This window comes from Ambystoma mexicanum, chromosome 1q, assembly GCF_040938575.1.
Source record: "Ambystoma mexicanum isolate Mex_15411 chromosome 1q, UKY_AmexF1_1, whole genome shotgun sequence".
Lineage (NCBI taxonomy): Eukaryota > Metazoa > Chordata > Amphibia > Caudata > Ambystomatidae > Ambystoma > Ambystoma mexicanum.
Genome location: NC_090922.1, coordinates 1466899240 through 1467043418, shown reverse-complemented (window position 1 = coordinate 1467043418; position 144179 = coordinate 1466899240).

Genomic DNA, 144179 nt, shown 5'->3' with positions numbered 1-144179 from the left:
TTAGTTCCCGCAGAGTTGTGGGGTCTTTCAGTTTCTGAAGTGCTTCCACTTTCTTTTCCTGGGGACAGAGACCCTGAGGAGTAATCTCATGCCCCAAGAAATTAACACGGGTTCTACACCACTGTGCTTTCTGAAAGGAAAGTTTTGCTCCGGCGGCCCTCAACTGGGTCAGAACATAACGGATCTCCGCCATGTGTTCCTCCACAGATGAACTTTTGATGAGGACATCATCTACATAAGCCAGGTTACCCCTTGCACCCAGGTCGGGCATGGCCTTGTGTAGGAAAATGTTGAATTGATTGCCGGAGTTGAGGTATCCGAAGGGAGTCCGGGTCCATGTGTACTGCTGGCCCCCAAAGGTAAAAGCCGGCTTGTATTGGTCCTCCCTACTGACAGTCACAGTCCAGTATCCATTGGTCAGGTCTATTGCAGTGAATACATGTGACCCCTGTATCTGGGCCAGCCCTTGGTCAATGTAGGGCAGAGGCCATCAGGAAGTATGGACCCGTTTGTTTAGCTCCCTGAGGTCGGCGCAGAGTCTCCACTGGCCGTTTGGCTTCAATATTCCCAGCACCGGATTATTGAAGGTGCTGTGGACTGGACAGATTATTCCCCGGGACTCAAGGTTCTTAATTATTTCAGTAAGGGACTCCATTGATGCGAGAGGCAAGCGATATTGCTTCACAAACACAGGAGTCATGCCAGGGTCCGTGGGGATTGTTGTTGTGTGGATGTCAGTGCGACCACAGTCATATGAGTCTACCGCAACGAGATCTTGGAAATCCAAGAAAACTTGTTTCAACTTTTGCTTTTGTTCCAGAGTCACACAGGCATCAGCTAGGTTGACTCTCTCTTCCACCATCTGCCTGAAGCCTGGAAAGACTTCTGGTTTTGCTATCTCAGCGGCCTCCTCCAGCTGGGTGGAGAAGTCCCTGGTCAGAGTGCTGATTTGGACTGGAGGCCTCAGGTGGGAAAGGCAACCCTCATGGACCTGGAAAATCACCTCATCCCTCCTGAAGTCACAAGTCACATCTTCCTTACCATAGGGGCAGGAAGTGTACACCAGGAAGTTCCCCCTCATGCCGGGTAAAAATCCTGTCTGGTGTTGTATTGTCATCACTGTCACTGTCAAAACAGTCCTTGGGGATTGGTCCTACCAGTTCATTTCCTAAATCGATGGAAAAATGTCGGTCATCAACCGCCATTCCAATAATGGTTCCTGCGGCTAGAGTAATACTCTTTAAGTCGCTGTTATCCACCTCTATTAGAATGGTGTCATGTTCTATGTTGACTAATGGAGTTGGGTTTACCCCCAACCCTTGCTGTTGGAGAGAAACGTTTAGATGTATGTAAGCATCAGGGTTTTTCAAATGTTGTCCTCTTTCAGCTTTCACTTCCAGGGAGAATTGTCGGGTCCTTTCTGGGATGGTGACTTCCTCTTTGATCTGAATTTCAACTGCATAAGGTAGCAATTGAGCTGACCTAAATGCTTTTTCTGGATCATCAAAGCCCATGGGATTATCCGCTAATCGGGACCAAGCTTTGAAGTTTATTAGGTCCAAACTAATGGCAAAGCGATTTAGAATGTCACTGCCTAAGTAAAAGGCAGCAGTGACGTCTCGCAAGACCCAACAATTGTGGACTATGCTCTTGTTGCCAATGGAGATTTTGGGCATACACCTGCTTGGCAGGAGATGTTTGGAATTGGGTGCTTCCAGGTCCATTTCCCATTTGTCTATCAGTTTGAATGTGGGAATGGCTGGATCTTTTGGGAGTTGGCGGAACATGGCTTCGCTGATGAAGCTCTTACCATTGTTCACGCACACTCGAGCGAGAACAGAGTCCTTGCCATCATTTAACTGAACAGGGATGAACAACGGCTCTCCAATTTGCTGAATATCAGCCAGGCTCTGAGCTGATTTCACATCTTTCTGGACTATAGGAGTGGGAGTTTCTGATTGAGGATTAGTAAAGAATTTCGGGGTGTTTCCTTCCAGTGTGGAATACCACTTTAAACTGGAAGGAAGGTTGATTTTCAGAAATAGAGAGGACCCCCCATCACCAGTCTGTTGTCCTACTGCTATTACTGTCACGTCTGGAATTTGGTTGTTCTGGAAGTGAAATTCTACTCGGTCAGATTTTTGTTCAACCATGTGGCAGGTGCCGTTTAAACTAACATGGTTGACACTCTGTTTTAATTTTATTGGTCGGCTAGTCTGGGTCCAGAGGACCTTGTTTACACAATCTATTAGGGGTGACAGCCTTCTCAGGAGGTCATTCCCTAGTAAACAAGGGGTGCCCTCTGGAGTCCCTACTATGACCGGATGTTTCACCTTGTGTCGCCCAATTTTAATGTCCAAGTCTGCAGTTGTCCAGGAAGAGAGGTGAGAGGAATTCGGTAATTCTCCCCCTTCCTGCGTTTAGTTCCTCAAAGGCCCTTTTGGACAGAAGGGTAGCTTGGGATCCAGTGTCCACCAGTGCCAAAATTGTACCCTGCCCCTGTACTTGTACCGGGGCATAGTATCTTCCCTCCTTCTCCTCAAGGGGGCACAGATAATGCACATTTTTGGACAACTGGTGGGCTAACTTTCTGGTTTTGGACATGGCGAGAGAAGAAATTTGGGCAGAATTCTGTGGAGAGCCTTGGGAATCTGAAAGAAAAAGTTGGCAACTGGAGATCAGAGCCATTTGGGTTCACCTGGTTCCGGTTCTGGGCCGCCCCCCCTTCTTGGAGGCAGTCACCAGGATGGTTTTGAACCAGGGGATTTCGGTATTGTGGGTTCTGGGATGAGATGATGGGCGGCGGTAGCTCAGTCTCCATATCCCCCCAGTCTGGATTGGAATCCCTTGGGACCCATTTTTCCTTGGGAGGAGTTCCCCCATCTCTGAAGGAGAAGGTCCTTTCCCCAGGATCATCTGAGGATCCCTCTCCCTCAAATTGGAAGACCTGAACCTCCTCCACAAAGTGGGTCTGTTTGGGTCCTTTGTTTCTCCAACCCCCCCTCTGCTCCTTGGGAGGCAGGCTTTCAGGGGTAGGAGATTTTGTTTCCGGTTCCTGGTTTTCCAAGGGCTGTTTACAAGTTGGGAAGGAAGCTTCCTCCAAGGCTTTACACCCCCCTTCCCCTTGTGCCTCCTCCCTGGGAACCGGTGTGTTATCGGGGTGCTGCCCCCGTCATTGTTCTGGAGCACCAGGTCCAGAGTTTGGGGCATTCTGCGGTGGCATGCTCATCTGAGGGTTCTGTTGAGCCCTCAGTATGTGACCCAGATCCCGTGCCATATTTTGGACCTGGCGCTCTAACTGGGAAACCCGCTCAGGCTGATACGGGGCTCTATTTTCTCCCCTGGGCTGATCCCGGGAAGGGTAGCTATCCCTTCTCTGGTAGTACCCCTGGTTGGGAAGATTTTGGTACCCCTCCCCCCTTGGCCTCCCCTCTCCCGTATTAGGTTGTCTGGGCTCAGGGAATTGGGGAAAGAAGGATGGATGATTTTGGGGCTGGAAATTGGGCGGATACCTGGGGAAAAAGTTCTGCCCAGGATTTGGAGAATTTCTGCCCTCCTGGGGGAAGTTAGGAGGGAAGTTTCCCGGGTCAGGTGCTTGGCTGGATCCCCCCCCTTGGGCTGGAGGAGTCCACACATAACCCAGGATTGGTCGGTTTCCCTTGTAGCGGGGACTTACATAGTGAGGGGAGCGGGGGACCCCATTTGTGGGACTACCTCCTCGACTCCCTGTCTGTGACTGGCCCGAGGAATTTCTGGGCTTAGGATTATTAGGTGCAGGTAGGTTTTTAGGCCCCCCCATCTCCAAGTCTAAAACGGGGGCAACCTTTACCTCTGCCACCTTGGCAGCAGCAGGGGTGCTGTTGGTTTTGGGGTTTTTGGGCGCATTATTTTTATTTTCTATGGGCTTCTGCACCTCATAGATCCGGGTAGCCTGTTCAATGACCCAGTCTAAAGATCTTTTCTCGTGAAAATCTCTCACGAGCTGGGTCATGATGTATTTGGGCAAGGCATGGAAAAATGTATTAACAAATTCTCTGCTGTCTGTGCGCACCCTTCTAGTGGTCTGCGCAAAGGCACGTTTCAGTTCTTGCACGAATTCTTGTGGGGCCTGATCCTCCCCACATTGCAAATTGTAGGCTGCCTTGCGAGCCTCTTGGGGATTTCTGTGAACAGAAAAATGTTTTAATATGGCCGCCCTATAGGAGGACCACCTTGAATGATTTTGGTCCTCCAGCCCCGCAAAGAAACTGGAGTACTCTGGGGAGAATGTCCACTTTACATATTGGATACAGCTTTGGCTGTCCTTCAAATGAAAAGTCTCCATCATTTGCTCATAGAGCTCCAAGTGTTCCCAAACAGAGTACTTGGCGTTCTTATGATAAGGCGTGATGACACTCCTGATTGCCTTAATCTGTTTTAATGGGTCCTTAAGCAAGGCCCTTTTTGCCTTATTGGCCTTTTTGGTTCGGGTAACCCTGGTCCATTCATCCTCTAACTCAGAGGCACTGCTCCCAGAGGTTCCTGTCTGATGTTCCAGGTTTTCCCGGATTCTTCGAGCCTGGGAATGGCTGGCAGAATGTGGGGACCTGGTCTCCTGTGTCCTGCGCCGTTCAGAGGAGTCTTCAGATTCCTCCTTGCTGCCAGGATTTGATGGGTACCCCCACCCCACTGACCTAACTGGGCAGAAGTTGTCAGGATGCCCTTAATGGGCCTATTCTCCCGGGGTTCCCCACTAAATTGCACTGTGCTTGGGTGCCCATACCCGGATGCCCGCCCATCCATTCCTGGGAGGTACTGGCCTATGAGCCCCATGCTTCTGGCTGGATAGTAATCTGCCATCCCTGTGGCCCGGTGCTCATGTGCGCCAGGGGACATGGGGGTGGCAGAGTCCAGGGATTGAGAGAGAAAAAGGCCTCTGGTACTAGGGCTCCTGAGGTTATGCTCAGGAGTCTCCCTCTCCCAGTGAACCTGGTCTCTATCCGCCCCTGCTCCCTGTTGCAATGCAAGAGCCTGCGCTTTCAGTTCCTCAGTTAAGGCCTTACTCGACTCTATCAGTCTCTCCTGCATCGCTACCTGTTGCTGGAGCCTATCGTTGTGCTGTCAGAGAGCTTCATTTTCTCTCTGTGCCTCCTGATTGGTCCTGGAGTACTGGGCCAGTCTTTGCTGCAGGAGGGTTACCTCCTGAGTCCCTTCCCTACTGGCCTGCTCCTTTCTTGCCAGACCCTCCTCCACCCTCCTGGTGTGCTCTAGCAAGTCCTGATGTTCTTTTTGGAGGTCACCTAGTCCCTGGTGGGCCAGGTGATTTTCTTCCATTTTTCTTTTTAAGTGGCAGACTTCCTGGCCTAAGGTGTCCCTTTCCTGACTAAGAGTCTGCATCTGTGCCGTCAGGTCGTCCCTTTGCCTTTGGAAGGCACCAGCTTTCTGGCGCTCCTGATAAAACTCTGCCTGGGTATCCAGGTCTTTCAGGATCAGTTTATTGCTCTCCTCTTTCTAGTTGGATTTGCAGGGTGGCTACCTGCTCTGTGCATGCCCTGTTGAAATTGATCTGTTGCTCCAGCTTTTTCTGGCTCTGCAGTAGGGAGTCCAAACTGTCTTGGCGTTCCTTCTGCAAGGCCAGAATTCTGGTATCCTGGTCAGCCTTTTCCTGTTGCAGTATATCCATGTCCTCTTTTATTTTAATGATATACTGCCTACTATCATTTTCTGACTCCTGGCTCCTCTGCAGCCTCTGCTCAGAAGAGTCCGGATCAGATTGGGCCTTCTGTAATGCCAGCAGTTGCCTACTCGCCAGATCTTGGCCTTCAGCACATTTGTCCTGCATGGCTCCCATATGTAAGTATAAATATGCCGCTACCCTGGCAATCTTGTTGTGCTCATCCTTGGCCTTAGGGGACATATATAGTTCACTCAGGGCCACATGTAAGGAACCCTGGTCTCTCCATGTATCTGACCCTGTTTCAGTGATCTGGGGTGCGATTGCCTTCAACCAGACCGTCTGGTCGTGATGAGCCCACTCACCTCTCACAAATAGCTTATGTAAGAAGTGCTCTCTGGCTATTTTCATATCTACCAAGGTCGTCATTCTGGAATTTGAGTTCCTTCCTGACTTACAGAAGTTTGTATTTTATTTTTGCAAAACAGACCTTTTCCTTAGAGCGTTCCTTTGACGAGTGCTTTACAGCGTAACACAGCGTGGTGATCCGACCGGATATGTGTATCTGGTCAGCTGGCACGCTGTATTAATCTGCACAAGTGATAGATCCAAACCAAACGTCCGGCTCGAGCCCCCAATTTGTAAGAGGATTCAATTCAACACTACAGCTAAGTCAATGCCTAGTCTGGGATACTGAATGGAAACCCTTATTGATATATCTTTACGTCCAGTTCATGAGTTCTGGATGACTACCCCTATATAACACCCCTCTCTTGGAATCCCCCTGACCCCACTGAGCCAAGAAGTAGTTCTGTTTTGCAAGTTTAAACGGTTTATTTGATAATTTAAACAATATATATATATATATATATATATATATATATATATATATATATATATATATATATCACACTTTATAATAAATTAATAATTGAATATCACACTTAATCTGAGCAGTAATCAATAATGGATAGTCCGGCACTAGCACACTTCTTTATAATCAATGATGAGTGGTTATAGGATGGATACGATAGCAACAATACTTTTATGGTTTCAAATGGATGCAATGTGGAATGAAATGCAGTACAGAAAATAACTTGATAGGATTTCAGCAAAAGACAATGTAATCATTTTCTTGGACAATTCACCCCCCCTCCTTAATGCAATGTAAGGAGATGAATAGAATGGGACTCAGTTCTTAGGAATGCAATCAAATAGAGTTCAGTTCAATTCCCCCCCAGCAGCTTATACAACAGATAGGAGTTTTGAAACACAGACCCAAGTGCTTTGAATATGGTGACAATGCAGTGAGAAATATGCTGAAAATGCTTTTAATTCCCTTCAGGAGGTTCAGGGTGAGTGGTATCTAGTTAATATTAGTCCATACTCACTCTAGCAATGATTCAGGGATGGTTCTTAAGAGGCAAACGAAATTTAGTAGTTCAGGCAACAGCAGCTATCTTTTTACAAGTAAAGAAATCGGGCCAAATCGCAAATTGCGGCAAAATTCGCAGGTGCGAGAATCGTGATTACGGAGAAGGTATAAGGAGGCTTGTTGAAAAGCTCAGATTCTAAGCTTTCAGAGGCAAGTTAAACCAAGTTCCTAACACAAACGGTTACGGAGTTATGAACGATTTTGTGAAGGTTGTTTTTCGGATTTGAAATTTTAAAAGTTCAAAGCGACAGGTTACAGCTTGCAGCTAGAAAATGACAGGTGACAGCTTTGCAAAATGACAAGTGACAACTTCTAGGAGGCAGTTCTGGTTAGAATAAAATAGTTTGGATTAGATTATTTTAACTAAGAGATTGGTTCTGCACAGTTCTGCTAGGTACTCACAATATATTTTAAAATAGGCCTCGCCACGGATCTGGTCAGGTATTGGACTGGACTCCGGTTATGGTCTCGGCACTTCACAGTGATCTGGGTCAGCTCTCTGGTTCTGCTAACAGCGGTTTGGGTCAGCTCTCTGGATCTCTGGCCTCTGGTTCTGGATACTGCTCTGCTTTCTCTGGGTACAGTACTGCTTCTGGATCTTTCTGGCACAGAGTTTCAGGCCAGAATCAACACCTGGGTCCAGCTGTGAATAGTCTGCAAATGATGTTTGGGCCTGCTGACAAATACTTTTTCTTGCAGTAGGCCTTCTTGGTTCAAAGTTCTGTAGTCTCTGTTCAGCTTGGAAGTCTAAGTGTAGGATCTCTGGATATGAAGTTGTATGTCAGCATGCTCCGCAGCAAATGGAATAGAATGTCCCTACCTGTCCCAGCAGACTCTTTTTATGTGTTTTGAAAGTGGGTGGAGAGGCTAGCTTTCTAGGCCCAACCCCTTCAGAGTTCTGATAGGTTGGAGAATTCTTTGCGTTCTCACTGGAGAGCAGGATTGTGTGTCAGAATGATGTCATTTAATGGCTTGCAGAAAGGACACTCCCCTGTCAAATTACACACAATCTATATTTGACCTAAAGACATATTTCATAGATACACAGTGGTTTGAAATTACATGCACCCATCACATATCACATGAGGTATACCCTGTTCAAACTCTGCTCTTCCTGGGGGCTTGCATTCAGAAATGGCAACATTTGGTGCTTTTTAGTGGGTTTTGCAACAACTGATTTTTCTCCAGATTTATACACATGTACACGGCCTGTCCATACATACTCCAGTAAACTCCCATGTCTCTAGCTTAAACACAGAGTCTGTAGTATACATAAATAGCAGGGTTTTGCCCAGAACATCACACAAATTCCCAACGCGTCTGAAAACGTGCACAGAAAAATCACAAGAATTATGGTATCATTTAAATAATTTTGACAAGTCCGCACCATGAGTTATACATCTTTCTTAAAACCATATTCTGGCCAACAGGGGTGTGTCTTCCCAGGTCACATGGTGGAGAAACCAGTTTATCCAGTTTCTGCCAAGCTCAGAGACCCTGCCCCTCCCAGCTTCTGCCAAGAGGAAGCTATTTTACGGTCCCCCTAATAAACCATCTGCCTGGGCCCTGGAAGGCCCATTGGTCAAGAGGAAGCCATTTATGGCCTCCCCCCAATAAACCCTCTGCCTGGGCCCAGGACAGGCCTTTTTTCAACTCCCTGTAGCTGCTCCACCCCTAATCAAATCAGAGAGGTGACAACTCCTTTTGGCAAGGGGAAGAGTGGCTGAGCAGGTTTTAACTCCTGTGGGGGTAGATGTCAGGCAGAATTCAGTTCCTTAAGCCAGGCCCCAGCTAAAGTCACTTCTAGTTACCCAGTTTTCTGCATTCAAATAAACTAACAATTTTTACACATGCAGCTAGAATGCTGATTCTAAGTTCAAAACTATGACATTTTAACAGTTACAAACTATGTGACACTCAAAAGTAGGTCACTCAGTTAATTTAAACATTTCGATTTTGGTGGTTTTAATCCAGTTTCAGTTAGGATGCTGACATGCATAGCTCAGCCAGTTTTGTTATGAACATTGTTTTGGGCTCTTCATCTTCCCAGATTTAGTATGCACACATACTTCATTCTGCCAGATGTCCGCTGGTGTTCAGTGAGATTTTTGGATGTGTTGCAATGTTTGAAAATAGGCATTTTGAGCTGGCATTCAGAGAAACAAAAGGTGATTTTAAAGTGTGTTTTTTCCTTTGGCACACATTTCACTCATGGCACACCGGCCCATCCTGCTCGCACTGGTGGGTGGCAAGTTAGGCAACCATTTTAGTGTGCACAAACCACTGCTGCTTCTATAATCAAGAAGTTCTACTTTGTCCTTAAGCATCTGGGTTGATTACTGGGGCATGGAGGCATCCTGGGCACTGTGGAAACAGCTGAAATTAAGTTTCTTTTGGGATGATGGTGTAGTCAGATCCTGAATCCAGCTCTACTTAAGTGTGGCTTATCATTCCAGATATCACAGATGGCATGCTAAGTCCTTTCATCATGTCATCCAAGCATAACACCAGTTGCTTGCATTATTTTCGAGGTTCATTATCATCTGAGATGTCTCGTACCACCACTACGGTATATCTTCTTCAGGAGTTGCACATGGCCACAAAGTGGCCATTTTTGTGCTACTCTGCGCATTCTTTTCCCTTGGCTGGGCACAATCTATCACTTGCAATATGATTGCAGTTTCCACACCTGAAGCATTTGTAATTTGTTTGACACCACTCTGGAGGACGCCTTTGGGGTGTTTCTTCCCAGGTTATGCATTCTGTGAATGCTTGTTCCTTGTCAGGTCTGTCCAGCTTCCTTCTTAGGGGCGAATTCATGGAATTTTGTGCAGAAATCGCGCAAGTGCCACGCGCTGAGACAGACACTACGTCAGCGTGCACTCAGAAAGGAAAATGCATGCAGCTCGTTGTTCGTGCAAAGTAACCATATTCACAAGTCACGGATGGAACGTCCTGACACGCCCACACCCAAAGCAGGAAACTGCCAGATCAGCTACCTTTGCGCGCTCCCTCAACGTCAAATATGTGCACACTTCAAACAGTGCATAGGATCCCCCATAAGCAGGCCTGCATCTCTGGAAGACTGCGTGGGATCCCCCATAACTGTATCCGGCACCCCGACAAGATGCATATAAAATTCGTAGCTCAGCAATAACTCGAGAAATGTGTGTGCGAACCCACGTAAAGCGTACCTGTACCACACTACACAGCTTATGTGTATCCCTATGTATCAGAGCCCCGATTGAGTCGCGCACCCCCAAATTCGACATGCGCTCCAACTTATGCGCTGAAAATCCTATGCGCAAGTGTACTTACGCCAGCCTTCGGGTGGCGAATCCTATGAAGGACGTGCATGGACATTTCCCATCTGAGCCGTTACGCGATTGATTCCATGAATACGTCTCTTGCTGCGCAATAGTGGGCGTGCAAGGGATTGCCTGCAGGCAGGCCCATGGTACACCCACTTCTTCGCAAGTTACTACCTATTTCTGGTGGTCTGCCCCCTTCTCAGCCCTCTGCACAGGCCACATCCACCCTCTGCTGGGAGTCTCGTGCAAGTCCCTCGATGACTCGCACATGCATGCCAGGCCGGTGCGAAATCCACGCAAGTGCAGGAAAAGTGCCTCGCATTCGATTCCATGAATCGACAAACAAAGTTGCACGCACAGATTGGGTGCAAGTTGCCTATTGTCTGTGCAATACATTTTTTGACAATAACATATTGCACTTTTTTGATGGAGTGAAGTGAGCATTCTACTGTCTTGGAAATGGTGTTCGCTCATTCGAAAGTCAGGACTCTGCTCATCCACAGTGATTCCAGGGCTTTCCTGTCCCTGCAATGCATGATGTATCCATCTCGGATGAACTGATACGCCATCTTGACAAATGTGCACGCCCTTTCAAGCTCTTTGAGGGCAGTCAGGAAATCATCAATGGATTTGGTAATGGAAGGTAGGCTGGTGTAGAATTTCTGGACTTCGAGTTCAATGTTCGGAAATCTATCGAATCTGGATTCCAGTCTTGCTAGAGCCTCTTCGTGGTGCATTATCATACTGTGGCCAATCTGGTCGCTGGATTCCAGTCTTGCTAGAGCCTCTTCGTGGTGCATTATCATACTGTGGCCCATCTGGTCGCTGGATTCCAGTCTTGCCAGAGCCTCTTCGTGGTGCATTTTCATACTGTGTCCCATCTGGTCGCTGGATTCCAGTCTTGCCAGAGCCTCTTCGTGCTGCATTATCATACTGAGGCCCACCTGGTCGCTGGATTCCAGTCTTGCTAGAGCCTCTTTGTGGTAAATTATCATACTGTGGCCCATCTGGTCGCTGCGTTACATCTGAAATTCAAATAGTCTTTGGCCTTCTGTACCAAGTTTGTTTCTCAATACCACAGATTGTCTTTTTGGAGCAAATTCCAGGCATTCTGTAGCTTACAGATAGGTGTGGCATTGAGACGTCCATTGGGCCTACGGGATAGGTGCCTCTCCAGGGGTTTGCAGGAAAGTGGGTGGTGCAGTAACTCCTTGCATGTTGCTTTCTTTAATGGCACAGTTTCTTCTGTCTCTCCACATGCTTTTAATGTCCTCCGGGTGTTGGCCTGTAGGTAGGTCTCCTGATCCCATCCTCATCGTCACTGTAGAAATTAAGCTGGACACATCACTCAATAAAGACTTCACTATGTGTGAAGTTCTTCTTTGAACTTTTATTTTATAAGTAATTATGTTAGCTGACATCTAGCGTGCAACTCTCTGAGGCACCAGTGGGGATGGAGAGTTGCCTGTCCCCCAGTCTGCTCCTTGAGCCTATGCCCGATGTGCCACGCCTGCGCAGAGCACTGCGTCTCTCACATGATGCGGACAGGGTGCAAACCAAGCAGGCAGGCTACTACAGTGATCTTGGGAAAATCACTTTATGTCATCAAAACATAGTGAGGTGGCCGGGCTGTTTCCAGCCCGAGCTGGACTCATAAACATAAACCTCCAACAGTAAAAACATCTTTAGAACATCTAAATTTTGGCTCAAAGGTAATAATTGTTGCACTGCCTCCATTAACTCTTTCCACCCTTCCCTCTTCCTCTGTCATTTTGTCAACCTTGTACACTTGAGCCCTTTGCCTTAAATCCCCCACTGCCTGACTGCCCGGCATACACCAAGAATATCAGGAAATGGTTGAAGGCTTTGCACTGAGTGCAGCACATATGAAGTGAAACCCGCTGTGGTCAAGTTTAACACATGCTGCGTGTCAGTGCCTCCAGCACTACATGCTTTACAGACGCACCAGTCACCCCATCCATGTATCACACCGTTTACACTGGCTCTCATGATGTCACTTCCTCATGCAGAAGGCGTGGCTCCTGCGTCACGGGACAGTGGGCGTGGCTCAGGGTGTCACTGGAGAGTGGGCGTGGCTCTCAGCGTCACATGTAAAGGGCGTGGCTCTTAGCGTCACGAGACAGTGGGCTTGGCCTTGCAACCAGGCGGGAGTAGCAATGCAAGTACAATCAAAGCTCTTTCTATGGGTTTTCGGGGAAGGGGAGCAGGTGGGGGGCAGCAGGGGGATGCCCCCGTCGGCGGAGTACTTCCTGATCAGTTGTCTTCTTGTGACACCAATAGCTGCTATAAAACTCATGGTAAACACAAAAGACTGTCGAGGATATCTGCATACCCACAATCCCCTGTGAAATATGTGCATGTCTTTAATCTTTCGGAACATCACTATTGCTGGAATTTTGTGCAGAACTATGTATCTGTTGCTTTTTATGAAATACATTTAAAACCGTGCTACTGTAATTCCATGTGTTCGCACTCTAATATTTATAGAAGAAGTATTTTCACACATCGAGTTAACCAATCCCGTTTGACTGACAATAATGGATGATGTATCTGTGTATTGATGGTATTCACTTGCACTTTGTGTGGCGGTGATAACTATAAATACCAATTTTTGGAGGACTGTCTGAGTCCGACGATTTGGTGAAGAAAGTTCAGTTTCACTTTTGAACAAGGTGCCTGATCCTGGGCAAATCATTTTATCTCTGCTAGCATAGAGGACTGACGTTAGCAGAGCCAACATTCATTTTTGCTCTATTGCTGTCAGTCACCAAAGTTCCTTTTGTCATACAGAATACTGCCCCACGGGGAAATGAGTGAAACTATTTGCTTTGCCATGTTATTGAGATTTGGATAGCAAACAGTCTACCATTTTCACATTTATTTGTCAACACTGCCACATTAAAACATGTAGTTGATGCCTGTGCCCAAAATATGTCCTCCTTTGTGATGATTGTGGTGCCCCCACTATTTGTGGGTGAGCTGTATGTTCAGGCCAGAAGCTGTATGTGGAAGCCAGGTGTGTTCCATTGCGGCCCATTCTACATGTGCAAAGGAATACATGATTTCTGTAGGGAACGGCAGCACTCCTGTGCACTGTTCTGTTTTATTTTCTTTGGGATACTGCCTCCTTTGTAATGGGCAGATGGGAAGCCAGTCGCCAGCCATTCATATATTGCCTGGTTGTGTTTTTATTTGATTTGTGCACGTTTTAAGTCCTCTACATGTATGTGTATTTGCTTTTACGTATGCTGGCATGCAAGGAGTTGTTTCATTAATGTGTGAAAGTGCAGGTGAAAGTGTTGTGTGTGAGTGTGAAGGGAGAGCAGGGCCACTAAATTTAGGCGTGGGTGCTTTCATGCCCCAGCATCTTTACTGAGCATTAAAGGTAAAGCTAACCAACCTTATACGTGTTATTACGTGGCTAGACTGGCCTACTTGGAATGTCTATCTGTCTCGGGAGGATAGCTCAGCAGCAACGTGCACGCCTTGGAAACAAGACGTTACGGAGCAACACAGGTTCGATACCCGGGTCCACGCTTATAAACCTCTGGGTATTAAGTGCGTTATAAATAACCTATCATATATCAATGTTGCATTGCATTTTTTACTGACTTTGTGTCATTATATGCTAACACTGTCATATATTGGTGTAACCCGCTTGGACATGTATGGGCACAGCCTGCATGAAAATGATTATATACTGGCATATGTTGTGGGCAAAGGCATTGTGAGCATTTGATGGAAAATGCTCCTGTGCGCTGTTGGTGACTTGCATCTTTTGGGCTTTTTCATGTGCTACCATACAAAACCTAATGCAAACTGTGGCCTTTCTTTTACCCAACTTTCTGCAGAAAGGCCTGTAAAATGCATAATTTGAACCCATAATTTAAACATTAAATTGGGGTGGGTAACTTGCCAGAATCCCCATTGTGTGGTCCTGGATCCGTCCCTGTGCTCAGTCGCTCCTGCATATTCAGTGCAAATATTAACACCCCTCCAGTTCAACAATTCCCCAGCATCCACTGAAAATAAGATGTTTTAGAAGTTCGTAATATAATCCACCTCGGTGTCTGTGTCACATTGGGGTGCAGAAGGTAAGGATTCGGGGTGTAGCACATCACCTGTTTTGATTTTTTGTTTATTTTGCAATTGGCACAACCCCTGGCCCAGACTGGGGCCAGAAAACAGCGGCTACATATAGAAATATGTAAGTATTACCTTTTGGAAGTCAGGTGCTGGCTCCTCTGCTTCAGCATCCAGACAGCCGCGCTGCCCTAAAAATAGACCAACATCGGGAGCTACTAATGCAGAACTCAGGGAATCCCAACTCAAGGAGAGCTCTTGGAAGCTGACAGGGCTCTTCTGTGGCTAGCTCCTGCCCATCCAAAGCCCCACTACAGTCCCTCGTGCGCTATGTTTTAATATTTTACCACTGGCAGCCTATTAATGCAGCGAGGGTAACATGTACACACAATTAAATGAAGACTGAAGGCTGAAGTTCACATAACCAACAAAAGATGTCCTTAAAATACCATTGTACCCCGGGTAGTTGTAGAACCTCAACCTATTTGCTGTACATGCTGTTAAGCGATAAGAGCAGTGAGTGTAGCAACCCTCCACCTCCTGACCTCCCAAACCCACAAGATGCATTTTCAGTGTTGCCCCCTTCCCAGCCCTCTGCGCAAGCCATGCCCACGCTCTGTGTGTAGTCTCGCGCTAGGCCCTAGACATCTCGCAGAGACAGGCCGAGCCTGCACGAACTCCAGGCAAGTCCAGGAAAAGTACTGTGCATTCAATTCCATGAATCGACAAATGCGGATTTACGTGCCGTTTGGCGCGCAAGTTCCCTTTTTGCTGTGCAAATAATTCCATGAATCAGGGCCCATGTCCTTTACTGAGGAGGTTCTTTTTATTAGCAAGTCTAAACTAACTACCATGCCTTGCAGTAACAGGTCCACATATGAAAATGCAGTCAATCAACCGAATGTGCCGACTCTGTTTAGAGCCTAACACTTATGAAAGCCTCATACACATACTTACCCAAAGTCCTAGGGGTTAAAGAAGGAATGGTATGCGCTATTGAGCACATTTCACATAATGAAAATAGTATGGAAAGAAGAATGTTTTGGGGTAGGTGTATGCAGGCAAATTCTGTTCCTATAAAAATAGCTCTAATCAGACTCTGGAATATAGTTAACTTTGACAGCGCAAAGTAACCGTATTCGCAATTTGCGCCTGGAACACCCCCAACACGCCCACACGCAAAGCATGAACATCCAGAACATTAACTTATGCGTATTCCCCCAGGCGCGAATACACGCAGTCTTCAAACAGTGCATGGGGTCCGCCGTAAGCAGGCCTGTGACTCGGGGACCCTTCGTGGTGTTCCACGTAACTGTATCCGGCACCCCAACAACATGCGTCGAAAAAAATCATAGCTCAAAAATATCTCGGGAAATGTACGTGCAAACCCACGTATAACATTCCTGCACCCTGCTACACTGCTTACGCTCACCCCTAAGTTACATCGGAACCCTGATTGAGTAGATGCACCCCGAAATGCGACATGCTACCCGACCTGTGCGCTGAAAATCCTATGCTCAAGTGTACTTGCGTCTGCCTTCGAGTAACTGATTGTATGAAGGACTTGTGTGGCATTTTCCCAGCCGAGACGTTGCGCGATCGAATCTATGAATACGTCTCGTGGCGCACGGGAGAGACCGCTCTTCCCCATTTTTTGGTGTTCTGCCCCCTTCCCAGCCCTCTGCACAGGCCACACAGATGCTCTACTTGGAGGCTCGTGCACAGCCCTCCACGGCTCGCACAGACGTGCCGAGCCAGCGCAAACTCCACACAAGTTCAGGGAAAGTACCGCTCATTCGGTACCATGAATCGGCGAAGGTGGATTTGCGCGCAGTTGGGCGTGCAAGTACCCTCTTTTCCGCACAGATAATTCCATGAATCAGGCCTGATTCATGGAATTTTTGTGACTTTTCCCTTCTACTCTGCAAAAATACACTTTGCACGGCTCTGTGAATCAGGGTGTTGGTTGGCAGTGCAGTCACTTTGCACCGTGCTAAAAGTTCCATGAATCAGGTCTTTTGTGTATCTTTTATTGACACTTTGTACTTCTTGTCTGGGTATTGAAAAGTAATGATTTGCTATAACATACCTAATAAATGAAATAAAAACGTGATTTTGTAATGTGTGTACAAACTTTTATTTATTGTAAGAAAGAGAATGTATGAACTATATATTAGTAAAACCTTTAACAATCACTGTAAAAATGTTAGTTTGCAAACAGTTCAGGTGTGGAATATATTGTAACAAAACCTGTGAAATTGAGGGAAAAATCTTTAGTTTCAGGGATATTGAGGGAAAACACTTTAGTTGCAGTGATGCTAAGGTGAAAATGTAAATCAACAAAACCTCGGAAATTTGGCAGACAATTCAGGTAAAGCCACCGTAACTTGCCAGCCTCTGTTGCGCAGCAACTTGTATTTCTGACACCCCCTTCCTCTTTGCCATACAAATGCTACAGAATGTGCGCCGGCATGCATTTGCATGCTGGGGCAAATGCGGGGGATCCCTATGGAGCTCACTGGCCTCATGCACCAGCTTGAAGCAGGCAGACTCCAGAAGGATTCATTGTAAACGCTGCCTGCCATGCGTACATGGCACACAGCATTTACTTGATTTGCATGGTGGAGTGCAAATGTGCAGGACAAAAGGCATAATACATGCTTGTACACCACCTTTTCGGCTGCACATTTGCACTCTGCCGTGCAAATGACCAGAATTTGGTGGCTGTGAGCCCTTTACACTGAAGTGTAATGGTTCACTGCCCTCAAATTACGGGGACTTACAAAATGAGTCCCACTGTGTGGCTTAGCATTTCATGTGATGGGAAACAGAGACTAACGGACAGGCTGGTCTTTCATTTGATACAGTGGTAGAGAGAACAGCATTAAGTCATACATGTGCAGGTTAGTCTCCTGCTCTAGTACCTATTTCCTCTTCTGAGAGTTCTCTTGGTGCACATTATGTGGGCTATCACCTGCATGTGAAGAACTCCTGTTACATAACGTACAAGACAATTCTGCCTTCATTTGTTTATGGCTCAAACTGCTTTCCTTTGGATGCCTACTCTGGCCATGTACATAAGATAAACTATATTAACTTTGAAATCATGGTCCACCAACTCAGTTTTCAGCCAGTAACACGTTTAACAAAAATTGTTCATGTGGAACAAAACTCATCTGATATCCATGGATGCAGTGCCACAGACTGTGGGCCTTATAACGAGGTTGGAGGTAGCCTTTCCGGTAAAACCGGCAAGGCTACCTCCAAACTCACGAAAAAATCTGGCACCCGGCAATGAGCAATTACCAGGGTATTACGACTTTGCCGGACCCTGTAATTCCTCCATTGCCGGGTGCCAGTGCCTGTCAGTCCCCATTCCCATTTGAGCCCCATAGAGCTCAATAGGAATGGGGACATCGGATGCACCGTCTACAACGGTGCTGGTGCATCCGACCTGCTGTGCTCGTGGGTGCTGCTCTGGGCTGGCATTCACCCGCGAGCACAGCTCGTAGTATGGCGGTACGCTAGCAATTGTGCCGGTAGCGCTACCGGCACTGTTGTCACTGTACCACCACAATTGTAATGAGGCCCTGTAACTAGAGGTTCATGTGGACCAATTCTTATCTCATTTATAAGGGTGCAGCAAGGATGCAGAACTACAGCTACAATTATGATTGTCTGATAGCAGACTGCCATGCCATACGTTCTAATGTATGGAACAATTCTCCTTTAATTTCTAAGGGCGCAGTACCGCACAACACAACTAGAGGTCCCTGTGAGATTAGGTGTATCTGATTTATGAGGGTGGAACTCCAAAGGCTGAAACAGGAGGTTTGTAAATCAGGTGAGCTTTGCTTCATTGGGACCTCTAGTTACAGGCTCCGGTACTGCACGCTTATAATTAATGACAAGGGCCTCTATACAGCCTGAGGATTTAAAAGGTTTCCCAGGTGGGTCAATTTAATTGTGGCCTATCGTCCACCAATTGATACTCCTAATGTCAACGAGGAACTGACTGACATTCTAAATAGATCTTACGCCCACAGTGTGGTACCCTGTTTTTATTTAATTAATTTATTTATTACATTTATTATTCGCCCAGACCCGAAGGTATCACGGCGAATTTGTCGGCAAATTAACACAATTTGTACAGTGTTGCAATTAGTCATATTATCACATTTCTTATACAATGTTACAATCCATCAAAGCAGTGAAAGCACTGTTCTTTGAGACACTCGTTCTAAGTCCGTAGCGACCATTAGACATAGGTATGAGCCACGTGAACCACAATTGATATGACAGTTCTGAAAAAGCGAGCCAGGCCTGGATGTTCTGGTGCTAAGGTGGGATTGGGTGGTTGGGTTAGTATTTGTTGAATAACCAAGTTTTCAACGCTTTTTTGAATCCTAGTAAAGTGCCCTCATTTTTAATACTGGGTGGTAGTATATTCCAATGAATCGGGGCTAGGACTTTGAAGCTACTTCCCTCTGCTCTACTGTATTTGTATTGTGGTACTTCCAAGAGAGCAAGTTTATTGGATCTAAGAGGGTAATTCATAGAATTCAGCGCACAAGTGGCGCACGCGGCTGGCGCACAGTGTGCGCGTGCGATTCCCTGCGCCAGACGCGTGCGCTAAAATCCATTTCCGCGCACAGCGTATTCATGGATTCCAGCTACCAAAACCAGCCGTGGCGCACAGTGGCGCAGCGACCCTGCAGCAGCGCCAGTTACGCCCTCAAGAACGCCTCTCGCGCAGGGAAAAGCCATCAAAATCCCCAATCCAGCGCAAAGGGCTGCGCTAACCCTGTACCAGCACGGCAAGCGGGCTCGTGTATCACTGGGGTGCGCGGGAAGTTCCACACGCGATTTCAGCAGGGTACGCGTATTTCAGGGGTGCGCGGGAAGTTCCACACGCGATTCCATCAGGGTACGTGTATTTCAGGGGTGCGCGGGAAGTTCCACACGCGATTTCAGCAGGGTACGTGTATTTCAGGGGTGCGCTGGAAGTTCCACATGCGATTTCAGCAGGGTACGTGTATTTCAGGGGTGCGCGGGAAGTTCCACACGCAATTTCAGCAGGGTACGTGTATTTCAGGGGTGCGCGGGAAGTCCCACACGCGATTTCAGCAGGGTACGTGTATTTCAGGGGTGCACGGGAAGTTCCACACACGATTGGCCCCGTGCGAGCAGGGTACGCATATTTCAGGGGTGCGCGGGAAGTTGCACACGCGATTCCATCAGGGTACGTGTATTTCAGGGGTGCGCTGGAAGTTCCACACGCGATTTCAGCAGGGTATGTGTATTTCAGGGGTGCGCGGGAAGTTCCACACGCGATTTCAGCAGGGTACGTGTATTTCACGGGTGCGCGGGAAGTTCCAAACGCGATTCCATCAGGGTATGTGTATTTCAGGGGTGCGTGGGAAGTTCCACACCCGATTTCAGCAGGGTACGTGTATTTCAGGGGTGCGCGGGAAGTTTCACACGCGATTTCAGCAGGGTACGTGTATTTCATGGGTGCGCGGGAATTTCCACACGCGATTGGGGGTACGCGTATCTCAGGGGTGCGCGGGAAGTGCCACAAGCGATTTCCATCAGGGTACGTGTATTTCAGGGGTGCGCAGGAAGTTCCACACGCGATTTCAGCAGGGTACGTGTATTTCAGGGGTGTGCTGGAAGTTCCACATGCGATTTCAGCAGGGTACGTGTATTTCAGGGGTGCGCGGGAAGTTCCACACGCAATTTCAGCAGGGTACGTGTATTTCAGGGGTGCGCGGGAAGTCCCACACGCGATTTCAGCAGGGTACGTGTATTTCAGGGGTGCGCGGGAAGTTCCACACACGATTGGCCCCGTGCGAGCAGGGTACGCGTATTTCAGGGGTGCGCGGGAAGTTGCACACGCGATTCCATCAGGGTATGTGTATTTCAGGGGTGCGCGGGAAGTTCCACACGCGATTTCAGCAGGGTACGTGTATTTCAGGGGTGCGCGGGAAGTTCCACACGCAATTTCAGCAGGGTATGTGTATTTCAGGGGTGCGCGGGAAGTTCCACACGCGATTCCATCAGGGTATGTGTATTTCAGGGGTGCGCAGGAAGTTCCACACGCGATTTCAGCAGGGTACGTGTATTTCAGGGATGTGCGGGAAGTTCCACACGCAATTTCAGCAGGGTACGTGTATTTCATGGGTGCGCGGGAATTTCCACATGCGATTGGGGGTACGCGTATCTCAGGGGTGCGCGGGAAGTGCCACAAGCGATTTCCGCAGGGTACACGTATCTCAGGGGTGCGCGGGAATTTCCACACGCGATTGGGCCCGTGCGAGCAGGGTACGCGTATCTCAGGGGTGCGCAGGAAGTGCCACACGTGATTTCAGCAGGGTACGTGTATTTCAGGGATGTGCGGGAAGTTCCACACGCAATTTCAGCAGGGTACGTGTATTTCATGGGTGCGCGGGAATTTCCACATGCGATTGGGGGTACGCGTATCTCAGGGGTGCGCGGGAAGTGCCACAAGCGATTTACGCAGGGTACACGTATCTCAGGGGTGCGCGGGAATTTCCACACGCGATTGGGCCCGTGCGAGCAGGGTACGCGTATCTCAGGGGTGCGCAGGAAGTGCCACACGTGATTTCAGCAGGGTACGTGTATTCCAGGGGTGCGCGGGAAGTTCCACACGCGATTCCATCAGGGTATGTGTATTACAGGGGTGCGCGGGGAGCACCACACGTGAATTGCACGTGTGGGTCCTCCCAGGTGTTCCCTCTACACCCTCCACGGCCCCTGCAGGTGGCTCACACCACAGGGGCCTACCCTGCACATGTCCTGCAGGCACACCATCCACCATGGCCATGACCCCCAGCCAACCCACATGTCAACTTGCACTACTGCCCACCAACGCATGTCCCCCTGCACCCCCAGTCACCAGGGGAACCCTCCTCCAGGCCCCACCCATGTCTCCCAGCACCCCCACCCCCCAGCAGTGCAGGGGCACCCACCACCAGGCCCCCACCCATGTCTCCCACCACCCCTACCCCCCAGCTACCAGGGGCACCCACCACCAGGCCCCCACCCATGTCTCCAACCACCCCCACCCCCCAGCAGTGCAGGGGCAGCGTCCACCAGGCCCCCACCCATTTCCAACTCATGTCTCCCACCACCCCCACCCCCCAGCACTGTGGTGCACCTGCCAGCAGGCCCCCACCCATGTCCAACTCATGTTCCCCACCACCCCAACCCCCAGCACTGTGGGGCACCTGCCAGCAGGCCCCCACCCATGTCCAACTCATGTTCCCCACCACCTCCAGCCCCCAGCACTGTGGGGCACCTGCCAGCAGGCCCCCACCCATGTCCAACTCATGTTCCCCACCACCCCCACCCCCCAGCACTGTGGGGCACCTGCCAGCAGGCCCCCACCCATGTCTCCCACCACCCCCACCACCCAGCAGTGCAGGGGCAGCCTCCACCAGGCCCCCACCCATGTCTCACACCACCCCCACCCCCCAGCCACCAGGGGCAGCCTCCACCAGGCCCCCACCCATGTCTCCCACCACCCCCACCCCCCTAGTCACCAGGGGCAGCCTCCACCAGGCCCGCACCCATGTCTCCCACCACCCCCACCCCCCAGCAGTGCAGGGGCACCCACCACCTGGCCCCACCCATGTCTTCCACCACCCCCACCCCCCAGCAGTGCAGGGGCAGCCTCCACCAGGCCCCCACCCATGTCTCACACCACCCCCACCCCCCAGCAGTGCAGGGGCACCCACCACCAGGCCCCCACCCATATCTCCCACCACCCCCACCCCCCAGCAGTGCAGGGGCAGCCTCCACCAGGCCCCCACCCATGTCCCCCAGCACCCCCACCCCACAGCACTGTGGGGCACCTGCCAGCAGGCCCCCACCCATGTCCAACTCATGTACCCCACCACCCCCACCCCCAGCACTGTGGGGCACCTGCCAGCAGGCCCCCACCCATGACCAACTCATGTTCCCCACCACCCCCACCCCCCAGCACTGTGGGGCACCATCCAGCAGGCTCCCACCCATGTCTACCACCACCCCCACCCCCCAGCCACCAGGGGCAGCCTCCACCAGGCCCCCACCCATGTCTCCCACCACCCCCACCCCCCGGCAGTGCAGGGACAGCCTCCACCAGGCCCCCACCCATGTCTCACACCACCCCCACCCCCCAGCCACCAGGGGCAGCCTCCACCAGGCCCCCACCCATGTCTCCCACCACCCCCACCCCCGCAGTCACCAGGGGCAGCCTCCACCAGGCCCCCACCCATGTCCAACTCATGTTCCCCACCTCCCCCACCCCCCAGCACTGTGGGGCACCTGCCAGCAGGCCCCCACCCATGTCCAACTCATGTTCCCCACCACCCCCACCCCCCAGCACTGTGGGGCACCTGCCAGCAGGCCCCCACCCATGTCCAACTCATGTTCCCCACCACCCCCACCCCCCAGCACTGTGGGGCACCTGTCAGCAGGCCCCCACCCATGTCCAACTCATGTTCCCCACCACCTCCACCCCCCAGCAGTGCAGGGGCACCCACCACCAGGCCCCCACTCATGTCTCCCACCACCCCCACCCCCAGCCACCAGGGACACCCACCACCAGGCCCCCACCCATGTCTCCCACCACCCCCACCCCCCAGCAGTGCAGGGGCAGCCTCCACGAGGCCCCCATCCATTTCCAACTCATGTCTCCCACCACCCCCACCCCCCAGCACTGTGGTGCACCTGCCAGCAGGCCCCCACCCATGTCCAACTCATGTTCCCCACCACCCCCACCCCCAGCACTGTGGGGCGCCTGCCAGCAGGCCTCCACCCATGTCTCCCACCACCCCCACCCCCCAGCCACCAGGGGCAGCCTCCCCCAGGCCCCCACCCATGTCTCCCACCACCCCCACCGCCCCCCATTCACCAGGGGCAGCCTCCACCAGGCCCCCACCCATGTCTCCCACCACCCCCACCCCCCAGCACTGTGGGGCACCTGCCAGCAGGCCCCCACCCATGTCCAACCCATGTGTCCCACCACCCCCACCCCCCAGCCACCAGGGGCAGCCTCCACCAGGCCCCCACCCATGTCCCCAGCACCCCCACCCCCCAGCACTGTGGGGCACCTGCCAGCAGGCCCCCACCCATGTGCAACTCATGTTCCCCAGCCAACATGTCATCACAATCTAGATCCCTGGTCCCTATGGTCAGCCTCCAAATGCAAAACACCCACCCGAGTATTGCATCCACCCACTCATAATTTGCAATTACATCACAGAACACCAATTGCAAGTTCCGAAACAAACACATTTCCCTCACATACACCCAATGGGTGTCAGTGAATCTCAAAACACATATCATGAAATGCATGAAACCAATGAGATACCACACATTGAAGTTCACCAAAAAAAACATGTATCAAAGGAAACATAAATAGAATAAAAAATGAAGAAACAGAAACGTGAATGTACAAAAATGAAAAGAATATGTCCGTTAAAAAAAGCAAAACCAAAAATAAAATTCCAAAGTAATGTTGTCCAAAGTCAATGTCCACAAAACAAAATCCAATGGGAAATAAAAAAGAAAGCCATTGCTCCATGGTAAAAAAGAGAAAAAAAAAATACAATCCAACTGCGAACTATGTACATGGGAACAAGCCAGGGTCCATTATCCCAACAAAATTAAGGAAACCTATCTAACTACACTAACTAATAAAATAAACTATATACAAAAATTTGGCCAATGTCCGAAAGGTCCAAATAAAATAAAAACAAAAATGAAACCTAACACTACCTACATAACTATTTACAAGGGCAGCGGGCTAGTTTCACGGCTCACTTGTGGATGTCCCAGGCCAGGGCATCATCGAACTCCTCCTCAATGTCCCAGAGGCGGTCCTCCTCCATGGCCCCGAGGGTCTGCAGGGCCGTCGACGTCTCCACCTCCAAACCCCTGCGGATTGCCTCGAGGCACTCGGCCCGCCTCAGGGCCCTCCGCATGGAGTTCTCCGCCCTGACCATTGTGAGCCGTGCCTCTTCCGCCCGCTGCCGCTCCGCATCTATGGCGTGGCCCAACCGCTGCCACACGGAAGACACTCTCTGTCCTGGGTCCTCCTGCCCTCCGGCCGATGCCTGCCCCTCCGATGTTGAAGGCCCCGAGCCTTCATGGCTCCCACCACGTTGCTGCTGCTGCTGTGCCTCTGCCCGTGCACTGCCTCCTGCTGCCTGCACATCCTCCGCCGGCTGGGGTGCAGTCGTTGATGTGGCCACCCCTGCTGGACGTCCGACTCCCGACTGTGGCAGGGATGCTTCCTCCACCAGCCTGGCCGCACCGTCAGAGGCAGCTCCACAGGGCACCCAGGTGACTGATGGGTGGGAAGATGGCACAGAGGACGACTGGCGCGTAGGGGGTCCAGTTGAGGAGGGGGTCGGAGCAAGCCCCATCAGACGGAGGAATCCGGCCTGGGTGACCTGTCCCAGCAGGCTGACGTGGTCAACGAGCCATTCGAGATGACTTGCAGTCTCTTCATGAAAAGACTGCAGGTCACCTCGCATGGCCCGTTGACGCAACGCCACACCAGCCAGGACAGGCTCAACCCGGACCTGGATAGCCACGTCCGCAGGCAGAGGAAGGCCAGTTGATGTGAGCTCATCCCCTGCCTGAAAACGGGTCTGGACGTAGGCATCCCTGCTGGTGCAAGATGATGCAGGGACAGGATCAGGGACAGGATTGCACACAGGCACCTCTGCGGCGGCCTGTGCTACCTCCTGTCCCTGGTCCTGCACTGCACCACTAGCACCAGTGGGATCCCCACCTCCAGACCCCATCTCTGGTGCTTGCACGGCCTCCTCCTCCACCAAACCCCCCACCAACCTGGATGACTCCGTGCCATCTTCCCCTGTTGGGCCCTGTGGGGTCCCAGCTGCCCCTTCTGCTGCCGAGGAGTCCAACTCCAACCTCCGCCTCTTGGACCTCCCCCCGTCAGCTGCGGCCTGGGACGCGGCACCAGGCTCCTCACTCCCCGACGAGATGACAACATGGGAGGGGAGCCGGGCCTTGCGTCTCCGGCTGGCGGTGGGATCCCCGCCGCTGTGCTCCACAGCACCTTCTCCGCCCTCTTCATCAGTTGACGCTGCAGACAAGGAGAAACAAAACACAGGCATCAGGGCACTGTACAATGGACACATACACACATGACAGTTGTACATGAGTGGCATTGGCAAACCTCAGACATGTCATCACAATCCCCAACACACATGTCATTACAACTCGCACACATGAGCCATACCACAGCCATATCGCAACTGCCACCACCATCCATACACATACAACAGCATGAGCAGCCAAAGGTGAGCCAGACATCACATGCAACACAGGAAGTGAACAAAACATGTACACACACCACCACACTTGCATGCATGTGTACACCTCTGCCAAGTGTCACACTGTTCAGACGGGCATCCATGTCACATCTGCCAATCAGGCTTCCACATACCGCTGTCACATGCATCCATGTTGCATCACTGTTGCACCCTTGTCAAATACACACACATGCACATGTACACAGTGCTGATACATGCAGCCGAAAACAACATACATGCGTGACATCACGGACATGTCTACTTACATACACATTCATCCAAACATGTGTGCCCACACAACTGCATTTGGCATGCAAGCCTACACACACAAGCACCATCCATGTCTCACACATTACAGCCCTCTCATGTGTCAGCCCCATGGCCCTGTACACCCCCACCCATACTCGACCCCATACAAACAGATGTGCAACCTGCACACTACTGAATAATCACCACACGCACTGCTCACAATCAGGATGCATGTACACTCACCACTCGACTCCAGACGGGTCTGCTTCTCAAGGACCTGGACGTGGAGCGCTGGGGATATGCGTTCCAGGACCCTCATCTGTTCTTCCGACAAGTGGCCCCGGCGCCCCTTGGCATCCGCTGCCTTCAAGAGGCGCCGGGCCTTGTTCAGGGTCCTGGACCTGAAGTCCTCCCAGCGCTTCTTGACATGTTGTAAGTCGCGGACTGCCACCCCCTCCGCGTTTATGGCAGTCACGATGTCAGTCCAGATCCGAGTCCGTCCTTCCTTGTCGCCGCGGGAACTTCCGGAGAGGGCATCATACTGCCCCAGGACTTGCTCCACCAGGACACCAACTTCGGTGGCACTGAAGCTGGTGCCCCTCTGCCTCTCTGGCCGGGGGTTGTCAGTGGTCCCAGATGGTGTTTGCCCCGACATGACAACCCCAGAGGCAGGAGTGGGTGGGCAACTGGGTCCTGGGGCTGGGCTGTGGAGCGATGGAATCCCAGTCGGGAGTCTTCGGTTCCAGCAGGGGTGGTCACAGCAACAGCACCCCTGGCTGATGTGCAGGCAGCAAATGGCAGGGCACGTGGGCAGCAGGCAGTCAGGCAGCAGCAGATGGCAGGTGGGAGCGTGCTCTTGGCTCTGGGGGGCAGTAGTTCGGCCTTCTGGGCAGGAGCGTGGTCTTCCGTGTGCTTACGCGTGGCCAGCTTGATACGGAGTGATTTGGCACGTGAAAAATCTGCACGTCAGCGTGTAATTCGAGGAAAGGCCCTTAGCGCGTAAGCGCGTCTGCACGCATTCGCATTTTCATTGGACAGAAGGCCCCTCAAGCGCAAGCGCCCCTGTGACGTGACGCGTACAGACGTGCATGGGCATTTCAGCGCGCGTGAAAAACTGCACGTCCGCGTGTAATACGAGGAAAGGGCCCATGCGCGTAAGCGCGCGTGGAAACTGCACATCGGCGTGTAATACGAGGAAAGGGCCCATGCGCATAAGTGACGTGACGCGCGCGTGCGTTTCCCTCAGCACAGGTTAAAGGTGAGTGGGCCCAGCAGTTCGCTGTACGTGCCTTTCGTGGAGACCGACGTGTGTTGCTGCTTCCTGTTGTTTCGCGCGCCATCACAACTTCACAGCTACAAGGACGTATCTCTTCTTTTGGCGGGGGTATTGGCTACGCGTGTTTTTCTGCATCGCGCTAGTGAGACGGTGAGTCGCACACGCTCTTTTTCCCACTGCGGGTGGCCCTGTGTATCGCACCCATTTTCGATGTCATAGTAGCCTGCGTGTCCCACGCGTATGCGTTATTCGTGTTACTGGGTGCCACCGCGTACTGCGGGAGGTTGAATCCATGCACGTAGGCTGCAGGGTTGCGTGCACAGTTTTACTGCAGTTTTGGGGTGCCTGAGCGTTGCATGACCCGTCACTACATCACCGGGGTCACATACAGCCTTGCAGGTGCAGGGGGGCTGTTAACATCTTGCTTCTCACCCCCTTCACCCCAATTGCCCAGGTCAATTGTCGTGTACACCTCCCATTGGCACCACTCCATCTGTGCCCGCACTACTACATCTGTGCCATGGTTGGGAGGACACCAAAGATGAGGGGTGCCTCAGCTGGGCGTACTCCTCGTGGCAGGCGTGGTCGGGGACGTGGCCGTGGTGACCAGGGAGTAGTGGGACTCCAGGGTGTCCAGGGCGGCCACAGAGGGGGAAGAGGCAGGGGTGCGCCACTTGCGCACAATGTTGTGCCATGTGTCGGTGCAGTCATGCCACCACCCCCTGTGGTTCCGGGGGATGCAGATTCTGCATCTGGCACTGGCGCCCGTGTGACCTGGCAGTCCGTTCCATCGACTGCCACGGGCCCAAGGGTAGTGGTAGCTGCAGGTGCAGCTGTGGATACCGCCACCCAGGCTTGGGGTCTGCCAGCGCAGGCTGCGTTGGCACTTGAAGAGCCCTTGGTAGATCTCCAGCAGGCCAGGGGGGAAACCACAGGGGCATGCCGGGCTGCTCAGACCAAGACACATGTCCCTGGGACAGTCATGTCATCTGCTGCCCCGAACAGCCGGGTGTTGGCAAGTGCAGGGGCAGATGCACCCAACAGCACCCCGGTTGTGAGTCTGCCAACCAGGACCATTGCGGTCAATGACCCTACCACAGCTGATGTTGCTGCACAGGGTCCATTAGTGGGCACCCAGCTGCCACTGACACAAGTCAGGCCTTTGGTCATCCCTCCACCTGCCACTCCCTTGGCTCAATCCACCGAACCCACTGGCCATACTGGTCAGGGCGGCATTAGCCAGCCAGGGTCTGCTCCACAGTCCAAGAGGAGGAAGGTTGCACCTGCAGCACAGGCTGGGACCCCACACACAGCCACGACCTCCTGCACGTCGAGGAAGAAGCCTTTCTGTAAGCAGGAACTGGACTTCCTCGTGGACTATGTGCGGGGCCACAGCCGTGGCATGCTAGTGGGTGCCAAGAGTCAGACTACGGCTGCCCAACGTGACACCCACTGGAAGCATGTTGCGGAACATGTCAGTTCATTCGGCCATGAGATGCGCACGGCGCAAGAGTGCAAAAAGCGTTGGAATGACATCAAACGCAGCACTAAGGCTAAGCGTGCCTCTAATTACAACTTGACTCTGGCGACTGGCGGTGGGCCTGCACCAGAGGAGGAATAGCTCACTCTGCATGAGGCACTCGTTGCGGAGTTCATACCACCTGAATTGGTCGAAGGAGTGGGAGAGATGCTGGACTTTGATGCCCAGTCCAGTGAGTTTTGATGCGTGTTTGTTGAGGACGTGTGTGTTTCACTTGTGGGATGTGTTGTGCATGATTGCCGCTACATGTGACGTGTACATGGTTCTGATGTGTAAGTAATGCAATGCTTCCGTCATGCATGTCTCCTCTGCCTGCATGCAGGGACTCCATGTAGACATGCTCCCTTGCCCCTCCTCCGCCACTCTGCACCCTACTTCCACCTTTGCACTGGTGTTCTTCAATCTTGCCAATGTGTACTTTCTTGTTCATGCGTCCTGTGTAGATGCTAACTTCCAGCGTAGAATCTGCCAAACATATGCCGTGTGGTACAGCCTTAGTACTTGATGCAGGGTATCTCACTTGTACTGTGCATAGGTCAGATGTCCCGCCGGGACATGAGTGCCCATTCATGCTCCATGTGCATTGCACGCATGCCCCTATGTGTCCTTGACTGGATGATCACTGTAATACAAGTCCTTGGTTACATACATTGCCTGCCATCTCATCAGCCTTCCCACGTCAACTGTGGCTCAGTCCTGCATTGCACACATGTTTAGTGTCTGACAATCTCAGCCTGTTCAATGGCCAATGACTCTGTCCAACTGGTGTAGTGTCTTCTTCACACATGGGCGGAATCCAGAGTTTTCATCATGTGTCCTGCTTACTGTCCCAGCATCATTTGCAGTGTTGTCACTTGAATCACATTAAGCTGTTGATGCCAGTCAACACTGCCTGTCAATACACAGGTGTATGGTCAGCCTTTTGATACCATGCTAGGCATCCCTGCTTTGGTACTGGGGTGGAGGGGTGCTTGGCTTCTAGATATGGTACACATTGAATGCACAATGCACATGATGTCTGAATTTGACATTGCATTGCACTGCCTTCACATTTCCTGGCACACACCATGGAGTCCTTGTACATGTAGGTAGTGAGTGGCGTACACATTTTCTGCACTGCATAGACCCACTTCCATGGAAACTGCCACCTTTCAACAGGTCTGATCACAGAAGCAATTCAAAGTTGACCCAGCATGCATGCCAGGTTATATGTTGTGTGTCACATGTCTGCCTGATGCGTTTGCTGTCGGTGTGTGTGTGTGTTGTGTGCTTCTGACATGTGTAGTGACCTTTTTTCTCTCTATTTTTCAGGTGGTGACGGAATGGAGGCGGAGGATGGTGCTGTCATGCCAGACACAGGGTTGTTACCACTACATCAACCCGGCACTAGTGGGGGTCGTGGGGTGGTAGGCCACGAAAACTCCCAAGTGCTACAGTCCATCTTGTCTCCGGCTGCCTATGAGTCCAGCCTTGATGACGACTCTGACGTCCATGTTGAGTTGGATGAGCATCAAGTCCATATGTCAGGGGTGATTGATTCTGATGTGGACACTCCTCTGTCTGCGACACCTGCACTGAGGGATCAGACAGTCTTGGTTCCTCCGCACGTGGTGGATCGGGACGCAGGGTCACCCTCCACACCAGTCACTGATGTGCCTGGGACATCACGTCGACGGGGGCATGTAGTCGTGCAGCCGCGGGCGGTGCCAACACAGCGAGGACCCCCGGTCCTTGGGTCCCGCAGGGGTCAAGCCCGGCAACGCGGTTGCCGCGCGCAACTGCAGTATACTCAGTGGGAGCAAGACATGACTGCCAATTCAGAATGGCAGGGGGCAGCAATGGAGAACATCGCTGAGAGCATGGAGCGTGTGGCACGATCTGTGCTCCCCCCTGCTAGGCAGGTGCTTCTCCAGCAGCAGGCGGCACAGTCCACGGCCCGCTCAGGCTCAGGCTGGGCATGGCGGCCTCAGACAGGGCACGCCAGGCTGAAATGTCGTCTCTGCGTCAAGCAATTGCTGCTCACGCAGAGGCACACATGGATGCCCTGAGGGAGGAGTATGCTTCCCTCAGATCCACTCTGGGTGTCCTTATGATGTCCCAGAGGCAGCAGGCAGAGGAGAGGTTTGCAGAGCTTGAGCGTACCATCTCGGCTGAGCTACAGGCTTGCCGGGAGGTGCAGCGGTTGTCCAGCCAGGCCTTGCAGGAGGAACTCCGTGTTACACGTGCTACCTTGCAAGAGGAAGCACGTGTATCACGTGAGGTTCTGCATGCAGACCTACGTCACATCGCCACACAGAACCAGGCTCACCCGTCCGGCAGACTTGCTGCCGACGAGGGGCAAGCTGCGGCTAGGCGTGGCCAGGCTACTGTGCCACGTCCTCCTTTCCAGGATGAGCCAGACTCGGACGACCATCTATCTCCCACATAGGTTGGGCTGTGCACGCGTTGAGCCCATGGAGGTTTTTTTTTTTAGCTCAGCATCATCGCATGTGGATGTTGAGTAGCACCCTGTACCTCCCCCCTCCTGGGTGCCTTCCCTCCCCCCCGAGTCATATGTGGCCATTTTTGATTTTTCTTTTAGTTTAGTTAGTTAAGTTTCTGTTTGATAGTTAGTTTAATTAGGTAATGTAGGTTTTCCATAGTTAGTGTAATTAGTTAATAGTTAATATAGTTTAAAATTGCTTGTCTATTGTGCTTTCATGTGACGGTGCGGTGCTTTGTGGCTTTTGAAGGCATCCACTGTCTGTTCCAGCTGGGCCCTTCAGGCTTGTCTTGTGTATGTGTTTGCTGCTTGGGGTCCTTGACTCACATATGCCACTCCTGCCTCCCTTATCCATGGGCTCGCAAGGATGGTTCGGTGCCACAAACATTTACACAAGGGCTTTGGACTGCCATATCTGTGGCATGTCTGGTGCTGTGTGACTTGTGTTTACACCCCTAGTGGGGATGATTTTGGTGTTATTGTCCACTGTTCAGCTTTTGCTAGATGGGGTGTTTCATGATTAATGTGTACATTCATTGCTATGCATTGTGTCGTATGTTTCTTATCTTTACTGTACACGTGCTTGTTGCAATTCATGCTGTAGATAGTGTTCCACACTTTGGATGTGAAAGACGGACTGATGGTGTGATTTATGATGTTACTTTCTGACATGGTCAAGTGATGAGATGTCTGAAGAGACGCAGACAGATGACTTTGAAGCATTAATCATGTGTTTCATGCCCTTTCTGCAGGGGAATGAGCCTCCAGAGCACCTTTGCCAGCAGACATGGCCCATTGGACAACGGAATTCTGGACACGTTTGTTGGTGCCCACATGCACATGTGTGCACAAGCAGAGGCACAGGGATTGCAGACCTACATCCTAGAACTGCTGACGTGTTCCAAGGAACTCCAGGCAAGGTGAGCAGAACAGGGGGGCCACAATACAGCAAAGCTTGCACCAGGCGAGTTGCACATGCAGGCTTAGTCACAGCACTGAGGGTGAGCTTGGACGAATATTGGTGTTGAAGCACACAATGCAGCTCAGATTGAACCATGTAGCTTTCTGAGACATGGAAAGGGGCAGCTCACAGGGACATACAGCAAGGGACATACTCGGGTGCAGTGCATTTCATTTCCATGTACTTTATGATAAATGCACTGCCAACTTTGTTTCGGTCATGGTGGTACGCAACTTGCTCTGAAGTCATGGCTTGCTATATGGGTCTGTCTGCTTACCCAGGGAACATTGCATGTTGTGTGAATTGTGACACATTGGTCTTCCATTTGCCACGCACCCACCGGCGGCTGACTTACTGCATTGACTGTGTATGACCCGTCACAGGGGTAATGTTATATATGGGTACGAAGCATCTACACCGGATTGTCTGTTTGTAGAGTAGTTTGTTGCTGTGGGGCATGTTTGGTGGTGTGTTTTTGTGTAATTGGCACGTACAGGTTGTTGACTGTGGCTCTCTTTGCAGCATTGCAGTGCTCCTGTAACCGGACCTGAGAGTGCGCAGGCAGGAGGCCAGCACTCAAAACCAGAGCTAAGTGTCTTATTGTTTTTCTTTCAAACTGCTCTGCATAGGCTTGCTGGGGGGTGCACTAATGCATGGATGTATGTGTGATTCAATTTGGTATGTTTTTTTCCCCCTAATCACCCGGAATCCTATGCAATTTTGAACCCTGTACCCTCTACCCGGTGTTCCTGCTTCCCGTACCTATCCAACCAACGTTCCCTAAACCTCTTTCCCCGCTGGGGTTACGGATGCCTGTGTAAGCCCCGAACTTGCAGGCGCCAAAACCCTAGAGGGGGTGGTTGGTTCGTACCACTCCTAAGCCTGGACTACAGAAGGCCATGACAATGATGTCGAAGTTTGTTTGGATTGTGTATGTGTTCATGCAGGTAGTACATTTTCGTGCATTCCCTACTTTCATGTGTCATTCCTCCTCCCCTCTCCTGCCACTCATTCCAGTTATCCAGTGTGCCAACACCTGGCCCGACTGCATATCCCTGAACCTCCTTCCCCACCAGGGTCTGAGGGGCCTGTGTGAGTTTGACCTTGCAGGCACCCAGGACACGGTGGGGGTGGTTGTTTCGTGACTCTCCCGCGCCTGTACACGGGACCTGTGACAGTACATATCCGTTCATGGTGCATCATCCTATGTTATGTACCACACATGGTTCACATCCTGTTGTGACATTGTTTTACTGTGCTACCTTGGTTGTTGCATCATTGTGGTAGTACTTGGCCTTTGTGAGGTACTGCTACGTCAAGTCATCTACTGGAGGGTGTTCCGGTTCGTTTTTATGCCTTGGATTTTGTGATATTGGAAATGAGTGTGGATTCTGAGGGTGCAGGCACCTTTTTACACACAAGGTGGGAGATGGTGACGAAGGGTAAAGGTGATCCTGTGGCCAGGTGGAATTGAGGGTTGAAGGCTCCATGACCCAGGTGCAGTTGTTCAGTGGGTCATGGTCATTTGTGAGGGAGGGGGGGGGGTTGTTGTTGATAGTTGCCTTGCCCTGCAGTGTGATGGTAACTCTGACATTGTAATGGTGGTATCCTATGTACATGTTGTGTTCTGCTGATCAATGCCTGTTCATGTGTTGTGTTTACCTTTCAGGTGCGAGGGGATAGTTGTGGTTTGACATGCTGGGATGTACACATGGTGAATGTTCACATGTGATGTGTAGAGAACACTGATGGTCACTTGAGTGCACATGCATATGTTGAGTGCATGTCCTTGCAGACCCGCATACTTGCACTCTGATGCACTACATGTACTCCCACCCTTGCATATCCACGTGTACACTGTTTGCCTTCTGGTGGCCACTGTGTCCCTGCAGCACATGTTCTGTGACCAATTATGGATCCTGTACATGCCTAATTTGCTTTTTGATGTGGTCTGTCGCTTAGATGTGATGCTCAGGGTGTGCATCACACACAATGGCTGTTCACTGTGCTGTGCGCTGAGCAGTGTGTTGCAGGAGTAGGACACAGCACACAGAACTGCAGTGTTGATTTTGCAATGCACAATGTGCATGTAGACAGGCATTCATTGTTATGTTACGTCTACAACTCTTGTAATGAATTTGCAAATGACTTATTTTGGGTGGGAGGTTGTTGGTCTGTCATTTCATCTGATTCCAGGTCAGGCATCATTGTCTGATGCCACTGTACATTTTGGACATGGCAATGTGTACCTTATTGTTACTGTGTTGGTGTGTGGGTATTGCTTGCCATGTCATGTTGTGGTCTGGGAGGGTTTTTGTGACATAACAGTGATGGTCATTTCCTGTTTTGCAGGTGTGTGTGATGCACACCTTGCATGTCAGGGTCATCTGCTTCTCAGAGCAACTAGCTGGGGATAGATCTCTCTCCGTGGCAGGGCCCTCCCTCTGGAACAGCCTTCCTGCCTCACTTGAACTTGAGGGGAACCATCTCTGGTTCGGGAAGCACCTCAAGACCTTCCTCTTTGCTTCTGCTTTCTCTCTGCCTCCCCCTTGCGGAATTATTCACTGGAACTGCACTGGATCTGCAACTGGGCCACTCTCACTGACCTCGGTCCCTGGCCCAGCCACTCTCCACTTGCACTGCCTCCCTGGCAACCCCTGCATTGCGGTACTGTCTCTCTATCCCTACAGCCCCCCCTTCCCAGCACTTGTCTGCACTTACCTTTGCAGTTGCCACCAGCTGACCTATGTATTTGTTTTTTGGTCTACTTCCCCTGTACTGCACTCCCCCCTCCTCCCCATCCCCTTGCACTTTTCCCTTCCCCCTACCCCTGCACTTGCACAATCTAAATTACACCTGGCCTAGTAGTACCGTTGTCAGTCTTCCCTTGTTCCTCCCTCCCTGCCTCATCGCACCTTGAAATTCTTGTGTATATGCCATATCATGTCATATGTCATATGTGTGCCTTTTGGTCACACAGGATAGCTTGTGTTTAAGTAGCTAGGGATGCAGATGATGTGGCACTTCCATGCCAACTATCTCAGGGTGGTAGGGTTGTGACAGTTGACTATCTCTTTGTCATCATCGATTGTCACCTGGTATGTGCCAGGCCTCTGTGCAATCCGCAGGGGTGGGAGTTTAGGTGAAAAACGTGGCCACAAGCTGGGTCCGGGCTTCCTCGCCACGTGCCCTGTCCCCTCCCATGGGCAGCGCCTGTGCCTGTGGTTGGGGATATGGGGGCACCACCATGTCCACCGGGGCGCCCTGCCGTGTTGCAACATTGTGCAGGACACATGCTGCCACAATGATACTGCACACTACTGGGGGTGCATAGAGTAGTTGCCCGCCAGAGCGGTCAAGGGAGCGGAAACGTGACTTGAGCACTCCGAATGTGTGCTCCACTATGACCCTGGTTGCAATATGGGCGGCGTTGTATCTTACCTGGGGTGGTGTGGTGGGGTTTCGGATTGGTGTCATCATGTGGTTGCTCAGAGGGTAGGCACTGTCCCCTGGGGAGGTGATAATAGTTGAGAATATTAGGGTTTGGGTATTTGTCTGTGTGTGACTTGCATGCATGTGCAAGGGCATTTGTACTCACCTAGGAGCCATGTGTCACCATGCTGCCCAGCTTCCAGGGCCCGGCTCAGGGCGGACATTCTGTATATGAAACTGTCATGGGTGGAGCCAGGGTAGTTTGCATAGACAGAGGTGATTATTCCCTTTGCATCGCATACCACCTGTACATTGATGGAATGCCATTGCTTGCGGTTTCGGTAGATGTGCTCAGTGGCCCTAGGTGGACGTAGGGCCACATGGGTGCAATCTATGGCACCGAGCACTTTGGGGAAGTGTGCCACCCTGAAAAAATCCAGGACAACGGCCTGCCTTTCTGCGGGTGTTCTGGGCATGTATATGTGCCTGCGGACTGAGGGGCGCGCTGTCATGATTGCCAGTACCTGGTGTAGGCAGCGTGACTGCGTGGCCTGTGAGATCCCCCCCCCACTATGGCAGTAGTCCGCTGAAATGACCCAGTGGCCAAAAAATGCAGGACATTGACCACCTTCTCCAAGGGGCTCAATGCTTGGGAGCAAAGAGTGGGGGAAGTAAGGTCATCTTCCCACTCTCTGACCAGGTCTAGGATGATGTGGGGTGGAAACCTATACCTGCCATAGACCTGGTTGTCAGGCATCACAAAAAGGCTTGTCCGTAGTGTGAAAATGCATGCCCTGGCTATTCTCCTCCTCCTGCGGTGTCCCACGATCAGTGCTGCGACAAATGGGGCATCCATCCTATCTGTATATACGCGTTTGTTGTTTGCGCGCACTTTTGTACTGTGTGTGGGGACGCTTCCACCTGCCTTCGTGTGGCGGACGCGTTGACGCCTGTGTGCGTCTTTTGCCGTGCGCGGGTTTCCCGTATTCGGATCCATGAATACGGGTTGTTCGCGTGCATGTGGGCGTTCCGTGTAGTTCCCTGCAGTACTTCCCCAGTTACGCCTTCTTTTTCACGCGTTGTTCCCCAGTCCGCGTGTTACGCCCACTGTTCCGCCCACTTTGGTTGTGTGCACCGCGCTATGTGCGCTTTTGCTGTGCGCGTAGCACACGCCGTGTATGCCTGCGTGCGCCATGGCTGGATTGAGCGCACGGACAGCGGGAAACACGCGCAGCGTCTTCCTTGAATCGCACGCGTGCGCATGCGCTGCATTTCTCACGCTTGCGCTCCCTTGCGCCTGCTTGCGCATGGATTTTTGGCACACGTTTGTTCCATGAATCGGCCCCATAGTGTCAGGTGCGATTTCATCCTAGAGCCATTATCTAAATTTGCAGACCATTTTATGCAAACAATGGTCAGGGAAATGGATTCCTTCATAAAAGACACTGCGCAGATTATAAAAGAAATCGAGGGTACACCATTTGATAATGCTACTGAGATATTGATTAGTCTGGATGTAATAGCCGTGTATACGAATATACCCCAGAAAGCATCGCTTGAAGTGTTGGAAGAAAGATTACTCACAGAGACAATGAATACCAACACCCCAGTGTCTTTCATAATGTGGTGTGCCGAAATGGCATTGATGGAAAGTTACTTCCATTTAAATGGTACTTTTTATAAACAAGTACAAGGTACAGCCATGGGGGCAACCCTGGCTCCACGTATCGCCAATCTTTACATGGAGGCTTTTGAGAAACACTGCATCTATAATGATACCAATCCATATAAAGCAAATATACTACTATGGAGAAGGTACATAGATGATGTGCTTATTACCTGGAGAGGAGAAGAAAATACCGCTAGCAGGTTTTTCGAGTGGATCAACCGACAAAAACAACATCTGGAATTCACGGAAAATGTAAGCAAAGTGGAGATCAACTATCTGGATGTGACTATCAAAGTAGATACAGAGAAGGGAGAACTGTACGAGAAACCATATAAAAAGCCCACGGATCGTAATGCCCTATTACACTATACCAGCTTTCATCCGACACACACACGGGATAATTTACCCTTTGGCCAGTTTCTACGGCTGAAAAAGAACAGCACGAATAATGCAGACTATAAAGAAGGAGCACTGAGACTGAGAAGTGATCTACAGAAGAGAGGCTATCCTACTAGGCTGACAAAAAGGGCCATGAAGAGAGCCGACAATAACAACAGAGAGGCAATTCCGGAACAAAATCCTAGCAGAAAAAACAAAGAGAACTTAGTGTTTGTTAACACTTACAGTACCCTCTCTAACAGAATACAGAAGATCATCCATCGAAATTGGAGAATTCTGGAAAACGGTAAAGTACCATTACAGAGACCACTGATGGCATTCCGAAGAAGCAGGTCGATAAAAGATCAGATCATGAGAAACGACATCACTATACAGATCAAACCACAGTTGACCCTAACAGAAACATGGGGATTGCGGGCTCCAAAAGGACACTATCCATGTGGGTCCTGTGTCTGCTGTCAACAAACCAAAAAAACAACGGAAATTAACTTAGGTCTAAAAAAACCTTTGGAAACAAAAAGTGCTGACAAATTGTAACTCTAGTTTTGTAGTGTATGTGATCTGGTGCCCCTGTAAAAAGATCTACATTGGGAAGACAGAAAGAAAAATCAAAACACGCATCACAGAACACAAAAGCTGCATAAAAAATAGAGTGCATTCCGCTCCCCTAGTGGAACACTTTATAGAGATGGTACATAAAGTGGAAGATTTGAGATGGTCAGTAGTATATTTGGTGAGGCAAACAAATGACTCTAATCTTGACAGAAGAAAATTAGCTAGAAAAGAGAAAGAATTGATTTTTCTTACAAAAAGCATAGAGTTGGGTCTGAATGAGAAAACAGAATGATAATTCACTGACCCCTTAAATACATGGGTGAAACAGTAAGATGGCCCCGTGGTAAAAAAGAAAAAATGGAAAGGGGGTCAGATCCTACAAAGATAAAAAATTAAAATAATCAAACTAAGGGCCAGATCACCATCAACTATAACATGGATGAAAGCCTGCTTCCATGAATTCCAGGTGTCCCAAAGTGAAGAGATGTAGAGACTGGACAGACCGATAGGAGTTGAACCAACTGAAATAAACTAAGTGTGCATTACTAATAAGTGCTCCGCAGTGAGGAAAATAACAAAACTGGATGGTTCACAGAAGTAAAACAAAGGAGAAATATCATTGACGATATATTTTTTGCCGGAACTTTCAGACTGTTGTCACATTGTTATAAATATACCAGCCGTCAAAATATACCTTCGCTGTATAGTGCGAACATACAGCGATGTCGAGTGCAACGTACGGAGCCGCAGTACATCGGGATTGGCACAGCGCGGGAGCCCACATGGGGACTATGGCGAGTGTGGGCGCCGCGCAGTCTGTTTTAGAGCGCGGGGTCGGGTTTGCGGCGTCTTGCCTGGGCTGCAGAGCCTGCGAGTTGGAGGAGTAGGGGGTCAAAGGCAGCCAATGTCAACGAACGAGTTAAAAAGGGGGTGAGCGGTGAACGTAGCGTCCCTGGATCATGTGACGAATTCGTCACATGGTCAGAGAAATAGTATATAAAGACGGACAACATAAGGAAACGCAGGCAACCACAAATGGCCAGAGGTGGAGAGACAACGTGATACAGCCCGAGACAGACGGGGCAAAAGTTGAAACTGTGGAACCTGGAACGAGCGGAAAATCAAAGAAAAGACACAAGTATGAACAGCAAACCGGCGCAGCTAGTGAGTGATCAGAGAGGCTTCCAAAAAGTGCACAATCCAAAAATAGTTAAACTCAGTGCGCTTTGAGTTTTTCTATTGTAGAAAAATAGATACGGAGCACATGGCAGAAAGGAAGGATTGGACGATTTTGTTCCAGCCTAACAGCAGAGAGTAAGATCGCAGAAGCTGCTAGTACACTCTATCATTAGGAACCGGATCTACAATAAGATCAGGTCAGTATGAGAAAATCTATGATGACACAATGCAAGATGGGAATAGCTAATGAAAGATAAATGGGCAAACAATAGAAAAATGGTAAAGATAAATAAGTACTGTTTACTTTAAATAGGGGAAGAGCACAGAGGTTTTTCCAAGACAGTATCCGGTAGCCAGCTACCAAGGTCGTCATAACAGAGCACATTTTCTAAAGGGGACAGACCAAGAAGACAAAAAAAGAAGAAGTGAATAAGATTGAGGTAATCGGATGAGAATTTATCCTAGATAATTAATAATTGACATCAGCTAATTATCGGGTGAGACCAAACTGAGATTAATTGAATTAAATATTGGAAAGCCTATCCAGCTGTGGAATATTTGATTAGTAGCCTGCTTTTATTAGATGGAGAGACAAAGTGTTTTGCTGGATGTGTAGAAGAAGCAAGTTAAATAATTTACTCATTAGTGCTGCTAGTAAAGGCTGTAGGTTATACATAATAGAAATGTAAACCAGGATGTGATTCGAACACTAAAATTTGAATATCCCATTCTTACTTCCCATAGTTATCCGTTTGATGGTTGGACCTCATGGAATGGACCTCATAGATAGTGGATCCTTAGAAAACATTCTAAAAGAAGACAAACATAATTGTACATCGAAATGAAATGTGGTATAAAAAAAGTTTTTACCCCTGAAGAATTTCCTTGTGAGTTGTATGAAAGTTTGTAAGGAATGAAACATGTCGGGTATGGTTTGAATGCAGTATGAAAGAAAGCATGGGTGATATGAATATAGAGGGAAATGTTTTATGGACTGGGATGCACTTCTCTATGAGAGAGGGGAGCAAACAACAGATCCCTATGAAATTTTTATTTTGAAAACATTGTTAAAGAATGAAATACTACAGGTTATTAGATGTGCATAGTGAAATTGTAAATCATTGAGATATATGTTTGTTTGTTTAACAATTGTATGGAGAATTCCTACAATTATAGAAAAGAAAATTGTAAAAAAGTGTTTTATTAATAATGTGTTTAAAAAATAATAAATGACTATTTTTGATACAAACTGGTGTGGTATATGACAATATAATGATTATAAATCATATGTAAGAGAGAAGGATAGTGGGGAAGCAAGTGCCCTATAAACATAGTGTATTGTTTAATCAAAAGTTCGATGGAGGCTGTTTATAAGTGGTTGGTAAAAAAGTACCTCCGGTCTCTTCAAGTTTTATTTCTGACTATTTGTATGGTGCATTTTTCTTAACAAGTGCTCTGAGTGGCGCTGTTGTGGTTGCAAATGCTTCTACAAACTTAGCATAGTACTCGGAGAGGCCTATGAATGAGTATAGTTGATCTTTTGAAGTAGAATCCGGGCCCTTTCTGATTACTTCTACTAAGGATACCTTGGGGCGAAAGTCTGCAGCAGAAATGGTGTACCCTTAATACTCCACTTCCGTTTTACCTAAGAAGCACTTTTCAGTTCTCAGTGTCAGCCCCCTGTCTTCAAGTGGCCGGAGTACAGTGGACAGGGTGGAACAGTGCTACTCGACGACCAGAGACTACAATGTTGTCTTGAAAGAACTTCATGTGCTGTATGTTCCTCAGTACATTTGTGGCCAACCTTGCAAACGCTGCTGCTGCAGTTGACAATCAGAACTGTATCCTAATATACTGCAACATGCCTTCAGGGGTAACAAATGCTCTGAGGTCCTCATCGAGACGATTTGGTGGTACATGTTGACCGCAAGCTTGTTGTATATCGTTGGATTTTGCACTAGCAGGAGTAGCTCAGTAATGTTCGGCATTGGATACGAGTCTGTGATTACGCCATATTCGAACTGCGAAGATAGACGCAAATGCATAATTTGGAACCCCCTTGTTTCTTGGTTGGGACCATGGGGCTCAGCCAATCTGCGTCTTCTACTTTCAATGACACCTTGCTCGAGCATCTAGCATGTACCATGCTCTTTTGGTGATGCCAATCGAACAGGGCACACTTTATGCTTCACTGGTATAGCATTGGCATGCAGCTCAATGTTGTGTATGTACTGCTTTACCGTACCCAATGATTCTAAAAAAAAAACCTCTTGTGGCGTTCAAGAATGCTTTCAATAGACTGGCTTTGCACTGTGAAAACTTGCTGTGAGGAGCATGGATCAAGCTTGATATCGAGATGACTTAGGTTATTGCACCACAGTACAGCATGCCCCTTTTCGGAGATGTACACTTTTATTATATGTAAGAGGATTCAATTCAACACTACAGCTAAGTCAATGCCTAGTCTGGGATACTGAATGGAAACCCTTATTGATAAATCTTTACGTCCAGTTCATGAGTTCTGGATGACTACCCCTATATAACACCCCTCTCTTGGAATCCCCCTGGCCCCACTGAGCCAAGAAGTAGTTCTGTTTTGCAAGTTTAAACGGTTTATTTGATAATTTAAACAATATATGTATATATATATCACACTTTATAATAAATTAATAATTGTATATCACAATTAATCTGAGCAGTAATCAATAATGGATAGTCCGGCACTAGCACACTTCTTTATAATCAATGATGAGTGGTTATAGGATGGATACGATAGCAACAATACTTTTATGGTTTCAAATGGATGCAATGTGGAATGAAATGCAGTACAGAAAATAACTTGATAGGATTTCAGCAAAAGACAATGGCCCTCATTAGGACCCTGGCGGATTTTTTCCGCCGTCGGCGGACTTTTCCGCCATGGCGCAAAGTCCCTTTACGCCATGGCGGATGGCGGACTTACCGCCCCATTCCGAGGTCGGCGGGGCGGTAAGTCCCCATTGACCCATTTACCCTTCCCCATTCCCATTTCGGCCCCATAGGGCTCAATGGGAGTGGGGAAGGTGTTAATTACGCCACCGTACACTACGGTGGCGTAATTAACACCGAGGTCCCATAGCGCCATGGATTTTTACGCCCGCAAAAAGCGGGCGGAAAAATGACCATGGCGCTATGGGAACTCGTAGTTGGCGGTAAGGGGTCGGCGCAGCTAACGCTGGCGCAAACCCCTTACCGCCAGGGTCCTAATGAGGGCCAATGTAATCACTTTCTTGGACAATTCACCCCCCCCTTAATGCAATGTAAGGAGATGAATAGAATGGGACTCAGTTCTTAGGAATGCAATCAAATAGAGTTCAGTTCAATTCCACCCCAGCAGCTTATATAACAGATAGGAGTTTTGAAACACAGACCCAAGTGCTTTGAATATGGTGACAATGCAGTGAGAAATATGCTGAAAATGCTTTTAATTCCCTTCAGGAGGTTCAGGGTCAGTGGTATCTAGTTAATATTAGTCCAGACTCACTCTAGCAATGATTCAGGGATGGTTCTTAAGAGGCAAACGAAATTTAGTAGTTCAGGCAACAGCAGCTATCTTTTTACAAATAAAGAAATCGGGCCAAATCGCAAATCACGGCACAATTCGCGGGTGCGAGAATCGCAATTACGGAGAAAGTATAAGGAGTTGAAAAGCTGAGATTCTAAGCTTTCAGAGGAAAGTTAAACCAAGTTCATAACACAAATGGTTACGGAGTTATGAACGATTTTGTGAAGGTTGTTTTTCGGATTTGAAATTTTAAAAGTTCAAAGCGACAGGTTACAGCTTGCAGCTAAAAAATGACAGGTGACAGCTTTGCAAAATGACAAGTGACAACTTCTAGGAGGCAGTTCTGGTTAGATTAAAATAGTTTGGATTAGATTATTTTAACTAAGAGATTGGTTCTGCACAGTTCTGCTAGGTACTCACAATATATTTTAAAATAGGCCTCGCCACGGATCTGGTCAGGTTTAGGACTGGACTCCGGTTCTGGTCTCGGCACTTCACAGTGATCTGGGTCAGCTCTCTGGTTCTGCTAACAGCGGTTTGGGTCAGCTCTCTGGATCTCTGGCCTCTGGTTCTGGATACTGCTCTGCTTTCTCTGGGTACAGCACTGCTTCTGGATCTTTCTGGCACAGGGTTTCAGGCCAGAATCAACACCTGGGTCCGGCTGTGAATAGTCTGCAAATGACTTTTGGGCCTGCTGACAAATACTTTTGCTTGCAGTGAGCCTTCTTGGTTCAAAGTTCTGTAGTCTCTGTTCAGCTTGGAAGTCTAAGTGTAGGATCTCTGGATGTGAAGTCGTATGTCAGCATGCTCCGCAGCAAATGGAATAGAATGTCCCTACCTGTCCCAGCAGTCTCTTTTTATGTGTTTTGAAAGTGGGTGGAGAGGCTAGCTTTCTAGGCCCAACCCCTTCAGAGTTCTGATAGGTTGGAGAATTCTTTGCGTTCTCACTGGAGAGCAGGATTGTGTGTCAGAATGATGTCATTTAATGGCTTGCAGAAAGGACACTCCCCTGTCAAATTACACACAATCTATATTTTACCTAAAGACATATTTCATAGATACACAGTGGTTTGAAATTACATGCCCCCATCACATATCACATGAGGTATACCCTGTTCAAACTCTGCTCTTCCTGGGGGCTTGCATTTAGAAATGGCAACATTTGGTGCTTTTTAGTGGGTTTTGCAACATCGGATTTTTCTCCAGATTTATACACATGTACACGGCCTGTCCATACATACTCCAGTAATCTCCCATGTCTCTAGCTTAAACACAGAGTCTGTAGTATACATAAATAGCAGGGTTTTGCCCCAGAACATCACACAAATTCCCAACGCGTCTGAAAACGTGCACAGAAAAATCACAAGAATTATGGTATCATTTAAATAATTTTGACAAGTCCGCACCATGAGTTATACATCTTTCTTAAAATCATATTCTGGCCAACAGGGGTGTGTCTTCCCAGGTCACGTGGTGGAGAAACCAGTTTATCCAGTTTCTGCCAAGCTCAGAGACCCTGCCCCTCCCAGCTTCTGCCAAGAGGAAGCTATTTTACGGTCCCCCTAATAAACCATCTGCCTGGGCCCTGGAAGGCCCATTGTTCAAGAGGAAGCCATTTATGGCCTCCCCCCAATAAACCCTCTGCCTGGGCCCAGGACAGGCCTTTGTTCAACTCCCTGTAGCTGCTCCACCTCTAATCTAATCAGAGAGGTGACAACTCCTTTTGGCAAGGGGAAGAGTGGCTGAGCAGGTTTTAACTCCTGTGGGGGTAGATGTCAGGCAGAATTCAGTTCCTTAAGCCAGGCCCCAGCTAATGTCACTTCTAGTTACCCAGTTTTCTGCATTCAAATAAACTAACAATTTTTACACATGCAGCTTGAATGCTGATTCTAAGTTCAAAACTATGACATTTTAACAGTTACAAACTATGTGACACTCAAAAGTAGGTCACTCAGTTAATTTAAACATTTCGATTTTGGTGGTTTTAATCCAGTTTCAGTTAGGATGCTGACATGCATAGCTCAGCCAGTTTTGTTATGAACATTATTTTGGGCTCTTCATCTTCCCAGATTTAGTATGCACACATACTTCATTCTGCCAGATGTCCGCTGGTGTTCAGTGAGATTTTTGGATGCGTTGCAATGTTTGAAAATAGGCATTTTGAGCTGGCATTCAGAGAAACAAAAGGTGATTTTAAAGTGCGGTTTTTCCTTTGGCACACATTTCACTCATGGCACCCCGGCCCATCCTGCTCGCACTGTTGGGTGGCAAGGTAGGCAACCATTTTAGTGTGCACAAACTGCGTGGTTCTCCTGGATTTTGGCGCACATGTGGGCTTTTTGGCCATCTTGGATTTTCTAAGCCCACAGCATCAAATGTTGCAGCATGATAGCTCAAACTGGGTCAGGACCCCCAACAAAGCCCCCCCACGTGACTGCACTTTGAATTTGAGTCGATGGGGAGTCGGGTGCACAAGGGTTTTGACCCACGCACTGGTATGACCGCATAATCTTCTTCCAATTCTGCAAATGGCACAGTTCAGCATCTTTTCCTCCATCTGGTACTGATCGATCGGTTCTCCTCGCCGGTCCTGATGGGAATATTGGGCGGTACCCAGGGTCCCTCGGATCATCCTCCCAGTCTCCGGATCGTCCTCCTTGGCCAGTCTCCAGGTTTTCTTTCTCCTAGGACGACAAAGGAAGAGCGGCAATACCTATTCATAGACATTTTTCCCCCAGCATTGATATAGTGGGGTGGCATATAAATTTATAGTCAAAACATATGAACATGCACATTTCTTTTTGCATTCAAAAACGAAAACACCCACATTGAGAAACTCAGAATTTGATAGGCGATATGTAGGATATTTTAAGTTAGAACTGAATTAATCTGAGACAGTACCCTCTAGGATTCCAGAGGATTCCTCCAGTTGTTGCAGAGTGTGCCTGGGATGGCAACACTTCAACTGGTTAACGTGGACCCACTTGTCTTCCCCCTCTGCCAAACCGCCTTTGGGGAGGCGGATCTTGTAGGCCACAGGAGAGATCTTGTCTATAATCTCAAAGGGTCCCTTCCATGTAGGCAAAAATGTTCGCTGTTTGGCCTGGTTCCTTTGGAAATTGTATAAATAGACCCGGTCCCCCACCTGATATTCCTTACTGGACGTTTTCAGGTCATAGCGGGTCTTCATACTCTCAGCTGATCTTTCTAGATTCCGCTGAGCATAAGCAAAAGCATGTTGAAGGTGTTTCCTTAAATTCTCCACATACTTGTGTGTTGTGGAGGCATTTATTAGTGTCTGCTCTTGGGTCCTGTAGAGCAAATGCTGCGGAAGCACCATCTTGCGTCCAGTCATCAACTCAAATGGTGACATTTTGGTTGCAGATGAAGGGGTAGATCTGATGGCCATTAGGACCAGAGGTAATCGGATATCCCAACTTGGCCCAGAATCTGCCACAAACTTCTTTAATATGCTCACAATGGTTCGGTTATATCTCTCTATTGCCCCAGAAGAAGCTGGCCGGTAAGCAATATGCAACTTCCTTTTGACCCCCAGTATCTCCCACATCTTTGTCATTACTTCACTGGTGAAGTGGCTACCTCTGTCTGACTCAATCCTTTGAGGAAGACCAAAACGGGAAAAGATGTGGTTAATCATCAGGGCAGCTGCTGTTTCTGCCTTGCAGTTTGGGGCTGGGAGACATTCCACCCACTTGGTAAACAAGCATGTAACGGTCAACATTACAGGGCCTACAAAGCCAATTTGCAAATCTGACCATGGCAGTGTCATTCCCCTCTTTTGGAGAGGTGCCCGGTGTGGGAGGGATGTTGGCTGAAATTGTGCACACACAAGACACCCCTTCAAGTATTGGTTGAGGTCCTGCCCCATGTGTGGCCAGTATGCAACCTTTCTTAAGATTTCCAGAGTTGTGTGAAACCCCCTATGACCGGCGGTGGCCGCATCAGGGGCGTGACTTCACATCAGGCTTCGGAATGAGGTAGGAACCACCCACTGATCATGGCCAGCTTGGGATTTCCTTACCAGCAAACCATCTTGGATTCGGAACATTTTTGGACATTTCATCAACACTCTTAGGTCCTCTTTCCCATTGTAATCGGTATCCGTCAGGGGAAAGTTCTCAGGGTCCTCAATGTGTTGGTAAAATGACCCAATTATTGGATCCTCCTTCTGAGCGGTAACCAAATCAGCATCAGGGGTCTCCTTGCTCCATTGGGCAGTTGAAAGATCATTGTGAGCATTTGTCTGGGACCTAGTGATAGCAGTGACCTGGATTTCCCCCAACAGGGACTCTATTTCTATTAGATCCCCTTGGATGGCCCCGGTTTTGGCCAGCTGATCAGCTAAGTCATTTCCAGTTTTGTCTGGTCCCTCTACTTTGGAATGACCCTTGATCTTCTTCCAATAGATGGTCATCCCCTTCGAGGTGACCAGATCATCAATGTTTTGGATCAACTTCCCATGTTTCAAGGGTTTGTTGTTAGCACATAACATGCCTCTGGTTTTCCAATTAACCAGGTGCTCCACGAAACCGTTCCGTACATAATCCGAATCTGTGATTATGACCAGTTCGTGGAGTTGATACTGGACAGCAGTGAGGATGGCCTGATGCACAGCCATCAATTCTGCCACCTGACTACTTCGGGGACCAATTTTGTATCCAGCAGAGGGTTCTGGGGACTCATTCACCCAAGCATTCCCTACGCCAGCCACCAGTTCTTTCTCCCCGTCGTTGTCAACATGGTAAGAGCATCCATCCACATAGACAGTGGGCATTCCCTCACACTTGTCCTCTTCAAAGACTTTGTGTGGGTAATTAAGGTATGCCTCCATGGTGTCCTTGATTTTTAGACTTTCGTCCTCGAGACAGTTTTCTCTGGCACAATCATGCAAGTCAGGCAGACCTTGCGCGAGGGGACTCTTCTTGTTTTGGCCATATCGGACCTCCACGGGAAAGCCTTGCATTGACAGAATCCAGGAAGTAATTCGAGAATTACTCACATTTCCGGCCCGGACTCTGTCACTTTGGAGATATTGCAGAGGCTGGTGTGGAGTCTCCACTATTATGTGTTCCCCCTGGATAAACTGGCGGTAATTCTTCAATGCCCACACCGTTGCCAGGAGTGCCTTCTCACAATCGTTGAATTTTTCCTCCACAGAGGATAAAATTTTGCTCGCATAGGAGATTACTTTATTGACCTTGTCATGCTTTTGGTATAATACTGCCGTCAAGCACGTATTAGAGAACCCCGTCTCCAGGAAGAACTCCTTGTTTCTGACAGGGTAAGCTAGGCAGGGCGCTTGTGAGAGGCTTCTTTTGAGTTGTCTTACTGCCTCGGCTTGTTCTGGACCCCATTCCCACTTGACGCCCCTCCTTCAGGAGATGAATCAGGGGTCTGGTGATCTCTGCGTAGCCCTCAATGAACTTTCTGCTGTAATTAGTCAGTCCAAGGAGGATTCTTAGTTCCCGCAGAGTTGTGGGGTCTTTCAGTTTCTGAAGTGCTTCCACTTTCTTTTCCTGGGGACAGAGACCCTGAGGAGTAATCTCATGCCGCAAGAAATTAACACGGGTTCTACACCACTGTGCTTTCTGAAAGGAAAGTTTTGCTCTGGCGGCCCTCAACTGGGTCAGAACATAACGGATCTCCGCCATGTGTTCCTCCACAGATGAACTTTTGATGAGGACATCATCTACATAAGCCAGGTTACCCCTTGCACCCAGGTCGGGCATGGCCTTGTGTAGGAAAATGTTGAATTCATTGCCGGAGTTGAGGTATCCGAAGGGAGTCCGGGTCCATGTGCACTGCTGGCCCCCAAAGGTAAAAGCCAGCTTGTATTGGTCCTCCCTACTGACAGGCACAGTCCAGTATCCATTGGTCAGGTCTATTGCAGTGAATATCTGTGACCCCTTGATCTGGGCCAGCCCTTGGTCAATGTAGGGCAGAGGCCATCGGGAAGTATGGACCCGTTTGTTGAGCTCCATGAGGTCGGCGCAGAGTCTCCACTGGCCGTTTGGCTTCAATATTCCCAGCACCGGATTATTGAAGGTGCTGTGGACTGGACGGATTATTGCCCGGGACTCAAGGTTCTTAATTATTTCAGTAAGGGACTCCATTGATGCGAGAGGCAAGCAATATTGCTTCACAAACACAGGAGTCATGCCAGGGTCCGTGGGGATTGTTGTTGTGTGGATGTCAGTGCAACCACAGTCATATGAGTCTACCGCAAAGAGATCTCGTAAATCCAAGAAAACTTGTTTCAACTTTTGCTTTTGTTCCAGAGTCACACAGGCATCAGCTAGGTTGACTCTCTCTTCCACCATCTGACTGAAGCCTGGAAAGACTTCTGGTTTTGCTATCTCAGCGGCCTCCTCCAGCTGGGTGGAGAAGTCCCTGGTCAGAGTGCTGATTTGGACTGGAGGCCTCAGGTGGGAAAGGCAACCCTCATGGACCTGGAAAATCACCTCATCACTCCTGAAGTCACAAGTCACATCTTCCTTACTATAGGGGCAGGAAGTGTACACCAGGAAGTTCCCCCCATGCCGGGTAAAAATCCTGTCTGGTGTTGTATTGTCATCACTGTCACTGTCAAAACAGTCCTTGGGGATTGGTCCTAACAGTTCATTTCCTAAATCGATGGAAAAATGTCGGTCATCAACCGCCATTCCAATAATGGTTCCTGCGGCTAGAGTAATACTCTTTAAGTCGCTGTTATCCACCTCTATTAGAATGGTGTCATGTTCTAAGTTGACTAATGGAGTTGGGTTTACCCCCAACCCTTGCTGTTGGAGAGAAGCGTTTAGATGTATGTAAGCATCAGGGTTTTTCAAATGTTGTCCTCTTTTAGCTTTCACTTCCAGGGAGAATTGTCGGGTCCTTTCTAGGATGGTGACTTCCTCTTTGATCTGAATTTCAACTGCATAAGGTAGCAATTGAGCTGACCTAAATGCTTTTTCTGGATCATCAAAGCCCATGGGATTATCCGCTAATCGGGACCAAGCTTTGAAGTTTATTATGTCCAAACTAATGGCAAAGCGATTGAGAATGTCACTGCCTAAGTAAAAAGCAGCAGTGACGTCTCGCACGACCCAACAATTGTGGACTATGCTCTTGTTGCCAATGGAGATTTTGAGCATACAGCTGCTTGGCAGGAGATGTTTGGAATTGGGTGCTTCCAGGTCCATTTCCCATTTGTCTATCAGTTTGAATGTGGGAATGGCTGGATCTTTTGGGAGTTGGTGGAACATGGCTTTGCTGATGAAGCTCTTACCATTGTTCACGCACACTCGAGCGAGAACAGAGTCCTTCCCATCATTTAACTGAACAGGGATGAATAGCGGCTCTCCAATTTGCTGAATATCAGCCAGGCTCTGAGCTGATTTCACATCTTTCTGGACTATAGGAGTGGGAGTTTCTGATTGAGGATTAGTAAAGAATTTCAGGGTGTTCCTCAGTGTGGAATACCACTTTAAACTGGAAGGAAGGTTGATTTTCAGAAATAGAGAGGACCCCCCATCACCAGTCTGTTGTCCTACTGCTATTACTGTCACGTCTGGAATTTGGTTGTTCTGGAAGTGAAATTCTACTTGGTCAGATTTTTGTTCAACCATGTGGCAGGTGCCGTTTAAACTAACATGGTTGACACTCTGTTTTAATTTTATTGGTCGGCTAGTCTGGGTCCAGAGGACCTTGTTTACACAATCTATTAGGGGGTGACAACCTTCTCAGGAGGTCATTCCCTAGTAAACAAGGGGTGCCCTCTGGAGTCCCTACTATGACCGGGTGTTTCACCTTGTGTCGCCCAATTTTAATGTCCAAGTCTGCAGTCCCCTCAACGGGAATTTCCTTCCCGTCAAAGTTCTGCAGTTGTCCAGGAAGAGAGGTGAGAGGAATTCGGTAATTCTCCCCCCTTCCTGCGTTTAGTTCCTCAAAGGCCCTTTTGGACAGAAGGGTAGTTGGGATCCGGTGTCCACCAGTGCCAAAATTGTACCCTGCCCCTGTACTTGTACCGGGGCCTAGTATCTTCCCTCCTTCTCCTCAAGGGGGCACAGATAATGCACATTTTTGGACAACTGGTGGGCTAACTTTCTGGTTTTGGACATGGCGAGAGAAGAGATTTGGGCAGAATTCTGTGGAGAGCCTTGGGAATCTGAAAGAAAAAGTTGGCAACTGGAGATCAGAGCCATTGTGGGTTCCCCTGGTTCCGGTTCTGGGCCGCCCCCCCCCCTTCTTGGAGGCAGTCACCAGGATGGGTTTGAACCAGGGGATTTCGGTATTGTGGGTTCTGGGATGAGATGATGGGCGGCGGTAGCTCAGTCTCCATATCTCCCCAGTCTGGATTGGAATCCCTTGGGACCCATTTTTCCTTGGGAGGAGTTCCCCCATCTCTGAAGGAGAAGGTCCTTTCCCCAGGATCCTCTGACGATCCCTCTCCCTCAAATTGGAAGACCTGAACCTCCTCCACAAAGTGGGTCTGTTTGGGTCCTTTGTTTCTCCTACCCCCCTCTGCTCCTTGGGAGGCAGGCTTTCAGGGGTAGGAGATTTTGTTTCCGGTTCCTGGTTTTCCAGGGGCTGTTTACAAGTTGGGAAGGAAGCTTCCTCCAAGGCTTTACACCCCCCTTCCCCTTGTGCCTCCTCCCTGGGAACTGGTGTGTTATCGGGGTGCTGCCCCCGTCATTGTTCTGGAGCACCAGGTCCAGAGTTTGGGGCATTCTGCAGTGGCATGCTCATCTGAGGGCTCTGTTGAGCCCTCAGTATGTAACCCAGATCCCGTGCCATATTTTGGACCTGGCGCTCTAACTGGGAAACCCGCTCAGGCTGATACGGGGCTCTATTTTCTCCCCTGGGCTGATCCCGGGAAGGGTAGCTATCCCTTCTCTGGTAGTACCCCTGGTTGGGAAGATTTTGGTACCCCTCCCCCCTTGGCCTCCCCTCTCCCAGATTAGGTTGTCTGGGCTCAGGGAATTGGGGAAAGAAGGATGGATGATTTTGGGGCTGGAAATTGGGCGGATACCTGGGGAAAAAGTTCTGCCCAGGATTTGGAGAATTTCTGCCCTCCTGGGGGAAGTTAGGAGGGAAGTTTCCCGGGTCAGGTGCTTGGCTGGATCTCCCCCCTTGGGCTGGAGGAGTCCACACATAACCCAGGATTGGTCGGTTTCCCTTGTAGCGGGGACTTACATAGTCAGGGGAGCGGGGGACCCCATTTGTGGGACTACCTCCTCGACTCCCTGTCTGTGACTGGCCCGAGGAATTTCTGGGCTTAGGATTATTAGGTGCAGCTAGGTTTTTAGGACCCCCCATCTCCAAGTCTAAAACGGGGGCAACCTTTACCTCTGCCACCTTGGCAGCAGCAGGGGTGCTGTTGGTTTTGGGGTTTTTGGGCGCATTATTTTTATTTTCTATGGGCTTCTGCACCTCATAGATCCGGGTAGCCTGTTCAATGACCCAGTCTAAAGATCTTTTCTCGTGAAAATCTCTCACGAGCTGGGTCATGATGTATTTGGGCAAGGCATGGGAAAATGTATTGACAAATTCTCTGCTGTCTGTGCACACCCTTCTAGTGGTCTGCGCAAAGGCACGTTTCAGTTCTTGCACGAATTCTTGTGGGGCCTGATCCTCCCCACATTTGGGGATTTCTGTGAACAGAAAAATGTATTAATATGGCCGCCCTATAGGTGGACTACCTTGAATGATTTTGGTCCTCCAGCCCCGCAAAGAAACTGGAGTACTCTGGGGAGAATGTCCACTTTACATATTGGATACAGCTTTGGCTGTCCTTCAAATGAAAAGTCTCCATCATTTACTCATGGAGCTCCAAGTGTTCCCAAACAGAGTACTTGGCGTTTTTATGATAAGGCGTGATGACACTCCTGATTGCCTTAATCTGTTTCAATGGGTCCTTAAGCAAGGCCCTTTTTGCCTTATTGGCCTTTTTGGTTCGGGTAACCCTGGTCCATTCATCCTCTAACTCAGAGGCACTGCTCCCAGAGGTTCCTGTCTGATGTTCCAGGTTTTCCCGGATTCTTCGAGCCTGGGAATGGCTGGCAGAATGTGGGGACCTGGTCTCCTGTGTCCTGCGCCGTTCAGAGGAGTCTTCAGATTCCTCCTTGCTGCCAGGATTTGATGGGTACCCCCCCCCCCGCACTGACCTAACTGGGCAGAAGTTGTCAGGATGCCCTTAATGGGCCTATTCTCCCGGGGTTCCCCACTAAATTGCACTGTGCTTGGGTGCCCATACCCGGATGCCCGCCCATCTATTCCTGGGAGGTACTGGCCTATGAGCCCCATGCTTTTGGCTGAATAGTAATCTGCCATCCCTGTGGCCCGGTGCTCATGTGCGCCAGGGGACATGGGGGTGGCAGAGTCCAGGGACTGAGAGAGATAAAGGCCTCTGGTACTAGGGCTCCTGAGGTTATGCTCAGGAGTCTCCCTCTCCCAGTGAACCTGGTCTCTATCCGCCCCTGCTCCCTGTTGCAATGCAAGAGCCTGCGCTTTCAGTTCCTCAGTTAAGGCCTTACTCGAGTAAGTCTTTGCTGCAGGAGGGTTACCTCCTGAGTCCCTTCCCTACTGGCCTGCTCCTTTCTTGCCAGAGCCTCCTCCACCCTCCTGGTGTGCTCTAGCAAGTCCTGATGTTCTTTTTGGAGGTCACCTAGTCCCTGGTGGGCCAGGTGATTTTCTTCCATTTCTCTTTTTAAGTGGCAGACTTCCTGGCCTAAGGTGTCCCTTTCCTGACTGAGAGTCTGCATCTGTGCATCTGTGGCGTCAGGTCGTCCCTTTGCCTTTGGAAGGCACCAGCTTTCTGGCGTTCCTGATCAAACTCTGCCTGGGTATCCAGGTCTTTCAGGATCAGTTTATTGCTCTCATCTTTCTAGTTGGATTTGCAGGGTGGCTACCTGCTCTGTGCATGCCCTGTTGAAATTGATCTGTTGCTCCAGCTTTTTCTGGCTCTGCAGTAGGGAGTCCAAACTGTCTTGGCGTTCCTTTTGCAAGGCCAGAATTCTGGTATCCTGGTCAGCCTTTTCCTTTTGCAGTATATCCATGTCCTCTTTTATTTTAATGATATACTGCCTACTATCATTTTCTGACTCCTGGCTCCTCTGCAGCCTCTGCTCAGAAGAGTCCAGATCAGATTGGGCCTTCTGTAATGCCAGCAGTTGCCTACTCGGCAGATCGTGGCCTTCAGCACATTTGTCCTGCATGGCTCCCATATGTAAGTATAAATATGCCGCTACCCTGGCAATCTTGTTGTGCTCATCCTTGGCCTTAGGGGACATATATAGTTCACTCAGGGCCACATTTAAGGCACCCTGGTCTCTCCATTTATCTGACCCTGTTTCAGTGATCTGGGGTGCGATTGCCTTCAACCAGACCGTCTGGTCGTGATGAGCCCACTCACCTCTCACAAATAGCTTATGTAAGAAGTGCTCTCTGGCTATTTTCATATCTACCAAGGTCGTCATTCTGGAATTTGAGTTCCTTCCTGACTTACAGAAGTTTGTATTTTATTTTTGCAAAACAGATCTTTTCCTTAGAGCGTTCCTTTGAGGAGTGCTTTACAGCGTAACACAGCGTGGTGATCCGACCGGATATGTGTATCTGGTCAGCTGGCACGCTGTATTAATCTGCACAAGTGATAGATCTAACCCAAACGTCCGGCTCGAGCCCCCAATTTGTAAGAGGATTCAATTCAACACTACAGCTAAGTCAATGCCTAGTCTGGGATACTGAATGGAAACCCTTATTGATATATCTTTACGTCCAGTTCATGAGTTCTGGATGACTACCCCTATATAACACCCCTCTCTTGGAATCCCCCTGACCCCACTGAGCCAAGAAGTAGTTCTGTTTTGCAAGTTTAAACGGTTTATTTGATAATTTAAACAATATATATATATATATATATATCACACTTTATAATAAATTAATAATTGAATATCACACTTAATCTGAGCAGTAATCAATAATGGATAGTCCGGCACTAGCACACTTCTTTATAATCAATGATGAGTGGTTATAGGATGGATACGATAGCAACAATACTTTTATGGTTTCAAATGGATGCAATGTGGAATGAAATGCAGTACAGAAAATAACTTGATAGGATTTCAGCAAAAGACAATGTAATCACTTTCTTGGACAATTCACCACCCCCCTTAATGCAATGTAAGGAGATGAATAGAATGGGACTCAGTTCTTAGGAATGCAATCAAATAGAGTTCAGTTCAATTCCCCCCCCAGCAGCTTATACAACAGATAGGAGTTTTGAAACACAGACCCAAGTGCTTTGAATATGGTGACAATGCAGTGAGAAATATGCTGAAAATGCTTTTAATTCCCTTCAGGAGGTTCAGGGTGAGTGGTATCTAGTTAATATTAGTCCAGACTCACTCTAGCAATGATTCAGGGATGGTTCTTAAGAGGAAAACGAAATTTAGTAGTTGAGGTAACAGCAGCTATCTTTTTAGAAGTAAAGAAATCGGGCCAAATCGCAAATCGCGGCAAAATTTGCGGGTGCAAGAATCATGATTACGGAGAAAGTATAAGGAGTAGGAAGTCGGTTCTAGGCTTGTTGAAAAGCTCGGATTCTAAGCTTTCAGAGGCAAGTTAAACCAAGTTCCTAACACAAACGGTTACGGAGTTATGAACGATTTTGTGAAGGTTGTTTTTCGGATTTGAAATTTTAAAAGTTCAAAGCGACAGGTTACAGCTTGCAGCTAGAAAATGACAGGTGACAGCTATGCAAAATGACAAGTGACAACTTCTAGGAGGCTGTTCTGGTTAGAATAAAATAGTTTGGATTAGATTATTTTAACTAAGAGATTGGTTCTGCACAGTTCTGCTAGGTACTCACAATATATTTTAAAATAGGCCTCGCCACGGATCTGGTCAGGTTTTGGACTGTACTCCGGTTCTGGTCTCGGCACTTCACAGTGATCTGGGTCAGCTCTCTGGTTCTGCTAACAGCGGTTTGGGTCAGCTCTCTGGATCTCTGGCCTCTGGTTCTGGATACTGCTCTGCTTTCTCTGGGTACAGCACTGCTTCTGGATCTTTCTGGCACAGGGTTTCAGGCCAGAATCAATACCTGGGTCCAGCTGTGAATAGTCTGCAAATGATGTTTGGGCCTGCTGACAAATACTTTTGCTTGCAGTGGGCCTTCTTGGTTCAAAGTTCTGTAGTCTCTGTTCAGCTTGGAAGTCTAAGTGTAGGATCTCTGGATATGAAGTTGTATGTCAGCATGCTCCGCAGCAAATGGAATAGAATGTCCCTACCTGTCCCAGCAGTCTCTTTTTATGTGTTTTGAAAGTGGGTGGAGAGGCTAGCTTTCTAGGCCCAACCCCTTCAGAGTTCTGATAGGTTGGAGAATTCTTTGCGTTCTCACTGGAGAGCAGGATTGTGTGTCAGAATGATGTCATTTAATGGCTTGCGGAAAGGACACTCCCCTGTCAAATTACACACAATCTATATTTGACCTAAAGACATATTTCATAGATACACAGTGGTTTGAAATTACATGCACCCATCACATATCACATGAGGTATACCCTGTTCAAACTCTGCTCTTCCTGGGGGCTTGCATTCAGAAATGGCAACATTTGGTGCTTTTTAGTGGGTTTTGCAACATCAAATTTTTCTCCAGATTTATACACATGTACACGGCCTGTCCATACATACTCCAGTAAACTCCCATGTCTCTAGCTTAAACACAGAGTCTGTAGTATACATAAATAGCAGGGTTTTGCCCCAGAACATCACACAAATTCCCAACGCGTCTGAAAACGTGGACAGAAAAATCACAAGAATTATGGTATCATTTAAATAATTTTGACAAGTCCGCACCATGAGTTATACATCTTTCTTAAAATCATATTCTGGCCAACAGGGGTGTGTCTTCCCAGGTCACATGGTGGAGAAACCAGTTTATCCAGTTTCTGCCAAGCTCAGAGACCCTGCCCCTCCCAGCTTCTGCCAAGAGGAAGCTATTTTACGGTCCCCCTAATAAACCATCTGCCTGGGCCCTGGAAGGCCCATTGTTCAAGAGGACAGGCCTTTTTTCAACTCCCTGTAGCTGCTCCACCCCTAATCTAATCAGAGAGGTGACAACTCCTTTTGGCAAGGGGAAGAGGGGCTGAGCAGGTTTTAACTCCTGTGGGGGTAGATGTCAGGCAGAATTCAGTTCCTTAAGCCAGGCCCCAGCTAATGTCACTTCTAGTTACCCAGTTTTCTGCATTCAAATAAACTAACAATGTTTACACATGCAGCTAGAATGCTGATTCTAAGTTCAAAACTATGACATTTTAACAGTTACAAACTATGTCACACTCAAAAGTAGGTCACTCAGTTAATTTAAACATTTTGATTTTGGTGGTTTTAATCCAGTTTCAGTTAGTATGCTGACATGCATAGCTCAGCCAGTTTTGTTATGAACATTGTTTTGGGCTCTTCATCTTCCCAGATTTAGTATGCAGACATACTTCATTCTGCCAGATGTCCGCTGGTGTTCAGTGAGATTTTTGGATGTGTTGCAATGTTTGAAAATAGGCATTTTGAGCTGGCATTCAGAGAAACAAAAGGTGATTTTAAAGTGCGGTTTTTCCTTTGGCACACATTTCACTCATGGCACACCGGCCCATCCTGCTCGCACTGGTGGGTGGCAAGTTAGGCAACCATTTTAGTGTGCACAAACCACTGCTGCTTCTATAATCAAGAAGTTCTACTTTGTCCTTAAGCATCTGGGTTGATTACTGGGGCATGGAGGCATCCTGGGCACTGTGGAAACAGCTGAAATTAAGTTTCTTTTGGGATGATGGTGTAGTCAGATCCTGAATCCAGCTCTACTTAAGTGTGGCTTATCATTCCAGATATCACAGATGGCATGCTAAGTCCTTTCATCATGTCATCCAAGCATAACACCAGTTGCTTGCATTATTTTCGAGGTTCATTATCATCTGAGATGTCTCGTACCACCACTACGGTATGTCTTCTTCAGGAGTTGCACATGGCCACAAAGTGGGCATTTTTGTGCTACTCTGCGCATTCTTTTCCCTTGGCTGGGCACAATCTATCACTTGCAATATGATTGCAGTTTCCACACCTGAAGCATTTGTAATTTGTTTGACACCACTCTGGAGGACGCCTTTGGGGTGTTTCTTCCCAGGTTATGCATTCTGTGAATGCTTGTTCCTTGTCAGGTCTGTCCAGCTTCTTTCTTAGGGGCGAATTCATGGAATTTCGTGCAGAAATCGCGCAAGTGCCATGCGCTGATACAGACACTACGTCAGCGTGCACTCAGAAAGGAAAATGCATGCAGCTCGTTGTTCCTGCAAAAGTAACCATATTCACAAGTCACGGATGGAACGTCCTGACACGCCCACACCCAAAGCAGGAAACGGCCAGATCAGCTACCTTTGCGCGCTCCCTCAACTTCAAATATGTGCACACTTCAAACAGTGCGTAGGATCCCCCATAAGCAGGCCTGCATCTCTGGAAGACTGCGCGGGATCCCCCATAACTGTATCCGGCACCCCGACAAGATGCATATAAAATTCGTAGCTCAGCAATAACTCGAGAAATGTGTGTGCAAACCCACGTAAAGCGTACCTGTACCACACTACACAGCTTATGTGTATCCCTATGTATCAGAGCCCCGATTGAGTCGCGCACCCCGAAATTCGACATGCGATCCAACTTATGCGCTGAAAATCCTATGCGCAAGTGTACTTACGCCAGCCTTCGGGTGGCGAATCCTATGAAGGACGTGCATCGACATTTCCCATCTGAGCCGTTACGCGATTGATTCCATGAATACGTCTCTTGCTGCGCAATAGTGGGCGTGCAAGGGATTGCCTGCAGGCAGGCCCTTGGTACACCCACTTCTTCGCAAGTTGCTACCTATTTCTGGTGGTCTGCCCCCTTCTCAGCCCTCTGCACAGGCCACATCCACCCTCTGCTGGGAGTCTCGTGCAAGTTCCTCGATGACTCGCACATGCATGCCAGGCCGGTGCGAAATCCACGCAAGTGCAGGAAAAGTGCCTCACATTCGATTCCATGAATCGACAAACAAAGATGCACGCACAGATTGGGTGCAAGTTGCCTATTGTCTGTGCAATACATTTTTGACAATAACATATTGCACTTTTTTGATGGAGTGAAGTGAGCATTCTACTGTCTTGGAAATGGTGTTCGCTCATTCGAAAGTCAGGACTCTGCTCATCCACAGTGATTGCAGGGCTTTCCTGTCCCTGCAATGCATGATGTATCCATCTCGGATGAACTGATACGCCATCTTGACAAATGTGCACGCCCTTTCAAGCTCTTTGAGGGCAGTCAGGAAATCATCAATGGATTTGGTAATGGAAGGTAGGCTGGTGTAGAATTTCTGGACTTCGAGTTCAATGTTCGGAAATCTATCGAATCTGGATTCCAGTCTTGCTAGAGCCTCTTCATGGTGCATTATCATACTGTGGCCCATCTGGTCGCTGGATTCCAGTCTTGCCAGAGCCTCTTCGTGGTGCATTTTCATACTGTGTCCCATCTGGTCGCTGGATTCCAGTCTTGCCAGAGCCTCTTCGTGCTGCATTATCATACTGAGGCCCATCTGGTCGCTGGATTCCAGTCTTGCTAGAGCCTCTTTGTAGTAAATTATCATACTGTGGCCAATCTGGTCGCTGCGTTACATCTGAAATTCAAATAGTCTTTGGCCTTCTGTACCAAGTTTGTTTCTCAATAGCACAGATTGTCTTTCTGGAGCAAATTCCAGGCATTCGGTAGCTTACAGATAGGTGTGGCATTGAGACGTCCATTGGGCCTACGGGATAGGTGCCTCTCCAGGGGTTTGCAGGAAAGTGGGTGGTGCAGTAACTCCTTGCATGTTGCTTTCTTTAATGGCACAGTTTCTTCTGTCTCTCCACATGCTTTTAATGTCCTTCGGGTGTTGGCCTGTATGTAGGTCTCCTGATGCCATCCTCATCGTCACTGTAGAAATTAAGCTGGACACATCACTCAATAAAGACTTCACTATGTGTGAAGTTCTTCTTTGAACTTTTATTTTATAAGTAATTATTTTAGCTGACATCTAGCGTGCAACTCTCTGAGGCACCAGTGGGGATGGAGAGTTGCCTGTCCCCCAGTCTGCTCCTTGAGCCTATGCCCGATGTGCCACGCCTGCGCAGAGCACTGCGTCTCTCACATGATGCGGACAGGGTGCAAACCAAGCAGGCAGGCTACTACAGTGACCTTGGGAAAATCACTTTGTCATCAAAACATAGTGAGGTGGCCCGAGCTGGACTCATAAACATAAACCTCCAACAGTAAAAACATCTTTAGAACATGTAACTTTTGGTTCTAAGATAATAATTGTTGCACTGCCTCCATTAACTCTTTCCACCCTTCCATCTTCCTCTGTCATTTTGTCAACCTTGTACACTTGAGCCCTTTGCCTTAAATCCCCCACTGCCTGACTGCCCGGCATACACCAAGAATAGGGGGAAATGGTTGAAGGCTTTGCACTGAGTGCAGCACATATGAAGTGAAACCCGCTGTGGTCAAGTTTAACACATGCTGCGTGTCAGTGCCTCCAGCACTACATGCTTTACAGACGCACCAGTCACCCCATCCATGTACCACACCGTTTACACTGGCTCTCATGATGTCACTTCCTCATGCACAAGGCGTGGCTCCTGCGTCACGGGACAGTGGGCGTGGCTCAGGGTGTCACTGGAGAGTGGGCGTGGCTCATAGCGTCACATGTAAAGGGCGTGGCTCATAGCGTCACGAGACAGTGGGCTTGGCCTTGCAACCAGGTGGGAGTAGCAATGCAAGTACAATCAAAGCTCTTTCTATGGGTTTTCGGGGAAGGGGAGCAGGTGGGGGGCAGCAGGGGGATGCCCCCGTCGGCGGAGTACTTCCTAATCAGTTGCAGAGCGGCTGCTTCTTCTTGTGACACTAATAGATGCTATAAAACTCATGGTAAACACAAAACACTGTCGAGGATATCCGCATACCCACAATCCCCTGTGAAAAATGTGCATGTTTGTAATCTTTCGGAAGATCACTATTGCTGTATTTTGTACAGAACTATACATCTTTTCTTTCCATGAAATACATTTAAAACCGTGTTAATGTAACTCCATGTGTTCGCACTCTAATATTCATAGAAGAAGTATTTTCACACATAGAGTTAATGAATCTCGTGTCTTTGCAGAACGGAATCAAATACCTGTGTATTGATGGTATTCACTTGCACTTTGTGTGGCGGTGATAACCATAAATACCAATTTTTGGAGGACTAAATGAGTCCGACGATTTGCTGTAGAAAGATTAAGCTTAATTTCTATTAGTTGGTGGTTTGTCCCAGACGGCTGCCCGTGTTTCTTTGACAACAGATCTGAATATGTCATGAAAATCTGCGCATAGATCCCGCAAAGCCTGCATGCCGAGACTGACTCTGCAATTAAGGAAAAATGCGTGCTCCGCATATTTATGGAATTGTTCCCGCGAAGTAGACCTATCAGCAAGTTGTGGCCGGAACTGCCCCTACACGACCCGCGCACAACAGAAAACAGCCACTTACACCTACCTTTGCGAGCTCCCAGGCCACGTACACCTGCACCCTGTGAAATGTGTGTGGGAACCCCGCAACCAGGCCAGCACCATAGCAACTCTGCGCGGGGTCCCCCATAGGTGCAACCAGCACCCCAAGAGCATGCACACCGTTTCCCAAACCTCATATCATTTTCTGGTCAAACTGCGTTTGACTCCTGTAAACCGTCCATGCTCCACACTGCGTTGTGTATCCACACCCCTAAGTCCAATCAGATCCCTGTGTGTATACACGCGCACCTATATCCGACATGCAAACTCACCTCTGCATTGCAAATCCTTTGCGCAAGTCTTTATGCCTGCTTTCGGGTGTCGGAAAGATCGAAGGCTTTGCATGGGCATTTCGCAGACGAGAGGTTGCACGCTCACTTCCCAGAATACGCTTTGTGGTGCGCATTTGTGTGAGTGCTATGGACTGCCTGCGAACCGTCCTTCGTAACGCCTACTTTTTGCTTTCTTCTTTTGCATAACCACGGCAAACGTGAGAGCTCTGCTCCAGAAGATAGTGTTTTTGTAGACCTTGAGATTCAAAACTTTATTATTTGTGCCAAGTGGAGCCTGGAAGGTATGTGTTCAATTTCCTAAACTGTGGAGTGGGTTAAACCCCAGCTTCACTGTTGAACTAGGTACATGATCCTGTGCAAATCATTTTATCTCTGCTAGTATAGAGGACTGACGTTAGCAGAGCCAACATTCATTTTTGCTCTATTGCTGTCAGTCACCAAAGTTCCTTTTGTCATACAGAATACTGCCCCACGGGGAAATGAGTGAAACTATTTGCTTTGCCCTGTTATTGAGATTTGGATAGCAAACAGTCTACCATTTTCACAATTTTTTGTCAACACTGTCACATTAAAACATGTAGTTGATGCCTGTGCCCAAAATATGTCCTCCTTTGTGATGATTGTGGTGCCCCCAATATTTGTGGGTGAACTGTATGTTCAGGCCAGAAGCTGTATGTGCAAGCCAGGTGTGTTCCATTGCGGCCCATTCTACATGTGCAAAGGAATACATGATTTCTGTAGGGAACGGCAGCACTCCTGTGCACTGTTCTGTTTTATTTTCTTTGGGATACTGCCTCCTTTGTAATGGGCAGATGGGAAGCCAGTCGCCAGCCATTCATATATTGCCTGGTTGTGTTTTTATTTGATTTGTGCACGTTTTAAGTCCTCTATATGTTTGTATGTTTGCTTTTATGTATGCTGGCATGCAAGGAGTCGTTTCATTAATGTGTGAAAGTGCAGGTGAAAGTGTTGTGTGTGAGTGTGAAGGGAGAGCAGGGCCACTAAATTTAGGCGTGGGCGCTTTCATGCCCCAGCATCTTTACTGAACATGAAGGGTAAAGCTAACCAACCTTATACGTGTTATTACGTGGCTAGACTGGCCTTGGAATGTCTATCTGTCTCGGGAGGATAGCTCAGCAGCAACGTGCGTGCCTTGGAAACAAGACGTTACGGAGCAACACAGGTTCGATCCCCGGGTCCACGCTTAGAAACCTCTGGGTATTAAGTGCGTTATAAATAACCTATCATATATCAATGTTGCATTGCATTTTTTACTGACTTTGTGTCATTATATGCTAACACTGTCATATATTGGTGTAACCCCCTTGGACATGTATGGGCACAGCCTGCATGAAAATGATTATATACTGGCATATGTTGTGGGCAAAGGCATTGTGAGCATTTGATGGAAAATGCTCCTGTGCGCTGTTGGTGACTTGCATCTTTTGGGCTTTTTCATGTGCTACCATACAAAACCTAATGCAAACTGTGGCCTTTCTTTTACCCAGATTTCTACAGAAAGGCCTGTAAAATGCATAATTTGAACCCATAATTTAAACATTAAATTGGGGTGGGTAACTTGCCAGAATCCCCATTGTGTGGTCCTGGATCCGTCCCTGCGCTCAGTCGCTCCTGCATATTCAGTGCAAATATTAACACCCCTCCAGTTCAACAATTCCCCAGCATCCACTGAAAATAAGATGTTTTAGAAGTTCGTAATATAATCCACCTCGGTGTCTGTGTCACATTGGGGTGCAGAAGGTAAGGACTCAGGGTGTAGCACATCACCTGTTTTGATTTTTTGTTTATTTTGCAATTGGCACAACCCCTGGCCCAGACTGGGGCCAGAAAACAGCGGCTACATATAGAAATATGTAAGTATTATCTTTTGGAAGTCAGGTGCTGGCTCCTCTTCTTCAGTATCCAGACAGCCGCGCTGCCCTAAAAATGTACCAACATCGGGAGCTACTAATGCGGGACTCAGGGAATCCCACCTCAAGGAGCGCTCTTGGAAGCTGCCAGGGCTCTGCTGTGGCTAGCTCCTGCCCATCCAAAGCCCCACTACAGTCCCTCATGCTCTATGGTTTAATATTTTACCACTGGCAGCCTATTAATGCAGCAAGGGTAACATGTACACACAATTAAATGAAGACTGAAGGCTGAAGTTCACATAACCAACAAAAGATGTCCTTAAAATAACATTGTACCCCGGGTAGTTGTAGAACCTCAACCTATTTGCTGTACATGCTGTTAAGCGATAAGAGCAGTGAGTGTTGCAACCCTCCACCTCCTGACCTCCCAAACCCCCAAGATGCATTTTCAGTGTTGCCCCCTTCCCAGCCCTCTGCGCAAGCCATGCCCACGCTCTGTGTGTAGTCTCGCGCTAGGCCCTAGACATCTCGCAGAGACAGGCCGAGCCTGCACAAACTCCAGGCAAGTCCAGGAAAAGTACTGTGCATTCAATTCCATGAATCGACAAATGCGGATTTACGTGCCGTTTGGCGCGCAAGTTCCCTTTTTGCCGTGCAAATAATTCCATGAATCAGGGCCCATGTCCTTTACTGAGGAGGTTCTTTTTATTAGCAAGTCTAAACTAACTACCATGCCTTGCAGTAACAGGTCCACATATGAAAATGCAGTCAATCAACCGAACGTGCCGACTCTGTTTAGAGCCTAACACTTATGAAAGCCTCATACACATACTTACCCAAAGCCCTAGGGGTTAAAGAAGGAATGGTATGCGCTAAAGGGCACATTTCACATAATGAAAATAGTATGGAAAGAACAATGTTTTGGGGTAGGTGTATGCAGGCAAATTCTGTTCCTATAAAAATAGCTCTAATCAGACTCTGGAATATAGCTAACTTTGACAGCGCAAAGTAACCGTATTCGCAAGTTGCGCCTGGAACGCCCCCAACACGCCCACACGGAAAGCATGAACATCCAGAACATTAATTTATGCGTATTCCCCTAGGCGCAAATACACGCAATCTTCAAACAGTGCATGGGGTCCGCCGTAAGCAGGCCTGTGACTCGGGGACCCTTCGTGGTGTTCCACGTAACTGTATCCGGCACCCCAACAACATGCGTCGAAAAAAATCATAGCTCAAAAATATCTCGGGAAATGTACGTGCAAACCCACGTATAACATTCCTGCACCCTGCTACACTGCTTACGCTCACCCCTAAGTTACATCGGAACCCTGATTGAGTAGATGCACCCCGAAATCCGACATGCTACCCGACCTGTGCGCTGAAAATCCTATGCTCAAGTGTACTTGCGTCTGCCTTCGAGTAACTGATCGTATGAAGGACTTGTGAGGCCATTTCCCAGCCGAGACGTTGCGCGATCGAATCTATGAATACGTCTCGTGGCGCACGGGAGAGACCGCTCTTCCCCATTTTTTGGTGTTCTGCCCCCTTCCCAGCCCTCTGCACAGGCCACACAGATGCTCTACTTGGAGGCTCGTGCACGGCCCTCCACGGCTCGCACAGACGTGCCGAGCCTGCGCGAACTCCACGCAAGTTCAGGGAAAGTACCGCTCATTCAGTACCATGAATTGGCGAAGGTGGATTTGCGCGCAGTTGGGCGTGCAAGTACCCTCTTTTCCGGATAGATAATTCCATGAATCAGGCCTGATTCATGGAATTTTTGTGACTTTGCCCTTCTACTCTGCAAAAATACACTTTGCATGGCTCTGTGAATCAGGGTGTTGGTTGGCAGTGCAGTCACTTTGCACCGTGCTAAAAGTTCCATGAATCAGGTCTTTTGTGTATCTTTTATTGACACTTTGTACTTCTTGTCTGGGTATTGAAAAGTAATGATTTGCTATAACATACCTAATAAATGAAATAAAAACGTGATTTTGTAATGTGTGTACAAACTTTTATTTATTGTAGGAAAGAGAATGTATAAACTATATATTAGTAAAACCTTTAACAATCACTGTAAAAATGTTAGTTTGCAAACAGTTCAGGTGTGGAATATATTGTAACAAAACCTTTGAAATTGAGGGAAAAATCTTTAGTTTCAGGGATATTGAGGGAAAACAGTTTAGTTGCAGTGATGCTAAGGTGAAAATGTAAATCAACAAAACCCCGGAAATTTGGCAGACAATTCAGGTAAAGCCACCGTAACTTGCCAACCTCTGTTGCGCAGCAACTTGTATTTCTGACAACCCCCTTCCTCTTTGCCATACAAATGCTACAGAATGTGCGCCGGCATGCATTTGCATGCTGGGGCAAATGTGGGGGATCCCTATGGAGCTCACTGGCCTCATGCACCAGCTTGAAGCAGGCAGACTCCAGAAGGATTCATTGTAAACGCTGCCTGCCATGCGTACATGGCACACAGCATTTACTTGATTTGCATGTTGGAGTGCAAATGTGCAGGACAAAAGGCATAATACATGCTTGTACACCACCTTTTCGGCTGCACATTTGCACTCTGCCGTGCAAATGACCAGAATTTGGTGGCTGTGAGCCCTTTACATTGAAGTGTAATGGTTCACTGCCCTCAAATTACGGGGACTTACAAAATGAGTCCCACTGTGTGGCTTAGCATTTCATGTGATGGGAAACAGAGACTAACGGACAGGCTGGTCTTTCATTTGACACAGTGGTAGAGAGAACAGCATTAAGTCATACATGTGCAGGTTAGTCTCCTGCTCTAGTACTTATTTCCTCTTCTGAGAGTTCTCTTGGTGCACATTATGTGGGCTATCACCTGCATGTGAAGAACTCCTGTTACATAACGTACAAGACAATTCTGCCTTCATTTGTTTATGCCTCAAACTGCTTTCCTTTGGATGCCTACTCTGGCCATCTACATAAGATAAACTATATTAACTTTGAAATCATGTTCCACCAACTCAGTTTTCAGCCAGTAACACGTTTAACAAAAATTGTTCATGTGGAACAAAACTCATCTGATATCCATGGATGCAGTGCCACAGACTGTGGGCCTTATAACGAGGTTGGAGGTAGCCTTTCCGGTAAAACCGGCAAGGCTACCTCCAAACTCACGAAAAAATCTGGCACCCGGCAATGAGCAATTACCAGGGTATTACGACTTTGCCGGACCCTGTAATTCCTCCATTGGCAGGTGCCAGTGCCTGTCTGTCCCCATTCCCATTTGAGCCCCATAGAGCTCAATAGGAATGGGGACATCGGATGCACCGTCTACAACGGTGCTGGTGCATCCGACCTTCTGTGCTCCTGGGTTCTGCTCTGGGCTGGCATTCACCCGCGAGCACAGCTCGTAGTATGGCGGTACGCTAGCAATTGTGCCGGTAGCGCTACCGGCACCGTTGTCACTCTACCACCACAATTGTAATGAGGCCCTATGTGGACCAATTCTTATCTCATTTATAAGGGTGCAGTGCCATAGGCCGCGACTAGAGGTCCCTGTGAAACTCGACTGATCTGATTGACGAGGATGCAGTACCACTGGCTGTAGCTAGAGGCCGTTATCTGCTCATGTTATTTACAAGGATGCAGAACTACAGCTACAATTACAATTGTCTGATAGCAGGCTGCCATGCCATAGGTTCTAATGTATGGAACAATTCTCCTTTAATTTCTAAGGGCGCAGTACTGCACAACACAACTAGAGGTCCCTGTGAAATTAGGTGTATCTGATTTATAAGGGTGGAACTCCAAAGGCTGAAACAGGAGGTTTGTAAATCAGGTGAGCTTTGCTTCATTGGGACCTCTAGTTACAGGCTCCGGTACTGCACGCTTATAATTAATGACAAGGGCCTCTATACAGCCTGAGGATTTAAAAGGTTTCCCAGACGTGGGTCAATTTAATTGTGGCCTATCGTCCACCAATTGATACTCCTAATATCAAAGAGGAACTGACTGACATTCTAAATAGATCTTACGCCCACAGTGTGGTACCCTGTTTTTATTTAATTAATTTATTTATTACATTTATTATTCGCCCAGACCGAGGGTATCATGGCGAATTTGTCGGCAAATTAACACAATGGGCCTCATTACGACCCAGGCGGTAAGTTACCGCCTGGGCCGTGACTTTACCACCATGGCGTAAACTACGTTTACGCCATGGTGGTTGGCGGACTTACCGCTCCATTCCGAGGTTGGCGGGGCGGTAAGTCCCCAATCCCCATTTACTCTTCCCCATTCCCATTTTTGCCCCATAGGGCATAATGGGAGTGGGGAAGGCGTTAATTACGCCACCGTAAATTACGGTGGCGTAATTAACTCTATGGTCCCTTAGCGCCATGGATTTTAACACCTGCTAAAAGCAGGTGTTAAATCCGCCATGGCGCTAAGGGACCTCGTACTCAGGCGGTAAGGGTCGGCGCTGTTTACGCCGCCGTAAAACCCTTACCGCCTGAGTCGTAATGAGGCCCAATTTGTACAGTGTTGCAATTACAGTCATATTATCACATTTTTTATACAATGTTACAATCCATCAAAGCAGTGAAATCACTGTTCTTTGAGACACTTGTTCTAAGTCCGTAGCGACCATTAGACATAGGTATGAGCCACGTGAACAACAATTGATATTACAGTTCTGAAAAAGCGAGCCAGGCCTGGACGTTCTGGTGCTAAGGTGGGATTGGGTGGTTGGGTTAGTATTTGTTGAATAACCAAGTTTTCGACGCTTTTTTGAATCCTAGTAAAGTGCCCTCATTTTTAATACTGGGTGGTAGTATATTCCAATGAATCGGGGCTAGGACTTTGAAGCTACTTCCCCCTGCTCTACTGTATTTGTATTGTGGTACTTCCAAGAGAGCAAGTTTATTGGATCTAAGTGTCCTGCAGGAGATTTTTTTCTTGATGGTATTGTTGAGGTAGCTAGGTGCTTTGTTTGTGATGCATTTATGGACGACACTAAGTGTTTTGAAAATGATTCTGGCTTCGATAGGTAGCCAGTGATTTTCCCGCCTGATGTTGGATATATGTTCGGATTTCTTTATACCTAGAGCCGCTCTAAGGGCTTTGTTCTGTAGTAATTGTAACTTTTTAATGATAGATTTGGAAGTTCCTAAAAGAAGGATATTGCAATAGTCCAGAAATTGGCGGCTGAGTGCAATAAGTTTAGCAGTGTACGCTGTAGAGGAGGAGAGGGCTGAAATCTGCTTATGCATAGTAAGGTTGGCATCTCTATATACCCCAAGCGTTTTGACTTGTTTGAGTACTGGGATCTGTGTGCCGTCAATGTTGATATGTGAGTAGTCGGTATGGAGAGTTCTTATTCTTTTTTGTGAGCCCACGTTAAGAACCTTGTTTTCTCGTTTTTAAGGCAGAGGCGGTTTAGGGCCATCCAATTTTGTATTATGGCATATACTTTATTAATGGTCTAGGTGTCTTGGGGGTAGTCACCTTTGATGGGACTGAGGATCTGGGTGTCATCTGCAAAGTTTGTGTAGATGACACCCATGTGGTCAAGGGCTGAGAACAGGAGTTTGGTATATGCATTGTAAAGGGTGGGGGAGAGACAGGAACCCTGGGGGACTCCAATGGGAACTGCTATAGGGTCAGCTGCATGATTTCCAATGGCAACTCTGGATGTTTGGTCCGTTAAGAATGATTTGATCCAGAGTGTGGCATTGTTTGAAAAATTAAAGTCTTTTTTAGGGTGTCGCATAGTTTGTTGTGGTCTACCAGGTCGAATGCTGCTGATAAGTCCAACAGCAATAGAGTGACTAGTTTACCTGTGTCTCTGATAGTGTCTAATTGGATTTTCAGGTCCAAGAGGGCCGTCTCAGTGCTGTGGTTAGGCCTGAAGCCCGATTGTCTAGCTCCTAGTAGATTGTTTTGTTCAAGGTTAGTTTGTATTTGGTTGTAGGCTATTTTGTCAATGATTTTGAGAAGGAAGGGGACAGTCGTTATGGGCGTGTAATTAGTGGAGGCTAGTAGGTCTAATGTGTTTTTTTTTTAGTAGTGGGGTGACCCATGCTGCTTTGATGCTGACTGGGACCAGGTTAGATTTGAAGGAGGCCTTTACAAAGTTGGTAATTATGGGAGTGAGGGAGGGGGCGCATAGTTTGACTAGGTGTGATGGGAAACTGTCTCCTTTACAGTTTGATGCTTTGAGTTTGGTTATAGTACTATGTACTATATCTTGGGAGACTGGGGTAAAATTGAAGGAGGGAGTAATATCTCCTATGTGCTTGGAAATTTGGTTAGCCGTTCGGTGTTTATCGGAAAGGAGATTTCTTTTGGAAATAATTTTATTTTGTAATAGTTTGATTGTATTGGCAAGCTCATCTTGAATGTTGGTACGCCATTCTTTACTTGGTTGGATCGGGCTAATGATCGGGATAGGATTCTCCAACTCCTTCAGTATGGTGAATAACTCTTTTGTGTCAGAGGCGGCATTTCTGATTCTGGTTTTAAAGGCATCTGCTTTATGAGCAATGATAGCTGCTTTATAGGTTTTGTTTGCAGTGTTTAATGCTTCCAAGGCTTCTGGGGTGTGGGTTTTGTTTAGCCGGTGTTCAAGCGATTTTTTAATCCATCTAAGAGAAACTAGTTCCTCATTAAACCAGAAGGAGGATTTTGTTATCCTTGCGTTTGTTTTTTTTAACACAAGGTGCTAGGGTATCTAATGTGTTGGTGAGGCAGTTATGGTAGGTATCAGCTGTTGGTTGGGACTTCAACCAGTGGCTCAATAATAATACTGGCAGTGATGCCATAGCTTTACAAACAAGTTTAAACAACATTGGCTATAAGGTCTGTAATAACGCTGCTACCCACGACAAAGGTTGTGGCAAGACATTTACAGGTGCAGGTTGATAGTACAACACCCTGCATTTGGTCAGACCACTACTTAATTGCCTTTCAAATCTACCCTAGAGCAAACCCAGTTAAACTGGTCAAAAATCGCAACTTTAAAAAACTCACTGGTAATGATCTGAAGGACTGTTTGAATCCAATCAAGACCGTTACTGCTGATTTTGCTTCTCCAGCTATCCTCATTGATGCATTCAATCAAACCTTAGGTGCCAGGATCAACAGAGTCACTCCCATCCGTACTAAATCAGTTAGAGAAAATGCCATGCATCAGAAATGGTTTTCCCAGGATCTCGTCCTTATGAAGAAAGACAAGAGAAAGGCCGAAACACAGTAGCTAAAGGTGAATACCAATACCAAAAAGTTGTTCCAAATTGTTAAAACCTTGGAAGAACCAGGTTCTCTGCTTATAACTTTTGTCCCTACAAACCAAGATTGAGGTAAAATCCAACAAGCATTTGAGGCTAAAGTGGACAAAGCCTGCAAAAAATCAAACTTGCGCTTTCTAAAAAAGTGAACAACCCAACACCTAGCCTTAACATTTCCCCTAAGGAGAGGCGCACAGGATTGAACTATTCCCCAGTGACAATCTCAGATATGTTGAACATCTTATCTTTATTACGCCCCTTCCACTGCCTAGAAAACCTCATTCCCACATTCATATTTTGGAACACAAAGATCTTTCCCCTTTTCTTGTTAGATTTGTATACTCCTCTTTTCAAAATAATCAGGTCCCCGACTCCATTAAGAAGGTTACCTTCACACCATTAGTAAATAAACCCTGTCTAGATCCTTCAGACCCTAATAACTTACAACCTAACACAAACTGTAATTTTCTGCTAAAAATACTTAACAAAAGCGCCACTATTCAATTTCAATCGTTTATTGAATCATCCAACATATTGCACCCAAGACAATCAGGCTTTCAACCATACCACAGTACGGAGACAGCGCTTATGAACCTCCAAACTCATATGTTGAGTATCACTGATAACAGAAAGTCTGGTATGCCTATTTTGTTAGACCTCTCAGTCGCCTCAGACCTCCTGGGCCACGATCGTCTGCTTGCAACCTTGAGAGACCTTGGTCTAAGTGGTCGGAGTGCCATCAGATGGGTTGCGTCCCTTCTTTCTCATCGCACTTCTAGAGTTTGCTGTGGAAATGCCAACTGTGGAGATTAAATGTGGTGTGCCTCAGGGAGCCTGCCTTTTGCCCCTGCTTTTCAATTTGTACATTAAGCCACTATGTGATCTCTTGGACGATTTGAAATTATTCTTTACCAACTATGCTGACGATACTCAGGTGCTGGAATCGTCAGGGGCCTACTTCTTGGACTCCATTAGCATGCAATCCATCTACGCCTGCATTGAAAAATGGATGAACTCTAATTGGATGTCTCTTAATGAGAGCAGGACAGAATTACTGATATTTGGTTCTACTCGTGTTAAATCTAAATTTGACACCAGTTATCAGTATTTTAGCATCAAGGACTGACGCATCCCAATCTCTATATATCTGAGCCTGCCTGCTCTCAGTGGCTCGGTCGCTCGGACAACTATCTTGTCAAAGTTGGATCATTTGAATGCCCTTTTGTTTGGCGCGCATAAGAAAAGCCTACAGGATCTTCAGGTCATACAGAATGATGCAGTGCACATCATGAAAGGGAAGTCCAGAAAAGAACACATTACCTGCAGTCGTCAGGACATTCACTGGCTTCCCATCACTGCATGCACACAATTTAAAGCAGCCACCCTTGTTCACAAATCCATTCATGGCTCAGCCCCAATTTATATAAACAACTCGATACATTCTTACGAACCCCCAAGAAGACTACGATCCTCCACTTTAGGACTGATTAAAACTCCTAAATTCAAGGTAGTCAATAGTTTGGGCTGGTCATTTCCTGTGCTTGATGCTGAAATGTGGAACACTTTGCCGTTGAACCATAGGCAGGTAAATGACTTAATTATGTTTCACCGGCAACTGAAAACTTGCATCTTTCATTGAGTCTTGATGCCTTCTGTTATGTTTCACCTGTCCCTTCTTTCTGCTGTCCTTGTATTTTTGTTGTGGTGCCCGATTCTGTGGGTTTTCGGCGCCTTATAAATACATAAATACAATAAATAAATTGCACAGGCTGCAACTGGAAGTCCCTGTTTTAAAGTATACATGTGTTTGAACGCTGTAAGCAGAGGTTTCTGTGAAAGAAAGCCCATCTGATTCACAAGGGTGCTGTACCACACGCTGCAACTATTGTTCCCTATCGAATTCAGCTGATCTGATTCACAAGGGTGCTGTACCACACGCTGCAACTATTGTTCCCTATCGAATTCAGCTGATCTGATTCACAAGGGGGCTGTACCACACGCTGCAAGTATTGTTCCCTATCGAATTCAGCTGATCTGATTCACAAGGGTGCTGTACCACACGCTGCAACTATTGTTCCCTATCGAATTCAGCTGATCTGATTCACAAGGGGGCTGTACCACACGCTGCAACTATTGTTCCCTATCGAATTCAGCTGATCTGATTTACAAGGGTGCAGTATCACAGGCTCCGGCTTGCCTCAGTGTAACTATGTTCCTCCAATTTGCAAGATTGTAGTACTACATGCTAAAACTAGAGGTCCCTGTGGAAAATGGCTCATCTGATTTACAAGGCTGCTGTACCACATAGCGTGCTGATCCCCTATTGACCCCCCCCCTCCTTGTTTGGACACAGCATAAAGACATTGCTTTTTATTTATAATAAACCACGTTGTAAACTATTTGGAAACACAAGGTCCCAGTTTATTTGGGGTAAACAAATTGGGACGGTCGCAGCCACATAATAAAGATCAAATACATTTCCAGGATGACCGGTGTCATTTCCTCTTTGCACTTGGCAACAAAGCGGACATATGCCTCTGGTTCTGTACTGCCAGTCAGTAAACATTCTCGGGACCACTGACATCAGGTGCTGTAGCCTCAACTGCCCTGATGGGGAGTCAGTGGCTGTCACTTGGATTTGGCTCTATCCCGTCCATTCCTGAACCACTCACGGCCGAAGCCGCAGCATCACAACTCATCCCTGGCTAGGACCGGCCTGACACTCATCCGTAGGTGGAAACTGTCGGGTGGACTTGAAAGTCGACAAAATTTCCACCTTAGCCAAAAGTGCCTTCCTACCCATGCCAGCCACCAAGACCATGGCTTGGTCGAAGAAAGCATAGTGGACAGAGCAGTGCTCGAGGTTGAGCCAGTTGTTTACCAAATCACCTCTGGGAAATGACAAGAGATGAATCAATCTGAACATACCTGTTCTTTTTTGGGCACAATGCCTAGTGGAGACACTCTTACCCCATGGACCGTGCTAGCATTATTGTGCCCATGCTCATGTCCCCCTATCCCTGGGGGCCAGGGTGAAAGGGCCACCCATTTGACTTGTGGTTGTGCTCATACTTACCATACCATGGCTTCTGTGAACCCTTTGGCCCAACACTCGACACTCTACTGACCCTCTCTCTACCCCCCATGAAGGAGACCCAACCCTCCATGTCCATCTGGTACGAAGTAATTTCGAGAACCAAGGCAATCTCAGATCTAAAATCTCTGTCATAATCAATCCAACCTGTAGAGCAATATTTCTTCTGCTCATCAACAATTGTGTCCCTATATTTCCACAAGGCCGGGCCTTGTTCGGGAAATTTTTCCATCCACCCTGCTGCTAATAAAGAAAAGGCCTTATTCCAATTGAATATGTTTTCCGCAGCTCTATGTTTTTTCTGCCTTTTCTTGTCCTCCTCTCTGCTGACAGTTATATCTGAGCCCACTGTTTACACAGTCAGTAATGAAAAGCTATCAAAAAATTCCCTAGCCCAAATCCAATCTTTCAAATGGGCAGGGATGTGCCACGCCAAAGAGGACCTGCCAGGCAGTAGGGGTGCAATGGTGACCAGTGGGGGGGTGAGCCCAAATTTCACACCCCCTCCTCGACCAAAGTGTGTGCCTGCAACCCCAACCTTAGCTACGTAGACCCCGTGACCATGTGGCTCAAACCCAGTGGGCTTGGCACATCCTTCCTCCCTTGGCCAAGTGTGGTTGTAGCGCTCATTGCCGATGGGGCCGGCACCACATCCTCTCCCTTGTTCCCAGAAAGTCCCAACATACCCTCCCAAATTCCTCTTGCCACAAGGGAGGTGCCACCTCCAGGGGGTGTTTGTGCCACCCCCCTAATCATCCTTATCATTTCTTCCAATGCCGTACCAAATTTTCAGTTTCCAACACATTACCAGTTGGTAGTACCAAGGCTGCACACCCTGTTGCCATGTGCACTGGGTTTGGTGCTGGTCATAAAGCCTCTACACCTGTCCCCTTGAAGTTGTTGGCACCTACGGCAGATATGTCGGCTATCTGTACCGCTGCTGGTCCTGCCAGGTCATTCCCTGCTTGTGCTAATGTAACTTGCTGGACAGCAACCAATGGCTTCTTACCCCTGGGTTGGCGCTTCCTTTTAGTGGTTTGTGCCTTTGGAGGCACCTCGCTTGGTGGGGGGGGGGCAAATTTGTGCTTGAACAACCAGGGGCTGGGTGGGTAACACCTGCTCATCACGAAGCAACTTTTTCGGCCCGTCCTTCCCCCTGCTGCGCATCTTTTCCTGGACCACACCCAAAGCTCTCCTTCATCATCCTCCTCCTTCTCACCAGGGCTGTTGGGAACCACCTCGATACTATGGAACATGTCCTGCGATCCTTCGGCATTGCAGACCTGGGCTAATGGGAACAAAACTGAAAATGTATTATATCGCACACAGCCTTCCCCTGAGGCTGCAGATGCCCAGGTAGCCCCCTGCTTATCAACTCTCCTCCAGCAACCCTACAACGTTCCAACCAAACAGTTCTACTTAGGCTCTCTTGCATGTAGGCCTTACCAAACTTCTTCTGCTCTTCCTTGTAAAGCAATGAAGCGTTATGTGCCACTTCACTCTCTACCGTAGTTGACCTGTGTTCAGTACATAAGATATTATTGTTAAACATGCCGTGGATTGGCCTAATATCCTTGCAACATTACTCCAGGCTTAAATGCTTCCTGTTTTTCCCCAAGGTTCCACCCTCAAAGTCAGTTGATCCATGTAAAATGGCCATGGGACCCTCCACTAGGACCCCTACTGTATTCGCCCTGTGTTTTACCACAAAAGGCCTTCAAATGCGCAAAAAAGAAAGGAACGCCAAGCGCTTGAAAAAACACTGTTGTTGGTGGCGCAGAACAGAACACGCGTGAAATAGAACCCCCCAAAACATGGCCGCCCACTTCTTGATGTGCGTGCACCCGTATATATGCACCCTTTCCATTCGCCATAACAATTGGTGGCAGCACAAATGCCATATAAATGCACAATTAATAATTAACAAAGCGCTTGCTGTGCCCACTGCTCGTGTAGTTGTAGAGATGCGCAATATACGGCCACGGCCGGCGCTGAACAGGACATGCGTGAATAACCCCTGCAACATGGCCACCTACTTCCTAATGTGCGCGCCTCATTAAATATGCGCCTTTTCCTTTTGTCACAAAAATAGGTGGCAGCTCAAACGCCATACCAATGAACAATAAAATTAGCAAAACACTTGCTGTTCCCAATGCTCACGTGTACGTGATGGGCCATAAACCGGCGTTGTGTACTGCACTCCAAAAGTAATCAAAAAATCCATGCATCCGCCGCCCAACTTAACCAGGTGACCTTGCAGCATGAGGTCGGGGTTGGCACAGCAACTTCCCTCAGCAAATCTCAGAGTCCCAAAATAGTGACCATGACCTGCATCTCACAATTCAGCTAAATCTCCATCGGGAGACCGTCCAGATAACACAGCCTACCAAATTCATAAAATTGCGCACCAGACCGCGGGCGTCCCACGGCATTACTCAAATAAACTTGTTAGCATAAACCCCTCCCCACCACCCCCCCCGCACTCTGGCCACACCAAATTTGAAACATGCCTTTAGTTTGCAGCAAAGATTGCTGATCTGGTGCATAATTGGCAAAACAAAACAGCTCGGCGGCCGCCTCAAAAATTGCGCATGCATCACAGTTTCAGTAAAGATTTTCGATTTAGTGCATGGTAGGATAATCCCAACGGCTCGGTGGCCGCATCATCATAATTGGGCATGTGTCACATAAATACAACGTTCACACGATTTGTTCTGAAATGAAACGCAGAGTGCACCGAAACAACCCGCATGCCACGCGGTTTCTGTAGACTTGCTTGTATTAAGAAATGGCTCATTAGTCCATTTGGGCACACCCTGAGCAAGGCAAAAGTTCTCTCCCGCTTATTTAGCAACAAAACTGCCCTGGCTCGGGGGCCGTAGAGGCAACCTCTAAAACACGGTGGGAAGCAATGTGGACCCAACACAATCCAAACCCAGCAGCCAGCGCTGGGGACCTGGGGCCAGGAGGGGGATGTTTTCAGCATGTATCCATGCCTTAACTAAGGCCCGTGGATGCTGTGCTCCCAACGGTGGGTCTGCTCACCTCCAATCAAATTTACCTCGCACACGCTACCTCGAACCTCGAGCGGAATCCATAGGCTTCCTCAAACTCTCCTCGAGCGGAATCCACAGGCTTCCTCAAACTCTCCTCGAGCGGAATCCACAGGCTTCCTCAAACTCTCCTCGAGCGGAATCCACAGGCTTCCTCAAACTCTCCTCGAGCGGAATCCATAGGCTTCCTCAAACTCTCCTCGAGCGGAATCCATAGGCTTCCTCAAACTCTCCTCGAGCAGAATCCATAAGCTTCCTCAAACTCTCCTCGAGCGGAATCCATAGGCTTCCTCAAACTCTCCTTGAGCGGAATCCATAGGCTTCCTCAAACTCTTCTCGAGCGGAATCCATAGGCTTCCTCAAACTCTCCTCGAGCGGAATCTTACAGGCAAGGGGGGGAGGGGCTACCGAAAAAGTGACAGCAAAGTTGCAGCCCCCTGCCTTATGAGCGCCCCCAAGCACCCGAGAATGGATGCATCGGCCATGGGAGACACCCCTTCTGCCTCCAAGGGGAGGAGGAGGCCTAGAGTTTGATCCACCCTGGGGAAAGAGCCCGCTATGTAGGCTGTCCCGTTAGCGCCCCCTCCTGGGGCTGGTCAGCCTCTGACTGTTGCTAGAGGTTCCTGTGGAACTCTACTGATCTGATTTACAGGGATGCAGCACCACAGCTGCAACTAGAAGTCACAGTACTGCAGCCAAAACTAGAGATCTCTGTGAATCTAGGTTCATCTGACGTCAAACCTTTCAACTCCACAGCCTGTATAGAGGTCCTCGATTTAATTTATAGGAGTGCAGTACCGCAGGCTGCAACTAGAGAACCCTTTGAAATAAAGAGCACTGGATTAACAAGGGTGTAGTACCTAAAGCTGCAACTAGAGGTCCCAGTTGAACTCTGCTTTTTTTGTTTTGTAAAAATGTCTTTATTAAGTGCTTAAAGATGATACAAGGGTCATAAATTCAATTCAATAAGAAGACTTTTGTGGCAATTACATTCCCCCTTCAAAGCAGAAGGGGTGGTTTCAGTTTTACTTTGGGCATTTGGGTGGGTACATATATATTTTCTTTTTCAGAGTCTGTGGTTTACACAATGTTCGTGTTTTTGCTTGAGTAGGCTAAGAGTCTTTTTTGGAGGATTGCCTGGGCTGGGGGTTTTACTCATATCCCCCATCTTCCAGGCTGTCCTTGATTTCATAGTCTCATAGTAGGCTGGGGACCATCCTGCAGCAGGCCTCGGTTGTCAGTAGCTCATCATTTAGGACCAGGCGTTTCCTTGCCTAGAGGAGAATGTCCTTCAGGCAGCAGAGGATCCTCCAGCAGTTCTGGATTGCCTCTACTGTGTGTGTGTCTGTGCGAAGAGCAAAAACACGAACGTAACATTGTGTAAACCACAGACTTGTTGAACTCTGCTTTTTTTTTTTTGTAAAAAATATCTTTATTAAGTGCTTACAGATGATACAAGGGTAATAAATTCAATTCAATAAGAAGACTTTTGTGGCAATTACATTCCCCCCTCAAAGCAGAAGGGGTAGTTTCAATTTTACTTTGGGCATTTGGGTGGGTACATATATATTTTCTTTTTCCGAGTCTGTGGTTTACATAATGTTCGTGTTTTTGCTTGAGTAGGCTAAGAGTCTTTTTTTGGAGGATTGCCTGGGCTGGGGGTTTTACTCATATCCCCCATCTTCCAGGCTGTCCTTGATTTCGTAGTCTCTTAGCAGGCCGTGTACCATCCTGCGGCAGGCCTCGGTTGTCAGTAGCTCATCATTGAGGACCAGGCGTTTCCTTGCGTAGAGGAGAATGTCATTCAGGCAGCAGAGGATCCTCCAGCAGTTCTGGATTGCCTCTACTGTGTGTGTCTGTGCAAACAGTCCATACAGCACAGACTGGTGTATAATGTCTTGGGGTGGGATGTGAGCGCTCAGCTCAGTGTTCAGGGCCCTCCGCAGTTTCCTTGCAAATGGGCATGCCCAGAAGAGGTGGTACGCTGTTTCCTCTGCCGGGCACCCCCTTGGGCAGCTCCTGTGTGGGCAGAGACCCGCCTGTTCATGAATGCTCGCACAGATAGTGCCCCCCTCACCGTCAGCCAGGCAATGTCCTTGTGAATGTTCAGGAGTTTGTTCGATGCCACATTTTCCCACACCTGGGTAACTGTGGCCGCTGGCAGGTCCTCAATGTGGTCTGTGGTGTCCCGGGTCCTGATCAGGTTGTAGATCGTCCTCGGGTTCCACAATGCAGGCACCACCCACTGAAGGCCAAAATCTGCGATGAACTTTTCCATCTCCCTGTAGTACCAAGGGAGCGTCTAGTTGTACGGGGCCGAGTTTTCCCACTTGTCCCAGCCCAGCCTGTTCCATGTTGGTGTGAGGAAGAAGCGGAAAAGGAGGTAGGCTGAGTGGGTATTGTTGGCGTTGCCCAGGGAAATCCTGACGCAGGTGCAGGCGAAGCAGGCCCGCAGTCTCGTAGGGAGGTCCGGGATTCCTTTCCCTCCTTTGCGCGGTTCCTTGTACATGGACGATCTCTTAACTCTGTCCATCTTTGAGCCCCAGACAAAGTGGAAAACCATGGCGTTGATGGCCTGCGCCTCACTGGCTGGGAGAGGCCACGCTTGGGCCACATACTGCAGGACAGGCAGCGCATCATTTCTCAGCATCAGAGCTTTCCCTTCCATGCTCAGTTTGCGGAGACTCCAGAGACCCAGTTTCTGTTTGACCTTGGCCAGGCGTTCCTTCCAGCTTTTCAGCGCTGCCCCCTCCTTCCCGTACCAGACCCCAAGGATCTTGATGAAATCCTTCTCGATTTCTGGGAAGGGAAGGGGCTCCTGGTTGCTATCCCAGTGTCCAAACAGCATGGTTTGGGATTTTGTTGCATTTATCTTTGTGCCCGAATCCTGGCCAAAGTCTTTGCAAGTCCTCAGAAGCTCTGACACCGATTGACTGTCTGCACAGAAGAGGGTGATGTCATCCATGTAGAGCGAACACTTCACCTCTCTTCTCGCGTCTCCTGGTGCCGGGATGCCTCTGATGTCTGGGTTGTTCCGGATGTACTCTGCCAAGAGCTCTATAATGCAAACAAAAAGAGGGGGCGAGAGAGGACAGCCCTGCCTAACCCCAGACTTTACTGGAAAGGGGTCTGTTTTCCAACCATTCACCATAACTGAACTGAATATGTCTTTATACATTACTCTAACATAACTGCAGAAGAATTCCCCCAGCCCAAACCCTTTGAGGACCCTGTCCATGAACTCATGGGAGACGCGGTTGAAGGCCTTCTCCTGGTCAAGGCACACCAGCGCTGCCCGAACCTTGCAGTCTGTGACATACTGGATTGTGTCCCTGATCAGGGCGAGGCTGTCAGCGACCCTACGTCCAGGGACCCCACAGGTCTGGTCAGAGTGGACAATCTCACCGATAGCACCCCTGAGTCTAGTCACCATTGTCTTTACCAGAATCTTGTAGTCCACGTTTAGGAGAGAGATGGGCCTCCAGTTCTTGAGGTCACACTTCTCTGCCTTCCATTTGTACAAGAGCTTGATGATACTTTCTCTCATAGACTGAGGCATGATACTACCTGCGACCATCTCTTTGTACACCTCGAGTAGGTCTGGTCCTACTATGTCCCACATAGTGACATAAAATTCAGCTGGGAGACCGTCACCTCCCGGTGTTTTGCCTGTCTTGAAAGATTTGGTCGCAAGGTGCAGCTCCTGCAGTGTGAGGGGAGCATTCAGTGCTGCCTGTGCTGCTGGGGAGACCGTTCTTGAGATGCCCCCACAGAAACTTGTTGAACTCTGCTGCAAGGGTGCACCATGAATCCACAAGTACTTTAAGAATATCTTCTTCTTCTTCTTAATTACTGAAAGTGTGGGCGGACCCACGCAGGCGCTTCCCCATCCAATAGGATGATGTGCACCAACCCACCAATCAACACATAGCCCACATAAACTCACAACTCCTCCCACCGCCCCATCTGCCTCACAAAATCCAACAACACACTGCTCCTCCTCCTGCCTCTCACCCCGTCACCTCCCAGCAAAGCCTTCCCACTCATCTCAGCCACACCCAGCGCAGACAACCGAACCCTCATCAATTCTCTCTCTACAACATGTCTCTCGCACCTGAGCAAAAAATGCCCCACAGTCTCAGGCACCCCACACACTGCACAGTCCCTCGACTCACGCTTCCCCACTCGATACAGTCATTCAGCCCCACATGTCCTATTCTCAACTGATTCAGCATCACCTCCTCCCCCTCCTCCATTCCAAACTCCCCGCATCCACCTTCACTGACACCTTCCCACCAAACATCCACCTGCCCTTCACTCCACTCACCCACCTCTCCTGCCACTCATTCATGACCCATCTCACCACCACAGCCTTCACCTCATCCACACTCAAAGGCAACCTCACATCAACCGCTCCCTTCCTCATACCCTCACCCGCCACCAGATCCACCAACTCATTACACAAAATGCCACTGTGACTGGGGACCCACGCCAACTCCAAATCCATTCCCCCACGCACACACCGATCAATCTTCCTCCTAATGGCCAAAATCACATCTTTCCTATCACCATTCCCTGCCACAATCGCCTGCAACCCACTCAATGAATCTGAGAACACCACCACTTTCACATACCCCAACTCGCACATCCTATCAATCGCCAATGCAATCGCCACCAACTCAGCCGTACAAATAGATACATCATTCGTCAGTCGCCCCACTTTATACTCCCCAGTGATTTCCACATAATATGCTATACACACTCTCCCAGACACAGGATCTTTCGAACCATCTGTGAACACCTTACATCCTTCCTTCCCTGCCACATACACCTGACCCAAAGCCTTGATCTCACCCCGCAAACCCCGCTTCTTCGACACCACACTCGCCAACTCCAAACACACCTTTGGAGACCCCATCATCCACACCGGCCATCTCATCAAATCCGTGCCCGTCACAGCCAACAACTCGCCCACACCCCACTGCACCCCCTTCTTCCACATGTGAAACCCCAAAGTGCCCCCCTTCCTCCTCCACCGGTCCCTATAGTAGTCAAACCTCCAATTATACTTCAAACATTCACGCCCCGGATGAGCCACACTCTTCGCACTGCACTTCACCCACCACCTCATATTCAACGCATCCCTCCTCAACCCCAACAGCATCTCCCCTACAAGCACCTGCACCGCATTCACTGGAGAGGACCTCATTACACCCGAACACACCCTCAATGCCCTCGCCTGCACCCTATCCAACCGCAACTTCTGACTCGCTGTGAAACCCACTGCCACCTGACATCCAAAATCCATCACACTCAAAATCAACCCCTCATACAACATTCGTAAACACTTCTGATACGCACCCCATTCTTTCCCAGACACCGCCCGCAACAAATTCAACCTACGTTTACACTTATCCACCACACCATCCACCTGCAAATTCCAGTTCAACTTCCTATCCAAAATCACCCCCAAGTACCGAAACCCTTCTACGCTCTTCACCCTCACACCTTTCAAAACCAATTCAAACTCCTGCTGCACCCTTTTCCTCGAGAAAACTATACTCACACTTTTATCCACAGACACCGAAAGCCCCATTTTCCACACCACTCCTCGATATGCACTATCGCAGCTTGCAGCCGACTCTGCACCAACAACAAACAACGCCCCCTTACCCATACCACACCATCATCTGCGAAGAAATCCACCTGACATCCGATTCCTGCCAAAGCCCGAATCAACCCATCCACCATCACATTAAACAGCATCGCACTAATCACACTCCCCTGCGGCGTCCCATTCTCCATCTTCCAAACCTCAGACAGCACCCCTCTCACTCTCACCTGAAAGGTCCTATCAGCCAAAAACGCCCTAATCCACCGAAACATCCTCCCCTTCACACCCATCTCCAACAGCCTCACCAGCAACCCATTCTTCCACACCATATCATGCGCCTTCTCCAAATCCAAAAAGAACGCTCCCACCAACTCCCCATCACACAACGCCTCCTCCACACCAGTACCAACCTCACTAACGGGTCAGCCACCGACCGATTCCTCCTGAACCCACTCTGAAAATCACTCAAACACCCATTCGACTCCAAATAGAACCCCAGTCGCTCAACCACCATCCGTTCCATAACCTTACACATCACGACAGTCAGCGCAATCGGCCTATACGACTTACACTCCGTCGGGACCTTGCCACTCTTCAAAATCGCTACCACAATCGCTCTCTTCCATAATCTCGGTAAAACTCCACTCTTCCAGATCTCATTGAACAATGCTAACACCTCCAACTTACATTCCACCGACAACTTCTCCAAAAATACATACATGACTCCATCCACCCCTGGACTTGACCACTTCCCCTTCCGAATCGCCATATCCAACTCCGCCATAGAAAACAGAGCCTCATACTGCTCTTCCCAAGGCCCAACATTCGCCAACAACTCCCGCATCTCCTCCTCAACCACTCCTATACTTAGTCTCACTGCCTCCGGGAAGTTCTCTGAACTGTGCACTCCTGCAAAATGTTCCCCCAGCAAATTCGCAATACACTATGTTCACCGGGTCGCTTGCTTCCCCAAATCCTTTCGTGGTTATTTCTTTTTACATATATGATTAATAGTTGATGAATTCTCATGTACTACACCAATTAATATCAAAAATAGTTATTTTTTTAATAGCATTTCATCAATTACATTTTTTTACTTTACCACATCTACAAATATAGCAAATTCACCTTCTCCCCATCTTCACTGACCACCTCCACCCCTTTCAACAACACAGACATGCCACCCTGCGAATTCATTAACCCCGACATCCGCTTGAACTGCTTCCAAACCTCACCCACATCAGAATGACTCCCCAGAGACCCACAATAGCTCCTCCAATATCCGCGCTTTCTTTCCCTAATCACCCTCTGCACCACCGCCTTCGCCTTCATATATGCCAACAAATCCACCAACATTCCCGATCTCACCGCCCTGGCCCTAGCCTTCTTACGTGCCGCCACAGCCTGTGAACATTCCACCGACCACCAAGGAACCTCAACCTTCCCCCCTTACCCCTTCTCTACCTCCGGAACTGCCGCTACCGAAGCCGCTCTCATTCCCTGCACCAGATGCTCATTCCATTCATCCACCCTCCCATCCCTACCCCGAGGAACAATCAATTCCCAACACACTCCCTTATACACCTCCCAATCAGCCTTCCTAAAATTCAACCGACTTCCAAGCATCCCTGGCCTGATCCCTACCTCTCCCCTCACAGTCACCAAAATACCAGAGTGATCACTCCCCATATCCCCATCCTCACGCACCATCCAGTCACATTCACCCGTAATCGCAGCAGACGCCCAGGTCAGATCCAAACACGACAACTTCCCAGTCCTCACATCCAATCGTGTGCCCGAACCATCATTCAGCAAAAACAGACTCAATTCATCCGCCATACCCTCCAACAGTTCCCCATTCGCATCTGTCCGGTCACTGCCCCACAACGTATTGGCACTGTTGAAATCACCAGATAAAACACAAGGTCCCACATGTCCCCTAATCACTCCAGACAACACATCCACCTCCACCACCTCACACGGATTATAATAATTCAATACCAATACTTCCGATCCTCCTACCCGAATCCCCGCCCCGATTGCTTCTACTTCTCCATCCACCACAATCCTCCTTGCAACCAACCCCTTCCGAACTGCCACAGCTACACCCCCACTCCCCTCCGTCCTATCCTTACGAAACAACTCAAAACCCGGAATCACAAACCTCAGATCACCCCTTAACCACATCTCCTGAATACAAACCACATCAACACTCAATTCTCCACACAACACCGCTTTCAACTCCTGCCCATTCCTCAACAAGCTCCTCGCATTCCACTGCAAAATTCTCAGGCCGACGCCCCACTCTGTTTCCCCACTTTAGTAACCTTCTTGAACACATCTTCTTCCGACACATCTACAACATTCAAAAACCTCCTCCCTGCTTCCACCACTCCTTTCGTAAGATTCGACAAACTGACTGACAAATTCCCCTGAACTAGCTCCAGCACATTTATTATAAAACACATAAACTCAGTTTTCGGGACAACCACCATTTCTACGCCTTTCACCTCTCTCACCACTCCCTTTCTTCCCGCAGCCTCATCTACCACCGGCTCTCTCCTACACATTTCACTCAGTACTCGAACCGGTTTCACCTTAGCCACAGCCTCCGCATAAGATAAACCTTCCGCAGCCCTCACCTGCACCACCTCTCTCGCCACTCTTTGACTCTCACACCCCTAAACGCAGTCGAGTGCCCCCCCACAATTCACAAACTTCTCTGGAGTTTCCACCGTACATTCTTTAATATCATGATCTCCACCACACCTCCCACAATGCCTCTCATTCCTGCATGCTCTCGCCACATGCCTAAACTGCTGACACTTATAACATCTCAAAGGCAACGCCACATAAACTTTCACACAAAACCTCTGATAACCCAACATCACAACCTCCGGACACTCTGACCTTGCAAACCACACCGCCACAGTTGTAGACATCACGTTCCTATGTTCGTCCCTCCTCCACAACCTCCATGCCTCCACCAACACCACCTCCGCCAGCTGCTCTTCCACCTCAGACAGATCCATAGACATCGAAACTCCATACAGCACTCCCTTACACGACACACCGCTCTGGTCAAACACTTGCATCTCAAGCTCGCCCAGACAATGCACCTCCAGAATCTTAGCCTTACTGCCAGCATCCGTTCCCTCCACCAACAACCGGCCCCCAGCCACCACTTGCACCCGAGTGACATCCCCCACAGCCGCCTTCACCCACCCAGCAATTACCAACAGATTCTCCCCCTGAAACGTCTTTTCATGACTTACCCGATTTCAACACCACCTTCCACACACTGTCACACTGCATCTTCTCATACACAGGCACACTGCTCTCTGAGGCCTTCACCCCCTTCAAAGCACACTTTTCCTGGACCCCTGACCCAGAGTTGCCCCGATCCAGCCTCCCTTCATCATCCCTCTGTGGAGACCTGCTGCGATGCTGCCCCTCACTTTCCTCCTTCCCCCCCTCCACAGATATAGATTTCACAATCAGCGTCCTCTCCCTCTTTGCCCCCTCCTCCTTCACCCTCCTTTTCTTTTCAACCTTCCCTTTCCCCTTAGCCATCCCTACCACCTCCTCCAAACACACTCACCCCTTGCACCCTCCAGCCAGACACCGCCGCCCTGCCCGACCTCACCAACGTCATTCCCTGGGCGCCACCCAACCAAAATAACTACGCAAGTCTAGACCTGTGAAAGTAACTCGCCTAACGTTTTTAGAGGTGTAATTGTGCACTCTACGAATGCACGGAATTATTCCTACAGGGTCTTAAAATTAGTTTTTTGGAAATAAACAGATATATAGTTATGTACAAAAGCAGCAATAGTGCAACACCCTCGTGCACATATTTCAAAGAGGATTGTGGATATGCGGATATCCTGCCGAGTACAGAGTTGATTTTTTTTTTCCATAAAACCGTTTGGCATTCACTGAAAAACATTTCTTCTAGGGGCATTGTACCTGCAATGCCAAAAAACGGTGAAATGCACAAGTTATGATTGGCAACTGTAGTGTCCCTGCGTGGACCTCCTCACGCTCTCATGCGTCCCTCGGCCCCAAAGAAGCAGGCTGACACAGGAGCTGGGGTGCAACACGTCCTACACTTTATTTCTCCAAACATAACTGCCGCGCTGGGCGGTAACCCCTCCCTTTCCTGTTGCGTGGGGCGCAGCCCACTCAAACAACTAACGAACAAAGAGAGAGGACTGTTCCTCTCTTTAACTCTATGGTGGTGACACCACACCCACCCATCACTAAACAGTCAGTTGCGTTCTCAGCCCATTTCTTCAATGAGACGAGTAGGCTTTTTCCTAGTTCTCGGTGGACGGCGATCCATGCTTGTAGAGGGTGCCATCCATTCTTCTGGTGTCACGTCATCTCCGGAATCTTCCTTGTCTCCCTCATAGGGGGCGTCCCAGTGGGAGAACGAGTCACATGTGCTTGGCCCTTTTGCATGATGAAAACCAGGCATCCTTCTAAAGTGTGAAGAGTTTCGCGTTACGGACCGGTGATCTCCTTCGGCCGTGATGAGCGATCCTTTTTTCTTAGTGATGATGAGTGGCTCCTCATTGAACGGAGTCACATTCTTGCGCTGTTGCTGCTGTCAGACTACGACCATGTCCCCTGGTGCCAGGTCGCTCTCTTTGGCTCTGCGCTTGCGGTCGGCCGCTTCCTTCATGTGTTCCTTCATGAGGGAGTCTCTTGTTCTCATTTCCGCGTCCTCTTCGTATTGTCCATCATGATCGGGTGCCTGCGGTAGTCGCGTTCTAATCATTCGTCCGAACATTACCTCTGATGGTGACTTCCCCGTGGTGCTGTGTGGGGTGTTCCTATAATCACGCATCAGTCGATACAGCATTTTTTCAACAGGTTCACCTGTGAGGCGGGCGATCTGAGTTGTGCGCTTGATGTTGCTCATAAATCTTTCCACCGTGCCATTCGCTTGAGGCCATAACGGTGTTACCTTGCGATGACGGAAACCCATGTATTCTGCGAATCTTTGAAAGTCTTGTCCTGTGAAAGGTGGTCCGTTGTCGGACTTTACAAATTTTGGTATGCCATATGTTGTGAACATTCGATCCAGTGCCGGGATGGTGTGATGTGCGGCGGTGGATGGGATGATCTGTAGGTCGGGATATCTAGAGTATTCGTCTATGGCTACCAGGATGTATTCACCTCCTTCCATGGGCCCAAAAAGGTCGATGGCAATCTCTTCCCAAACTCCTTCTGGTAGTGTGGTCATTCTTAGTGGTTCCGGGACTGTGTGAGGCTTTACGATGGCGCAGGTGGGACAGTTAATTAATAGTTCTTCCACCGAGACGTCTAGTTGGGGAAACCATAGCTTTTGCCTCAGCATCCTTTTTGTGGACACAATTCCCCGGTGTCCTTCATGCGCTAGCTCTAGCACCTTCTGGCGTAAGCTTCGTGGTATTACTAACTTTGTCCCCTTTAGTAGTAGTCCTTCCTCTGATTTTGCAAGTTCTTCTTTTACGGCCAAAAAGCATGTAATGTCTTGTTTGATTTCCTCATTCATTGTCTCTCGGATCTGTTTTGCATGTTTCCACCTTCCTGTTTCAAGGCACCTCAGGATGGTTTGTATTCCCTGGTCTGCGTTGGACTCTCTCGTTATTTGTTCTGTGTCGAGTCCTTGCGGGGTGCTGCTGTGGACGACATATCTGATGTATTGATCAGCAATAGATTGTTCGGGTTCGCTCTTTATTTTGGGGTGTCGAGAAAGAAAATCTGCGGGGTTTTGTTCTTTCCCTGGTCGGTGTATGATGGTGAATCGATAATCCTGCAGCCTGAGTGCCCATCAGGCTATCCTTGGTGGCATTTTGGCTTGTGGGTTGCCGTAGATGAAAGTGAGTGCCTGATGATCTGTCACCACTGTGAAAGGTTTCCCGTATAGGAACAGGTGAAAATGCTCGCAGGCCCAGACAACTGCCAGACCTTCCTTTTCTGCCTGAGAATAGGCTTGTTCGGTTTTTGATAGGCTTCGACTGGCGTAAGATACTATGTGTTTCCCGCCTCCGTCTTTGTCGTCCAGTTGCGTGAGAATGGCACCCAGCCCAACGGGACTGGCGTCTACAACTAGTTCTGTTGTTTTCTTGGGGTCAAAGTACGCCAAGTATCGGTCATCTGAGATACGGTCCTTGATGGTCTGGAATGCTTCTTGGCATTTGGTTGACCACACAAACTCAGTGTTTAATTTGGTTAGAGCTCTCAGGGGTTCACTGATGGAAGCAAAGTCACATATGTATCTTGTGCAGTAGCTTGCGAGCCCCAGGAATGATCTGAGGTCTGATGTTGTTGTAGGTGGTTCAGCTTCACGGAGCGCACTGACTTTCTCGGGGTCTGGTGTCATGCCCTTTTCTGAAAATATGTGTCCGAAGAATCTGAGTGTCTTCTTGCGGAACTCACACTTTTCTTTGTTGAGTGTTAGTTGGGCTTCCTCTAAGGCCATGCAGACTCTCATCAATGTGTCGTCATGTTGTTCTTGAGTTTGGCCAAACACCAGAATGTCATCGCTGTAGTTTAAGCAGTTGGGCACATGCTTGATGACATTGTGGATCTCTTCTTGAAAAATTTCGGCCGCTGAGGATACTCCGAAACTGAGTCGCTTGTAACGGAATAAACCTAGATGGGTGGCAAATGTTGTTATGTATCGCGAGTTTTTGCTGAGCTCCAGCTGGTGGTAGCCTTTGTTTAGGTCTAACTTCGAGAACGTTGTCGCCCCATTTAAGAGATGTACCATGTCCGTTATCCGGGGGGCTTGGTGTCGTTCTCTTAGAATGGCTTCATTCGGTCTCCTCATGTCTACGCATATCCTAATGTCTGGAGAGTCTCGCTTGGGTACTGGTACTATGGGAGAGACCCACGGTGTAGGGCCTTCCGCGGGCTCAATGATGTCGGCTTCTAGTAACTTAGTTAGTTCGTTTTCAACTTGCCGTTGAATGTTGATGGGGATGCCCCTGTAATGCTGGGCTACTGGAGTGACGTGGGGGTCGATGTGGAGTTCAATTTGTTTTCCTTTTAGTTTTCCTAGGCCTTTGAATAGTGCCGGGAATATTTGATCGATGCTTGCTGTTGGGTCTAGATACTTGTGCCCCATGAGGCGGTATAGTATGTGAATGAGCCCCATCTCTATTGCTGACCGATAGCTCAAGATGCATCCACTCTCGGTGGCGGCTTCTAGCACGTGCATGGGGATGCTTTTCGTATGCTCTTTGTACTGGCATGATGCCATGAAGAACCCTTTGCAGGCTAGGGGTGTCTTTGAGCCATAGGGATAGATGAGGGCTCTTGCTGGCTGTAGTCGAGGGGCGTTCGGTATGCTTTGGTATACCTCTTCGCTTATCACGTTCACGGTTGCTCCCGTATCTATTAGGAATTCTGCCGTTGTATGGTTTATTCGTATTCTTAGCATCGGGCTGTGTTCTTTGGCCTTGTCATTTCCAAGAGCATATAGATATCCCTTCTTCCGTGGTGCTTCTTGTTGCATTTCCGGCCTTCGGGATCTCTCTTCTGAGGATGCGCTTGACACACTCTCTGATTGTGATTGTTCTATGAGGCATCTCACATATCTTCTGGGTCGTCTCCTCGCTTTTGGCTGAGTGGCTTTGCTCTCCCTCCATTCTCTCCTCTCTTGCCTTCTTTCCGGTTGGTCGTCGTGAGGACGGCGCCGCCCTTGTTCCTGGAAGTGGTGCGCTGCCCTATTGTAGCGGGAGGTTTGGTGTTGTTCTGGTTCCATCAAAGGCTTCCCGTTTCTGTTGGCGCCTCTCATTCTGCTGCGAAAAATCAGGCATACAGACTTGTAGTGGTCTTCGCCACCACATGCCGAGCACGTCTGTCCCATGGCCGGGCAGGTTCCTTCGTGTGGATACTCGTGGCCACACCTGTAGCAGAAAGGGTCTTGGTTGGTTCTTGCCATAGCCTCCAGTTTATGGATGCTTTCTTGCTTGCCGTGCGTGATCTTTATGTCGTCCAGGCCTTCCACTTGCGCTGCAAGGGCAGCGTCAGATCTCGCTAGGCGCAGGATCTCTTCTAGACTCCTCGGCTGCTGTAGTAGTCTCTTCCGGAATTCCGCACTTTCGCACCCCACTATGATCTGTGACCTGAGGGCCTCCTCATTCGAGTAGTTGTTGAAGTCACAATGCTTCATTTTTGATCTCAGTCTCATGACAAATGCGTCTATGGACTCTCCTTTGTTTTGCTTGGTAGTGTGGAATATGTGCCTTTCGTAGTCTACGTTTGTGTGGGGTGTGAAGTACTCTGTGAGCGATGTCTTTAGCTTGATGTATGAATCTATGGTGTCTTCCGGCATTTCCTCAAGGATATCTCGTACATTGGAGCCAACCACATGATTCAGAAGATTTAGTTTTTGTTCATCCGCTAGTGGACCAGCTGCCTTCAGGCATACCTCAAAGTCTCTCAGCCATCTTCTCCACCTTGACCCCAGGGTGCTTGTCTCTGTGAGGTCAAAATTTGCTGGCAATTGGGCCAGAAGGCTGTCCGTCATTTTCCTGTGCGGGGACGCTGGGACAGAGGATCCCTCCTCATGTGCTGGTGTTGCTGGGACTGTGAGTGATGCCCTGCGGGCTGGGGTCGCTGTGGCGGTAGGTGATTCCTCACCGGAGCCACTCATGGGCTTGATCTGGGTTGACTAGTGTCTGCAAGTGCGGTGACGTCTGACTGCCACTATGTGGCGCTGTGTCCGAGGGGATTCACTCTCCTCGTGTCAAATCAGGTATGGGTGGCTACGTGGGGCCCTATGAGGCCTTGCAGGTGTGCCTCTGGACTCACTGCCTGCACTGGGGTTATTGCTTACCCTTTTTTTTTTTTGCAGTGCAGCGTGGGCACGATGTGTCTGGTGATCCTCTGCCGTTGGCGGGAGGCCAGAGCTCCTCAACCGGCCGGATGCGCGGTGCGGGGAGCCGCTGCTCCACCCGCGGCGCTGGATGCACGCCTGCCGGCGTTGGTGCCGTCGGCGGGAGAAAGACTTCTCTTTCCTCCGCCCGGAATGTTGGCACACGGGGAGCTGCAACTCCTGCTCCACCCGTGGGATGCGCGCTTGGGGCCTCTTCCGGCGGTGGGAAGACTCACGCTCCGACCCTCTATCTTCGGCGGTCGGAGGGCGGAGGCGCCGCGGGTGCCGGTCGCTGCGACCTGAGGTGGCGGGCACAGCGGGGCGCGTGTCCGCCTCGTCGCCAGATGTAGTGTCCCTGCATGGACCTCCTCACGCTCTCATGCGTCCCTCGGCCCCAAATAAGCAGGCTGACACAGGAGGGGTGCAACACGTCCTACACTTTATTTCTCCAAACATATCTGCCGCGCTGGGCGATAACCCCTCCCTTTCCTGTTGCGTGGGGCGCAGCCCACTCAAACAACTAACAAACAAAGAGAGAGGACTGTTCCTCTCTTTAACTCTATGGTGGCGACACCACAGCAACCAAGAAATAACTATCTCAATTAACTGCTCCCGACGTCACACATGGCATAGATGAAATCACAATACAAGTTAAAGGATAGACAACATTCTTTTGGGCCAGGGCCATTTCCTACGTGAATTGGCTCAACTGGGAAGGTTACTCTGTTGACTTGAAATGATGCGGCTCATGATAAACTAAAGGGACCCTATAGACTAGATATGAGCCTTTTGTAAAGCGTCCTTTAGCTACAGGGTGGAGCTAGATCCTTATAAATCAGATGACCCTAGTTCCACAGTGCCCTCTAGTTACAGACTCTGGTACTGCACCCTGGTAAATCAGATCAGCCGAGTTCCACAGGGACCTCTAGTTACAGCCTGCGGTACTGCACCCTGGTAAATCAGATCAGCCGAGTTCAGCAGGGACCTCTAGTTACAGCCTGAGGTACTGCACCCTGGTAAATCAGATCAGCCGAGTTCAGCAGGGACCACTAGTTGCAGCCTTTGGTACTGCAGCCTTGTTAATCAGGGGAGCTTTGTTTCAAAGAGACCTCTAGTTATCGCCTGCGGTACTGCACCCTGGTAAATCAGATCAGCCGAGTTCAGCAGGGACCACTAGTTGCAGCCTTTGGTACTGCACCCTTGTTAATCTGGTGCTCTTTGTATATGAAATACGACAGAACCATGATAGGGATAAACAGACTTTTATTGTGACCACAGGTCACTTTCCAGTTGTGCATAAATCAGGAACGTCATTTCACCAAAATGCCAGGGGTAGCGGAAGTGATATCACACGACTCTTGACCTCTGATGACATCACACGAAGTTATGTAATTTGACCCCAACCCAAAGTGACATCACGGAAGCGTTAGAACACGAACTTTCACCCCTTGACAAAACAGGAAGTGGCATCACATAGCATTGCTTCTTAGTACAGTACAAACTATATGGTTACTATATCACTGTAAAGTGATATACATTTCATACAAGAATAGATCACCATATGTATCGTCAATATCAGTGCGTATAGGCTCATATTACCAAATCACTGTGAATGCAAGCAGACGTCAAAGGCCAAACTGTAAGGAGGTGTTATTATATAGCACTTACACTTAAGCGCTTCATATAGAACAAAAATGCAACCAATATCACCCAACCTGTGTTGGTACTCATTTATCAACCACAGCAGGATGAAAGGCTGAGTTAACCTTGCTGGGAGTCGGACCTGCAACCTGTTGATCACACAAATTGCAGCAGCCAGCGCTCAACCCACTGAGCTATCTTACTGGCTATAACTATCAGAAAACTAGTCACTCCTGAAACAAAAAGCCACACGCTGCTGGCTACAGCCCACGAGCCTCAATGTAAAAAAATTATTTAAACAAAATATAAAATAACTTTATTTTATTTTTTATTTTAGGGGTAGCAAGAGAGACCACCTGGGTAGCAAGGGAGACCTCAGGGAACTTTACTCTTCCATTTTACTTTCTATTCTGTCATAAAAGCCAGAGCTGTCTGCAAATCCTGCTACTCAGGCGGCCTTTTCAATGGATGCCTCTGGAATGTGGCTGCTTTTCTAGGTGCGGATTGCATAGGAATCCACTAGCTTTACACCCACACGAATAAATGCTGCGTAAAACAGAGAGGTTTGGAAGATGGAGTGGGAAGTACGAGGAAGAAACGTATTCTACTCCGGACTCTCACACCTCCTGCAAAACCATTAGAAATCTGAGTGGTATAGCTGGGCACAAACCGCTTTACACCTTCTTTGGCACCTTGCTAAGCCACTCAGCTTTGATTACAACGACCCCATGTTTTATTAACATATAAAAGTGCTCCAGTGGACTTAGAAGCCCATAAGTGCTGCCCTTGGTGGTTCGCTGCATGCATTTTACACATATGTCCACCTAACGGCCTAATTATATTAAAATCATCAGCTACATATAGGGAACCACCATCGTTAGCACTTACGTGCTCGGGTGGGGGGGGGGTTCTGTGACAGGTGAGGCCCCCTGTGTGAAGAGTAACACAGAAGCAAACTTGCCTTTGATCTTTAATTTTCCTGTCTGTCTCGTGAAAAATTACAGAAATTCATGACTTGCTGTTTGAGGAATGGGCACACCAAGTGGAGGGTGCGAGTAATCAGTTCCATCAAGTGGAGGGTGCAAGTAATCAGTTCCATCAAGTGGAGGGTGCGAGTAATCAATTACATGAAGTGGAGGGTTCCAGTAATCAGTTCCATTGTACCTCCTAAAGGAGTATGTGCAACAATCCTGCAACACTCCTGGAGGTGGCGCAAAAAAAGGCCTTTACAATGGATGCCTCTGGAATGTGTCTGCTTTTCTAGGTGCGGATTGCATAGGAATCCACTAGCTTTACACCCACACGAATAAATGCTGCGTAAAACAGAGAGGTTTGGAAGATGGAGTGGGAAGTACGAGGAAGAAACGTATTCTACTCCGGACTCTCACACCTCCTGCAAAACCATTAGAAATCTGAGTGGTATAGCTGGGCACAAACCGCTTTACACCTTCTTTGGCACCTTGCTATGCCACTCAGCTTTGTTTACAACGACCCCATGTTTTGTTGACATGTAAAATTGCTACAGGGGACCCAGTAGCCCATAAGTGCTATCCTTGGTGGTTCTCTGCATGTGTTTTACACCTACTATACAATGTCCACCTAGCGGCCTAATGTTATTAAAATCATCAGCTACATACAGGGAACCACCATAGCAAGCACTTACGTGCTGGGGGGTCCTCTGTATGAAATGTTAAACCTTAACGAGGTGGAGGGGAGAGGAAAGAATAACACAGAAGCAAACTCCCCTTTGCTCTTTCATTTCCCCTTAGCCTTGTGAAAAAGTGCAGAAATGAATTACTTGATGATTGACGGAGGGGCACACCAAGTGGAGGGTGCGAGTAATCAGTTCCACCAAGTGGAGGGTGCGAGTAATCAGTTCCATCAAGTGGAGGGTGCAAGTAATCAGTTCTACCAGGTGGAGGGTGCAAGTAATCAGCTCCATCAAGTGGAGGGTGCAAGTAATCAGTTCCATCAAGTGGAGGGTGCGTGTAATCAGTTCTACCAGGTGGAGGGTGCAAGTAATCAGCTCCATTGTACCTCCTAAATGAGTATGTGCAACAGTCCTGCAACAATCCTGAAGGTGGCACAAAAGGGACACCTGGGGAGGAGTGAGACTAAGTAGGTCTTGCTCAAGCGCTGCCTACCCTGTGCGGAAAGTGGCAATTCACACGCACGCACGGAACCAGCCTTATGTCCCCGTCTACCTGGTGCATGGGGACAAAAGGTAGTGATAGACATCATTGGCCCTCTGGCAAGGGCCAGTCATAATGCACGGTTTGTTTTTGTCTTGATGGGTCATCTAAAGACCTTGTATCGAGTGGTCTCTGAAGTGAGCTTTTTAGGATGGATGTTCTGGGGCGAAGGATTTCTCTCTACTTTACTAACACACAATGGGTGCAGTTTAAATCTGACCTTGTCTGGCATTTTTTAGGTTGGCAGGAGTCTGTCATCAGACTACAGCTCTAGACAAAATGGCATGGTAGAATGGATCAACAGAGTTGTAAAGGGTGTCCTTCAACTAGCCCGAATGTTGAACCTTAATGTGGACGGAATGTTGAGCGTCATGGTGTGGCCCTATTGCACCACACCTCTTTCAAGCTTGGGGATCTCTTCTTTAATACCACTGAGAGGAAGGAAACCAGTGTGTGAGTTGACTCCAGAGTGGCTGGGGTCGTCTGGTCCACTAAGAGTGAACACTGAACAACTACTTCAGACGGCGGAACAATGCCAAGTCAGATATAATAAGTAGTTTGAAGAATGCAAGAGTGAAGGCCTTGACCATTTTAAAGCTAGTGACTTGGTTAGAATAAGGAACCTGAGGTTAGGGCGGAAGGAGTGTTCCAGTTTATCAGCAAACAAGGAGGTGGAAAGGGTTTTGGGCACAGTGGTAATCCTGGAAGATGGAATGAAGTGGAGTCAACAGCAGCTGGCAACGTGCCATGAAGCAGAATTGAGCCAGAAGGCAGCTGCACTAAGACCTGACAAGATTCAGATTCGAGGTCCTTCATGCTCCTCCAAGAAGCTGATATACATCACCTCCTTTGCCTTGTCTCTCCTTTCTGCACAGTTTTTTCTCTCACCTTTTCCACAGTCTATTTTTGAATTGTCACTCTTCCCTGCCCAACACACTCCCACATCTATTGTCTTTCTGTTTCGTGTGTTTCGGAAGCTCAGCCAGTCATTGCATTTGATGGTCGTTTTTCTTTCTTCCTGAAAACCCAACTCCAGTGACTAGCAGTGCAATAACAGCATAATGCCCATCAGTCCTCAATATCGTGAAAAGGAGGCAACTTGTAGAATTAAATGGAGATTGAGGACTGCAGTTCACATAACAGCCCACAAATGTCCCCACATGGGTAACATTGAGCTTAAACGAGTCTATTAAATTGTGATGTAGGTGGCACTTAACATTAGGAAAACACAAGAGGTGACCGCCAAAACATGTCCTCATAAAGGACACATTTTTATCACAAAGGATGCTGATTAATTGTGAGTACAGTCTAGTGAAGGGGGCTCTGAAAATGGGGTGTGGCCCAATTTTATTGTAGCCTAAGGGAGAGGCAGGTGACAACCATGGGCCACACATGAGGCCCTGCAAACCTGTGCTTTGGGCATGTTTACATCCAGTCTACATACTGTATTTACTCTATGCAAACTCCCTGTGGTTAAGTTTCTAAATAAACAGTTGTCTGTAAATAAATCCTTTGGGATGTGGGAAATTCAATCTGCGTGTAATTACCTTCATTCTCTCAATCCAGGTTGATTGTAAGTAACTGGTAGCTCGCCTGAGGCTTCCCAGTCACTTGTGAAAATAAACAGACAGGAAGTGTGTTGTGGCCTTAAGGGAAGACAGGACGCTGTAGTGAGTTCTAACCGACTTTATTAAATGACAACCGGTGTGGACCCTTATATGTCCAAGCTCAAATCAGGCACTTACTTACAGTTCAGTTCAGTTCAGGACTTCCCCAGTTGAATCACTGTGGGAAGTGTGTGCACTATGATGGCACGCTGTAAGCTTCTAGGGCCCCCATGTAGCCTCCTCTGGCTGTGGTGTTACAGCCTAGAAGCTGTGCTGTAAGGCTGCTGCAAGTTCTCACTTTCTCAGCTCCTCATCAGGAGCTGCGCTGTGGTGCGACCGCTTCATCTGGCGGGCTGCCAGCTCTGAAGCGGGAACGTTTTCCCGCGGATCATGTTATGTGCGATCTCGCGATAACAGGCTCCCGCGATCGTGTGATGTCCCCACACACCTCCTTTGCTGGGAAAAAGAATGGGTGGTCATTCCATGACGAAGTCTGCAAACTTGCTGGGTTTTCTTCTCTCTCTCTGAGGTCTGCTTAGATCTGTATATGGGGCAGGATTGCTGGAGTACTCTTGAGGAGGTGCGGGTGATTCGAGTTCTACTTGTCTTGTTCTTCGCTGTGACTCCCTGGGTGTAGTTGGAGAGTTGGGGCTTGAGAACTCGTTGCCATGGTGTGGCTCCAAGGCATCTCTTTATGAGAGGCGAGGGTTTTCGGATGTCCTCTGGCGGTCTTGATCTTCTCCGGTATCCCAGTGTGGTTGTTCCATGTCTCCCTTCCTGCAGTACATGGCCACTCTCTCTAGATTCCATTTCCTTCTGTCGCTGGTGCAAATGTGGTTTGACCCTCTCTCCATGACTTCTATGGGACTGCTGTATTTGGAGCCAGTCGAAGTGTCTTTGTGGGGGAGGCGTATTTTCACCAGGTCACCTCTGTTAACTGCTGTGTGACGAGCGGCTTGACGCAAGTCCCCTTGGGTCTTCATGGCTTCTTTGTTGCGCTGCATGCGAAACGCTACGTCATCCATGTCCACGTCTTCGTCAGCCCTCACCTGATGGAGCCAGGGTGGTACCAGTGAGGATGCTGCCCTTCTCCCCCTCAGCAGATGGAATGGCGAAACACCTGTGACGGCGTTGGGGGTGAGGCGGTGGGCTGCTACAGCTTCCTTGACTGTCTTGTACGGGTCTAGGCCCGAGGCATGAGCCAGTTGTAGCGCCCCTTTGTTGAAGCGGTTGCCCGCTCAACCAGGCCATTGGCCTGTGGGTGGTATAGGCTTGCTCTCCGCCGTCGAATGTTGTTGAGCTTGAGAAATTTCTCCATTTCTCGGGAGACTAGCTGGACTCCGTTGTCTGTGACGAGTTCTTCTGGTAGACCTACCCGCTGGAATACGGCGGTGAGTGCTTCAATGACTGTGCTTGTGGTGATGTCTGAAGTGAAGTCAGCTTCCACCCATTTGGAGAAGTAGTTGACCATGACTATCCCGTATTTGTGTTCTGGGGGCATGTTGTCCAGGGGCCCAATGAAATCTAAACCTAGTTTTCGCCACATCCCTTTGGGGACTTCGGTGGGCAGCATGGGGGCTTGCCTCACGGCTAGGCGCCTGTCACTGTTGGTGCACTCATGGCACCTTTTGACCAATTGTCTTATGTCCTGGTCCATGCCTGGCCACCAGTAGGCGTCACGTATCCTGCGTCTGGTCATGTTGCATCCCAGGTGGCCTGAGTTTGCTCTGCACAGTATCACTTTGCGGATTCCGCTGGGCGGGATGATTTGATCGCCTCTGAGGATGAGACCCTTCATGGTGGTGATTTCCTCGTTCACTTTCCAGTAGGGAGGAAGGCCTTCGGGGATCGCTCTCTCGTTGGGCCATCCTTCGTGAACCCAGGTAGTAACGTGCCGTAGGGCATCGTCCTGTTCGAACTCCTCCTGCCAGTGGCGCTCACTCAGGTCCATGTACTCGCCGTTCCTCAAGTCACTGATGGAGGCTACGACACACTCATCTTCCAAGAACGTGGTACCAGGGGCGCTTTGGTTCAGGAGTCTGGACATGCAGTCCGCTTGTGTGTTTTTCCAACCCGCAATGTGGGCTATCTCGTATGTATATTCTTGAAGCTTTGCGGGGATGCTGGCCAGCCTCGGGGTGGCAGTCTTGGTGCCTCCCGGGCTCAACATGTGAATGAGGGGTTTGTGGTCGGTGATCAGCTTGAATCTCGTCCCCTATACGTACGATCTGAAGTAGTCGATGGCCCATGCGCACGCCAACATTTCTTTCTCAACCTTGGAGTAATTCTTCTCCGATGATGATAGCGCTTTGGATGCAAACGCCACAATATTCTCAGTGTCTCCCTTCTTCTGGGTCAAGGTGGCCCCCAGGCCATACGCGCTGGCGTCGTTGGTAATGCAGGTGTCCCATTCAGGGTTGTATGGTTTCAGGCACGGCGCGTGTAGAATTCTCTTTTTGATTTCACAGAAAGCTTCGTTCTGTTCCGGGCCCCAAGAATAGGCTGCACCCTTCTTCAGAAGCTCCCTCATGGGAGACGTGGTCTCGGAGAATCTAGGGACGAATTTGGCATAGTACTCCGCTAGGCCCAGGAATGAGCGTAGTTCCTCTTTGGACATCGGAGCCGGGGCTTCTGTTATGGCCTGCATGAGGTTCTTCTTGGGACTGACGCCGTCACTTGAGATGCAGTACCCAAGGTATTCTACCTTGCTCACTCCGAAGATGCATTTTTCGTGGCGTAGGTGAATGCCCTCCTCTTGAAGCCTGCTCAAGACTGTCCTGAGTGCCTTGTCATGGGTCACGTTGTCTTTGGCATACACGAGGATATCATCTTGAAAGAAGGAAACATTTGTGAGTCCTTTAAGTAAGGACTTCATCATCCTCTGAAATGCGGATGCTGCCGACGACAACCCAAATGGCATGCGGGCATATTGAAAGGTGCCGAAAAGGAGTGATGAACCCTGTAAGGGGGCGAGAGGATTTGTGCAGGGGAATCTGGTGATAGGCATCACGCATGTCCAGCTTAGAGAAGATTGCGGCCTCTTTCATCATGAGGACAATTTCGTTGATGCTGGGGAGTGGAAAGCTATCCGTGATTACCTCTAGATTGAGGCTTCTTAGGTCGATGCAGATCCTGAGGTCGTTGCTGGATTTCTTTTTGACCAAAACTACTGGACTCAGCCACTCTGAAGATTCCACGGTCTCGATGATTCCTTCTTCGACCATCTTCCGAAGGTGGACATCCAATGCGGGTCTCGCTGTGGCAGGTACTGCCCTGACTTTGTGTTTCACCGGGATCGCATTGGGTTTCAGGCGAATCTTGTGGACAAAGTTTCTCACCTTCCCTGGGTTCTCGGAAAACAGGTTCGGGAACATCTCCTTGAAATTTAGCACTGCTCCTGAGGAGACCAGGAGTACCTGTTCTGGAGTGCTGGGATCTAGTTTTATGCTGAGTTTGTGTTGATCGTCCCATCCCAGCACGGCTGGGCCTTTGGGTGAGAAATACACTTTGGTGGTGCTAGACCTCCCTTTGAAATCGATCCGGGCTTTGATGTAGCCTAAAAGGTTGACAGTTGCACCACCGAAAACCGTCGGTTTTTGCCTGCTCGTTCTGATCTCTACTTTTGCTTGTCCCATCATCTCCTTATATGTGTTGATGGGGAGGATGGTGAGGTCAGATCCCGAGTCTGCCATGACGCGCGTTTCCATTCCGTCAACCTTAATGGTGCAGTGGGGCTTTTCCCTCCTGGCATGGGGGCGTTGACCATGACAGCCATGGGTCTGTCCTGTAGATCATCATCATCGCTTGAAGCGCAGTCACCATCGACACGGGAAACAGTTTTCTACCGCCACGTGCATGCCGGAGCCACGTGACCAATGCGTCCGCACTTGGAGCACTCTTTATTCCTGGCAGGGCAGTCGCGATCATTCGCCATGTGCTTGGTGCTGGCGCTTCTATAGCATTTGGGTGCCTCCTTTTGCCTGCGACCTTTGTCTCTGGGGCCGACGCGGGACTGCTTGTCTCTGTGCCCTCTCCATTGTAGCGCCGCAAGTTTGGGCACGGGCAGGTGACTTCCCGCCTCTTTGCGTCTGCTGGAGGTTTCTTCCTCCGCCCTGGCAATTTGGATGGACTTGTCAAGGGTGACCTCCTTTTCTTGTATAAACTTGTCCTGCACTTTCCTAGAGTTAGTGTGAACGACGAGCATGTCGCAGATGACCTGTTCTGCGTTTTCGCCAAAGGCGCAAAGAGAAGCCAGCTCCCTCATCCTGGTGATGTAGTCATCCACGGGTTCGCTCCCTTCTTGTTTGCGGGTGTAGAACCTCAGCCTGTGCAGTACAACATTCTCCTTATTGGTGAACCTCTTCACAATGCGACGAGTCGCTTCCTTGGAGACGTTGTCGTCATCGGCCGCAGGTATTGCCTTCAAACTGGCAAAAAAGCGCTGTCCTTCAACCCCCAATCCATTTAACAGCATCGCCCTCTTCCTGACGGGGGCATACCGCGTGCCGCCCACTGCTTCCAGATAGGTGGAGAAAAGGGGCTCCCACTGCATCCATGGAATTGCTGGTGTCCCTGGTGAAGGGAGAAAGGCAGGGGGCGGTGTGGCGCCTTGCATGGTGGGGCCGTGGGGCTTTTGGTATCCTCGTCGCCAATTATGTTGTGGCCTTAAGGGACGACAGGACGCTGTAGTGAGTTCTAACCGACTTTATTAAATGACAACCGGTGTGGACCCTTATATGTCCAAGCTCAAATCAGGCACTTACTTACAGTTCAGTTCAGTTCAGTTCAGTTCAGGACTTCCCCAGTTGAATCACTGTGGGAAGTGTGTGCACTATGATGGCATGCTGTAAGCTGCTGCAAGTTCTCACTTTCTCAGCTCCTCATCAGGAGCAGCGCTTTGGTGCGACCGCTTCATCTGGCGGGCTGCCAGCTCTGAAGCGGGAACGTTTTCCCGCGGATCACGTTGTGTGCGATCTCGCGAGAACACGCTCCCGCGATCGTGTGATGTCCCCACACACCTCCTTTGCTGGGAAAAAGGATGGGTGGTCATTCCATGACGAAGTCTGCAAACTTGCTGGGTTTTCTTCTCTCTCTCTGAGGTCTGCTTAGATCTGTATATGGGGCAGGATTGCTGGAGTACTCATCTGGCGGACTGCCAACTCTGAAGCGGGAACGTTTTCTCGTTGAGCGTGGGCTCGCGAGATCACGTTATGTGCGATCTCGCAAGAACACGCTCCTGCGATCATGTGATGTCCCCACAAAGTGCTTTGACCAGGAGGTGCTTCAGACCCTCCTTACACCGTGCACACAGCGGCCTCCATTCCCCTGTCGCGCCCTTCAAAGTAAATGGTCACTGTTGTGCACGCACGAGAGAGGGGCTTCAGCCCATTATCACACAGGGCCACTAACAGTGTCCAATAGCAGCCCTGGAGCTTGGGCACAGCAACGTCATGGTCATGCACCTTGGCTGGATGTAGAGAGCCAAGGGGTCCCGGGCAGGTATAAAGAGAGGGGGTGCAATGTCCTCCCCCTGTCTTTTACCTTGCCTGGGACCAATGAGCTGCGTAGGCAGCACCTTTTTGTTTTCTCACCCACTCACCCACCCTTTAGATCAGGGGTAATATCAGGGGTAAGGCGGGTGCGTTGCAGTAGGTTGGGGCACATTGCAGTGAATTGAGCTATGGGCTCAACCATTTGGGTCACTGGAGGCCTGGGAAGGGAGAGTTAGGGCTTAATTCAGGTCTGCGCCTCGGTTCGGCTAGGAACGGGTGTCTGCCAAGGGGCTCGTAGAACAGTCCTCACCGGTCCGTGCAAGGGAGCGAGGGATTGGTCGGTTTAGGGGTTCACATATTTCCCTTAGGCCCATCCCAGAGCATGGGAAGGTGATGGCTACTGCAACCCACCCATTCTCAAGTACGTAATGATGACATCAGGGAAAATGTAGTTCATGATGTCATGGTCCGTCGCATTTTGATCAAGTGAGAGATGTGAGAGATGTGATAATAAATGAGGCCTAATGCCTTCCAAAGAATATTTGTGTCTGCACTGGCCCTGCCCACTGATGGCCTGCAATTATTCCACCAGTGGGCAATTAACAAGCTGTGAGGGGGTCTCTCAGATGGAAAGGCCCCATCAGTAGCAAATGTTTTAGGCATTTGGCACTGATGGTACCTTTTCCATCTGAAAATCTACCTTATGACTTGTTACCTAGCAAATAGGTAGACATAGGGTTGCGTTACATTGAGATCAAATGTTCCCAACATCATGCATAAGAGCAAGCTAGAAGACTGTGAAATACTTCATCTTTATCCCAGTGACATTACCATTGTGGTCTGAATAGAAGAGATTTGTCAGGCTTGCATTATTTTGCATTCTGGGATTTCTACTTTTCCATTGAGGGCGTGGCAAAAAAGTAAAAACAATATTCTTTTGGCTTCACATATGTCTCTTATGATTTAAATATTATAAAGGTGCTTTAATCTGATATATGTGTATTTTGAAAATAATATGCCCACAATATGTCCTCCCAGTTATTTTAAATCACCTTTGTGATGCTGGTGTCTACAATATATCTGGGAAAGCTGTATGTATAAGCTAGGAGCTGTATGTGCAAGTCAGGCTTGTCCCATTGTGGCCCACTGTGCATGCGCCAGGAATACATAATTTCTACTGGGAGATGCAGCACTCCTCTGCACTGTGTTGTTTTTTCCTCCGTGAAACTCCCTCCTTTCTAATGGGCAGATGGGAAGCCATTTGCTACCCATTCATATATTGTCTAGTTGGGTTTTTATATGATTTGTGGACGTTTTTATGTCTTCTATTGTTTTTGTTTTTGCGTTTATGTATGCAGGCATGCAAGGAGTTGTATGAGTAATGTGTGAATGCGTGGATGAAAGTGTTGTATGGGAGCGTGTGTGAGTGTGAAGGGGAGAAGGGCCAGTTATTTTAGGGATGGGCCCTGTCATGCCCCCAGCAGCCCTCACCTGATGGGAACTGGCACTTGTAGTGTCATGTTTGCTTTACCTGTGTAGCACAGTAAAACCTTTACTGAGTATTACGGGTAAGGTCAACATGATAAGTATTATTATGTGGCTTGACTGGCCATCGTTGAATGTGGCATGACATGTATTACTGACTGGGAGTCCTTAAATGGTAATGATAGAATGTATTCAGAGTTATTTATTTAACTGTATGATACAATTAAACAAATGGTAAAACTGGCATATATTGGTGCAGCCTGCATGGACATGTATGGCAACAGTCAGCATGAACATGATTTATATACTGGTATATGTTGTAGGCAAAGGCATTGGGAAAATGTGTTGGCAAATGCTCCTGTGCACTGTTGGTGACGCATCCAATGGGCTTTTTTATGTGCTACCATACAAACCCTACTGCAAACTGTGAGGCTTTTTTTTACCCACTTTTTCACAGAACGTCCTGTAAAACGTTAACCCATCATTTAAACATTTTATTGTGGGGGGACTTGGTGCAACCCCCATTGTTTGGTCATGGTTTCCTCGCTGCACTCAGTCGCTCCCTCATATTCAGTGCAAATATTAACGTCAATCAAGTTCAACAATTCCCCAGCCACCACTGAATATAAGATGTTTTTGAAGTTCTTAATATAATCCACTTGGGTGTCTGTGTCACACTGGAATGAAGAAGGTAAGGACTCAGGATGTTGCCCACCTCCTGTTTTACAAACAATTGTGTTTTGCAGGGTGTGCAGAACCCCTATCCTAGCCAGCTGGCCAGGGGATGGGAAAGCGCACCCCCTAGCCCAGACTGGGGCCAGAACGCAGGGGCAACATATAGGAATGTGTAAATGCTACCTTTTGGAGGTCAGGCGCTGGCTCCTCTGTTTCAGTATCCAGACAGCCTCACTGCCCTAAACACGGACCAACATCAGGTGCTACCAATGAGGGACTCAGGGAATCCCACCTCAAGGAGCGCTCTTGGAGGCTGAGAGGGTTCTGCTGTGTCTAGCTCCTGCCCACCCAAAGCCCCACTACAGTCCCTCATGCTCTATGGCTTAATACTTTACCTCTGCCAGCCTATTAATGCAGCGAGGGTAACATGTACACACAAGATTAAATGAAGGCTGAAGTTCACATAAGCAACAAAAGATGTCCTAAAAATAGCATTGAACCCCGGGAATTTGCTGTACATGCTGTACTGTTAAGCTATAAGAGCAGTGAATGTAGCTGAACTCTGAGATACAGAACAAAATCCCCCACCCTTCAAACCTGCAACCCCCCAAGGTGTGTCCTGTTTACTTTCAAAGTGTAACAGAGGCCCTCTCAGCCTTTGCATTCAGCAATATATGTGTGTCTCTTCTTCTTCTTCTTCTTAATTATCGGAGGCGTGGGCGGACCCACGCAGGCGCTTCCCCATCCTATAGGATGATGTGCACCCTACCCACCAATCATTATTTAGCTCACATAAACTCACAGTTCCTCCCACCTCCCCGTCTGTCTCACAAAATCCAACAACACACTGCTCTTCTTCCTGCCACTCACCCCATCACCTCCCAACAAAGCCTTCCCACTCAACTCAGCCACGCCCAGCACAGATAACCGAACCCTCATCAATTCTCTCTCTGCAACATGTTTCTCACATCTAAGTAGAAAATGTCCCACAGTCTCAGTGACCCCACACACCGCACAATCCCTCGACTCACGCTTCCCCACTCGAAACAGACATTCATTCAGCCCCACATGCCCTATCCTCAATCGATTCAGCATCACCTCCTCCCCCTCCTCCATTCCAAACTCCCCGCATCCACCTTCACTGACACTTTCCCACAAAGACCAAACAGCCACCTGCCCTTCGCCCCACTCACCCACTATCCTGCCACTCATCCATGACCCATCTCACCACCACCGCCTTCACCTCATCCACACTTAAAGGTAATCTCACATCAACCTCTTCTGCTTAGCATTGTAGACGTAGCCCAATGACGAAAGTCCTTACAGTTAGAGTGGAGTCTTGAGTGGGGGTAAAATGTGCACACTTTATATTGGAGATTGAAGGCTGCAGTTCAGCGAGCAGTTAATAGAGGCCCTCATGATGGATAACATTGAGCGCATGGGATGAAGTTAAATTGTAATATATCCCCTCAGCTCCCATGATGCTCAGTTTAAAGACTTTAGAGTATGGCATAACGTAAAATCTGCAGGTTTTCTGCCGGTGGAAAAGACCTTGGGCCTCATTACACGGTATGCGGTAAGGGATTACCGGCACTGGTAAGGGCACCGGTGCCGGTAATCCCTTGCCATCCTACTACGAGGTCCCTTAGCAGGTCCTTTCCTTAACGCCTGGTTTTACCAGGTCGTTAAGGAAGGGACCCGTTGAGGGACTTCAGAGCTAATAACGGGCCCGCTAATAGCAGGCCCGTTATTAGCTCCTTCCCCATTCCCATTGAGCCCTATGATGGCTCAAATGGGAATGGGGAATGGTTTCCGAAATCGGGACTTACTGGTCCCACCAAGGTCGGAATGACCTGGTAAGTCCCCATTCAAGGGAAAACGGACCCGAAATGCGGTAAGGGGGTAGCCATGGCGCTAATAGCACCATGGCTACCGCCTACCGTGTAATATGGCCCCTTACCTTACTCCAGCTTTACACCGGTTATCCACCTCTTTGAGCCTGTTTTCCGTCACCAGCGGATATGATATGATATGGCATTTGTTACGCGCTTATACCCAAATGTTACAAGGCGCGATGAGGCAAGGAAGGGGGAACAGAGGGAGGACAGACACAATGATCTTACTAGGCCAAGTGACATTGAGATTGCGCAATTCCAAGGAGTGGGCAGTGGAAAAGTGCCAGGGGAAAGGGGAGGGGGCAGTGCTGTACATGGAATCAAAACAATAACAAGAAGTGTGACCAGCAGGTGGCAGGTGCAGGGGTAAGTGTAGACAGCAGGTGTCCAAAGGAGCAGGTAGGGGACTGTAGGGTTACAGATCCAGACCCAAGTGCAAGGGTTGCCGGGAGGCAGTGCAGGTGTGCAACTGGGCGGGCAGGGTCCTGGGCCCGAAATCAGAGGGTAACCAGGTGACCAGTGCAGTATCGGACAGGAAATCAGTAGGGGAGAGGAAGAGAGAAGGCAGAAGCAAAGAGGAAGGTCTTGAGGTGCTTCCGGGACCAGAGATGGTTCTCCTCAAGTTTCAGAGAGGCAGGGAGGCTGTTCCAGAGGGAGACCCCAGTGAAAGAAAGTGATCTACCACTAACTCGTTGCTCGGAGAAGTGACTGACCCTGAGGGAGTTGGAGGTGGAGGACCGAAGAGCTTAAGTAGGAAGGGATTTACGAAGAGAGAGTTGGAGTTATTGAGGACCTAGGCACCAGAAGGCCTTGTGGACAATGCAGAGGGCCCTGAACTTAATCCTTGCAGCTGCTGGGAGCCAATGCAGAGATGTCAGTGCTGGAGAGATACAATCCCTGGGCTTGAGGCCAACGACAAGTCTTGCAGACCTGTTCTGGATGGTTTGCAGAGGGCGGAGAATAGAAACAGGCAGATTTAGCAAGAGGCTGTTGCAGTAGTCCAGCCTAGAAAGAACCAGAGCTCTAGAGACAATGAGCTTCTGGGGGAATGAGAGGAAAGGAACAATACCTCTGAGGAGGTGCAGTTGGTAGTTTGACTTCTTAGAGACGTCAGAGATGTGAGGAGAGAAGGAAAATGGTCAGGTGGGACGATTGAGCAGGATGGCATGGTTGACCATGTCAAAAGCAGAAGAGAGAATGAGTAAGATGAGGACAAAGTAGTTGGTGCAGTTTAGTTTGACTTCTTAGAGGAATTAGAGATGTGAGGAGAAAAGGAGAGTGTGGAGTCGAAGATGACCCTGAGGTCCTTAGCCTCACAGGTGGGATCAGGGAGAGGGCCAAGGGAGGCCGGCTAGAGAGTGACAGGAAAGGAGGGTGCAGGGTATGCCAATGAGGAGGAGAATCTTACTGGCATTAAGGCAGAGATTGTTGGCGGCACACCACTCCTGGATAGCAGACAGACAGTCAGAAATGAGAGAAGGAGAAGAGGTAGCAGAGGGGAGTGTCACCTGCATAGCACTGAAAGGTAGAGCAGAGAGTGGCAATGCGGTGGGCGAGAGGTGACAGCTACTGGTTGAACAGCCAGGGAGAGAGGTTAGACCCCTGGGGAACACCACAGGTAGAGAGTAAGATAGAGGAAAGGAAGGACCCAAGTTGGACCTGGGAGGGTCGATCAGAGAGGAACAAGGTCAGCCAGGCCAAGCCTGATGGTGATGCTCAGGTTATCACGGAGACGATTGAGCAGGATGGCATGGTTGACTGTGTCAAAGGCAGAAGAGAGATCGAGTAAGATGAGGACAGAGGGGAGATTAGAATCAAGGTTAGAGAGCAGGTCTTCACTGGGTACGACGTCCTTTCATCGCCAGGCATTTCAAAGCCTGCATTTTCACTCAAGGAGGGGTGCTCAGTGTACAACGATTGAATACCACTGCCCTAGCTGATGCGCTCAGAGAGGGTAATATGTGCACCCAAGGATTAAACAAAGATTGATGGCTGCAGTTCATCTTTCTACCAGTAGATGTCTATGGGCCTCATTCCGAGTTGGGTGGTAAGGGAAAAATGATGACGGTAAAGGAATACCGGCATCGTTTCCCTTTACGGGCCATTCTGACCCACCACACCGTTATTTACGGCGTCGTAAAGTACGATGCCGTAAATAGCGGTTTAGTGGCACGCGCACGACATGCCATGCCGTAATTAGCGGCATGGCGTAAACCGGAGCTGATCCCAAGTAAAGCGGACATGGAAAAAACGGCCTCCACAAGACCGCAAAGTACCTTACCGCCATGGAGTAAATACCGGCATCGCTGAGAAGGTGCAAAGGACCCTGAGCAGTGTTTCCAAGAGGAACAGGTGCACTCAATCAGCACAGGTGGAGGCAATGGAGTCTGGCACAGCACAAAAGGAGCACACCCACACACCACACCCCCTCCCACACCAAAATGATACCGATTGTAGCAGCATTTCTGGAGCTGGCGGCCCTGCTTGCAAGGCAAGAACAACTACAACAGCAACAACAACAACCACAGCCACCACCACAGAGGATACACAGGAGGAGAAGGAGGGTGAGACAGGGCCAGCATGCCCTACCGGTGCAGCCACCATTACCACGCCGGCAGCCCCCAATCCCCCGCATCAGAGCCACCCCCTTCAACCTCACACCAGAGCAGATCCACACCCTGTACCGGCTTGACTGGGACACCATTACCAGCATAGTGGACATGATACATGATGATATCGTGAGCCGCATAGAAATACGCACTGCCATCCCCCCTCAACTGAAGGTAGTGTCTGTTCCCCACTTCCTTGCCACAGGCACCTACCAGCATACAGTGGGGCAAATGCATGGCATTTCTCAGCCCATATTTTCACGGATACTCAAAGAAGTGTTGGATGCCCTCCTCACCCACACAAGGGAATACATATCCCTACCCCAGACTCCCCAGGAGATCTACGACACCAAAGCTGCCTTCTATGCTCTGGCAGGCATGCCAAATTGCATAGGTGCCCTCGACTGCACCCATGTTGAATTGGTGGTCCCGCATGCCATGGAGGTGCCGTATCGCAACCGCAAGCAATACCACTCCATCAATGTCCAGATGGTGTGTAATGCCAGTAAATCCATCACACATTGCAATGCCCGATACCCCGGATCAACTCATGACTCCTTGGTTCTGCGGAACTCAACACTACCACGCTACATGGAGCGACATGCCGGACGTCGTGCCTGGCTGCTTGGTGAGTCATCTGAATGGGCCATGGCGTTGCTTTGGGGCTGTGAGTAGTTCTGGGAAGGGGGGGGGGTTCATACTCTACCTGCCTGGGAAGGGTGGGATGCATGCTCATCCTAGTAATCATCTGCGGCCATGCATGACCAGTACAATTTTCAAAAATTAGGGCACACACGATTACCTCTTTTCCACTTCCATGCAGGTGATGCTGGCTACCCTCTGAAGCCGTGGCTCATGACCCCCATCCGCAACCCACAGAACAGGCACGAGGAGGACTACAACAGATCCCATACCCGTACACGCGTGGTGATAGAGCAGACCTTCGGGCTCTTGAAGGCACGATTTCGTAGCCTCAGCCGTTCAGGTGGGGCACTCATGTACAAACACGTGTCTGGGGTTTCTGTTGGTACTCTTGTTCAGAGGAGAATTGCCTCGCATTTCGGTGCTGGACTGCCCCAGGGCAGGACAAAGACTGATATGTTTGGGATATTTCTTCTCTGTGAAAAGATAGTGAGCTAAAGACTCTGGGTAAGTCTCTCGTAACCAGGACTAATGTCTGGCAGAGAGACTCCCAGGACCCCCCTTGTTAAATCTGCATATTTAAGTAACTTTGGGTCTCACCCTAAGTTACTAGGGGAATCCAGACGTGGACCCCTTGCTCACTATTCTTAGAGAGGCACAGATCCACCCTACTGATGAGGTCCAACCAGACCGAAACACGTGTCTGGGGTTTCTGTTGGTACTCTTGTTCAGAGGAGAATTGCCTCGCATTTCGGTGCTGGACTGCCCCAGGGCAGGACAAAGACTGATATGTTTGGGATATTTCTTCTCTGTGAAAAGATAGTGAGCTAAAGACTCTGGGTAAGTCTCTCGTAACCAGGACTAATGTCTGGCAGAGAGACTCCCAGGACCCCCCTTGTTAAATCTGCATATTTAAGTAACTTTGGGTCTCACCCTAAGTTACTAGGGGAATCCAGACGTGGACCCCTTGCTCACTATTCTTAGAGAGGCACAGATCCACCCTACTGATGAGGTCCAACCAGACCGAAACACGTGTCTGGGGTTTCTGTTGGTACTCTTGTTCAGAGGAGAATTGCCTCGCATTTCGGTGCTGGACTGCCCCAGGGCAGGACAAAGACTGATATGTTTGGGATATTTCTTCTCTGTGAAAAGATAGTGAGCTAAAGACTCTGGGTAAGTCTCTCGTAACCAGGACTAATGTCTGGCAGAGAGACTCCCAGGACCCCCCTTGTTAAATCTGCATATTTAAGTAACTTTGGGTCTCACCCTAAGTTACTAGGGGAATCCAGACGTGGACCCCTTGCTCACTATTCTTAGAGAGGCACAGATCCACCCTACTGATGAGGTCCAACCAGACCGAAACACGTGTCTGGGGTTTCTGTTGGTACTCTTGTTCAGAGGAGAATTGCCTCGCATTTCGGTGCTGGACTGCCCCAGGGCAGGACAAAGACTGATATGTTTGGGATATTTCTTCTCTGTGAAAAGATAGTGAGCTAAAGACTCTGGGTAAGTCTCTCGTAACCAGGACTAATGTCTGGCAGAGAGACTCCCAGGACCCCCCTTGTTAAATCAGATGGTGTGTAATGCCAGTAAATCCATCACACATTGCAATGCCCGATACCCCGGATCAACTCATGACTCCTTGGTTCTGCGGAACTCAACACTACCACGCTACATGGAGCGACATGCCGGACGTCGTGCCTGGCTGCTTGGTGAGTCATCTGAATGGGCCATGGCGTTGCTTTGGGGCTGTGAGTAGTTCTGGGAAGGGGGGGGGTTCATACTCTACCTGCCTGGGAAGGGTGGGATGCATGCTCATCCTAGTAATCATCTGCGGCCATGCATGACCAGTACAATTTTCAAAAATTAGGGCACACACGATTACCTCTTTTCCACTTCCATGCAGGTGATGCTGGCTACCCTCTGAAGCCGTGGCTCATGACCCCCATCCGCAACCCACAGAACAGGCACGAGGAGGACTACAACAGATCCCATACCCGTACACGCGTGGTGATAGAGCAGACCTTCGGGCTCTTGAAGGCACGATTTCGTAGCCTCAGCCGTTCAGGTGGGGCACTCATGTACAGCCACGAGAAGGTGTCCAAGATCACCATGGCATGTGTAATGCTACACAACATGTGCATCCGTCGGAACGTGCCACTGCCCCCTGACGTGGAAGTGCCACCACCAGATGACGATGAGGGGGAGGAGGTAGGAATGGCAGGACAGCAGCCGGGTCCCGATGCACAGGAGGGACGTTCTGTGCGTCAAGCATTGATTGGACAATATTTCTGACTCACAAGTCAGCTGAGGGTTTCAGGATGAGAGGACATTGGCCACGGGGTGTGGGGATACATGTACACCATGTACTGTGCGACATTAAAATACACAAGCAAAATGATCAATGTCCACTCTGTTTTAGTGAATGAACAACCAGTGTATTATAAATTTAATTCTGAAAGTGTACAACAAAACCACCACCCTCACCCCCCTCCCCCTCCCCCCAACTCCCAATAACACACCCTCACCCCCCTCCCCCTCCCCCCAACTCCCAATAACACACCCTCACCCCCTCCCCCTCCCCCCAACTCCCAATAACACACCCTCACCCCCTCCCCCTCCCCCCAACTCCCAATAACACACCCTCACCCCCCTCCCCCTCCCCCCAACTCCCAATAACACACCCTCACCCCCCTCCCCCTCCCAAATGTGTGTGCCAGGATGTTCATTGGCCACTTCCGGAGCCAGGGGGATTCATGTTCTGGCGGCGGAGTGTCCGCATTGACCGGCGGACAGGGCTGGTCTGTGTGGATGAACTTTGTGATGGTGGGTACTCCCACTGGGGCTGTGGTCTTGGGTGTGCTGCCTCCAGGGCATCAGCAATCCGGCCCAGCACCTCACAGAGGCGGTTGGTGTTTGAAGTGATTACCTCACCCAGGGCCTGCAGGTCATTGTGGCATTGTGATTGCGATTGACGGTTGTCCCGTAGGAAGTCCTCCAGCAGGGCTGTGATGCGCTGCCCTTGCACTCCATCCGTGGATGGTGTGGCAGATGTGGTAGCCAGCCGTGGTGTTGACCGTGCAGGGCTCTGTGGGCTTTCGGCAGGGGAGGAGGATACAGGACAGGCAGGTGGTGCTCCTTGGCCTGTAAGGATTGGGGTGTCACTCTCCCCAGAGTCGCTGAGTGCGACTTGTGTGTGAGATGGTGTTTCCGGGCTGTACGCTGTGTCACATGTCTCCCCCACGTCAGATAGGTGAACCGATGTAGGGCTCTCCGGCCCGTCGATGAGGCACATGGCAGCGTGCTCCCCTGCCACACTGGATTCCTCCGAGTGGACTGTGGGGTATGTGTCCGTTCCCAGTGCAGGCATGGGTAGGGGTGTGGGTGGGGGTTGTGCAGCCTCCATGGGGGTTTCTGGTGCAGATGGTGTTGCCTGTGGCCTCCTCCTTCCTACAGGCTTCCGCTGTCCCCTGCCTGTGGCCCTGGAGGTGGAGGGCTGGGTGGCTTCATGGCCCTCAGTTTCATGTCCGCTGCCTGTGGGGTGGAAGAGAGAGATGGCATTAGCTATGATTTGGGGGTCAGCATTGCTTCAAGGCTATGGTATGAGAATGGTGTTGCAGCGTTTGGGTGACATTTGGGTGGTGAGTGGGACATAGATCTGGGCTAGGATGGTAAATGCATGCAGGTGTCTGGGTCAATCAAGCTGGCAGAGTACTGTGCTGACTCACAGTGACTGCCTCTTTGTGTGCTATGGGCAGTATGGGTTGTAGCCTTGCAAGTGGCATCAGCCTGGGTCTCACTTGTTACGGCATGATTGGGGGGGGGGCATATGTGACATGACTGCTTGCCCATCCCTTGGCGGTGGCTTAAATTGGGAATGCATTTACTGTCTTCACTCATGACACTCACCTCCATCTGCGGATGACGGGGCACCGCACTCCATCTCGCCGACCCCCTCGATGGATTCAGGGCCCATCATGTCGGCACAAGTCTGCTCCCAGGGCATCATCTTGATTGGAGATGCTGGGCCTCCTCCTGTCTCCAGGGCCTGGGTCCTGTTGGCCGACAGGATGGCCCGCACCCTGAGACGGAGGTCGTCCCATCTTTTGCGGCAGTCCCTTGTTGTGCGGGGGGTGTTGCCGACAGCGCTCGCCCTCTGGGCAACCAGGTCCCATATTTGTTTTTTTCTTGCTATGGTGGCCTTGCGCATATCAGAGCTGAACACCACTTCTGCATTGGCATGCAGGGTGTCTACCAGGACCTGTAGCTCATCCTGTGTAAAGCGCTCCTTGCGGAGGCGTGCGGCTCCTTTTTTGAGTGCTTTCGGCATGATGTAGGTGAATGCTGGAATGTCTCAGGTTCAGAATCTTCCTCCGGGTCCTGTATCAAGGGGATGGCAATGGATTGTGTTTTTAAAGATGGCCGCCGCGCTCCTTCCCGTTCCTGTGCGATGATGTAATTTCCGTATCCGTTAATTAGCGGTCACCGCTAATAACGGACAGCAGAGCTTCGGTGGCGGTGTTGTAACGACCATCTCGCTTCATGCCGCTAAGGGGTTTTACGGGCCCTTTAGCGGTATGCCACGAGGGGATTTACCGGCATGCCGGAAAGCTCGTGCCCGCGAAGTCGGAATGGCCTGTAAATTGCGGCGTTCTACCAGACCGGACTCGGTCTTTCCGCCATGCCGGTAAAAACCCATACTTACCGCATACCTCGGAATGAGGCCCTATGTCCTCACATTTTGGAAGGGCAGGGTATGCAATTTTGAAAGGGGTCGGCAGGATGAAGGGGAGAGAGGATTTCAATTCAGTGATTGTAGAAAGTAAGCTGGACACACCACTCAATAAAGGCTCCACCATTCTGTGAAGGGCTTCTATGAAGTTTTATTTTATAAGTAATTATGTTAGTTGGCATCCAGCATGTGACTGTCTGAGGCAGGAGCAGGGAGGTAGAGATGCTGGTGCCTCGCCTGCTGCCCTTGCCTCTGCCCGATGGGCCATGCCAGTGCCTCTCTGCATCACACCGACCATGTGATGACGTCGGGCGAGACGAGTAAAGCAGAACCGAGCAAGCCTATCACTACATCATCCCCAATTGTCACTAATAAAGTTCATACTGACTGACCCGCTGTGTTAAGTATCTTCTTCTTCTCACTCTATCAGTGTTATCTTTTATCTCTTCTCACATCATGTGGTTCGCTATCAGCTGCTTGCAGAAATTCCTCATTCTCGCCTCACCATTCGCAATCATTTATGCCTGGTCGTCTCGGCTCTAGCACAACTTTTTAAGCTTCTTTGATGCATTGATACTCTGTAGGGAGACCAGATTTAAAAGAACATAGAAGTAGGACTAAAGTAAATACAGCACACTCCTGTCGTTGGAGGAGAGCGGCCTGGGAGGGGAAGGGGGAGGAAATGAGATGTGAAAAGCATTCACGCTCCCATTCACGCACAGGAAGAGTCACACCAGGCCCGTTTTTGGGATTTCAAAATCGTGTCCCAGCAAAAACCGGTAGCGCAGCCACCCACCATTCCAATCCCGGGACACCCTACTACTCTGGCCATGTTCCATTTCTTTCCTCCTTCTGTAGTTATCGTGTCTTGATTTGTCTACGTGACGACTAATGGACTGCTGTATTTTGTGGAATTGTCCATATCTTTTTGGGGCATACGGACCTTGATGAGCTATCTAATCCTGATGTGTCTAGGAGTGGCAGCGATCCTGCTGTTGAATTTCTCTCTCTGATGTTGCTGAATTCTTCATACTCTGCATCTTACCTCCGCAATGTCTAGCTCTTGAGGTTCACCCATGGTCCTTGTCCATGCTAAATTTAGCTTGGTGTTGATCTACCTCCCCCTCATTTGCCTCATGGCAATACGTGTGTCTGGCTCTGACCTGTTGTATAGCTTCTTTTATCATACGATTTGATCTTTCAACCTGGATATTTCTTCTTGGGTGATAAAGGGCTGATCTATGATGTTGTATCTTGCTTCTATTGAGGAAGTCTAACAAGTCCTTCTAGACGAACTGTACTGTGTTCTCCAAGACCAGTGCATACCAATGTTCCTCAGGCATGTAATCCATTGGACTAATGAAGTCAATGCCTATCTTTTGCCATGTGTCACTTGTTCATTCAACTGACCTCATGCGAGGTTTGTGATTCATGAGGACGTTGTCGGATTCCATGCAAGTGGAACATGGTTCCACATGTCTATCTCTATCCATGTTCGTTCCATCACCAGTAGCATTCCCTCAACCGGTATTTGGATACAGTGCTTCCCAAGCTGTCTTCATGTGCTACACCGAGGAGCTTGTTTATGAACATGACCTAGGGAATCATCTTGTCATTTCCTCCTCTTCTTTGGTCTCTGCTTGCACATTACTGTACAGGTATAGAGTTTGTGGAAGGTTTCTTTCTGACAGACAGATGTGTCATGTGAAAGTCACAATCTGCTGCAGGAGATTGTCTTCTTTGGCGTGCTGCACCCGCTGCATCGCAGTGATGCTCCATTCTGCATCCAGCACTGTAGCCACCACACAGTCATTGGAGTTCCAGTACATTTTGGGATAATGTGGTAGTGGAAACGAGCCAATCTTGATGTGATTTTGGGGCTGATTCATGTAATTTGTGCACCGAAAAACGAGGATTCGTGCGCCATATTGCCTGCAAATCCATGTTTAACAAATGGGGATTTGCAGGCATAATGACGCACAAATCCTCGTTTTTTGGCGCACAAATTCCATGATTCAGTCGCTTTGTTGCTGCCTCCTGGAGTGTTTGGTTCAAAATGCTTCTACGACCTTAGCATAGTACTCAGAGAGGTCTATGAATGAGTATAGTTTTTCTTTTGAAGTAGAATTCGGGGCTTTCTGATGACTTTTACTAAGGATACCCTAGGGTGAATGTCTGCAGCAGAAATGGTGTACCCTAAAAGCTCCACTTCCGTTTGACCTAACATGCACTTTTCACTTCTCAGTGTCAGTCCCCTGTCTTCAAGCGGCCGGAGTACAGTGGACAGGGTGGAACAGCGCGACTCCGCGACCATAGACTAGAATGTCGTCTTGAAAGAACGCCATGTGCTGTATGTTCCTGAGTACATTTGTGACCAGCCCTGCAAACGCTGCTGCTGCAGATGATAATCAGAACTGTATCCTAATATACTGCAACGTTACATCGGGAGTAGCGAATGCTTTGAGGTGTTTAGAGTCCTCATCGAGACGATTTGGTGGTACATGTTGTTGGGATGGAGCTTGTTGTTATTGTTATATCTTGTACTAACAGGATTAGCTCCGTAATGTTCGGCAGTGGCTACGAGTCTGTCATGACGCCATATTCAAACTGCGAAGATTGACGCACATGCATGTTTTGGAACCCCCTTGTTTCTTGGTTAGGACCATGGGGCTCAGCCAATCTGAGGCTTCTACTGTCAACGACACCTTGCTCGAGCAGTACATCTAGAATGTACCTGAGCTCTTTTTGCAAAGCCACTCGAACAAGGCACACTTTATGCTTCACTGGTATAGCATTGGCATGCAGCTCAAAGTTGTGTAAGTACTGCTTTACCGTACCCAAAGATTCTAAAAAAAAAGTTGTGTGGCATTGAACAATGCTTCCAATAGACTGACTTTGCACTGTGAAAACTTGCTCTGAGGAGCATGGATCAAACTTGATTCCTTGATGACTTGTGTTATTGTACCCCACTACAGCAGACCCCTTTTCGGAGACGTAGGGCCTCATTACGACTTCGGCGGTAGCCATTGCGCTGTTGGTGGCATGGCTGCCGCCGAAATCGGGTCCGGGTCCCCAGAATGGGGAATTACCAGGTCATTCCGAGTCAGGAGGGCACCGTAATTCCTCCCTCCAGGAACCCTGGCCCAGACCTTCCCCATTCCCAGTTGAGCCCCCATAGGGCTCAATGGGAGTGGGAAAGGGAGCAAACAACGGGCCAATTACGAGTGGCCCGTTGTTTGCTCCCTCTACCCCTTGCGGGATCCGGTAAGGACGCCTGGTTTGACCAGGCGTTACTTACCGGCTCTCGCGAGGGGCGCTTGTAATGAGGCGGAACAGGTTTAACGGGTCCGCCTCCTTTAGCAGAGCCTGTTAACCCGTTCCGCCTCACTCGTAATGAGGCCCGTACACTTTTATTATGGCTGTGCATTCCTTAAATGATACACTGCTACTTTTGTAACCAAGAGGTTCTACTTCATCCTTAAGCATCTGGGTTGATTACTGGGGCATGGAGGCATCCTGTGGAAACAGCTGAAATTAAGTTTCATTTGGGGTGATGGTGTAGTCAGATCCTGAATCCACCTCTACTTAGGTGTGGCTTATCATTCCAGATATCACATATGGCATGCTAAGTACGTGCATCATGTCATCCAAGCATAACACCAGTTGCTTGCATTATTTTTGAGGTTCATTATCATCTGAGATGTCTCGTACCGCCACTACGGTATATCTTCTTCTGGAGTTGCACATGGCCACAAAGTGGGCATTTTTGTGCTACCCTGCGCATTCTTTTCCCTTGGCTGGGCACAATCTATCGCAGTTACCACTCTTGAAGCATTTGTAATTTCTTTCACACCTCTCTGGAGGACGCCTTTGGGACGTTTCTTCCCAGGTTCTGCATTCTGTGAATGCTCGTTCCGTGTCAATTCTGTCCGGCTTACTTCTTAGGAGCCAATTCATGAAATTTAGTGCAGAAATCACGCAAGGGCCACATGCCGAGACAGACACTACATAAGTCGGCACTCAGACAGAAAAATGCACACAGCTCGTATTCATGTTGTTCGTGCAAAGTAACCGTATTCACAAGTCACGGCTGGAACGGCCTGACACACACGCACGCAAAGCAGGAAACTGCCAGATCAGCTACGTTTGTGCGGTCCCGTGGCTGCAAATATGCGCACACTTCAAACAGTGCATAGGATCCCCCATAAGCAGGCCTGCGACTCTGGGAGCCTGTGCAGGGTTCCCCATAACTGTATCTGGCACCGCGACAACATGCGTATGAAAATTCGTAACTCGGAAATAACTCGAGAAATGTGTGTGTGAACCCACATAAAACGTACCTGTACCTCACTTTACAGCTTACGTGCACCTCTACATTGCATTAGAGCCCCGATTAAGTACTCGCACACCTAAATTGGACATGCGATCCAACTTATGCGCTGAAAATCCTATGCGCAAGTGTACTTACGCCAGCCTTCGGGTGGCGAATCCTATGAAGGACGTGCATGGACATTTCCCCTCTGAGCCGTTACGCGATTGATTCCATGAATACGTCTCTTGCTGCACAATAGTGGGCGTGCAAGGGATTGCCTGCAAGCAGGCCCTTGGTACACCCACTTCTTCGCAAGTTACTACCTATTTCTGGTGGTCTGCCCCCTTCTCAGCCCTCTGCACAGGCCACATCCACCCTCTGCTGGTAGTCTCGTGCAAGTCCCTCGATGACTCTCACATGCATGCCAGGCCGGTGCGAAATCCACGCAAGTGCAGGAAAAGTGCCTCACATTCGATTCCATGAATCGACAAACAAAGTTGCACGTACAGATTGGGTGCAAGTTGCCTATTGTCTGTGCAATACATTTTTTGACAATAACATATTGCACTTTTTTGCTGGAGTGAAGTGAACATTCTACTGTCTTGGAAATGGTGTTCGCTCATTCGAAAGTCAGGACTCTGCTCATCCACAGTGATTCCAGGGCTTTCCTGTCCCTGCAATGCATGATGTATCCATCTTGGATGAACTGATACGCCATCTTGACAAATGTGCACGCCCTTTCAAGCTCTTTGAGGGCAGTCAGGAAATCATCAATGGATTTGGTAATGGAAGGTAGGCTGGTGTAGAATTTCTGGACTTCGAGTTCAATGTTCGGAAATCTATCGAATCTGGATTCCAGTCTTGCTAGAGCCTCTTCGTGGTGCATTATCATACTGTGGCCCATCTGGTCGCTGGATTCCAGTCTTGCTAGAGCCTCTTCGTGGTGCATTATCATACTGTGGCCCATCTGGTCGCTGCATTCCAGTCTTGCCAGAGCCTCTTCGTGGTGCATTTTCATACTGTGTCCCATCTGGTCGCTGGATTCCAGTCTTGCCAGAGCCTCTTCGTGCTGCATTATCATACTGAGGCCCATCTGGTCGCTGGATTCCAGTCTTGCTAGAGCCTCTTTGTGGTAAATTATCATACTGTGGCCCATCTGGTCGCTGCGTTACATCTGAAATTCAAATAGTCTTTGGCCTTCTGTACCAAGTTTGTTTCTCAATAGCACAGATTGTCTTTCTGGAGCAAATTCCAGGCATTCTGTAGCTTACAGATAGGTGTGGCATTGAGACGTCCATTGGGCCTACGGGATAGGTGCCTCTCCAGGGGTTTGCAGGAAAGTGGGTGGTGCAGTAACTCCTTGCATGTTGCTTTCTTTAATGGCACAGTTTCTTCTGTCTCTCCACATGCTTTTAATGTCCTCCGGGTGTTGGCCTGTAGGTAGGTCTCCTGATCCCATCCTCATCGTCACTGTAGAAATTAAGCTGGACACATCACTCAATAAAGACTTCACTATGTGTGAAGTTCTTCTTTGAACTTTTATTTTATAAGTAATTATGTTAGCTGACATCTAGCGTGCAACTCTCTGAGGCACCAGTGGGGATGGAGAGTTGCCTGTCCCCCAGTCTGCTCCTTGAGCCTATGCCCGATGTGCCACGCCTGCGCAGAGCACTGCGTCTCTCACATGATGCGGACAGGGTGCAAACCAAGCAGTCAGGCTACTACAGTGATCTTGGGAAAATCACTTTATGTCATCAAAACATAGTGAGGTGGCCGGGCTGTTTCCAGCCCGAGCTGGACTCATAAACATAAACCTCCAACAGTAAAAACATCTTTAGAACATGTAAATTTTGGCTCAAAGGTAATAATTGTTGCACTGCCTCCATTAACTCTTTCCACCCTTCCTCTGTCATTTTGTCAACCTTGTACACTTGAGCCCTTTGCCTTAAATCCCCCACTGCCTGACTGCCCGTCATACACCAAGAATAGCGGGAAATGGTTGAAGGCTTTGCACTGAGTGCAGCACATATGAAGTGAAACCCGCTGTGGTCAAGTTTAACACATGCTGCGTGTCAGTGCCTCCAGCACTACATGCTTTACAGACGCACCAGTCACCCCATCCATGTACCACACCGTTTACACTGGCCATCATGATGTCACTTCCTCAAGCAAAGGGCGTGAGTCAGAGCGTCACTTGAGAGAGGGTGCGGCTCAGAGCGTCACCGGGGAGTGGGCGTGGCTCTGAGCGTCATGGGAGAGTGGGCGTGGCTCACAGTGTCACATCCAAAGGGTGTGGCTCAGAGCGTTACGGGAGAGGGGCGCGGCCTTGCATCCATGCGGAAGTAGCAATGCAAGCACAATTAGGTTTCCCGGAGATGGGGGCAGTTGGCTGTCAGCAGGTGGGGGCCCCGTGGAGTCCTTCCTGATTCAGTTGCCAAGCGGCTGCTTCTTCGTGTGACACCAACAGATGCTGTAAAACTCATGCAAAGTAGAAAAAAAAGGACCGACGAGGATATCTGCATACCCACAATCCCCTGTGAAATATATGCATGCCTATAATCTTTTGGAAAATCACTAGTGCTGTATTTTCTGCATAACTATATATCTTTTGATTTTTATGAAATACATTTAAAACCCGTATTATTGTAATTCCCTGTGATCGCACTCTAACATTCATAGAAGAGGTATTTTTTCACATCGAGTTGTATACTTTAATTATTCATGCAATTTGGGTGTTTACTTGGTGTGGCGGTGATAACCTTCAATAACAATTTTTGGAGAACTTATTGAGTTCGATGTTATGGTGAGGAAACATTAAGCTTAATTGAAATTAGTATGACCAAGAGGCTGCGCTTATTTCTTTGAAGAGTAGATCTGAATACGTTTCTGCGTCGAACATGTGTAACGGCGCCATGACAGGGATAACAGTCTTTATTTTGACCACCGCTCACTTTCCAGTTCTTCACGGATAAATGTTGATGGTGAAATTGGTGCATGGACCATGGTCATCGTAAATGTGTAGGCACATCCTCCAGATTTGTTTTCTTGCTCCACTTCACACATCCACAGTTATTTGAGAGCAATAGACGCTAACATTCTGGGGGAGGGGCCCAGCGGAACCATTATGTGGATCTGTGTTTGCCAGACCACACCCCAGGATACAGTTTTCCCCATACCAGATATGCATACAGCCCTGCTCGCCTTGGATTGCAAACTCTTTAAACCTGGTCAGTGGCCTCCAGTTAGAACGGCCGGGTATCTCATCACCCTTCCATCCCTCATGCACACTCCAGATGTGTCATTTTCTGGCAGGCCTATACCACCCATGCCTGGGGGTATGCAGTGTTGTGTCTTGTAGAATGTGGAATGAAGGGAGAATAGAACTAGAATGGGTATGTCAGGAAAAGAAGTGAAGGAAGGGCAGTCAGTAAAAATATGGAATAAAATGAGTTCAGACATGCAGGCTGTCTCCTGTCATTATTTAATGGATATGTGAGAACTGTGGTTGTGTAAGAAGGCACACAACAATTGGCGACGAGGAGAAGACATGACCCACAAAGTTGGAAAGCGGCAGACGGAACTGACAAATGAGAAGAGAAAAGGATAACCACATAAGTGTGGATGAAGGTATACCATCACACAGAGTAAACAAGCAAAAGCGGTAAGGCACATAATGCGGCCGTTATAGGACATATAAGACTTTAAAAATCCAGTGGATAAATGGTGGCGATATAAGCATTCATTTGTAAAAGAAAGCGAAGCAGCTGGGAGGAAAAGCATTGTTCGAAAAAGTTAACGAACTTACTTGAGGCGTGAGGTGAAGCGTTGAGGGTCGGAATCGAAGAAGGGCGACATATGAAGCTGTGTCAAGAAAACATTAAAGAAAGGGGCCTAAGTGCGTAAAGAAACGTGCCCCCATATTGTAGGACCGAAATGAATAACAAGTTGGCATGACGACGATGCGAAACGAAAACGAAAGCAGATACAATAAAACAACACGGAAGTACAGACGATGAACACATTGTATGAAAGGCAGTGTACTTTCAAGTGCTCGAGATAAGAGGATATATCACGATAGCATACTATTAAGAAGGCTCTAAAAAGGACACGTATATACAAATGCTAAACGAAGTTACAGGAAATTACTGTGGCAAGTGTAAACAATGCGAAACAAAATTAAATAATGACACAGCACACTCAACGTTGATAAGCACAAAGGCAATAGGACACAAATGGAGAATATGATGTTGATTAAGGAATAAAATCGCTGCCATTGTATAAGTGAACACATAAAGCTAGGGGCGAGAAAGTGAGCCCCGATACGTTTGAAGCATTAAAGCAAATCGAAATGAAGAAATAATAATTTACGCAGTTGATCGGAAAAGCAGATTTGAATTCATTTTCATTACATTGGCGCATGAAGCATTCTTTTGTTTTGTGGCTCGTGTTTCTTGGAGGCTACATGGAGCACTGGTGCCACCTGCTGGAATTTGTAAACAGTAATAAGCCATCTATTGCACACGTTTAAAAGAACACTTATACACTAATGCAGATATACAAATCATTTTTTTTTTTACTGATGTGAACTAGGAAAAATTATAAAAAAACGAATAGGCAGCACTTGTAAAGCAGAACAAAACAAACAGTAAATATTGAGAGTGTGGACCAGAAAAAATAGAAAATAAAATCATCTGAACAGACATTAAAGTTAAAAGCAAGGGTTTCAAGCGAATCTTGGAAGAAGGAATTGATGAGATGACATAAAGGCCATGGGCATACAGTGGCAAGAGTGCTCAGATTAGAAAACAATAAGGGAGATCTCTACCATCCTAAAGAAGTATTGGTCTCTAAAACCCAAGGGCACACTGTCAACACTTTTTGTGTCTGTTAAAAGCAAAGCAAACTCGGCGAAGACACTGAACATTAATTTCCAAGACAATATTTGAAGCCCTAAAGTGATATAATGATGCCTAAACTTCATTGCAGTGTGCACAGCAGCATAGTGCGTAGTGCATGAATACATTTTTTTTTAAATAACACGGACAAAAGTGCTGTGGATTAACATACATTACAAGGGCCGTCACAGCAACACAGTGCCCAATTACCTCCGGGTCAGGTGCGTGATATAAATAAAATAAACAAACAAACAAACAGTCATGCAGAGGTGACAATGCATGACATATCAATGTCGGAGTTGCAGAAATTAAATGTCAGACAAAAAAATCAAAGAAAGAACACCTACACTTGTACAGCAATGTCAATAGAACAGCAAAATCAATAGAGCTGCGCTATATCAAAACAAGACAGGGACAGACTGTCAATTCAAAACCAGCAATAACAGTTAAGAGGACCTCGAGGATTAAACATGCAGAATGGCTGAGGTGCATGGATAGAAAACTGAAAGTTTGATCCTATTTCAACGCAGATACGGTATTGTTGTCAAAGCAGTCTATAGAAAAGAAATCTACATAACGTATGTAAAACTACCAGCTCAAAATGTCATCTGAGGGTGTGAGTGGGGATTTAAATCTAGCTCAGGACATATGTGAATCCCCCATATCCTCGAGTTTAATTAATTACCTACACCGTCCTGAACCATTCAATCCTGAGCTATATGATTATCAAGGGCGGCGGTGGCAAGAGTGGGTGATTGAATTTGAGGGCTTCATGAGAGCACTAGGAAATGAGAATGTTCCAAATAAATTAGACATATTCATGAATTTGGTGGGAGGAGAAATGAGGAGTGTCATAAGAATGTTGACAACAACTGAGGAGATAACATCGTATCAGCTTCTTCTTGCTGCTCTAGAGGAACGCTTGACAATTGCTCCTAACAAAGATTATGAGAGATATCTGTTTAACCAATGCAAACAGAGACCACAGGAGACAATTGCACAGTTTGTATTACGATTGCAAGAGAAAGCAACCTATTGTGAGTTTGCAAAGTTTGATGAAGAAGAAGCTATTAGGTTAAGAATAATTGAAAGCTGCACATCGTCAGAGTTGTGGAGACATGTTCTGAGAGCGCCCCTCTCATTGAAAGATATTCTGGAATTGGCGAGAATGTATGAGAGACTTGAGAAACAAGCAGCAGATATGGAAAGTGACGGGAAGTTGGAGACACTGGCTGGCTTCAGATGCAATGTGCAAAAACCGTCCCGATACTCGAGCAGGATATTATCTCAAGGCCCATGGAATGATATCAACACAAATGGTCAAGGAAAGCTGCGTTCTAGATGTGGATTTAGGTTTCCACACAATGGTCGATGCCCGGCCATTGGTCGAAGATGTGTGGGATGTGGTCAGAGAAATCACTTTTTGGTAGTGTGTAAAGAGCGAACATCTCTATTGTCGACCTGTGGACTGATGCCCAGCCAATATTGAAGGGGAAACAATGCCTAATGATGGAGTGTTCCGAGAATGATGGGGCCACCCCAGATCGGGGACTAATGGTTGGAAGAAAGTGGCTATCTCAGGAAGAGACCCTAAGAAGTCACCAGAGGAGTTCTCATAAAGCGGCAGGATGTGCTCTCAGTGAAAGGATGGTCAGCTACCAAGTAAAAGACTGCTTCCCATGGTGTGAAAATTATAATTGTGTAAATGGAGAGGAGGATGGTGACAATGAAAGGGCAGTAGTAAAGTGGGACAGAGTTTGGACAACTGGTAAGAGGAAAGTTGAGGAACATGAGGAACATTTGATGGATGGGGATGAGAGCATGCAATGGGGTCAAAGGCAGCGAAGGAAGATGGTCAAGAAGATAGACCTTAATGATGAGTCAGAGCCTCTCTTTGTGACCGAGCGTAAAGGGCCCGTGATCATTGCAAGGAGAGATGAAGTGTCTGGGGATCCGTTCTTTCATGTATTGTTTCAAAAGAAGCATATGAGGAGAGAAGAAATGAAGAGGTGCAAGAGGAACGGGGAAATGAAGAACCTGTTGATGTCATGTCACTTAAAGACTGTGGACATTCTCCACCATGTTTATCTGGTGAGGGAAGTCAGGGGATAGTCAATATTCGACCCCAAAGAAATACTCGTAAACCTGCACATCTGATTGAGCAGATGTAGAGGTGATCTTGCTTGACAGATGGAGAATGCACCTAGATGATAAGCAAGGGGGGATGTTGTGTCTTGTAGAATGTGGAATGAAGGGAGAATAGAACTAGAATGGGTATGTCAGGAAAAGAAGTGAAGGGCAGTCAGTTAAAATATGGAATAAAATGAGTTCAGACATGCAGGCTGTCTCCTGTCATTATTTAATGGAAATGTGATAACTGTGGCTGTGTAAGAAGGCACACAACATGGGGGTATGCGGTACCTCTGGTGTTTTTTCATACTTGTCTGAATCTGTGATATGCTCCTCAATGTTTACATCAGGTGGTGCATCTGTTGTCGATTCAATGTCCTCCTCCTCATGTGGACACTGGTTGTCCATTGTTATGCATTCTTCGCCAAAGCATTTCAATTGGGAAACCTTACGCTGACTAGGGATCGGCTGTCACTGGCCAGGATCATTGATCCCTTTGTGTCTACCACTATGTACGGTTTTATTATGTATGTTCGGCATACATAGATGTGTCGGGAGGTTCTGCTGCGCAGCAGTACCTGCTCTCCTCTGTTCTGTGTCACTGTTTTTCCAACTCTCTGTGCGTTCTCCTTTGCAGTGGTCAGTTCTTGACTTTGCTCTACTTTTTGCACTTCGGGACATGGTGAAATGAGAGGAATGGAATCAGCCACCCACTTCTCGCTGTGGCAATGCCACCACTGGCGCTATGGATGTAGTGAAATGAATCGTTTAAAGATATTCCCTCTGGAATACAATAAGTGCTCTGTGAAGTGTATCACCTTGAATTAGGGTAATCCAAAAGATTTTATTTAATATCCGCACAAACCTCTCTGCATCCCCATTTGTGCGAGTCCATTCTGTGGTTATTTTCCTGCATGTGATGCCACTGTTTCCCACAAACTCACAAAACGTTACGGCTTCTGAGTAGTGGGCTGCTATCGAAATGGAGCACTTCTGGAATGCCAGGACATTCCAAGATTTTCTCTAGTACTGTTTTGTGCACAGCGGTTGAGGATAGAAACTCCACTTCTGGGAAATCAAAGAATCCTTCCAGGATGACCAGGAAATGTTGACCCATCATTATTTTCCCAAAGTCAACACTGACCACCTACCATGGAACGGAGCTGCGCATAGGAGCTTCCAATATTGCCCCTTTGTCTGGTCTCTCAGTGGTCTGATACCACACACAGAGCCTCACTAGCTTTTCTTTTAGGCCAGGGACCCAGATATTTGCCCTCAGTCTTGGCTTTATCTTGGTGGTGCGTCAGCGGCTATTGTGTGTTAATCCAAACACCTTGTCCATGAGGTAGGATGGTACTGCTATCCTGGAGTCACGTATCTGGATGCCTTTGCTGGCATAGGATAGCTCTTGTCTGATTTGCCACAGCTTGTCATGGAAGTAGCTGCTGCCGTGGTTCAGTGTGAGATGTCGTTTAAGCATATGTTCCAGTGGCGGAATTGCACCGCTTGTAAGGCTAAGTATATGCAGTCATCACTTTCAGTAGCCGTGGTAATTTCTTCTACGGGTATGAGCACTGTTACCGCCGCTGTAGTAACGGTGTGAATGTGTGCTTCTGTCGCTTTTTACTCACTACCAATAGGGTCAGGGAGCACCACTCGGTGTTTGGACGCACATGCGGCCTAGTTGGTCGATAGCGTGGTGTTATGTTGTATCCTATAGTTGTAAGAGACAGCGCTCTATCCTGTTGTCTGGGTGATGTGATGATCTTTGCATGATAGGGAGTAGGGGATCTTGCTTCGTGGCTACGGGGCATTTCGTACAAAGATGTATGAATGGAAATGTTGACAGCCCCACATCACTACCAGCGCTTCTCTCCCAATCTGGCTATGGTTTATTCTGTGAGGGTGTAATAACACTCCTGGTCATATGCTGAAACACAGCAGCCTCATATGCTGCCCCAAAGCCTATGTGCTTATAGCATTGAACCCCGGGTAGTTGTAGAACCTGCACCTATTTGCTCTACGTGCTGTACTGTTAAGCGATAAGAACAGTGAGTGTAGCAACCCTACACCTCCCGACCCCCCAAATCCCCAGGTTAGCGCCTGGATGCCCTCGGGCTTTGGTGCTTGACAAATGACATAGCATAACATAACACCATGTGTCCTGTTTACATTCAAAGTGTAACAAAGGCTCCCTCAGCCTTTGTATTCAGCAATATATGTTGTCTCTGCAGCTTAGCAGTGTAGACATAGCCCAAGTCCTTACTGTTAGAGCAGAATCTTGAGTGGAGGTAAAATGTGCACCCTTTATAGTGGAGATATCCCCTCACCTCCCATGATGCACGGTTTAAAGACTTTAGAGAATGGCACAAGGTAAACTCTGCCAGTTTTCCCCCAGTGGAAAAGATCTTATTGTAGGTTTGCACTACTCCAGTTTTACACCGGTTATCCGCTGCTTTGCACCTGTTTTCCGCCTCCGGTGGATAACCGGTGTAAAGCTGGAGTAGTGCAAACCTAAAATAAGACATTTACTTGCCTTACAGTACACACTAAATAATGCCCCTTTTCTAGCTGATGCAAGCAGCGGGGGTACTGTGGGCACCCAAGGATTAGAGATTGGAGGCTGCAGTTCACGTAACAGCCAAGAGATGCCCTCTCAATTGATAGCATGAAGCCCATGGGATGCTGTCCTTATCTCTCCTTATGGAGAGATGAGGACAAACTTCAAACTACGGGGCTGCCCCACGTAGGGTGCCTGAAGGATGGCAGAGGGGGGCTCAATGATCTTCAAAAAGGTCAACAATATTTTTCTGCTAAAGTAAGGGGGCTCAGTATACAAAGTTTGAATACCACTGCGCATTGACCCCTCGGCATCTCGGCCCGTGGCTGGGCCAAAATCATCCCCAGGGAGTGGGGGTAGGTTTCAGCCGACGCCTGGGCCGGTTTGGACACAAAAAAAATGTTAAAAAAAATAAATATTTTGGAAAGAAAATCACCTGCACCTGCAACGGCATAATTCATCAAAGCAAGGGATTTATTTGCATGCATGATGTGTGCATCATAAATTATGATGCATGCATCGTTCACATGCTGCGGCAGCATGCAATGTTGAGGGGTCGGGGCCGCCGCCAGGCCTGCGGCTTTCACCGTGCCGCCACTCCAGGGGGCACAGTCCCCCCTGGAGTTTGCGGTGCTGCTGTATTAGTAATAAATATTCATTAGTGATATTAGTGATAAAAGACCAATTTTAGAGTAGAATAAGCATCCATTTCAGACTATGTATTTTGCCTTTCGCAAGTTGCAGTAATAGCATGTTTTTACTGCTGTTGTCTCTGTTAAGGTCATCACAAGACATTCCATCTTAGTGTCCTCGGTCACTTGACAAAATACTTGTGCCTAAAATCTTCTGTACAGTGTAGAAATGTTTGACCATAGCACAACAAGTGGCCATTGACTTCTTTGTGCCACAATTAATGCTTTGTTGTACTGTGTCTATCTTTCCCATCTCCCTGGTATGCTGTTCAGGATGTTTGTTTGCATGTATGAGGTAACGAGTGCTCAGGGTATGGGATGTCCTGTGAGTGCGGTGCGTTCCCTTTTTTGCCAACCTCTGAAGCCTGAAAGTAGATGCATGCAGGCTTGACATGCGGCCAACTTTGTACCAAACCTGCAGATTAACATAACTGGTCTGCTGTTAAATCTCAGTTACCAGTTTAATGGTATCCACTGCAGAATAATTGTTCATTTTACTATAGCCGATATGATAGCTCAGTGGGTTGAGAACTCGCTGCTGCGATGTGTGTGTGTGATCTGCAGGTTCGAATACCAGCAAGGCCATCTCAGCCTTTCATCCTTCTTAGGTCGATAAATGAGTACAAACACAGGCCGGGTGATGTTAGATGCATATTTTGTAAGAGGATTCAATTCAACACTACAGCTAAGTCAACGCCTAGTCTATAATACTGAATGAAAACCCTTATTGATATATCTTTATGTCCAGTTCATGCGTTCTGGATGACTACCCCTATATAACACCCCTCTGTCGGAATCCCCCTGAACATGCCACCGGTTCTAAAAACCTCTTAAAATGTGGGCAGAAAAATCACAAGAATTATGGTGTCATTTATACAATTTTCACATGTCCGCTCTATGAGTTATTCATCTTTTTCTAAAACCATATTCTGGCTATAGAGGTGTGTCTTTTCAGGTCACATGGTACAGAAACCAGTCTTTCCAGTTTCTGCCAAGCTCAGAGATCCTGCCCCTCCCAGCTTCTGCCAAGAGGAAGCTCCATTTACGACTCCCGCCAATAAAACATTTGCCTGAGTCAGGACAGGGCTTTGTTCAATTTCCTGCAGAGCCCAGGTAATTCAATCAGGGAAGTGTCATATCCCTTTTGGTGTGAGCAGCAAAAGGGCAGCTAGGCCTGGGAACACAGCTGTGACTCAAGTTTCACTCCTGATGGGGGGTAGTTGCCAGGCAGAATTGGAATCTCTTTAAGCCAGTTTCAGATAAAATGTCACTTTTTGTTCCCCAGTTTAAGTCAAGACATTTTTTTTACATATGCAGCTAGAATGCTGATTCTAAGTTTAAAACTATGACATTTAAACAATTGCAACCTATGTGACACTCAGAAGTAGGTCACTCAGTCAATTTGAACATTTAGATTTGTAGTGTCTTTCAGTCCAAATTTACTTAAACTGCTGAAATCCCCAGCTAAGCCAGTCTTGTTATAAACCTTCAAGTCACTTCAGAATATAACTTTACATTGGATCCACCTCTCAGTAAGTCTTTCTTTGGCCTGTTTTGGGTTCATTTATTCAGTTTTGCAAAAAGTAAAATCTGGTGTTGTTTTAAAATGCCGGCTTTTGGATAGTGGTGAGTACTGGTACTGCACCCATTTTTGGGATTTAAGAAAATGAATTCCCAACAGTTATGGGTTTGCTTTTGGCAATCAGCATTGCCATTCCCAATGGTTTCAGACTACTGTGTGGGTAGTCCAATGGTGGTTTTAGGCAGTGTCCTTCTGTGCCCATAACATCGGCAAAAATGAATGGCAGCCTATTCTTCATGCATTTCCCTGTGCATTTTCTGGGAAGCTCTGGCCATCATGATGTTTTCCATGTCAGTACTGCACAGTTTTGAGGTATGGCTCGGATGCATGGGTAAATACATCCCACAAGCCCCCCTCTTGCGATGGCCATTCTATTTCACGAATGGGACTCGCAAGACCTGGGATGTTTCCTCATCTTCTTCCAATAGATGGCACAGTTCAGCATCTTTTCTCCATCCGGTCGGATCTATCGGTTCTCCTCGCCGGTCCTGATGGGAATATTGGGCGGTACCCCGGGCCCGTTGCGTCTCTGCTCCCGGTCTCCGGATCGTCCTCCTTGGTCATTCTCCATGGTTTCATCTCTCCTAGGACGACAAAGGAAGAGCGGCAATACCTATTCATAGACATTTTTCCACCACTGTTGAGATAGTGGGGCAGCATATGCATTTCATCATAACAAAACATTACATTCTTATTTTGAAAAAAAAAAACAGTATAACTAAGATACAGTTTCATGCAAATCACAATATTTTAGAGACTAGATGTGGTATGTTTTATGGTTGGAACTGAATTAGTCTGAGACAGTACCCGCTAGGATTCCAGAGGATTCCTCCAGTTGTTGCAGAGTGTGCCTGGGATGGCAACATTTCAACTGGTTTATGTGGACCCACTTGTCTTCCCCCGCTGCCAAAGGACCTTTGGGGATGTGGATTTTGTAGGCCACAGGGGAGATCTTGTCGATGATCTCAAAGGGTCCCTTCCACGTAGGCAAAAATTTGCGCTGCTTGGCCTGGTTCCTTTGGAAGTTGTATAGATAGACCCGGTCCCCCACCTGATATTCCTTCCTGGAAGTCTTCAGGTCATAGTGGGTCTTCATGCTATCAGCTGATCTTTCTAGATTCCGCTGAGCATAAGCAAAAGCATGTTGAAGGTGTTTCCTTAAATTCTCCACATACTCATGAGTTGGGGAGGCATTTATCAGTGTCTGCTCTTGGGTCCTGTAGAGCAAATGCTGAGGAAGCACCATCTTGCGCCCAGTCATCAACTCAAATGGTGACATTTTGGTTGCAGATGAAGGGGTAGATCTGATGGCTATTAGGACCAGAGGTAATCGGATATCCCAACTTGGCCCAGAATCTGCCACAAACTTCTTTAATATGCTCACAATTGTCCGGTTTTATCTCTCTACTGCCCCAGAAGAAGCTGGTCTATAAGCAATATGCAGCTTTCTCTTGACCCCCAATATCTCCCACATCTTTGTCATTACTTCACTGGGGAAGTGGCTACCTCTGTCTGACTCAATCCTTTGAGGTAGACCAAAACGGGAAAAGATGTGGTTAATCATCAAGGCAGCTGCAGTTTCTGCCTTGCAATTTGGGGCTGGGAGACATTCCACCCACTTGGTAAACAAGCATGTCACAGTCAACATGTACTTATTCCCCCTAGCCGAGCGAATCACAGGGCCTACAAAGTCGATTTGTAAATCTGACCATGGGAGTGTCATTCCCCTCTTTTGTAAAGGCGCCCGGTGCGTGAGGGATGATGGCTGAAATTGTGCACACACAAGACACCCCTTCAAGTATCGGTCGAGGTCCTGCCCCATGTGTGGCCAGTATGCAACCTCTCTTAAGATTTCCAATGTTGTGTGAAACCCCCTATGACCAGCGGTGGCCGCATCATGGGCGTGACTTATCATCAGGCTTCGGAATGAGGTAGGAACCACCCACTGATCGTGGCCAGCTTTGGATTTCCTTACCAACAAACCGTCTTGGATCCGAAACATTTTTGGACATTTCATCAACACTCTTAGGTCCTCTTTCCCAATGTAATCGGTATCCGTCAGGGGAAAGTTCTCAGGGTCCTCAAGGTGTTGGTAAAATTTACCAATTATTGGATCCCCTTTCTGAGCTGTAATTAAATCAGCATCAGGGGTCTCCTTACTCCATTGTGCAATTGAAAGGTCGTTGTGAGCATTTGTCTGGGACCTAGTGATAGCAGTGACCTGGATTTCCCCCAACAGGGACTCAATCTCAATTAGATCCCCTTGGATGGCCCCGGTTTTGGCCAGCTGATCAGCTAAGTCATTTCCAGTTTTTTCTGGTCCCTCTACTTTGGAATGACCCTTGATCTTTTTCCAATAGATGGTCATCTCATTCGAGGTGACCAGATCATCAATGTTTTGGATCAACTTCCCATGTTTCAAGGGTTTGTTGTTAGCACATAACATGCCTCTGGTTTTCCAATTAACCAGGTGCTCCACGAACCCGTTCCGTACATAATCCGAATCTGTGATTATGACCAGTTCGTGGAGTTGATGCTGGACAGCAGTGAGGATGGCCTGATGCACAGCCATCAATTCTGCCACCTGACTACTTCGGGGACCAATTTTGTATCCAGCGGAGGGTTCTGGGGACTCATTCACCCATGCATTCCCTACGCCGGCCACCAGTTCTTTCTCCCCGTTGTTGTCAACATGGTAAGAGCATCCATCCACATACACAGTGGGCATTCCCTCACACTTGTCTTTTTCAAAGACTTTGTGGGGGGAATTAAGGTATGCCTCCATGTTGTCCTTTATTTTTAGACCTTCGTCCTCGAGACAGTTTTCTCTGGCACAATCATGCAAGTCAGCCAGACCTTGCGCGAGGGGACTCTTCTTGTTTTGGCCATATCTGACCTCCACAGGAAAGCCTTGCATTGACAGAATCCAGGAAGTAATTCGGGAATTACTCACATTTCCGGCCCGGATTCTGTCACTTTGGAGATATTGCAGAGGCTGGTGTGGAGTCTCCACTATGATGTGTTCCCCCTGGATAAACGGGCGGTAATTCTTCAATGCCCACACCGTTGCCAGGAGTGCCTTCTCACAATCGTTGAATTTTTCCTCCACAGAGGATGAAGTTTTGCTCGCATAGGAGATTACTTTATTGACCTTGTCATGCTTTTGGTATAATACTGCCATCAAGCACGTATTAGAGAACCCCGTCTCCAGGAAGAACTCCTTGTTTCTGACAGGGTAAGCTAGGCAGGGCGCTTGTGAGAGGCTTCTTTTGAGTTGTCTTACTGCCTCGGATTGTTCTGGACCCCATTCCCACTTGACCCCCCCTTTCAGGAGATGAATCAGGGGTCTGGTGATCTCTGCGTAGCCCTCAATGAACTTTCTGCTGTAATTAGTCAGTCCAAGGAGGCTCCTTAGTTCCCGCAGAGTTGTGGGGTCTTTCAGTTTCTGAAGTGCTTCCACTTTCTTTTCCTGGGGACAGAGACCCTGAGGAGTAATCTCATGCCCCAAGAAATTAACACGGGTTCTACACCACTGTGCTTTCTGAAAGGAAAGTTTTGCTCCGGCGGCCCTCAACTGCGTCAGAACATAACGGATCTCCGCTATGTGTTCCTCCACAGATGAACTTTTGATGAGGACATCATCTACATAAGCCAGGTTACCCCTCGCACCCAGGTCGGGCATGGCCTTATGTAGGAAAATGTTGAATTCATTGCCGGAGTTAAGGTATCCGAAGGGAGTCCGGGTCCATGTATACTGCTGGCCCCCAAAGGTAAAAGCCAGCTTGTATTGGTCCTCCCTACTGACAGGCACGGTCCAGTATCCATTGGTCAGGTCTATTGCTGTGAATACCTGTGACCCCTGGATCTGGGCCAGCCCTTGGTCAATGTAGGGGAGAGGCCATCGGGAAGTATGGACCCGTTTGTTGAGCTCCCTGAGGTCAGCACAGAGTCTCCACTGGCCGTTTGGCTTTAATATTCCCAGCACCGGATTATTGAAGGTGCTGTGGACTGGACGGATTATTCCCCTGGACTCAAGGTTCTTAATTATTTCAGTAAGGGACTCCATTGATGCGAGAGGCAAGCGATATTGCTTCACAAACACAGGAGTCATGCCAGGGTTCGTGGGGATTGTTGTTGTGTGGATGTCAGTGCGACCACAGTCATATGAGTCTACCGCAAAGAGATCTTGGAAATCCAAGAAAACTTGTTTCAACTTTTGCTTTTGTTCCAGAGTCACACAGGCATCAGCTAGGTTGACTCTCTCTTCCACCATCTGCCTGAAGCCTGGAAAGACTTCTGGTTTGGCTATCTCCGCGGCCTCCTCCAGCTGGGTGGAGAAGTCCCTGGTCAGAGTGCTGATTTGGACCGGAGGCTTCAGGTGGGAAAGGCAGCCCTCATGGACCTGGAAAATCACCTCATCCCTCCTGAAGTCACAAGTCACATCTTCCTTACCATAGGGGCAAGAAGTGTACACCAGGAAGTTCCCCCCATGCCGGGTAAAAATCCTGTCTGGTGTTGTATGGTCCTCACTGTCACTGTCAAAACAGTCCTTGGGGATTGGTCCTAACAGTTCATTACCTAAATCAATGGAAAAATGTCGGTCATCAACCGCCATTCCAACAATGGTGCCTGCGGCTAGAGTAATACTCTTTAAGTTGCTGTTATCCACCTCTATTGGAATGGTGTCATGTTCTATGTTGACTAATGGAGTTGGGTTTACCCCCAACCCTTGCTGTTGGAGAGAAGCATTTAGATGTATGTAAGCATCAGGGTTTTTCAACTCTTGTCCCCTTTTAACTTTCACTTCCAGGGAGAATTGTCGGGTCCTTTCTGGGATGGTGACTTCCTCTTTAACCTGAATTTCAACTGCATAAGGTAGCAATTGAGCTGACCTAAATGCTTTTTCTGGATCATCAAAGCTCATGGGATTATCCGCTAATCGGGAACAAGCTTTGAAGTTTATTAGGTCCAAACTAATGGCAAAGCGATTGAGAATGTCACTGCCTAAGTAAAAGGCGGCAGGGACGTCTCGCACGACCCAACAATTGTGGACTATGCTCTTGTTGCCAATGGAGATTTTGAGCATACACCTGCTTGGCAGGAGATGTTTGGAATTAGGCGCTTCCAGGTCCATTTTCCATTTGTCTATCAGTTTGAATGTGGGAATGGCTGGATCTTTTGGGAGTTGGCGAAACATGGCTTCGCTGATGAAGCTCTTACCATTGTTCACGCACACTCGAGCGAGAACAGAGTCCTTCCCATCATTTAACTGAACAGGGATGAACAACTGCTCTCCAATTTGCTGAATATCAGCCAGGCTTTGAGCCGATTTCACATCTTTCTGGACTATAGGAGTGGGAGTTTCTGATTGTGGATTAGTATAGAATTTCAGAGTGTTTCCTTCCAGCGTGGAATACCACTTTAGACTGGAAGGAAGGTTGATTTTCAGAAATAGAGAGGACCCCCCATCACCAGTCTGTTGTCCTACTGCTATTACTGTCACGTCTGGAATTTGGTTGTTCTGGAAGTGGAATTCTACTTGGTCAGATCTTTGTTCAACCATGTGGCAGGTGCCGTTTAAACTAACATGGTTAACACTCTGTTTTAATTTTATTGGTCGGCTAGTCTGGGTCCAGAGGACCTTGTTTACGCAATCTATTAGGGGTGACAACCTTCTCAGGAGGTCATTCCCTAGTAAACAAGGGGTGCCCTCTGGGGTCACAACTATGACCGGGTGTTTCAACTTATGTCGCCCAATTTTAATGTCCAAATCTGCCGTCCCCTCGACGGGAATTTCCTTCCCGTCAAAGTTCTGCAGTTGTCCAGGAAGAGAGGTGAGAGGAATTTGGTAATTCTCTCCCCTTCCTGCATTTAGTTCGTCAAAGGCCCTTCTGGACAGAAGGGTAGCTTGAGATCCAGTGTCCACCAGTGCCAAAATTGTACCCTGCCCCTGTACTTGTACCGGGGCATAGTATCTTCCCTCCTTCTCCTCAAGGGGGCACAGATAATGTACATTTTTGGACAACTGGTGGGCTAATTTTCTGGTTTTGGACATGGCGAGAGAAGAGATTTGGGCAGAATTCTGTGGAGAGCCTTGGGAATCTGAAAGAAAAATTTGGCAACTGGAGATCAGAGCCATTGTGGGTTCCCCTGGCTCCGGTTCTGGGCCGCCCCCCCCTTTTTGGAGGCAGTCACCAGGATGGGTTTGAACCAGGGGATTTTCTAGCTGTTGGTTCTGGGATGAGATGGTGGGCGGCGGTAGCTCAGTCTCCACATCTCCCCAGTCTGGATTTGCATCCCTAGGGACCCATTTTTCTTTGGGAGGAGTTCCCCCCTCCCTGAAGGAGAAGATCCTTTTCCCAGGATCCTCTGAGGATCCCTCTCCCTCTAATTGGAAGATCTGTACCTCCTCCTCAAACTGAGTCTGTTTGGGTCTTTTGTTTCTCCTACCCCCCCTCTGCTCCTTAGGAGACAGACTTTCAGGGGCAAGAGATTTTGTTTCCGGTTCCTGGGTTTCCAGGGGCTGTTTACAAGTGAGGAAGGAAGCTTCCTCCAAGGCTTTACACCCCCCTTCCCCTTGTGCCTCCTCCCTGGGAACCGGTGAGTTATCGGGGTGCTGCCCCCGTCATTGTTCTGGAGCACCAGGTCCAGAGTTGGGTGCGTTCTGCGCCGGCATGCCGATCTGAGGGTTCTGCTGAGCCCTCAGTATGTGACCCAGATCCCGCGCCATGTTTTGAACCTGGCGCTCTAACTGGGAAACCCGCTCAGGCTGATACGGGGCCCTGTTTTCTCCCCTGGGCTGATCCCGGGAAGGGTAGCTGTCCCTCCTCTGGTAATACCCCGGGTTGGGAAGATTTGGGTACCCCTCCACCCTTGGCCTCCCCTCTCCCGGATTAGGTTGTCTGGGCTCAGGGAATTGGGGAAAGAAGGATGGATGATTTTGGGGTTGGAAATTGGGTGGATATCTGGGGAAAAAGTTCTGCCCAGGGTTTGGTAAATTTCTGCCCTCCTGTGGGAAGTTTGGAGGGAAGTTCCCTGGGTTAGGTGCTTGGCTGGATCCCCCCCCTTGGGCTGGAGGAGTCCACACATAACCCAGGATGGGTCGATTTCCCTTGTAACGGGGACTTACATAATCAGGAGAGCGAGGGACCCCATTTGTGGGGCTGCCTCCTTGGCTCCCTGTCTGTGACTGACCCGAGGACCTCCTGGGCCTAGCATTATTAGGTGCAGGTAGGTTTTTAGGCCCCCCCATCTCCAAATCCAAAACGGGGGTGACCTTTACCTCTGCCACCTTGGCAGCAGCAGGGGTGCTGTTGGCTTTGGGGGTTTTCTGGGCATTACTTTTGCTATCTACCGGTTTCTGCACCTCATAGATCCGGGTAGCCTGTTCAATGACCCAGTCTAAAGATCTTTTCTCGTGAAAATCCCTCACGAGCTGGGTCATGATATATTTGGGCAAGGCATGGAAAAACGTATTTATAAATTCTCTGCTATCCGTGCGCACCCTTCTTGTGGTCTGTGCAAAAGCACGCTTTAACTCCTGCACAAATTCTTGTGGGGCCTGATCCTCCCCACATTGCAAATTGTAGGCTGCCTTGCGAGCCTCTTGAGGATTTCTGTGAACAGAAAAATGTTTCAAGATGGCCGCCTTATAGGTGGACCATCTTAAATGATTTTGGTCCTCCAGCCCCGCAAAGAAACTGGAGTATTCCAGGGAGAAGGTCCACTTTACATATTGAATACAGCTTTGGCTGTCCTTCAAATGGAAAGTCTCCATCATTTGTTCAAACAACTCTAAGTGCTCCCAAACAGAATACTTAGCGTTCTTATGGTAAGGCGTGATGACGCTCCTGATCGCCTTAATCTGCTTTAAGGGGTCCTTAAGCAAGGCCCTTTTTGCCTTATTGGCCTTTTTGGTTCGGGTAACCCTTGTCCATTCATCCTCGGACTCAGAGGCACTGCTCCCAGAGGTTCCCGTCTGTTCTTCCAGGTTTTCCCGGATTCTGCGAGCCTGGGAATGGCTGGCAGAATGTGGGGACCTGGTCTCCTGTGTCCTGCGCAGTTCAGAGGAGTCTTCCGATTCCTCCTTGCTGCCAGGATTTGATGGGTACCCCCTCCACTGACCTAACTGGGCAGAGGTTTTCAGGATGCCCTTAATGGGCCTACTCTCCTGGGGTTCCCCATTGAACTGTACTGTACTTGGGTGCCCATACCCGGATGCCCACCCCTCCATTCCTGAGTGGTACTGGCCTATGAGCCCCATACTCTTAGCTGGATAGTAATCTGCCATCCCTGTGGCCCTGTGCTCATGTGCGCCAGGGGACATGGGGGTGGTAGAGTCCAGGGACTGGGGGAGATGAAGGCCCCTGGTGTTAGGGCTCCTGCGGTTATGGTCAGGAATCTCTCTTTCCCAGCGGACCTCATCTCTATCCGCCCCTGCTCCCTGTTGCAATGCAAGAGCCTGCATTTGTGCTTTCAGTTCCTCTGTTAAGGCCTTACTCGACTCTATCAGTTTCTCCTGCATCGCTACCTGTTGTTGGAGCCTATCATTGTGTTGACAGAAGGCCTCATTTTCCCTCTGTGCTTCCTGGTTGGTCCTGGAGAACTGGGCCAGTCTTTGCTGCAGGAGGTTTACCTCCTGAGTCCCATCCCTACCGGCCTGCTCCTTTCTTGCCAGAGCATCTTCCACCCTTCTGGTGTGCTCTACCAAGTTCTGGTTTTCTTTTTGGAGGTCACCCCGCCCCTGGAGGGCCAGGTGATTTTCTTCAATTTCCTTTTTTAAGTGGCAGACTTCCTGGCCTAAAGTGTCTCTTTCCTGACTGAGAGCCTGCATCTGTGCTGCCAGGTCGTCCCTCTGCCTTTGAAGGGCACCAGCTTTCCGGCGCTCTTCATCAAACTCTGCCTGGGTATCCAGGTCTTTCAGAATCAGTTTATTGCTTTCTGCCTTTTCCCTATCTAGGTGGCCTTGCAGGGTGACTACCCGCTCAGCACATACCCTGTTGAAGTCCAGTTGTTGCTCCAGCTTTTTCTGGCTTTGCAGTAGGGAGTCCAAACCTTCTTGGTGTTCCTTCTGCAAGGCCAGAAATCTGGTATCCTGTTCTGACTTTTCCTTTTGCAGCACATCCATATCCTCCTTTATTTTAGTGATGTACTGCCTGGTCTCATTTTCTGACTCCTGGCTCCTGTGCAGCCTTTGCTCAGAAGAGTCCAGATCAGATTGGGCCTTCTCTAACGCCATCTGTTGCCTTTTTGCCAGATCATGGCCTTCAGCACATTTATTCTGTATGGCTCCCATATATAAATATAAATATGCCGCTATCCTAACAATCTTGTCGTGTTCATCTTTGGCCTTAGGAGCCATATATAGTTCACTCAGGGCCACATGTAATGGACCCTGATCTCTCCATAAGTCTGACCCTGTTTCAGTGACCTGTCGCGTGATGGCCTGCAACCAGGCATCCTGGCCCTGCTCAGCCCATTCACCTCTCACAAATAGTTTATGTAAGAGGTGCTCTCCGGCTATTTTCATGTCTACTACGGTCGTCATTCTAGAGATTGGTCTCTGTCCTGACTTACAGAAGTTTGTATTTTATTCTTGCAAAACAGACCGTTTCCTTGGAGCGTTCCTTTAAGGAGTGCTTTACAGCGTAACACAGCGTGGTGATCCGACCGGATATGTGTATCTGGTCAGCTGGCACGCTGTATTAATCTGCACAAATGGTAAATCTAACCCAAACGTCCGGCCCGAGCCCCCAATTTGTAAGAGGATTCAATTCAACACTACAGCTAAGTCAACGCCTAGTCTATAATACTGAATGAAAACCCTTATTGATATATCTTTATGTCCAGTTCATGCGTTCTGGATGACTACCCCTATATAACACCCCTCTGTCGGAATCCCCCTGAACATGCCACCGGTTCTAAAAACCTCTTAAAATGTGGGCAGAAAAATCACAAGAATTATGGTGTCATTTATACAATTTTCACATGTCCGCTCTATGAGTTATTCATCTTTTTCTAAAACCATATTCTGGCTATAGAGGTGTGTCTTTTCAGGTCACATGGTACAGAAACCAGTCTTTCCAGTTTCTGCCAAGCTCAGAGATCCTGCCCCTCCCAGCTTCTGCCAAGAGGAAGCTCCATTTACGACTCCCGCCAATAAAACATTTGCCTGAGTCAGGACAGGGCTTTGTTCAATTTCCTGCAGAGCCCAGGTAATTCAATCAGGGGAGTTTTAGCGGAAAAGAGGATATTACTCAAAATGTGTGCATGTGAAAAATCTGACACTTCATCAACTAATGTCCATACTCCTTGCGCACATGTGTGTAAATTTGGGGTAATGTCCGGAATTGCAAAATCAGTTAAAAAGTGAAATATGTGCCATTTCTGAATGCAAGCCCCCAGGAAGAGCAAAGTTTGGACAGGGTATATCTCCTGTGATATGTGATGTGTGCATGTAATTTTAAACCAATGTTTACCTGTGCAAATATGTATTTGTTTCAAATCTAGATTTGTGTGTAAGTTGACAGGAGGAGTGGACTTTCTGCAGGCTATAAAATGACATCACTCTGACACAACTTAGCTCCCCCAATCAAGTGAGAAATGGAAGTTTGACCAATTAGAAGCTGAGAGAGAGGTAGGGTCAGTGATGCAAGAACACACCCATTTCAAAACACATAAAAGCAGACAGACAGGACAGATAGGGACCTTCAAATCCATTTGCAGCTGGAAGCTCTGCCGGGAAAATCCATACTTTACCTCCATCAATCTCCAGAGAAAGCTGTGCAGAAAGATCCAGACTTTAAATCCCTCAATCTTCAGAATCCAGAGAGAGAGCAGACCCAGATCACTGTGAAGTGCAGAGACCAGAGTCCCGTCTAAAACCTGACCAGATCCATGGCGAGGCCCATTTCATTCAAGTACCTAGAAAACTGTGCAGAACCAATCTCTTAGTTAAAATAATATAATTCAATCCTATTTTAATCTAAGTAGAACTGTCTCTTAACTGTCACCTGTCATTTGTAAAGCTGTCACCTGTCATTTTCTAGTTGCAAGCTGCACTTGTCTTTTTGAACTTTAAAATTTCAAATCTGAAAAAAACGACCTTCACAAAATCGCTCATATCTCCACAACCGTTTGTGCTAGTAACTTTCCCCTGAAAGCTAAGAATCGTGGCTTTCCTACGAACCTAGAACCGCATTCCTACCCCCTATAGTTTTGCCGTAATCGATTTGCAAATTTCTTCACGTGTAAAAATCAGCTGCTGCTTGCCTTCCATTGGCCAGAAAATCGTTTGCCTCATAAAAATCATCCCTGAATCATTGCAAGAGTGAGCCTGAGCTAATATTAACTAGATACCACTCACCCTGAACCTCTAGAGGGAATCAAAAGCATTTTAGCATACTTTTCACTGAATTGCCAGCACATATCAAAGCATTTTGCCTGTGTTTTCAAAACTCCTATCTGTTTTCTTTAAGCGTGCTTGGGGGGGATTGAACTGAATTACATTGATTGCATTTCTGAGAACTGTGTGCTTTCCTCCCATTTCCTTGCATTGCATAAAGAGGGGGGGAGTGAATAGCCAGAGAAAAGTGATTACATTGTTTGGTTGAAATCATATTGAGTATTTTCTGTACTGCATTCATTGAATATTGCATCCACCTGAGCTTACATAAAGCATTCTGTATCACCTTCTTCTTTTGTTCCTATTCACCTGTGTGCTACCTTATCCATTTCATGTCAACTCCTTATTGATTATAGAGAAGCGCGTTAGTGCCAGATTCTCCGTTGTTAATCTTTATCATATCAGATTAAGTGTGCTATTCAATTATTAATTTATTATAAAGTGTGATATATATATCTATTGATTAAATTATCAAATAACCCTTTTAACTTGCAAAACAGAACTACTTCTTGGCTCAGTGGGGTCAGGAGGATTCCAAGAGAGGGGTGTTATATAGGGGTAGTCATCCAGAACGCATGAACTGGACATAAAGGTATATCAATAAGGGTTTTCATTCAGGATTCTAGACTAGGCGTTGACTTAGCTGTAGTGTTGAATTGAATCCTCTTACAATTTGTTCTATAAAAAAGAGCTTAAGCATAAGTGCTATACAATAACATATTATCATTTCGCCTTGGACGTCTGCTTGCATTCACAGTAATTTGACAATATGGACCAATACACACCAATATTAATGATACATATGGTGATCCATTGTTGTAATAAATGAATATCACATTAATGAAATCATAACCATATTTTTCGTAGTGTACTTGGGAACAGTGCTATTTGATACCACTTCCTATTTGGTCAAGCGGTGAAAGGTTGTGTTTTATCGCTTCCCGGGATGTCACTTTGGGTGGGGTCGAATGACATCACTTCCGGTGATGTCATCAGAGGTCAAGGGTCCTGAGGTGAGGGGTGTGCCACATTTTAGAGGCGAAGGGTGGGCACCTTTTCTTTGGGTGTCTGGGCCTATTTCTTGTCCCAGTCTGACCCTGCCACTGCCCTAGCTGATGCCGCAGAGAGGCGAATTAATGCACACAAGGATTAACCAGATTGATGGCTGCAGTTCATCTTTCTACCAGTAGATATCTATGTGCTCACATTTTGGAAGGGCAGGGTATGCAATTTTGAAAGGGGTCGGCAGGATGAAGGGGAGAGAGGATTTCAATTCATTGATTGTAGAAAGTAAGCTGGACACACCACTCAATAAAGGCTCCACCATTCTGTGAAGGTCTTCAATGAAGTTTTATTTTATAAGTAATTATGTTAGTTGTCATCCAGCATGTGACTCTCTAAGGCAGGAGCAGGGAGATAGAGATGCTGGCGCCTCACCTGCTGCCCTTGCCTCTGCCCGATGCGCCATGCCAGTGCCTCTCTGCACCACACCGACCATGTGATGACGTCGGGCGAGACGAGTAAAGCAGAACCGAGCAAGCCTATCACTACATCATCCCCAATTGTCACTGATAAAGTTCATACTGACTGACCCGCTGTGTTAAGTATCTCCTACTTCTCACTCTATCAGTGTTATCTTTTATCTCTTCTCACATCATGTGGTTCGCTATCAGCTGCTTGCACAAATTCCTCATTCTCGCCTCACCATTCGCAATTATTTCTGCCTGGTCCTCATTGTTGCACTGCACTTGTACTTTCTCGGCTCTAGCACAACTTTTTAAGCTTCTTTGATGCAGTGCTACTCTGTAGGGTGACCAGAT